This window comes from Neopelma chrysocephalum, unplaced genomic scaffold, assembly GCF_003984885.1.
Source record: "Neopelma chrysocephalum unplaced genomic scaffold, ASM398488v2 Primary Assembly neopelma1_108, whole genome shotgun sequence".
Classification (NCBI taxonomy): Eukaryota; Metazoa; Chordata; class Aves; order Passeriformes; family Pipridae; genus Neopelma; species Neopelma chrysocephalum.
Genome location: NW_020897773.1, coordinates 2172932 through 2315573, shown reverse-complemented (window position 1 = coordinate 2315573; position 142642 = coordinate 2172932). Strand labels below are relative to the sequence as shown.

General features: G+C 41.0%; 6 protein-coding genes and 3 non-coding genes across 13 annotated transcripts in view; 6 read left to right on the top strand and 3 right to left on the bottom strand.

The window, feature by feature from the left end:
* Window positions 1-11134, top strand: part of KCNK12 (potassium two pore domain channel subfamily K member 12) — a gene marked incomplete at its 5' end in the record, with an annotated part of 29325 nt that extends 18191 nt beyond the window's left edge. Inside the window, 2 exons of the mRNA XM_027696540.1 lie at window positions 510-1401; window positions 4915-11134. Coding sequence (XP_027552341.1) covers window positions 510-1401; window positions 4915-4951 — 929 coding nt within the window. The remainder of the gene's footprint in view (window positions 1-509; window positions 1402-4914) is intronic.
* Window positions 11135-29411: 18277 nt separating this feature from the next.
* MSH2 (mutS homolog 2) lies at window positions 29412-76248 on the bottom strand. The gene is made up of 16 exons (XM_027696647.1): window positions 76021-76248; window positions 73781-73935; window positions 73071-73349; window positions 72604-72750; window positions 71449-71598; window positions 69353-69486; window positions 51799-51998; window positions 46647-46756; window positions 44331-44454; window positions 43131-43281; window positions 40125-40222; window positions 38775-39020; window positions 37089-37293; window positions 36464-36711; window positions 32245-32417; window positions 29412-29824 (listed from the first exon to the last, which is right to left on the bottom strand). The coding sequence occupies exons 1-16, from the start codon at window positions 76238-76240 to the stop codon at window positions 29654-29656; spliced, it is 2811 nt and encodes a 936-aa protein (XP_027552448.1). The 5' UTR covers window positions 76241-76248; the 3' UTR covers window positions 29412-29653.
* A 5560-nt stretch (window positions 76249-81808) lies between these two features.
* On the bottom strand, window positions 81809-88444 carry EPCAM (epithelial cell adhesion molecule). Its single transcript, XM_027696659.1, has 9 exons — window positions 88296-88444; window positions 87772-87876; window positions 86919-87159; window positions 86577-86642; window positions 85315-85378; window positions 84852-84953; window positions 84491-84685; window positions 84076-84117; window positions 81809-83418 (listed from the first exon to the last, which is right to left on the bottom strand). The coding sequence occupies exons 1-9, from the start codon at window positions 88366-88368 to the stop codon at window positions 83377-83379; spliced, it is 930 nt and encodes a 309-aa protein (XP_027552460.1). The 5' UTR covers window positions 88369-88444; the 3' UTR covers window positions 81809-83376.
* An 11322-nt stretch (window positions 88445-99766) lies between these two features.
* On the top strand, window positions 99767-107247 carry SPDYA (speedy/RINGO cell cycle regulator family member A). 3 transcript variants are annotated; one of them, XM_027696501.1, is made up of 8 exons: window positions 99789-99884; window positions 100011-100025; window positions 100569-100815; window positions 101670-101728; window positions 101985-102070; window positions 103699-103870; window positions 104997-105285; window positions 106708-107247. In XM_027696501.1, the coding sequence occupies exons 3-8, from the start codon at window positions 100587-100589 to the stop codon at window positions 106794-106796; spliced, it is 924 nt and encodes a 307-aa protein (XP_027552302.1). In that variant the 5' UTR covers window positions 99789-99884; window positions 100011-100025; window positions 100569-100586; the 3' UTR covers window positions 106797-107247. The 3 variants fall into 3 exon arrangements, with proteins under 3 accessions (XP_027552303.1, XP_027552301.1, XP_027552302.1); XM_027696502.1 differs by lacking the exon at window positions 100011-100025 and having other exon boundaries at window positions 99767-99884; XM_027696500.1 differs by having other exon boundaries at window positions 99773-100025.
* On the bottom strand, window positions 106982-113633 carry TRMT61B (tRNA methyltransferase 61B). Of its 3 annotated transcripts, XM_027696497.1 has the most exons (7): window positions 113027-113632; window positions 112827-112929; window positions 109876-110066; window positions 108615-108706; window positions 107976-108211; window positions 107288-107368; window positions 106982-107097 (listed from the first exon to the last, which is right to left on the bottom strand). In XM_027696497.1, the coding sequence occupies exons 1-7, from the start codon at window positions 113585-113587 to the stop codon at window positions 107054-107056; spliced, it is 1308 nt and encodes a 435-aa protein (XP_027552298.1). In that variant the 5' UTR covers window positions 113588-113632; the 3' UTR covers window positions 106982-107053. The 3 variants fall into 3 exon arrangements, with proteins under 3 accessions (XP_027552298.1, XP_027552299.1, XP_027552297.1); XM_027696498.1 differs by lacking the exons at window positions 106982-107097; window positions 107288-107368 and adding an exon at window positions 107473-107687 and having other exon boundaries at window positions 113027-113631; XM_027696496.1 differs by lacking the exons at window positions 106982-107097; window positions 107288-107368 and having other exon boundaries at window positions 107740-108211; window positions 113027-113633.
* Window positions 113610-139751, top strand: WDR43 (WD repeat domain 43). The gene is made up of 18 exons (XM_027696495.1): window positions 113610-113860; window positions 118440-118574; window positions 121082-121203; window positions 126286-126406; window positions 127580-127719; window positions 128226-128328; window positions 129376-129440; window positions 129821-129992; window positions 130495-130581; window positions 132403-132534; window positions 132976-133113; window positions 133915-134001; window positions 135390-135421; window positions 136227-136290; window positions 137189-137302; window positions 137731-137800; window positions 138420-138475; window positions 138573-139751. The coding sequence occupies exons 1-18, from the start codon at window positions 113666-113668 to the stop codon at window positions 138690-138692; spliced, it is 1953 nt and encodes a 650-aa protein (XP_027552296.1). The 5' UTR covers window positions 113610-113665; the 3' UTR covers window positions 138693-139751.
* LOC113973958 lies at window positions 121600-121677 on the top strand. The gene has a single exon (XR_003536390.1). It is a non-coding gene; the product is annotated as a small nucleolar RNA SNORD53/SNORD92 (small nucleolar RNA).
* On the top strand, window positions 127840-127923 carry LOC113973959. Its single transcript, XR_003536391.1, has one exon. It is a non-coding gene; the product is annotated as a small nucleolar RNA SNORD53/SNORD92 (small nucleolar RNA).
* LOC113973957 lies at window positions 131357-131435 on the top strand. The gene has a single exon (XR_003536389.1). It is a non-coding gene; the product is annotated as a small nucleolar RNA SNORD53/SNORD92 (small nucleolar RNA).
* Window positions 139752-142642: the final 2891 nt, after the last annotated feature.

Here is a 142642-nt window from a genome sequence, read left to right as displayed (position 1 = left end):
TGTTTAAAACAGTATTCGATATATGGGAGGTGAGTTATACAGCCTGAAAACTTGCCTCTTCTCAGCGGGAATTATATAATTGGACCTCTATAACAGAAGTGTTACACTGGGTTACATCTTGTGAACAGAGAGCTTAAACTTTCCATCAGGTCATGCTGGGCTGGCTCATATGAGAACAGTGAAGTGGTCTCTTCACCTCATCCCACCTTGAAGAGGTTTGGGCTCAGTGATCCTTCCACCTGTATTTACAGAGTGGTGTTGCTCTGTTAATACACTGCTGTTCATATGTGCAAGGATTTTTTTCTTGCTTTCAGGTTTTAGTCATCTTGTTGAGCTTTTTGGTGCCTTCTTCGCTTTTTACAGAGCTCGGTTTTATGTTGGCCTGAGCTGATTTAGAGATAGCGCTCCTTTTGTCCAGTGAGATGAGACCCATGTTAAATTATGCATATCCTGAGCTTACACATGAAAACCTATGTCATTAACATTACCCATTTATCTCTACATCACAGGTTTTGGAATGACCACACCAGCAACTGTGGCTGGAAAGGTATTCCTCATCGTTTATGGCCTTTTTGGGTGTGCTGGGACTATCCTTTTCTTCAACCTCTTCTTGGAGCGCATTATCTCCCTCCTGGCGTTTATCATGAAGGCGTGCCATGAGAGACAGTTGCGAAGAAGTGGTCTCCTACCTCCCAACTTCCGAAGGGGGCCAGCTATGTCTGGGGTGGGCAGCCTTGTGGGCTGGAAGCCATCTGTTTACCACGTGTTGCTGATTCTGGGAATATTTGCTATTACCCTTTCCTGCTGCGCCTCCGCAATGTACACGGCGGTGGAAGGATGGAACTACGTTGATTCCTTGTACTATTGCTTTGTCACATTCAGCACCATCGGCTTTGGAGATTTGGTAAGCAGCCAGAACGCTGCATACCAAAATCAGGGATTATACAGATTCGGAAACTTTGTATTTATATTTATGGGGGTATGTTGCATATACTCTCTTTTTAATGTCATTTCGATTGTAATCAAGCAAGTTTTGAACTGGGTGTTGAAAAAATTCGAATGCAGATGTTGCCCAAAGTGCCATAAATCAAGTACCCGCCTCAGCCGTCGCAACGCCATCACCCCCGGAGCCCGCCTGCGTCGACATAACATCTCAGTGGACACTGATGGACAGTACGACAGTGACACCGAGGGGAGGAGGCTCTCTGGAGAGATGATCTCCATGAGGGAGCTCACAGCATCCAATAAAGTCTCCCTGGCCATTTTGCAAAAGCAGTTGTCCGAGACGGCCAACGGGTACCCGAGGAATGTTTGTATCAATACGAGACAAAACGGTTTCTCTGGAGGGGTGGGTGCTCTAGCCATCATGAACAACCGCTTGGCAGAAACGAGTGACTCTAGGTAGAGTTTTTGAAATTCCTTTTGTTTCTCTAATAAAAATAAAATGGTGATTAGGCTGGAATTATTATTGTAAGCTACTGGAAAGTTTTAAATTCAGACACAGCCTTGGTATTCATCGGGCGTTCAGCATTTTAGTCTCTGGGGGTTTTATAAGTTTTCTCTAATATGCGTTGGGATATTTATCATTATGTTACAATTTTCCCCTGGGGGTCTTTTGGAAGAGACTTGGATGTCTTTGATGCAGAATCTGATGCAGTTACAGAAGGATGGTGTGCATGGTTAGGATGGTGTCAAAACCAGCCTGTTCTTCAGAACAGAGCCTAAACCCAAACTCTGTGTTAAAATGCATTGTGGGCAAGTTTGGCTCTGTATTCAAACATGAGGTTGGTAAACTCATGGATACTAAACCAGTATCTCCCAGTTTGTTGAAGTCCGGATCTGGCCCTGAACTTTGTACTCGATGCTCTTCAGCAATTCCTCACAGCAGGCCTGTATGTAACACACATGTAGGTGACAGCTGCCATACCACCTTTAGTGTGATTGTGCTTCCCTTCAGTAACCCTACTGACTTCAACAGCAAAGGATTGAATGGGCTGGATTCCCCTCATACAAATGATGGGTTTTAGCCAGTCATGTCTGAAAGACTGCCTGCCCCCTAAGTCATAAATTCAGGGGGTTATCAAGGACCATATCAAAGTGTGCAAAACTATTCCTGCCTACTGAATAACTGGAAACAGGCAATTGTCATCTTCAGTACTGACTTCATGTAATGCAAGAGAAGCCAGTATGCACCTCTGGTGTCAAATGTTTGCGTCACCACTGAAATGCTTATTTCATTACTTTCACATTAAAATAAGTCACTAAAATGAACGCAGGCTCTCTGTTGTCCTAAATTTGCATCTTTTGCTTCTGCAGTATTGTTGCAGAGGTTCATGCAAATTATTTCCTTGCAGTTTTTTGAGGGCTCCAGCCCTTACTTGTTTCCCACAAATCTGACTGTGTAGGTTATACAGAAGAGCACTACTTTGGAGTTCCCCCCGAAATCTGGCTTTCCCCAGAATGTTGATGCGAAGTCATAAATTGACCTTTGGCTGTTGCTGCCATCTTAAGCCATATTTAACCTGCACTAGCCCAAACCACTGAAGAACCAGAAGCAAACCTGGTCTAGAGTGTCTAGTTTAGCATAACAAATGGGTGCAGAGTAATTACTGCGAATCTCTTTTGAAATACATGCACAGCTCTGGAACATTTCTCTAAATTCTCTCTACTATGCTGTGAAGTTAATAAAAAGGCTTCTGCTGATTCCAGGCAAGAAACAAAACTTAAGCTTATATTCTGAGCCACAATGATCTGCTCTTGGAAACTTCTTTTGAAGTTGTAGGCAAGACCATGAGTAACTAGGTTGGTCACTGAATAAATTGAAGAAGTTGATGAAAACAAACTGGGAATATTAGAAATGATTGAAAATATTTCCATGAAGTTTCATATAGATATTTTACTCTGTTGTTTACTTACTTTACTTTGCTTTGCCTGGGTTTGGGGTAGCCATCATTTTTGCTTTCCTTTAAATTTGTAGTGGTGCAAAATGTTTTGGAATTTAACCTTGGAAAACTAACTTTTAATATGAGGTTTTGCACACGTGAGCCTGCCCAGCTGAAGTATGGCAATGATTGTATCTTTTTCCTGACGAAAAGGAATCAGAGCAGCAGATAAACCATCACACATGGATCTGTATCACACTATAAACGTAGTCACAGCTTTTGTCAAGATGCATTTGGCCAGAAACAGGCAGTGATGATTGTGTTCTGTTTCTACCTGGCACAATCTCACACTTAAGATTATGTGGTATAGTAGAGTCCGCATTCAAGAGGCAGGAGCTTTCTTGATGGTAGGGAGACTCCCCAAGGTCCACGTGTCAGAGTGCCTTCCTGTCTGTGCACTCGTGCTCTTTGAAGAAGCAGGAAGAGTTCAAAGCATTTGGTGATTCTAATTTGAAGCCCACTGAAGGATAAATTTTAGCAGGCTGTGTAGGGGCAGGTCATGGTCTGGAGAAGACTCAAAGACTGCCTGCAGAAGTTGAAAGACCCATTTCAGGGAGGTGCCTTCTAGAGATACAGGGGACATCTTTGGAAACAGCAAAGGCAGGGAAACAAAAGAATGAAAATGTGTTATTTTCCCTTGGGATTACCCCTACAGGTAAATAATCTTAACTACGATGATTTACATGTTTGTTAATTAAAAGTGTGAATGGGATCCTGCTCTGCTTCTGCAGCTAGACTCTCAGGGTTCTATCTGGTACATTTGCCATCATGAGGACTATTACTCCTTAGAAGAGGCCCCACTCTGTGAAGTGTTGTGTAAATCAAGGCAGATGGGCTCTGTCCCAAAGGACTTAGGAGTTTGAATAGATAGGACCCCAAGCCGCAGCAGAATTTGTTATTTTGCACATAAAAACATGTTCAAAGCATTAACATTCTGTGAGCTCAAGAACTCTGCAGGAAAAAAATTGCAAATTAAGGTGGGGGGGTTTCAGTAAGTTGTTTTTAAAGGATAAATGCAACTATGATTAGGGTCCTGTTTAAATATTTGTAAACTGTTGTCAAACTACCTATTCCTGCCTGGGAAATACAGTGATGTAATATGAAATTGTACATACCTCCTCTGTACTTTTTCTGCATCTAGGCAAAGGCAGTCTGTTGTAACATGATTTAAATGTTTCCGAGTCTGTCTGGTACCATCATTTACAGTGGTGCCTTTGCAGGACCCTTTGCAGTTCCTGTTGACCCCAGGGGAATTTGGACCAGGTCCTACAGCTGGGCTTCTCAAGGGATTTGAGCATCTGATTGCTGCTGTATGCACTTAGGTCTAATGTTTATTTATTCCTAAGATCCTTGATACACTCCATTCTGCTTCTCCTAAGCCTCAGAGGCATATAAAGTGCATGCCCGGTTGTTTACCAGTGCCCCTATTTCTTGCAGCACACATATCCCTAGCAGCTGATACAGCTCAACCACAGGGACCCCCAGTTCGTATCCAAGCCCTGTAAAAATCCCCAGCCCCATCTGGCTCAGCAAAGCCAGTTTATGAGAGGGTCAGAGCAAAGTTACTGAGCTGGTTCTCACTGGGAAGCATCTGACAAAGGGTGGCCTTACAGTTCCCTCATATTCAGTGGCCGAAGTATTTTTCAAGGATGCATGAAAACCAAGCTCCAAGTCTCTACTCTTTAGCCTGCTAACACTACCTGGGCACCCATAACCTGTGTGCATGAGTACCTGAGCCAAGAGGACATAGGAGATTTGAGATCAGTCATTCGTAGTCCCTTGTGCTCTTCCTTTAGCATTTTCTTAATGACAATTCCTCTTTAAACTTGCCAGACATGGGCAGCTAATTCCTCTTTGATTGTGCATGGTCCAGCTCGGGATTCCCTGGGGCAGCCTGCTCTTTTGTGAATTAACCCCTAAACATGCACCAATTGCACCAAGTGCAATTCCTCCTGGTATTTCGTTTTCGCAGACAAAGCAGATCCCAGCAATACCTGGACACAGGCTGAAGCACAAGAAATCAGAAGGAAACTGAAGGAACAGAGTGGGACAGTGAAAGCACACTGCACTAGATTGCACTTTCTTTTCAGGTAATTTGGGAGTTGTATTACATTCTTGAAATGTTTTTTTTCTAGGTTTTATTTTTGGATAGCCTTGAAAGAATGCAATTAACTTAGGATTTAAAAGGTCATCTTCCCTAATACAACCCCCTTGCCCCCCCCTGCAGAACAGCAGCAGTGACTCCTAAGCTGGCACAGACCAAGACATCCCAGTTACCTGCTGAGAAGTTGTACAGGCAGTGCAGACCTGAGCTCAGACCCCATGCCCCAGGTTAGTCTTTTGCTGCCTGAGCCCAGGGAAGAGCATTCAGGAGCAGCAGAAAGCTACAGGACTTGGGACTTCTCTGTGAGCCAGCCCTTAGTGAGAACAATGATGGCACAGGTGTGAGCTGGTCAGACAAAGGAGATACCAAGTTCACCTGGCACATGTGCTAATACCTTGCAGATGAAAATTAAAATTTAGGTGAATATTAATGAGGGACAATGACCAAGCAGCATCTTCTCTTTCCCCTTGAGCTCAGGGCAGAACAATTACAAGGAATAGTTTCTTGTGAAACCTGTAGCATTTGGCAAGTTGCTACGTTTACTTCTTGGGGTTTGTCTTACCTGTTTGTGTCTTGGACAAAGTGTGGAGTCAGACTGAGATGTCATCTGTTTCTCTTTGGTTTCTTCCCATCTGCAAAGCACAGTTTTCATTTTGTGCAAAAAATTTAGATCGCTTTTTATTTGCTTGCAATAAGGAAGGACGTCCTTCAGACCATACAGATGTTCAGAGAAGTAATCTCAGTGACCTCAGCTGCAGATGGAAGTTTCTGAAGGAGGAGGCTGCAGTTTGCCTGCCTCCCTGCAGAAGAAGCATTGCACAAGTAACTCCCATTACTGCTAGCAAGGCATACAAATGTTCTTTAGGCAGTGGTTGGGGCCATGCAGCAGGAGGCACAACTGAAAATGCACAATGGATATTTGTGCCTCTTTGATATGTACATGCTAGTTGGCAGCCCAGTTAGCAGCTCTGATTGCAACCAGAATTACTGGTGGAAGACAGGAGAGGTGTAAGAATCACACCAAAGCTCTCTGTGACCATGGTGTCCCAGCACTGCTTCAGCCCTGGCCCTGCGTCTTTTCCCCAGCTTTCTGTGGGTGAAAATTTGGGTGTATTATGACCATTTACCCATATTTCAGTCATGTCTTAGCTTGCTACTGAAAGAAAGACTTATAGCAGTAGAGGAGGTCATATAGCCAGGTATGTAGGCACGGTATAAACCTGATTGCCTATGTGGGATGAATGTATAATTATATGAAAGTTAGCTGTAGCAATGAGACCGTTCACAGTTTTTAGTATTTTTCCAGCCTTTAACTTGAAAAATATTCAGTGACAAATCATTGCAATGAATGTTCGGAGCTAATCTAAACAAAACTATATTTTGCTGATTGCTAGCAAATCTATGGGTATGGCTTCTGCTCTAATTGGATTACTAATGTGCCTTTCCAAACCAATATACATTTGCAATGCTATATTTAAATAATACAATAAATGCTATGTTACACAATAACTTCAATTAGGGCAAATTAATACTTGACTCACACAAAATAACTAATGAACTGTGCATTGCTCATTGTACAACCAATATGCAATTTCTTTTTTTGTGTGTGAATATGTCCACATTCAAGCTCAAATTCTGCTTTCATGAATGCTAGGGAAACAAACTACATTGTAGAAAATAATGGACAATTCCACTGAGATTCCACAAAGGATAAGCATATGAGTACATACACAGTAAATGGTTCATTATGCATGATAAATATGCTGTACAGCAACGGCACTGAGGAAGGACTACTTCAGTTTACACAGCCAGTCTGTGGCTACCAATAAAGACACATGCCTTTTTTCTTTCTCTTTTTGTTTAATAAATAGGTAACATCCACCCTTTAATTAGAATAAGTCTTTAAACCATCAAAAAGAAAATGCAATTGCCCTAAAGTTTGCATAGCCAGAAAGAGGTCTAAAGTTAGATCCAGGTGTGTCCCAGACAGCTCCCAAGCCCAGACTTAGCATGGGATGCAGGTAGGTTTAAAATTGTGTAACATCATCATCCCATGTGTTTTCAGGATTGGGCTCTCCAGCAGGTGGTGCTTTATCAAACAGTCTTAAAAAATACGAAGGTGTTCCCGTATTCCTTTTATACTTTGCAAGATGTAACAGTACTTTTTGAAGCCAGTGAGTCAATGCAAGAGTAATGCTTTTATAACATACAATAAACAATGAGAAAAAATTACTGCTATTTCTGACTCTGCAAATCAAACAGCCAAGTTTTCTCAATGGGTATGATTTCCTATTCCATGCAAGTAAAATTATGTCCAGAAAATTTTTGCTTGTGGTAACATCAATGGACTGCACAGGCAGTGCAATAATTCAGTTCCAATTTTATTGTAAAACCTTAGTATCTGAAAGCACATCTGGAAATGGTTTGCAGATTGTTGGAGGTGGGGAGGGATTGTGTGTGTAAACATTGTTTATTTACAAAAATAAAAAGTACTGTTCTACATATACAAACACATTTTTAGCTCACTGGAATACTACCTTGTTGGATACTCTCTACAAAAATATTAGTTCCAAAGTTCCAGCCAATTTCAGTTATTCAAATCTCAAGATACATGCTCAAAAAACATTCCGGTTTATTGTATTTCTTTTTAAAAGAGCACAGCTTGGTAGGTATCTTTAACTGAGCTGGCATTACTATTTCCTATTACAAGCCTCAGTAGTTTTACTTCTGCAGTTTATTTCACTGGTTTTGGTATTTGCTCACTTCTACATTGAATTATAAAACAGTGATCAGTTCTGTGCTGTTTTCTGGTTGGTATCTCTTTCCTTTTTGTATTGATTGCAAATAGATGAAATATTAACAGCAGCAAAATATCCGGCAAATGTTCCCAGACACACCAAAATTAGTCACTCTTATGAATATTTTTCTTTTTCAAGTTGTTTTGTAAAATCTAAATCCTGAGTATAAATTATGTATCATGGTTGAAATTAGTAAACAATATTTTTCCTACCAACAGAAATCCAGTGAAATATGCTAAAGATTAAGTTTTATGTAATAAGACTTTCCTGTTTCATTTGCCCATTTTATCTAAATTTTTCAAATTCTTAGTCAGAAGTATGTAAATCCCATTTGGAAAATGCCCCGTGCTGTACATTAATTCCTATGAATAGAGCTTCTAAAGGGATTAAAACCAAGCCTGCCTGACTGCTGCAAACAGAATTGCATGTATAAACCTTCAAAACCTTAAATATTTGTACCTGTTTGGCAATTGCAAACTAAGGGCATGCTAATGTAATTCCGGTTCAGGCAAAGAAATGTAAATCACAGAGCTCTACTTGCTGCTAACCACTTTTATCAAAAAGACCACGGGTACACAGCTGCAGCATCAAGGGTAATGTACTGACTCTTGATACTCAAAGATGTTCCTTTGTAGGTTGGTTTGGTGGCTGGGAGTTGGCACTGGGGTGATTAAAGCAGCTTGGCTGGGTGGTGCTGGCAGTCCCTTTTGTTGTGCCTCAGGAGGTGTTTGCCATCACCCCTGTCTGCTGCTGCTCCTAAGGACAGTCCCTGTCTTTAGGCATCACACACAACTGCCCCTGCCCTTGAATCAGGGACAGCAGCTGTGTTGTTTGAATTACCAACATACAAAAATACAGGGAAAGGCAAAAAAGAAAAAAGGGAAAAAGAAGACTGACATTGTATTGAGAGTCTCTTGAGAAGCACAGCGAAGTGCTGTGTGTATAGCCTGTGCTAGACTGTTTCTGGCCACCTTTGAACCCTGGGTTGTTCCTGGAACTGGAGTGTTTGGGGCACAGGTGCAGTTATCAACTCATTTTACATTCCCCCTCTGCATCAGCAAAGCAGTAATCCTCCTGTGATCCTACTTTCCTCATAAAATGGATAGATTTGTTTAGACTTTCATGGGATGACAGCATATATAAATATTGCAAGATGAATCAATTACCAAGGGCTGGTTATATCTGCTAAGAGATCTTTATCAGTAAAAAAAAGGGGAAATTGTCTGACCATCCTACAGGTATAGTGAAGCAACAGAAGAAGTGGTGCTCTGAACAGAAAGTAAGGTGCTAAAATATACAATTGGGCCCCAAAGCTCAGGCATGCACCACAAAATTACATTAGCATTCTTTTCCAATGCTCAATGCACCTGTACCTTGGGGAAAAGCCTTGGTTTCTGCAAGCACCAGGGCAGGCAAGGCTTATATTTTCTGCATCTGCATGAAAGCAAAATGTATTTGAGGCCATGCCTTGGTCTGCATAGCACTCAGGGATGGAGTTGCCTCTGTCCACAAATTTAAGCATGTCCATGGTCCAGAGACCATGAATAGTGGTCCAGTCCCCAACAGAAAATGGATCTGCCTCAAGGTCTCTCTCATTTTTGGAGAGGAGTTGAATGTCATGGCAACCCACAGCTGCCTCCTCTGGCCAAGCTTCCCCTGGTGTGGGATCCATCCCACTGCCAGCCCCTGTGATTGTACTGCCAGGAGACTAGTGCAAATCATCAGCAATGTGCTCATATCCCTGCCTTCTTAATGGACTAAAAACATTGGAAAATAGATAATTTTCTACTTTAATGATCAAAAGAGTGTTGCCCATTATTCACAGCCTACACACAATATGTCATGATTTTCAATTTTCCTGCACTGATCGCTCAGTCCGTTTGACAGCTGACCTTCAAGTGGTCATGGCTTTTCAAAAAAAACCAAACAAACAAAAAACCCAAATGAAAAACCCGAACACCCAATATCGACATACCAGAAAAGCAAAATAATCCTATGTGAGGCGGTGAGGATCTCACATGCAAAAGCTGTGAGCAGAGCTGCCACTGTCCACAGCAACCAGATGCTTCTCCAGCAGTGGGAGAAGCTTGGGTTCAGGAGAGCATCAGCTGGGTGGTTGGGGTGCTGGACATTGCCCTGCAAACAGCTGCAGCACTTGCTGAACCAGTTTCTGCTGCTGTTTTTACACTGTTAGGGACATTTCTCATCACTGGTACTGAAATCCGAGGATGGCAGCAAATCTTACACAAGCTTTTTACTGCCACTGTTGCATATGGGTGTTAACCAGGGACATTTGTAACAACCAAAAGGAGTTTCAGCTGAGCATTGGTCAGAAAAAATAACATCTTGCCAGCCAAAAACAGTTGCAGCAGGTCCCAGTGCCCAGCATCACTCAGCATTCTCCCAAAGAGTTGAACTATACAGAGATTACCTAAATAAGCCAAAAGAGGTGATATGCTCTAAGAAACAAGTGCTGCTCTTGCCTGAATCTGGAGTAACTTAGTTGAATTGCAGGTAATAAATAGCCCAATTAAACAGATGTAATGACTTTTAAATGTCTGCTAGAAGTCAAAAGGAGATGGATGCATTTTTCCAGCACAATTTCAGTTGTGTTTATCAAGTCAAGCGGTAAAATGAAGAAGCATAAGTTCCTGTAAATTGGTGATTAGAAAACATAGATTTTTACTCTCTTTCAGACGATGCTTCCTGGCAGAACATTAAACTGGAATAAATGTCAAGATTGAAATCTGTTTAAACAAGTGGCAGTTTTTAAAATGCTTTAATTCTGGGTTGACAGGAACTTTGCCTCCAACACATACCGTAATTGTGAGTGCTCTTGATGAATCAGTCCCATTTTTTATGTCAGCTCAGGATTTTTCCACTATAAGATCTTTGAATGAAGAGGACTAAAAGCCATATACAAAGCCAATTAGATACAGATCACACTTCTACTGGTACATTATATACAATTTGCAAACAAAAATGGGTATTTTGGGCTTGGCACCCCTTCATTCACAGAAGCATGGTTATGGACCTAGGAGGCAGAGACAGCTGATGTGCAGCCACATAGCAAAGCAGTGCAGAGATGCTGGGGAAGGATTCTTAGAGCTGGTGGTTAATGACACTGTGGAAGAACCCACTGATGGTGTTTGGGGAACATTACTGTGTGTTTTTAATGCTGTGATACATGGTCAAGTATGAATTCTGTACATCTGGGAGGATGTCAAATTCCAGGTGACATTTGGAATGTTGCAATTAAGTTATTACAAAGACTTTTGAAATAAACAGGAGAAAAAAAAATGTTGCCTGGGATGTGTATGTGAGTACTGTTTTTTTCCTGAGCATGGAGAGTGGGAGGTGAGGCAGAAGCCCCTCCTGGCTGAGAGATTCCCTTGTAAATGTATGGCCTGGAGACCTCAGAGCCATAAGGGGAGACCCCAGAACTCCACAGATGCTGACTAAACTGTGTGTGGTCAAACAGAGCCAGGCGGGATAATAACTGGTGTGACGTGCTTCTAATGTACAGGATGGTCATCTGTTGAATTTTGCAGCTGAGTTAAATTTTGCCTTTGCTTTACAATAAAAGAGAGAGCAGATGGAAACTGTTTGCTCTGTAAACAGTTATAAGGAACTCATGATATATCCCCTCTCCACAGCTTCCATTCGAATCAATAGGATCCATCTGTACAAGGTATTAAGATAAATCCTGGAAATTTTGGTATTGACTAGAAAGGCCCTTACAAGATCAATCACACAGCAAACAGAGAAATGTCACTGCACCAAACGCTGAGGCTTGCTAATCCTGCTAGATAACATGGACCTAAAGTGCAAACCTTTCTGGTTTATAAACCCAACTAAAGCCCCTACTGCTGTCCCCAGTTCCTCAGCTAATAAAAACAAGCCCTGGAGAGAGCTGGTGCTGGGCCCATGCTCTGGAGGGCACCTGCTGCACCTGCTGCTGCTGGGACACCCCAGCCAGTCACACAACCTGCAAGGGCTGGTTTGACAGCCTTTCTTGCCAAAACACACACAACTTATTTTCCTGGCAGAAAGGATAAGGGCTGAAGAGTTGTAGCCACCAGAAGTTATGCTGGGCCCAGCAGCAAAGAGGAAAGGGAAGACGTTGGCTGTCTAGCACTGATTCCACCGATGGTAGGTGTCCTCAAAAATGGTGTGCTGGGAGTCCAATTCCCCTAGGATTTATTCAGGACCTCCCATGTTCAAAGAAGTTAAGATTTTGGAATATTTTAATTTCTTCAGAATTCCAACCATAAAGTTCTCCATCATAGGGTAAGGGGGAAAATCCTACTAATCTGGTAAATACTCATATTTTCTGCAAATACTTTTTTTTTAAAACTAACAATTACACTTTCTACACCACTCCATTTTGATGTTACTGTTCTGGTACCTTACTGGTTTGCAAATGTGTCCTTTCCTGGGGAACCACCAGGAACTGCCACTACCTCAGCTCATTTCCTGATGGGAAAACAAGAGGCACTGAGCTCTGCTCTCCAAGAAGGCAGCAAAGCAATTGAGGGGAAGAGGAAACTCACCTGGATGAGCAGCACCAGCAGCTCCAACAATTGCTTTCAAGGTCTCTCAAGGGCCTCATCCTGGTGTAAGCAAAAGGCCACTGAGAAAGTGTCCAGCCTTGGTGTGTATTAGGAGGTGGGAGAAGGCAACCAGCTCTCTGGGAGACAACTTCCACTGTGTCTGCTGCTGGTTGTATCTGCTGCCCTCAGGTCTGGGCTGGCTCACTCAGACCCTTGGTGGCCCCTCTAGGAGCAGATACAGGGCTGCCAGTACCCAGCCAGAGCATATATCTGCCTACAGGCCCCCCAAAACTCTCTCCAGAGGCAGGAGGGTAAAAATAGCCCTTACTCCAATTTATTGCAAGGAGAATTCAGCCCTCTCATAATGGCTGCATTTATATTTATGTTTATGTTTACATTTACATTATGCTACACTACTAGGTGTTTACTGAGATGATGGGGCTGCCTCAAATTCCCAAATGTGTCCCTGGGATTTTATCACATGCATGTACTGGTACCGGCTGATTGTTCGGGCTGTCTGCCGGCATGTCACCACTGTGCCACACTGGCTTCCCCCTGTTCCAGCACACCCCACAATGGGCATATGTGCATTTCTGACACCTCCATCCTGCTCCCACCTAACTGAGATGTGACAGAAGGTGTGGTCTTAATTTGGAGAGAAGCAAGTGTGCTGGACAGGGCCCTGCACAAGGGCTGGTGTGTACATGGTGAGGCAGTTACAGACGATTCATTAGACCCTGTGCAGTGGGATTTGGAGTTTAATTATGTGTTAGGTTTTTCAGTGGTTCCAGCCACCGAGCTACAAACTTCACTGAGTTAAGATGACTGTTGCTGGGTTTTTCTGGGACGGAGTTTCATTGTCCTTCCATCTCCAGTGGGCATCTGATCACACACAAAGAAACACACTGTGACACCTTGGAGGTGCTGGAGCAAGTCCAGAAGCTGGTGGCAACAAAGCTGGTGAAGGGTCTAGAGGGTAAGTCCTGTGAGAAGAGGCTGAAGGAGCTGGGGTTGTTTAGCCCGGAGTAAAGAAGACTCAGGGGTGACCTAATCACTCTCTACCACTCCCTGAAAGGAGGTTGCAGCCAGGTGCAGGTTGGCCTCTTCTCCCAGGCAACCAGGCTGAGAGGACATAACCTCATGTTGTGCCAGGGGAGGTTCAGATTGGACATCAGGAGGAATTTCTTCATAGAAGGGGTTGTTAAACATTGGAATGGACTGCCCAGGGAGGTGGTGGAGTCACCATCTCTGGAGGTGTTCAAGAAATTACTGGATGTGGCACTTATTGCCATGGTCTAGTTGACAAGGTGGTGGTTGGTCAAAAGTTGGACTCGATGATCTCAGAGGTCTTTTCCAACCTAACTGATTCTATGATTCTGTGATTCTCTCTATACTGTATCCTAAAAGTACATTTTGTGCAACTATTACATTTATGTAGGAAGATTACATAAAGGTTAAAATCCACCTCACCCTGGTCATGTAACCAGTTATTTTGGTGGAAATGACGCTATTTAAATGAGTGATCCAAAAAAGGTTTCACCTGAAATACCCTTGAAATGTGCTATAGAAGTCATTAAAGCCCTCACCATGCCCTCTGTTTGTCTCTTTGCTTTTATCCAGTTTAATTGGTCTCTTACCCCATTTATTCCTCTGCTTCCAGATCTTCCGTTTCCTTCCCACTGCTTTATTCTCCCAAACTAATTCAAAAGCTGTGTGTGAACTTGTGACCTGCTGAAATCGGTGACAAAACTTCCTTGGCTGAGCTGATCACCACACAGGTTCTAAAAATAAATCACACCCTCGCGTTGGCACTAAATGTCCCTGTTCCCCTTCACTCCCCAGGCGATTCCTTTGGAGGATGAAATACCATCACTGGGGGTAGTTGAAAACAGTTCATATCCTGTTAGGATTACAGGTTTAAAAATCTAAGTGCCAGGAAAACGAGGGTTTTGCAGTTTTTGTAGGAAACAAACTCCCACAAGAAACATATAACTTAATTTTGCTGTCAGATGTTCCCACAGACTCCTCTTGAAAGTCAACCGAAGCTGTATTTCTGTGCCTCAAACCAGTGTTTAAAAAAAAAGTAAGATTTATATTTAGATTGTCACCCTCCAGTCATTCAAAATGGTTCATGTGGGAAGTTTTTAATGCTGTGATCAAACCCTTTATTTTGGAATTTATTGGCATTTGAGTGTCACAGCAATACCACTGCATTGGCTTGGAGCCTACTGGTCTTCCTGCAACCCATGAGATCTTGCACAGACTTAAGGTCCCTCTCCGGGAGAGAGGTCATCTGCTGTGTCCCCAAATGGACAAGTGAGCACGTGAGAGAGACCTTCATAAAAAAGATGTTAGGAGTCACCAAAATGGAGAAGAGTTGGCCTCGAGACTCACCTCCTCAGAGTTACAAACTGCTTTCCCTCACAGTGTTATTTTGTTTTATTGTAACCGCAGCCAGCAGAAGCTGCAGCAACATATTTGCACGCCTTGGGACAGATGGGCTTGCAGGGAAGTCTTTTTTCCTGTGCAGTCCTCTGCATGAAAACTTCTTTTTACCTCTAGCACACACATCATGTTGACATCAAGAGAGATGGCTTCCTGAGTGATTCAGCCCTGGAGCAGTGGCAAACGACTGGGGACACTTTCTCTTTAAGCATATTTGCAGAATATGCTTAACCCGACAGCTGCGGGTTGATGTGTGTTGGGCAAAGTTTTATGCCCATATATCCATTATCACCTAAATGTCAATCAGTTGGCAAAATACTGCAAAATACTCTCCCTTCTTATGCTCCTGGTAAACCAGAGAAATGAATGAATCTAGTGCATCCATAACTAATGTGCTTGGGTTTGCTGTGCTAAGAGTGGCCACCTAGTTGCACCTCTTTGCTTTCAGTATGGTTTATCTCCTACTATGTATTACCCTGAGGGCAGGCATGTGCACTAGAGGCAATTTGATACTGATAGACCAGTTCTGTGCCATTCCTCAGCTCTTCTGTCTCCTAACAAGATAAACCCTCCACCCTTGCTGAGCCACAGACCAGTGGCCATCCCTACCCCTTCCTGGAGAAACTGTATGGGACAAGTGACTCCAGGTTTCTGCTCTTTCGTTAGGAAATATGTGGGAATTTGATAGTGTCTTCCCACGGAGGAATTTCTACTAACCTGTGATGTCCAGGAAAGAAAAACTGTTGAGCCTAACACATTACTGCAGCTTCATGATATAGCAAAATAAGTGATGAAATCAATGGAGGGACCAAACCCAGGAGGATTCCTCTGGGATAACATGAAGGGGTCTCCTTGCTCTATCCACATGCCTTGGGCTCTCCCCAGCTCACTCCTGCCTGGTCAGACAGGGTCTGAATTCTCCTGCACTCCTGGCCAGAGACATGTCTGTGCCAGGAGCTGCAACAACTCCCTGTCTCATTACATCAACTGCATTTGCAATGCAAAATCAGACCAATTCATCTAAATTATACTGGGAGAGAAACACTCATTACTGAAATCTGATGGTAAAAACCATCAGCAATCGAAAAGGAACAAGTCAATACTGGATGAGATTGTTCATACCCATATAATCATGTTGAATCTTTACTCTTGGCTCTTCATGACTGCAAGTAAAATCTTGATTTGTACCAAGATTTATTTTTATCCTTCATCTTCCAAAATGTAGGTACAATTACACAACCTCTCATGAGCATCATCTGTGTTATTACTGAAGAGGTGATATAGCCCTATGTAGATCTAATAGATGATGGTAAATGTTAGCATTATCCTTGAGATCTGCAAGTTCATTTAAGCAGAAATTACCTTATATTAAAAATCGTTATAGGTAGTTAGAAGCTGTATCCACAGCCCTTTAGTGAAAAAAATGAACCATCAAGAATAATTTTTTAGTCACTGTTTCCATCTGAAGTGCAATTACCTTTTTTCTAAACCCTCCATAACAACAAGCCTGTGGATGAATCAGATACTCCATCTTTGCTCCCTTCTGTCACTGGTGCTTCTACTGCTGGTGATTTCCAAGCATCTCATGACCAGCTGTAAGCTTATCCACAAGCCTCTGAATGAGAAGTTTTTGGCATCCTCATCTCATATACATTATTTGATGGTCTCAAGTCTTTCCTACCCTAAGATTCTATACATAAAGCCTCAGACGCCAGAGAGTCAAGGACTTGTCCATCACAACATGGGAAACTTGTACAGGAATTAACAGCAGACCCTTGAGCCCCAGACCAGTGTTGTAGGCAGCACACTTTTCTATGTGGTTTCTCCTGAAGATGCTCAGGGTCCCAACCCCACAAATCTTGAGCACCTTGGCTCCAACAGAAAAGGAGAGTATTCTGCAGTTTCTGAATTTTTCACTAAACCAGCTCCCTTGTGCACTTGAAGGTGGTAAAATCAGACATCAGGCCACAGCACTGAGAGTATTATTATTAAAGGCAAATGAAAGAGCTGAAAGCAGATGTTGCCATGTAAAAAGCTGATAGGCAAAAATCCTCCCATCATGCAGGTATCAGAATTAGGAAGCAGGAGTCAGAAAGCAGCTCATCTGGGTGGTATTGTAACAAAATATCCATTTATGAAAGTAGTCTAAAAAAAGCATAGCTCTAGGTTCTGAAACTGCCAGCGAAAAGACAGCTGCATCTCTCAGCAATTTTAAAAGCTATCCTAAAAATTACTTTATTTTTTGCTTTATATCTAAGTGTTAAAAAGTCAATGAGCTAACTTTTTAGAAGTTTTTTTATCACTTCTCAACCTGAATGCATTTTGATCTACATTGCATTGCTGTAAAAATATCACCTCAAAAGTGCAAGCAAAAACAACTGTGAGGGATTGTTCACTCTTTTTTGACAAAAGAGCAGAGCCAACAGAGAAATATGGAGCCACAGACTCTGCTGGAAGTCCACAGAAATATCATAAGCACTTTCTTGCTAGAGCACATCAGTTTATTTTCCAATGCAAGTGGAAAAATAGCCGGTGCAAAATCCTGCCTCGTATCACAGGTGCTTTTGCTTGCTTTTCTGTAGAGATGCTGATGATGGCTGCAGCCAGCACAAACCATCAGAGAGGGCTCATACACACTCTGTGCATCTCCACAGCAGAAAACAGGACTTAACACAGGCAGAGGCAGCAGCTAATGCAGGTGGGGGATAACTCCCTGTGCACTGCGATGCGTGGGATTCCTGGCATCATACACACACCAGTGCAGGTCCTGATATTTAGACTCCCTTAAGCCAAGCATGGGGAGACCCAGGTGCCTCTGAGAGAATTTGGGCTGCATTTGAGGGCTGTCCAGCAGACCCTTCTCCCAGGGCTGTTTCTGCACAGATCCACAGAGAGGGATGGGAACACCATGGGGGGTCTCAGTGCATCAGCTGGGATGTTTTAGCCATCTCTCACCTTCCTTTCTCTCACTTTGGTCAGACCTGCAGGCCACCTCAGGACTCTGAGCAGGGGAAGAGGTGCCACCACCGTGCCCAGGCCTTCCTGGCAAGGTGACTCCTGAGCCCCTGCCTCACTTGCAGTGTCACAGGCCCCAGGCACGGCTCTGGGGGCTGAGAAGCCCGAGGGTTTTACAGACCAGCCGCAGCAACACTCAGCTCCACTGTCAGCCCTGGTGCAGCATCCAGAGTACTGCCAGCATCCATCCCATTTGCAAGCAGAAGATGGTTTGGCAGTGGTGCCCAAAGAAGTGCTCCTGGATGCCCTTCAAGCAAATAAATACAAAACAACTCCAGCAGAGGAGAATCAAAAGCTGCATTTTTAAAGAATGTAATTTTATTAAAGGATTTTAAAGAAATTGTCTTTGCCCGGCAGGACGAGAGGAGGGATAGTGGGTTGGCAGGAGCCTGGTGTTCAGGGTGACACTGCTGCTTGCAGGAATTCTTTCATAGAATCATAGATTCACAGAATCATTAAGGTTGGAAAAGACCTTTTGAGATCACCAAGCCCAAGCCTTAACTCAGCACTGCCAAGCCCACCACTCAAGCATGTCACTGAGTGCCACATCTACATGGCTTTTAAATGCCTCCAGGGATGGTAACTCAACCACTTCCCTGGTCGGGACGTGGTTCCAATATTGTTCCAATACTTGACAACCCTTTTAATGAAAAAATATTTCCTAATATCCAATCTAAACCTCCTCTGGTGTAACTTGATGCCATTTCCTCTCATCCTATTCCTCTTATACATTTCCTCTTTGCTCATCAGCCCTTTGGCTCAGCAGTGGGAACGATCCCCACATCTCCCACTTCTGATGAAAATGTGGTGCCATGACATAGAGGGTCTGCACAACCTGCCAGAAGAGAAGCAACCTCCAAAAAGGAAATCATTCCAAGACACTGCTGGTACTCACAGATGTCCAGGGTCAAGGAAAATGTTTCTCAGCACCAGAGCTGACTTCGATATGCTCAAGTCAGCACCAGTAACACTCCATATAGTCAGGATAGGATATGTTCATGTTCACTGCATCATTCAGCACTATCAGTCATCTTTGCTCTAAAATCTTTTAAAACTCCAGAAGCTGCAGCTAGGTGTCGTTAACATCAGCCCTATACCCTCCAGTGTGTCTCTAGTGTTCCCCTTTAGTGTTTAATACAACCATGAGGCAGCTCTGGGAGTCTGGGACATATCAGTCAGCATTTGTCATGCAGGCAGGAAACTGGTTGTGGGTGCTATTAAAGCACCTGCAGGTGGATGTTGAGACCATGAGGGAAGACTCTGAGTACAAACGTTTGCCTTTTGAGTAGTGTGGTGTTCAATTCAAACCACAAACATTTTCCCTGCTGCAGTTAAATACCACAGTCCGTGTAGCAACCCCAGGGAGAGGGAAGTGACAGGTCCCCAGTGGATTTTCTTCCCCCACTCCTGAGCAAATTTAGTCATTCAAATCCCAATATATTATTGATGGGAATTTCCATCTAGACAATGCACAGAGTTGCAAACCACTAAAAATACAGGTTAGAACATCTGCTGCTCTCTCTAGAGAGGGGCTGAGTGAGGAGGTGAGGGTGACACCCAAATGATTTTATTTAAGGTGTTGCCACCCACAGCAGCGACTGGTTCTGCTTCAGGAGGGAAGCAAAGAGCCTGTTTCTTTTCAGGACATCAGCAAGGATGCCTGTCCACATTCATGTACTTTTCCACTGTGAACTGGATAAAACCCAACATCTTTCTGAACAGTTTTTCCAGCAACCATTTTTGGCCGCTCAGTCCATTTTAAAATAGGATCTGGTGACTTTTGGGGTACATTGAAGCTGAGAACTTTTATTTCTGTTAGGCTGGTTTCTAGCTGGTCTCTCTGAAACTGCCACAAGCAGAGCCCAGCCAGGGCTTTACCACAGCTGAGCTCATGCTCTGCCATAGGGTCTCACATCCTCCTCATCACAACTTGTCCGCTCTCGTGGATGTTTTTAACATCGCCTAACAAAGGGTGCAGAACAAGGAGAGAAAAAATTATTTGTTTCAGAAAGCTGTCCCTAGAAACGTTAATTTAACACATTCTTATCTCTATATTAATTTTTATATATTTTAAACATATATTAACTTTTCCAAGTGTTTCCTAACTTTTGGTCAAGAGTGTCAACATGAACTAAACATGAGGAGGCATTTATATGAACTTACATAAGCACACAATATACTGCCATGCTGATATTACTGTTACATCTTAACAGGTGATAAGCGATTTTAACAGGCCATGCAAGTTTCCTAAAATACCAAAGGTTTCCTGCCAGCTTTCCTCTCTAACCCACTCACTGGGAGAACACAAAGGCATCTGAGGAACAGGCTAACCCCTGTTTATTAGCACAGCCTTCAGGTTGCCTATTTCAAACATTATCTCAAGCTTAAATTTTCCTTGATTGCATTTCTAGAAAGCTGAATTTTCAGCAGGCACAACACAACCTGATTGTATCAAACTTTCTTTCATTCGAGTCCTGAAGGTGTTCTGCCTTCACAAGTTCAAGGGCATCGATCTTTGCAGCCACTTTCCTCCATAGCTGGAATTGAAAGACTTTGCTAGTGTATATATTTTTGTAAAAGGAGAAACGGGACTATTTCTGAGTGCAAACAGCTTCTGTTTGTTTGTTTGTGTGGCTTTTTTAGAGCAGCATGTTAGGGGCATCCAAAAATCCCAGTCTGTCCCTCTCCCAGCACGTGCTTCCCTCATCACCGTCCTCTGTTCCCAACCAACATCTGTGCTGCCACTACAGAGGGGAAGGAAGATAAAGAGAGACAGGTTACAATGAGATGGAGAAGACAGGTGATAGTCACAAAGCCTGGGAGAAACAGAGATGAGAGAACAGTGAATACAAACGGGTCTGGTATACAGCTGGTCTCCCGGTGACTAATTAAAGACTGATGTCTAATTGAGATCCTTTCAGTGGTGGTCTCTATGCTGACCACACACTGCTCCTCTGCAGCCAGAGCTGGACAGGGGTGCTGCAGCCCCACACCACAGCCCTCAGGTTTAGGACCCCACTCAGCTTAAAAGGGCTCAGGGCTTTTTTTTTCACTACCCGAGGAAGTGAGAATTGAAATATCACCCAGACTCACAATGACCTCGTCCTGCTCTATTCAAATCCATGCAAGTTTTGTCACTAACTCACATAACAGCAAAATCAAGCAGACTGTGGTATCTGAAGTGAAAACCCTATTGTTCTCCATTTGTACCACTGCAGTTTACATAAATGCTCCTCTGGGACAGGCTCCTTCTTCCTCCCTGTTTCCCTATCCAATTCCACAGTACTAAAACCAGAGGAATTTACATTGTCCATTTGCACATGTGCATGATACAGTGCAAAGCAGCACACTATGTTTTGGGGTACACTTAAGTGCAGGAGAGGCAGAGAAGAGCATCCCTTGCTTCAGCAACCAAAGGTATCCAACACCATCACAAAGGCAGACAAGGCACTTGAATCCTGTGACCATGGGAAGGTTTTTCAAAACCACCCTGACTGATGGGTATGGAGATTTCTTTGAGCACCCTGTGAAATGCTTTAATGGTTGCCTGTTCCCTATAGACCAGATGTGTTGCAATCCATTTTCCAGACTAAATTTCCCCATTTGGATAAAGACCTCATAATGGGACCAGCCCAGAGCAGGCACAGCAGCTCTTGGAGTTCATATCAGGCACCCTTCATGTGCCACTTTGTCCTCTTGGAAGAGCCAAAAACCAAGTTTTCAGGCATTATCTGCAAATGTCAGATTACTGCACTGGTTACCATACTCCCTAAAAAACTTCTTGTTCACATAAAATATCTTAAAGCAGCCTTGATGCCTTACCTGATGTCCTTTGATAAGGGAAATAGAAGAAGAAAGATCCTAAGAAGTGCATTACTCAGGATGCGTGGGAGGTGCAGCGAAGTCTTTGGATGGTTTTATTTCCTCTCATGTGCACAGGATGAATGAGCATATAGTCACTGATGGAGACCAGCTCTCATTCTTAAAAAAACCCAGTAAAACTGAACTTTGCAATACTAATGGGTAAGATACTCATCAGCTTCTAAAGTTTTCCAGTAAGAAAATTACACTTTTATCTACAAACTACACTCATGAGAGACATTAAACCATTGAGAACTACTAAGAGCACAAAAGCATTAGTGTGGATTCATGGGCCAAATCAACAGCCAGTCTAATCTCAGGGCAAAAAAAAAGCATTTACTTCATGCAGCTCCTCTAATTCACACTGAATGAGCACATCTCTTACAAGAGAGATTACAGAGAATTAATCCTGTGTCTCTCTACAGCAGAAAGATAAACAGCACTGCAGTTTTCTCATAACCAGTGTCGTATCATAACATATCATGCTTGAAATCCAGCCCCAGCAGCACAGAAAGAGGGGCTTCTTCAAGACTTCCCTTCTGGAAATTGATTTCCTTTCTGGAGTCAAAAAAAAAAAAAAAGCCATTAAAACGCTACTGTAGGTGAAACTGTTTGTCAGATGACCAGGAATAAGACTCAGGTTTGCTAGAGCCAGTTTAGCTCTGCTCCATCTGCTCTGTTACTGAACTGTGAGTGGGCTCTGCTGCAGCGGGATGGGCAGGTCCCAGATGGGGTCCCACGGGAGCTACAGAGCACAGGCCACCCAGTGCCTTCAGCATCAGCAGTGTTTGGGGAGGGCACACTTACCCCTCAGAAGACCAAATATTTTAAGCAAGCTACCCAGCCATGCAAGTGTTTCACAGTGATGGTGGTCCACTGCCTGCGTAGCAAGCGCTACTCATTTTCTGGGGAAACCTCAAACAGGCATTTTTGGTCTCAGATGACTTTATTTACATTGAAGGGAATAACCAGAACAAAATGGCAGTGGCCAAAGGACTGCTGAAATAGCATCTTCCAGAAAACTTTCAGAGAAAGGACAACCTGTGCTGGGGACCAGGGCTTCTGCCAGGTCCAGCAACCAGGGTGCCCCCAAATTGGGCCAAAGGAGGCAACACTATGGACTCAGCACTATCAGAGCTACCCCAGGTAGCTGCTCCCAGCTGTTGCAGTCACTCTTGCCACCTCAGTCTTTCATGCCAGCATGGAGAAGTTGCCTCACAGCCAGGCTATGCTATGCCATCTGTTACAGTTGTTTGGTTTTGTGGCGCTCAGGCTACTGTCACAGCAGACAACACAAAATGAAGTAACTGCACTGGCATTTCCAGTGCTCACTGCACGGAAGGAGGTAGAAGTAGGTGCTTTGACTCCTGGCTGGGGTATCAAGATACCTACTGAACCCCCCTCCCAAGCCCTCTCACCCTTGCTGATGGTGTGCCAACATCTGGCACCCTGGGAGACTGGCATCCCTTGCAGCCAAGCTGCCAAGTCAAGGTTGGGACTTGTGTGAAAATGGCACTTTCGACAGGTACAGTTGGCAGGTTTAGGAAGCTGGTTTAGTCTTGGTTTTAAACCCTGGGGGCTACTTGAGTTTCAGTGCGGATGTACATTCACACAGAGAGGGAGCATCTCAACTCACATGCACCTCCTTGTTTTCCTACACCTACATCACTAGCCTTTGGCACTTGAATACACATCCTTTCATACAGCACAGGCACTAAGTAAGCAGGCTTTTTTTTTTACCTTTTTATGTCATTGATTGCTATTAATGTGCGAGTGAATTGCTGCGCTGCATCCCAGCATCCCTGAATTGAATGATAAATGTCACAGCAGAACGAAGATATGAAAGATGACCGGCTGCAAGCGGAAAGAGAGCAAAAGCTCGAAAAATCTATTACCGCCCAAGGTGAAAAGAGGAGCAATCGGTAGGTACAGAAATCAAAACTCCTACGCTGCCTTTCCAGGTCATGGTGAACAAAAGACTACAGCCAAATTATCTGCACTAAAATGAGCGTCAGAATCATCTTGCTGGTAATTTTGGTGTTGAACATTGATATGAAGCTTACTGTTTATTTTTACCTTCTTCATTAGCACATCAAAGCATAAGGAAAACTACTTGCCATTACATTGAGACCCTGAGAAACAAGGAAGGGACCTGCAGGTCAGCAACAACCTACAGCAGAAACACTAGAAAAAATTACTGAAAATATCCAGGCAGAAGAGAATTGCTTCTGGACGGCATTTCCCACAATAACCTAAACCCCACAAGGCTTGCACCATGGTAACCCATGTTGTCATTCCTTGCAAGGCTTGGGACCATATTCTGACAGCTACATTTTTAATCCTTTGTGGAGCATTTTTTGTTGAAGTCAAAGACCCTGGAGAGTAGGTACAGAACGTGGCCCAGTACGCTGGGCTCAGTCTGGCTCCCTACAGCACCAGCCTGGATGCACCTGTGTAGGGAGAGCAGGTCCCCAGGGAGCTCTGGATGGGGTCAGGAGGATGCAGAGAGGTTTAAAAGCTTGGACTGCCTTCTGTCAGAAGCATCACAGTGGTGTGGGAATGGCCACGCAAGGGGAACCAGCGGGCACGCTAAAAAGACTGACAACCTCTAGTCTAAAGTTCATGGCAGTGGACGCCTTCCTGAAGTTTGGTGCCACTTCTATGCACAAAGACACAAGTAGGAAACAAGATGAGTAGAAAAGTAGAAAACAAGATTATATTTCAAAATCTCAACACGAAGAATTGTCATGTTCCTCAGGGCATAAACCAGCAACTTCAGGCCAGCACAGACACTTTAGGAGTGCTGACCACATTCCTGCCTGCATGGTCCAGCAGCAGGTTGGAGATGGGACCAGGCTGCCAGTATGACCTGCCACAGCCCTCCCTGAACAATCTAAAGGTCTGCTGTTTGCCAGGGCAGTCAGGCCTGCTGCCAGAGCCCACAGCAATCCATGTAGGAACAGCTGCCTAATTTTTGGAAAAAGAGCATACTGAAGCCACCCCCCATGAGAGTGTGCACTGCCCTGACAAACAATGACTGTGGTGCATGCAGCAGGACCAGGTGGATCAGCAGGGGGAATGTTCTCATAAGCACAGGCTATTTACTCTCAGCTTTTCCCTCAGTTCATGTTATTTAGCACAGCTGTTTTCAGCCTTCCAACCGTTCCTATGAAGACAGAACGATTACATCCTTATGGAAACTGCCACAAGCATCCAGCAGCTCAAACCAGGTGCCAAGGCACCTTTTTCCCCAGTGGTGAAAAGGCAAATACATTTCTCACCTCTAGGAAAGTGCTACTCCCTGCAGCTGCTGGAGCAAACACAACCTGCCATCTGCTTTACAGTATTGTTTCCCTTAGCTACAGGCACTGCTGCTGGACACCATGTCAGGAGGGTAAGTCCCAGCTGCCACTGAGAATGATTAGAAATTGTCGCTTCCCTCTTCAGCAGCAGAGTTTGCTCCCTCTCAATTTGACTGGCAAAGCAGGACTTGCAGGGATATATCTACCCCTGTCCCACCCCATGCAAAGGGTAAAAAGCATTGCTGACAGCTGAGAGAGACACACACACATAAAAGTAGCACTGCAAGGTGCTCCTCTGTGTATGGGCACAGTGCAGGAGCCTGGCAGGAGCAGGGAGAGTAAAAGCAACAGGCTGGGAAAGGCAGCTGCAAGGCTGGGAGAGGAACAGGAATATCTGAGACACAACTGCAAAAAAGGCTTTTTCAGCAAACAGGTAGCATCAAGAGGCAAGTTTCATCTGCAGCCATCTCACAGAAATGACAGCAACCTCTTCCACTCTCTTTTAAGGCTTCAGGCTCCTGAGGCCACTTGTTTGCCTTGTTCCCAGGTCAGCAAGATGCAAAACATTCAATGCACAACCTCACACTACTTCAGATGCAAAGCAGCAACTGCTCTTTCTTGATTTTTCAAATAAATCTGCCACACTGCAGAATAGTAAGGCCATTTGTCACACTTTTGTATCCATAGAAATTGCTCAGCCTATGTACTGGTTGTGTGTTTGAAAACTCATTAAATGCCATTAAAACCAGTTTAAACTGTCACCCTAATCTCACACCAAACAAGATGAAACTTCTCACACAATCTCAGACCTCAGCTGAGCTGCAAAGGCAGCATCTCCTCCAGCACAGCAATGAGTTCTTGCACAGGCTTCCCTAAATCCAGAAAAGTTGGACCATGAGCACTCCCAGTCACTTACAGAGTGGTTATCAACCCAGACCAGCTACATCTACTAAGAGCTACTGCAAAGTCATTACACTTAACAAAGCCAGGCCACTAACGGGCCCACTTCTCACCAGCAGGTATCCTAAGCTTTCTCTGAGCATTAAAGTCTCCTTAAGCCAGCGCCAGTGCACCTGCCAGTGGGCAAGGACTCAGGTTCCTGCCATTTCGGATTCCAAAACCACCTCAGCTCCAGAGGAGGAAAGAGACAAAGAGCCATTTAGTGACTGCATTATTACTTGAGATGAACATACACAGCTGCAAGTTAGAACAGGCACAGCCAAGTCCAGAGCCAGCAGGCTGCTTTCCCTGGATTTGTGAGCTTGATCCCCAAGTCCCCCAGTCCTTACTGGAGCCTGCTGACTGCCATCTCACCTGCACAACCCAAGAGGTAAACCCAGCACTTTCTCATCAGGCTGGCTATCAGGTGTTCCTGCACACAATCTGGTTGAACTTTGAACTCCTGATCACTAAAAGGGCGGTAAAATAATCAAAGGAAAATAATTCCTTCAGTGTTTGTTCATGCCCCCTCTTTTGTTTTACCCCATCTAATGCAGTTTTCTTTATAAAGGCTTTTCTAGATGAACAGGAATGGCACAGTCTAAAAACACCACTTGCCTGCAGCAAGCATTCAGGGACAAGCTTTTTCAAGTGAATGAACAAAGTGAAACTTGCATCTTTATTCAAGGCTGAGAGTACGTGGCCTCACTGCTCCTCAATAGCCACATAACTTTGTTTTGAAGCTTTGATAGTCTGAATCCTTGGCACAGCTCTGTAATAAGCAGACAAGTTCTGGAATTGCTCCTGTCTCATAGGTATTTTTCTGAACAAAAAGCTAAATTGGAACTAGCAAAAATAGCCATCCGCCTGCTCACATGAAATCACACTACCTGTAACCCAGTTTGCAAGCAGCACTGACATATGGAGACTTAACCCTGCCTGATCTCCTCTTGCCTATATCCGGCAGCAGCAGTACACTCAGAGGGAGGGGGAAGTGTAGTGTAGAAGAGAAAACAGTTCAAAAGATTAGTTTTAACATCCCATTAACTTTTACCCTTCTTCCGAGTGCTGAAGAGCACAAGAAAAACTGAATCATTTTTGCTGCAGATACACAACTCCCTTTCTGAAGCACAGAGGGGAAGGTGCTGCACGGAGCTGGTCCAGTCAGAGTACCCCATCACTCACAAGTAACACACAGGTACTGCTCTCACCCGCAGATGGGCAAATCTGGTTACTTGGAAACAGTTCTATCAGCCTCCAATTGCAATACAAAAATAAAAGCAGCCTTTCCTCAGCATACTGCACCTGCTGAACTGATGCACGGTGTCCAGAGCAGAAAGAGGGGACACAAAGAATACAAAAAAGAGGGACTGAATAAAACTGGGAGTCAGGTTCAAAGCACAGAAGTGGTCCCTATTTCAAGTGGGAGCTCAGTGAGGGCCAACATTTGGACTCGATGATCTTAGAGGTCTTTTCCAACCAACTCCTTGGCTAAGAGTGCTGTAGACACTGAAGGCTCACACAGGGTCAAGGGGAAAACAGAGAAATTCCTAGAAGAGGTAACCAGTAACGCTTTTATGCCTGTCCCACACAGTTAGGGACAGGGCACTGAGCAAGGGGCATCTCTGATCAGACCACAGGGATCTCAGCACATGCAGGATGAGGCTGTAAGTACCAGCCATTCCAGTCACTCACAAGAACTGCTCGTTTCTAGCAACAGTTAAAGCAATTTGATCCAACACAAATTGTGGTGTGTCACTGCAGTATTTGATCCTCTAAATTGATTCTCATTGTCTATTTTATGTATAATGCTGTATTTTTGGATAGCTTGTGCCTGAACCAATCAAATTGCAAACCCAGCTATATTTTTCATTACTTTATGTAACAGATTTTTCCATTCACACACTTTTCCAGACCATGCATCAACTGTGCTGTTTGTAAGTGCAAGTCTATTTTTGTCTTTTTAAGTAGAATGAATTTTAATTTTAAGACCAAAAAGGTGTTATGCAGCATTCAAACCTCTCACACATGCCTTTAGTTCTTCTGTTAAGAAGTAGATCTAATATGTCCCAGTTCTAGCCTAACTTCAAAAAAGTATTATCCAACAGTAAGTTGAACACCACACCTCTTCTACGACTATTGTTGGAATGTTTAAATGCAGATCACTGCAACATATTAATCCAACCCAGCTTTAACAGCAGCACTGCTGTCCTCAGCACACACCCACTGATGCAATCTCTGAACACAGCAAGTGTGCCCAGCATCTTCAGCATGATTTTATTCCTATCATCTCATGCGATAAACACCTTTTCCCATTAGTCTTTCAACACTGACAGTTTTAAATATAGGTAGTGCTCTTGAGCTACAATTTAAAATGCTAAATTTCAAGGAGAAAATAAACTTGTACCAGCATGCTTTCAAACTGTCTCAATGAGAGAAGTACATTAGATAAAAATCAATGCATTCTTACCTTGTAGACAGGCCTCACAAATCACGACCAACTCAGAAGTTCCAGTTAAACTGTAACTTCACTCCAGCCTCTGCTTTCATTACAAACCCACCAAAATATGCAAGACTTATCACCACTCAGGCATAAAGAGCAGGCCCACAGCATATGTGACTCAAACATTACCATCCACAGAGAAAACAAAAAAAAACATCCTATCCATCCCACCCCTCCTCAGCTCTGTGCAAGGACACATGCAAAAAATTTCTGGAAAACCATAGAAATATGTGGTTGGAAAAGACTTGTAAGGTCATCAAGTCCAACCACTAACCCAGCACTGCCAAGCCCCGTACTAAACCATGTCCCTAAGTCTACACATCTTTTAAGTACCTTGAGGCTGCCTCTTTTAGTCTCTCAGGCTTGTTACCTGAGAGAAGAGACCAGTCCCCACCTTTACTACACCATTCTTTCAGGGAGCTGTAGAGAGCAATTAGGTTCCCCCATGAGCTTCCTTCTCTCCAGGTTAAATACCTCCAGCTCCCTCAGTTGTTCCTCATAAGACTTGTGCTCCAGACCCTTCACCAGCTCTGTTGCCCTTCTCTGGACATGCTCCAGCACCTCAATGTCCTTCTGGTAGTGAGGGGCCCAGAACTGGATGCAGGATTTGAGATGCAGCCTCACCAGTGCTGAGTACAATCGCTGCCCTGGTCCCATTGGTCAAACTATTTCTGACACAAGCCAGGATGCCATTGGCCTTCTTGGCCACCTGGGCACACTTAGATTAGATGGGTTTTTTTCTAACGGAGCACTAACATAGCTTTACTAAATCTTCAATGAATTAATTAATATAATTGCATCCTACAAAAAAGAATCATGGCATGGGACAAAAATTCTGTGTATGCACTGCTGTTTTTTAAGGCTGTGGGAGCTGTATGCCACCTCAACTGTTACACTTTCTAGCACACTTCTGGTAAAATACTACGCATTCTGTTTGTGCTGCCAATAATTCTCTCAATATGAAAGAGCACTTTATTGAAAACTTCTAGAAGAGTACAGTGGTCACAACTAAAGCAGGAATCTGGCACATAATGTGCTCAGAAATTTTTACAAAATAATTACAATCCAAGAAAAAAAATGCCTACATAAATCAGTACAAGTATCATAAAGTATAAAAGCTACAAGACAGGAAAATTATAGTTCTTTCAATGCAAAATATGCTTCAAGAGCTGTATGCTGTTCTCACACCTATCATGATGTAACTTTCATTCGAGAAATTATTTCATTCACAAAACTGTTGTTCTTTGCCAGCACATCATCTCTCAGCTGTTTCAGCTTCATTTTGATGTCTTCTTCTGACATATCTGTCAGGGCCAATGCTTTCACTTGACAAAGAAAATCCTGAATTATCTTTTCACCTTCCTGAAATGGAGGGAAGAAAAGTAAAAGAAAACAGAAAGAATGTTTAGATTGCAAGCAGGATTTTTGCAAATTCCCTAAAGACATAAAGCACTGTTCATCAGGAGAAACTCGGTGCAGCCAAAAAACATGGTTATTTTTGTACTTGCTATCAAGTTTTCAACACCAGAACAATCCAGTTATACTGGTATCAGGAGTTCTTTCCCCTTTCAATCCCTGTGCAAAAAGCATCAGTTGACCAGCAGAAGCACAATACTTAACATTGAGATGTCCTATATGTGTTCCACATTTAATCCCAGTGTGCAGCCACATGAGGTGAGGATTGCCAGCAACAACAGCATAAGAATGGCCATATTACCCAAACTAGTTACTTTTAGGGGGGACTGTAAATCAAAAGCAATGTTTCAATATGCAAAAGGAAAGAACAAATTGTAACCAAGCAACTGGAGAGTGGCCGTCACCAAGGAGAACAGATGATAATTAAGCTTTATGCATATGCTTTTATACAAACAGGCGAAGTGGAACTTCTAAACAATCTGACTTGAATAGCAAGAACAAACATTTCAATGAACAGTATTCAGAATCCCTGTATTGGAAACAATTTGCCCATAATACAGAATTTTGTCTAGTCCTCTGTATTTTAGAATTCTACTAAAAGGTTTTCTTAATTTTCCCCTATCATTTAAGGCTAATGCAGTTTTCAGTGCACAAGTCTCCAAAGCACTCAGAAATGTAATAGCTCACTTTTCCCTCTAAACCTGATGTCAACCAAGGCAGATAAATTGCCTGGGTGAGACATCTAAGGCTCTGCCATTCTATTGCCTAGAGTTTATGAAATATTATGTATTACTGAAATATCCAAGAATAAAACATGATGCTGTATTTGTCACAAGTGTTTGCTCTGTCAATTTAATTTACATCGACGTATGACCATGCAGCCAGGTCCAACTAATCTGAAAATTTCTTCACCATGACATCTAGCACACTGACAAAGGAAAGGTAATAGTGGAGCAACTGAGGTAGTTGGAGAGAAAATCTCCTGGCAGTAAAAGTACAACAAAACAGAGCTCATTCATCTACAACATCAGATCCACTTACTGAGTCAGGAACAAATGCAGTTGACCTCTGAAATTGAAAATAAAGTAACAGATAACAGCCTCTGTCTAAAGCAAAGGCTTTTTAAATGTAGAAAGTGCTTTGGATATGGACTAACACTTCAAGGCTTCCATACACTGGAGTATTACCAAGATTGCCAGGAAGAGATAAATGAGGTGCAAGGCTGCGAAATTTCAGATCAACTGCTGGGACACAGAACTAACATCTATAAGCATATTTCTATGTACACAGCAAGGAGGACCTGACTACTGGTGAAAACCAATGCAACCCATAAGGCAGCACATGGATTTCCTAGAAGGCTGCCACAGATGTCACTGGAAGGATTCTTAATCCAGCAACAAGATGACACAGGATATCCTGAGAAAGCTTCCTGCAAGCCCTTGTTTTCTTTTACACTGCCTGCTAGTGAAGCTTCTTTAAAAAGAAGGCAAAGGGAGAAAAAACAGTTCACTCAACATTACACAATTGTATTATACAATGTAGACATGATCAGATCTACAATGAGATGTGGGTTTCCTCAACCTGTGCTCAAAGACCGTGTAAAGCCAAGAAGATTTTACTTCCCAGTTGAGTAGAGAAAGCTAAGCTAAAATTCTCTCATGTGAAATGGGAAGAACTTCATAACATCTGTAAATCAGACATTCCAGGCCCTTTGATATGATCAGCTTGTGAGATGTCTTAGTACTGATGGGGCATGGAAAGGCACAAAGGAGAAAGCTGTGTACTCAGCTTTTCTGTGATGTGAACAGATCTGAACACATTGAGCTTTAAGAAATTGGCACTAATGATCTCTCAAATAAGGGGGAGCAAAACCAGGTGCAATCCAACTGCGGAGCTAAGAATAACCTACACAATTATAATAAAAGCTTTGTCTTAAGTCCCAAGAAACTTTGCACACAAACTAAATAGTCAACAAAAGTGATGAACACAAAATTCTGGCTTGGTTCACAGCATAAATAAAACTCCACAGGTCAGGCAGAGACATGGTCCCTTGTATGACCCCAGTTGTTCACCAATCATACTAACTGGTGATCACTATTCTTTAAGGAAAAAAATTAGTTTCAACCTCACAACTACGTCTTTAGATAAAATTCTTGCCTATGTTAAGTTGAAATTAATCTAAATCAAAACCCACTATCCCTGAACATCTCTTCAATTCTTATAAACTTCATAGCTAAAACATTTTGTTATGGAAAAATGTATTAAAGGTAATTATCCTCAAGCACTGGGGGAATCTGAATCCTTAGACTATTTTGCTTGAGCTATTCCAGCAAAAAAACTTTTAAAAAACATTTCTGATAGCAAACCTCTCTCTCTCTGTAGGGTTTCTTGGCTGGTGGTTCTCCTTTGGAGTCCTTGGACTTGCCAATGTTCTGAAACTCCTCCAGCTCCAAGGCTTTCGCTCTTGCACTTTCTATCACATGTTTTGGGAAAGCTGCCAACTCTGCTACATGTATTCCAAAACTCTGGTCACAAAAACCTGGATGCAGAGAAATAACCCCAGAGTTAACAGTGCTCAAAAGATAATATGGCTACATAGAAATTATATGAACAAGCTTGTAATAGTTCTCTGTTCTGAAGAATTAAGTGTGTATCATCGTTTGGTTCTCCCCAACACTTTCTGATTTACTTTTTGAACTAAACCTGATAACACAGACTACAGAATATGCTCTTATTTAATTAAGCTCTCTTAGAGCAGTAATTGCAGAGCTCCAAAGTGCTTCAGGAAGAAATAGAAAATTCTTCAGGCAGAAAGAATTTCCCTCTAGTACTTGAATGAAATTGAATAATGATTTTTATTAAAGCACTTCAGCACAGTCTGTAGTATATAGTAATTTGCCTCTTTTTTAATATATCTCTCTCACACTTATATAATATAAATTAGTTATTTATATAAATATATATGTGTGTGTATGCATAAATATAAAAAATGTTGCATTCTCAAACATCCCTTTTCTCCTTTGCATCTGTACCACATAACTCCTCAGTCTCCAGGAGTCCCCGTTAATTATATCAAAACCTTTCAACTTTAGGTTTACACTTATTTTAATTAATACATGGTTTATAACACTTGGTTGAGAAAGAAAAGTTCTCATCATTGCTCAAAATATCTAAATTATACATGGTTACATAAAACAATTTTCACTTCAATATCAAAAGCCTCTGATAAAATCTGTCAACTTCATTAGTTTACATTATCATAATTCCATTTGGCATCCCACAAATATTACTACATCCTTTTAATTCTGGTCTCCAGCCAAGAGTTATGAATAAATGAATTACACATGCAAAACAACAGTTAACTAATCATCTATTAAATACTGGGTATCAAAAGAAGAGGTAAAGGAAAACTTCGCATTTAGATTTTTTTCTGTCTTATTAACCTTGTCATCTCTTAAACTTCTCAAAAGCAAACTAACATTTTTAAGCAGAAACTAGTCTCCTTGACTTTATATTAAAAACACACACCTTCCCAGACACAAAGCTAACTCGGTTCTCACTCAGAGAATCCTGAGCAAAGGCCTGGAGAACAGTACTTTCTGCATCTCCTCTTTCAGAGATCTTTTCACACTCTTGAAGCACGGAGACAGGGTTGAATATACTGTATAAAAAGTTCCTTGTCACGCACTTCAGATTTAGTTATGCATTTCAAATGACATGAAACCTGTTATTTGTTTCAAAACACAGCTGTATCCAAGCTGCCTCTACTCACATCCTTGTCAGAGCAACTTAACACTTCCAAAAGGGAAAGAGCACTACACTAAATGCAAAAACTTATGTGAGAGAGATCCAATTTTAGACCAGGTATTTTAAGATGAAGACTTCATAACGTTGTATCTCCTCTGTAGATAGGTAGATAGATAGATAGTAGATAGATACAAACTATTGTGCCTCTACACTCAAAAGCACTTCCAAGAAAATGGGTGGAATGAAAAGACATTGCACATACAGAGAAAAGGTGGGTATGACTAGAAACGGCAAAGATGATTCAAGAAAAATATGAAACTGGGCTTCTAGAATTTTTATCAGGACCAGAATAGTTGCATTAATACAGGTATAAAAAACAAAAGGAGTGTGTTGAAGAAAGAAAATTCGCCCAACTATCTGGGGAGTATTAGGGAATTTTATTGTAAGAGTTGCTGTTCCAAAGGATGTAGAAGGTAGAAGGTTTTGATACAGTGTATATTAATTCCCTCCCCAACCAACGTGCTCAAAATAAGGCATCTAAATAAAGAAGGCTTGTTTGAAGATAATGTACATCACCAGCTCCGGCTGCACCAAAACCACTCATAGTTTCAATGTGTGCTTGCAGCAGCTTATTACTATATTTTTCTTCAGTTCCCATGCCACACTAAATCATCTTCTAAGCACTGATCTGAGCAACGAATTCAGAGGGCTCTGAACTATCACTTGGTGGAAGCAGCTCAACATATGCTGGAGAAGATGGGAAACAGCACACTCGGGAAGAACCTCAGACACTGCCTCTCCATGGGCAAGGCTGGGTACCAGGACCGCAGCACTCCGGATTAATACTCAGAAGCCTGGAAAAGTGCATGAACTAAGAGCATTTCTAAGGAATAAAGATCCCAAAAGGCAAGGACTCAGGGTTAAAAGAAACAAGACTGTGGCAGCCAGAGCTAATCCACCCAGCTGTAAGCAGACTCTCAGTAGAACTCGAGAAGAGCAGTACTTCTGGTCCTGCTGTGATTCCCCTTGTTCAGAGCAGTCTCCTAATCTTAGAGAAAAGTATCCAAAATCTAATTGGAAGATTATAGCTAGAGGGGAATACCAAATTAGAAATGGTCATACATGTAATCAAAGGGCAAGAAATGAAGTAATTTCATGGATTTAAAACCAGAAGAAATGAGTAAGAAATAGTGAATTAGTAATGTCATAGGAGCAAAACTTGCATGGTACCACTCCAGGGAGGCTCAGATGAGGATATAAAATCACATTTAGCAATTATCTAAGGACATTTAATAGTTTGGTGATAGCTTGTGAAGATTATAAAAAATATCTTTAAAAGCATCTCAGTAAAATTTGATAGCTGGGCAGCATACTAATTACATTTCAGAACAATATATGCCAGAAGGAATGAACTGAAAAGTCCTAAATTGGCTAAAGAAATGAGGAAATAGTGGAGAGAGTTCCAAGATAACCCATACTGAACATGCACTGTTCATGAATAGCAGAGTTATTATGATGAACTAGGCAAGCAAAAGCAAGTGTTTGATATGTCAGCATAACAAAACAGCTTTTAAAATGAGGAATGTAGTACAGCAATTGTACCAGTAAGATTAAATCCTTAACGAAAAAGATATAAGTAAACATCAGTCTCCAGGATTTGAGATGAAACATGGACTAGCTCCTTAGCCTTAACAAGGATGGATGATACCGAGTAATTCTTTTAGTAAAGTTAACAGCCTAACTCCTCAAATAATTATTCCTTTTTTAAGACAAAACCAGTCCACAAGGTAAGCTGTTGTTGAGATCCAGTCTAGCCAGAGCGCTCTACAGGAGCCATGTTCTACCTATTTGAGAGTCATCTAACTCATTCCTTCATTGTGGAACTCAGAAAAGGAAAATTAAGAGGTATTTTTAAGTGAGAATATAGAGTAACAGTACTCTGCCCACATTTTAAATCAAAATATCAGTCCAGAGGTCGCCAACCTGACTGAAATGCTCTAAGGAGAACAATAAAAAAATCACTCTAGGGTTGACAACTAAATTAGAAGGCCATAAATGAGCACACCTTGCAAGCCACAGTTACACAGCCCTCCTTTATGTAGCATAAATACAGGCTCCTGCTGAAGGGAACAAGAAATAATGATTGGGGATACAGAGAAGCAGGAGGAACTGCTTACTGCAGTGAACAGATTAAATTTATGCCTAATAAAAAATTGTTTAATTTAACACTGAAGGAATAACTGGATCCACTAAAGGATTTTAATTAAATATATCTAACTGATTTTACACTAACAAAACAGGCTACTTGTTGTTTCACTATGATGCCATTTGCTAAAAATAAACCACATGATTTTTCCTACATCAAACTACTGCATAAATTGGGCAACATAAGACTAAATCTTATCCCAATGAAACAGACATTATTAAAAATTGCCAGAACATAAAACTTGCACTCATTTCTTTTAAAAGAACAGTTTAAGGAACATAAGTATTTTCCACCAGCATGTTAAAATGGCTGATTTAACAAAACAGAAAATAACCCTTTGGAACCATTCCCTCTGGTCCTTAAAAAAGGAAAAGGGAGTGACTCAAAAGCACCAACCTGAGTGGCAGAAATAACCTAGAAGTCTTAACAAATAATCATCAACATCATCACCAACTGTGTTCACACATGGTCAGAGCTCCTGCCATACACACTCTCTACGGACAGAGAAGAACGTGTCTATTATAAACCCAAAGCCTGAAGTATGACATTAATTTATCCCCCCCCCATTAAGACTTTTTCCTGTCTCAGGGCAAAATGAAGTTTACCCTGATTCACCATATACACAGTCTTACCTTCCTTGACACGATAAAGCATCGTCAGTGTGTCATCAGTGGTCAGAGCAGTAACATGTAGGTTATTTACTGTTGGCACTTCGTCAGCAAGAGCTGTCAGTTCATGGAAATGTGTAGCAAACATAGCGAAAGCACAGATTTTGGTAGCAATGTATTCTGAGATAGCCCATGCTAAGCCAAAGCCATCGTAGGTAGAAGTTCCTCTTCCCAGCTCATCAATAATTATCAGGGAGTTTTCAGATGCTGTCCTAAAAACACAAGAGCATTTTATAATGTTTGAGAACAGCATGAGTTCAGGATATTGGAGTATCACAAGTTATGAAGAAGCAAAAGACCTTTCCTATTTACATAACAACATACAAATAAAGTGCAAACACACTGTCACACAGATCATTCCAAATTAGTTCCTTTGTCCTGTTCACATTTTGGCGTCCTGGTAGCAGCTCTGTATTGACCACTGAAATAAACAGAAGGCAACTTCAAGAACTTATGAACCAGCTAAAAAGGCCTTGAGATCCTCCACTGAGGTTCTTCTACACAAAAGAAAACCGTCAATGCATCTTTCTTAGAGCACCTCCTTCCCCATCAATCCCAACCAACACAACCAAATAAGTGCAGGACTTGCCTAAGGATTGAAGCAGTTTCCAGCATTTCAGCCATGAAAGTAGACACGCCTTTCAGCTGATTGTCTCCTGCTCCCACCCGAGCCAGGATACAATCCACAATGGTTATTTCTGCAGAGTCACACGGAACAAAACACCCAATTTGGGCCATAAGAACAATCACTCCTGTCTGCCGGATGTAGGTTGATTTTCCCCCCATGTTAGGGCCTAGAGAAGAAATTTTGCAAAAAATAATTAAAAAAAATCACCTTTTTACAATTCAACAGTTCTTTTAGAGGAGAACAAGGTCTAAATTAAAACAAAGAATGTTTAATAACTCTCTTGCCAGGAAAAAGTAGCAAACTTGTCTAACAGGTGCAACAAGTGGCTCCAGTATTAACAAGGCTGGCTTGTTCATCTTACTCACTGTGCTTTTTCAAAAAGAAAAGTGATCAGAGAGCATAAGTTTTAGGACTTTTCAGAAGTATAAGCAGTCATCTAAAATATGTGTTCATACCTAAACCTTTAAAGTCATCAGTATTGCTGCTCAAGAATAATATTAATTTGTTTTCATCTCAAAAAACAATTAAAATTTCCCTGTAAAAGTGAAACAGCTTAGATACAGAGTGGGTACAAGCTAATGGGTGATTTAAAATCAGCAAACCCAGATATTAATAAGTTAATTGTAATGAAGTATAAATGAAATAAAAATTATTTTCCAGAAAACTGATCATTAAAACCAATTTTATTTTTTTGCTAACCAGAAAAACAAGTGTCTTACCATGAATTTATTCAGATTTTCAGTTTTGCTTTTTGATTATCTTAGAAGTGTTTGTTAATCATTCTCTAATTTCAGATATTTGCTACTCAGAATGTATGTCAAGGACATATGGATGGAAATTAAGATTCAATTAAATCTATAAACACTAAAAATGTTTTCCCGCGTAGTAAAATTATCTTAATTACACCAGAGAAAAGGGTAAAAAATGGTACAGTCATTGAAACATGTTTTGCATATAAAATCAACCTTAATACTTAACAAAGAAAACGCTAATAAAGAGGCTGCTTAAAATCTTGCCTACAAAAGATGCCTATGTGGCTACAGTACAATTGATACCCAGTGGAATTTTCCAAATCACTTAAGCAGGTTCAGGTTCTCCAGCTCCTGAGGTTGCCTGGTTTGTGGAGTTACATTCACTAAGGCAAAGAAAACATTAAAGAAGGACTAAATTCTTCTTTTCTACTGTCCTAGCAGCCTCTCTCTTCATGAATGACTCTTTCTAAATTAGTGATCACCTTCTACAAAGAGTGATCACCATAACTACAATCACAATAACCAAATCCATTAATATTAGTTTGGATGATGAGAAATATGCCTGTATGTGCAGAAACATGTAGAATATACATAATCAAAGGTAACATTTCACAAAAATATTGTGGACACTTTCTTTTTTTTAATATAATAAACAACAGTAGCTTACAAACACCCTCTCTTCTTTTACAGAGCTGAATCTTATTCCTCATACAGAAAGAAAAGTACTTTGCTAGCTGTTTGTTGATTAGAGAAATTGTTTTGACAGAGTTCTATTACATTGCTGGTTTGTTTTGCTTATTGTTGGTTAGGTTTTTTTAAAAAAACATCATTATTGGAAATACTCAAGACATGTATAAAGTAAATAACAACAGAAAAAGAGAACAGAAATATTTACCAGTAATAATGTGGAACATCTGCTTGCCCTTCTCGAATGTAACGTCATTGGGGATGAAAGCCACCTCATCCTGCATTTCCATGCAAGGATGCCTTGCACCTTTCAGCACAATCCTCCCCTGGCCCTTTTCCAGAATGACGGGACGGACATACGGCACCGGCGCTCCGTTGGACACGTGAGCAAAACTGACAGTCACATCTAACTGAGCTATCACGTCGTTCATCGTCTGCATCGGCTCTGCATAACCTGTTTTGATTAGGGAGATACACAAATTCAATACTGTTAGCAATTTTTTTGCCCTTGCTGAAGAGGTGTCTTAAAGCCTGTAGTGAGCCCATAAAATTAGTTAATCTGCATTAAGAATTTTGTTCATGGTGACAGTCACCTTCTGGGAGAGTCCAAGACGTAATCCTAAAGTTCCCATGCCTTGAATACCAAGGGGACTTCTTCAGACTAAGACAGGGGAGAGGTGAGGCTATGTTGACTATTTTCCCTCAACACCCAGACAGTGAGAAACAGCTTATCCCAGTACAGGAAGGCAAAGGCTCACAGTGGCAGATGGCTGGAAATCCAGTACCTTTCTTTCCTCCACAATACACTGCATTCTGATGCTCAGGCGAGCAAAGAGACACAGCACAGACAGTTCAGGCACAGCAACCATCTATGTTTATGTGAATGATGGGAGGGAGAGGTCTATGAGATACAGTGCCTGTGATACCAGAGAACCAGACTAGATGGTCCAGCATCCCCAGTAACAGTTCTTAAGTTTTAGTGTTTGGTTTTCTTCAGTGAAAGGGATGAGGTACAGGAGTCTACAGCCCAAACTCCCCAATGCCTCTTCTGCTTTTGGAGCAGTAGGCAATCTTGGAGCAAATATATAGTAATTATTTATGAAAACAAGGATTTTTAAATTGCACCAATTAAGCAATTACTAACTTGATCTTATATTGCATACCAACGTTCTTCACAGACCTTGGGTCCCACTCCCTCAGTTCTCTGTTGTCCTTTACCACTTCTGCCATTTGGGTGAAGGTGCCCAGATTCAGGGAGGTAGGTGAAGCATAGATGTGGTCTTTATGGGTTTATTTTTGTCCCTTCCATGGGATTAGCATTTGCACACACCTCATCACTGCCCATTTGTAGCAATGCCAGGAAAGGGTCTGGTTGCAGAAGACAACTGTATCTCAAACTGTATTTCAAACTTCCAACAACTGTCTGAAAGCCCCACCTCACTTTAAATGTTAATTCTGTGGGGAATGTTACAGTTCTTCTCTACAGAAGGCTCTTAAAGTAACTGCAAGTCCTCCCAGCATTCCAGACTGTGATACCCATCAAAACTGGCATTTTCACCTGAAGCAATGCTAATGATTTCCTTAACAATTGCATCCTGAGCCTCTTCATACTCTTCTCTGTTCCTTTTATATTCTTCTTTGACAGAGCTCAGTTTGCTGTGAAAAAAACAATAATATTTAGAAGCTGTGGTGTTCTGTCTTCACCTGCAATGCCAAACTTCCAGCCTCCTCATCTAAGAGCCAATACCAGCTGTCCCTCACCTGTCTTAAGAGCAAGGTTCAGCACAAGGACCACAAAGCAACTAATCTACAATTCGTTCACACCAGGATATCTGCAATATTAATTCCAAGTTGAAGAACACCCACAAGGGCCAAACCACCAATTCTAGCATCAACACATGATTCTTCAAAATCTTACAGTAGCTGTTTGTTATAGACACTCCATGTGATAAGGACTATCGCTTAAAGCTGAATTTCTGGCCATTTTGCTATGGGATGTGGCACATTATAGAACTGGCAGAGAAGAATTGCTGCTAAGCAACTGTGTAATTAGCCCAGAGTCCTACAGCAGGCTTATCAGAGCTGAAGGCATTGACTTATTTCATTTAGTAAAAACCTCAGTGAACTACTGTCACTAAGAACAGGTTCTAAGTCTTCAAAATAAGGCAAGCTGAAATCAAGAGTTTAAACAAGTCTTTAGTTTTCTCAAGCTCATCTCTCAAACAAGGAACAGAGTCTGCAAGACTGAATAAGAAACACACTCAAGTAGTGTACCCACACTATAAGCAGAAGTCAGCCTTGTGCTTCTAGCACCACCAACAGAAGCAACTATAACTCAAGTAAGCACAGAGAAGTCTGTTTTATTAGTGATGCATGGGCTGCTTCCCTAAGGGAAAGTAACAGATGACACAGAACAGGTTCTAAGTACCATCTTCTCAGTTACAGAAAAGCCTAACTTCATCATACATTTAGATTCATAACATATTTAGAAGCAGAAAAGGCTGTTTTAAATTTCAGGGATGTTTTTAAAAAATATCCTCTGAGTAAACGTTAAAACAAAACGCAATTAAAGTTTACACTTTGTTCATTTAAGTAAATTGGTGTGAAATACACCAACACATTGCTTCGTGTGAACCAATATGTTTGCCCTCCTTTTCAAAGCAAAGGATTTATTACTATGAAAGTGAGTGATTAACAGAAAACAGTCACTACTGGTAATAGCCCTGTCTTGAAACCAACCTTGCCCTGTAGGCAGTGCTCCTCATACTTGTTTGTCATTCAAGATCTCTCTCCCAGTAAACTCCCTTCTCTGCTGCTAATTCCAGCAGGACCAGTTATACATAGAGCAGTACAAGCAGGGTTTGTCTGAAACAGACTGCATGATATATTAAATTCTGCTGCTTTTACCCTTCCAGGTAGCACATGCAGGAGACTTAAAAATTAGTTTTCTCTGGGACCTGCCATTGACAGGTTTGTCAGAAGGCTGAAGTCCAATTAGTGGCTGATTATCAGAGGCATTTCTTAGGGTTGATACTGGGGCTGATACTATTTATGCCTTGATTAACAACCTGAATGATGGGGCTGAATAAATTCTCAAAGATTGTGAACAATACCACAGGAAGGAGAGCTGTCAGTACGCGGGAGGACGCGGCTGCCATTCATTGGGATATCTACAGACTTGAAAAATAGGTGGACAACAATTTCAGCAAAGGCAACAATTTCATCCCTCCACCTGGGATGAAATAACTTCATGTAACAGTAGAGACTGTAGTCCAAACAATAAAAAAAATCATAAAATACTTGGGGGACCCAGTGGACAAGAAGCTGAACACAAGGCAGTGGTGTGCCCTGAGGCAGAGAAGGCCAAGCCCATGCTGGCTGCACTAGCAAGAGTGGACCCAGCATGTTGAAGGAAGTAATTCTTCCCCTCTATTCAGCACTTGCGAGACCATATCTGCAGAGCTGTCCCTGTTTTCTTCCTCCCTGTGAGAGAGATCAAACCTGGAGCACATGGTCACCACAAAGATACAGAGCTGGAGCACATGGCACACAAGGACAGGCTGACAAAGATGCCTGCCCAGGCTGAGAATCTGAAGTCAGCCCAGAGGGAAGAGGCACCAGTCTCTTCTTGGAGGTGCACAACAAAAGGATGAGATACTAAGACCTCAAGTTTCTGAAAGGAAAATTCTCATTAGATCAGATCAGAAAAGTTTTCACAAAGAGTGATTCAGCACTGGAACTTGTGCCCTACTAGGCTGTGAAGGATGCCTGAAGGATGGGCCCTTGGGCAAGGCCTTAGGCTACGTCATCTAACTTGCAGATAGGATCTAATTTCCAAGGTGGATCTGCTTTGAGGGAGAGATAAGAGATTATCACCCAATTCTGCATATCTAACTTTCTACTTCAGTTTGCTCTGAGTAAAAACACTGAAGAACAGAGACATCTTATGACCAAGTCCTTGTTCCTTCTAGAATGCTCTAAAAGAGCTAAAATTCAACAAAAAAAAATAGATTTTTTGCTCAGCTGACCTGTGACAGAACTGCTGTCCAGACAAGGAGACATTGAAACAGCATCAGCCTGAAGACTGACATTTTTAAATAGCTTAATCAAAAGAGGCCCTGAATTGATGTTCAATACACAGGACTAACAGAAATTAGAGCATGACTTGGAACAAAAAAAAGGTAATCACCAACAAAATTGCTGCATGTCATATCTGGTGATAAACATAAATAGCTCTTTCCCTACTGCAGCTTGTAAAAGTGTCTGTATAAACACTTAGAGTGAATGCAATTATGCTACTTGCTGCAGCTAAAACGGAGGAATTAGCCCAAGTCAAAGGACCAAAAATAGCTAACAGTTGGCAGTGGGGAATGCAGCTTTTAACATAAACTGTATGACTATTCTTCCTTCATGCCAGTCTCCCTCAATATTTCAATTGAGCCAATTAAAAACACGAAAATTCAGCCATTCAAGATGCAGGGAAACCAGTTCATCGGTGTAATTAAAAAAGAACAATTCTATTACTTTCACAATAGGCTTGAAAAAGCACCACATGACCTTATACCTGTTGGTGAATTTCACACCATTCTTCTGTGTATCAATTATTGCGTATTTTGAATTGTTACGGAGAACTTTTTCCTCCTTGCAAGTTATTCGAAAGTGATGTCCAAACTGTGAATTTGTCTCCAGTTTGATATTTTTGCCAGCTTCCAAACCTTTTGGATGAAAAGAAAGAAAAAGAAAGCAACTGTATTATCACAAATCCAGCAGCCTGTCCTATTTCTGCTCACTATTCCCCAGTTTCCATAAGCCAATTCAGCAGACTTGCTTTGGTTCTGTACAGGTATGAGAAATATCCAGACCTAACAGGAACACACTGATACATTCTCTGCTCTTACATTGATATGCTCTCAAACTGCATATTCAAATCAGGCTCACAATTACTGTATTGCTATGAATTCTCCAGAAAAGTGAAAAATGTTCATAGCAAATTGCAAGGACATTCTGCATTGCTGCTGCAAGCACAGCACCTGTACTCTTGTGATCCTTCTACTAACACATACTTCTGCTGGTAAGATTTCTCATCTCATCCCTACACGATCTTGTCTTTCCTTCTTTTCATCCAGGTATCTTGTTTACACTAAAAAAAATACCAAGACTAAAAAAAATATGCAAGCCCTTAAGGGTGTAACCTAAAATGGTGTTGCCAGTTTTCCTTGCCACATTTGCATTAAAAGTTGGTGGCTTTTGTTTTTTTAAGTTGCTCTTTGAATGCCTGATTCATCAGCTGCACATGGAATTTTTTTGCATAGGACAATCAATTCTTTAAATGTCTCATTTCCTTACACATTACATTTCGTAAAGAAACATAAAAAGAAAAGTAGCATGTCCTGAATGGACACTCAGGAGAATGCAGGGGGGGGGGGAAGTTTCAATGCATGTCCTCAAAGGATGTAAAACAGAACTAGACTTAGCCAAGAGTTTGATGAGTTACAGTTCTACAAAATGAATTCTGCAGTATATTGCAACACGCTTGGTAATTTCTGAAATGCTTTGGAATGCTGTCTTCGAAAAAAAATAAAGGCCAAGTTCTAAACCAAAAATCACTCTGTTTTCAACAGATTGTACTGAGACAACTAAAGTCACACCAATCCAACAACAAAATAATACAAACATACCTTAACTCCTATGTACCAGTTTTCATCACTTGATCGCAAAACATTTTACAAAGCAGGTAAGAATCAAAGGCAGTTCCAAACCCTACCTAGATCTTTGGCTGCAGTCTTTAACAAGGACTGCATTTGCTCTTCCAGTTCATTCATCTTCTCTCTTAATTCTGTTAAATTAGGATCAAAAGAAGACTTGACAAGAAATTCATGATTCTCCACCTAGGGAAAAATAACAAGAAAAAATTCACATGAACAGATGCAATAAAAAAAAATTACCTCCCTGATCATACACAGTGAAATGAATTCAGTTAATCATTTATTCAACTTTTAAAATACGTATAATTTTGTAATGCAGTGTTGTTTATGATAATTGGTGTCTGATTCAACTGCAAAACAAATACACCTCAAACACTCATTTTCTCAAATAATATACTTTATACAATCAAAATATACCAATTTAACAGACTCCTTTCTGCTGAAATGAAGTTGCCTGCCTATTTATTTACAAACAAGTAACTGAGCAGTAGGCAAAGAAAAAAGAGAAGTCAGGGGAAATGAAATGTTATGTACATAATCTGTATGCTAGCCTGGACTTCTGCAGCTAATTCAGACAGAGTGTAAAAGGATGGGGCATTTCAAAACAAGAAGTCTTTGGAAATGGAAGTTTCTGAAACAGTAATTCCTGCCCAAAGGAGATTCAAAAGGTTATGGAAGGAACCTACTTAATATCACCAAAAGTCCTCCCCAGTTTCAACCCAGCTCTTGAGCTGAAAAGCATACACAGTTCCTTCTAAGCTTAACATTTTCAGAGGCACAGATGAAATAAGTTGTATTTCATCTTTTTTCTCTCTCTTCCTCATGCTTCCACTGCCAGGTGGCTGTATATTGAAAGCACCAACAAACACTGAAGCTGCCCCAAGTTGAGGAGGAGGTTGGAATAGAGGGTTTTTCAAAGGCCTCTTATGATTCTGTGAAAGACAGGAATGGAAGTGACAGTTTCTCAACTTTTATTACAGCTAGGTAAATGAATAACCACATCCCACGCTTTTTGAACTCAAATGTTTCTTTTTATATTAGAATGGATTATTGACATAATTTAGTTGCTATGACAACCTATCCTTCAATTGCACTCAGAATAGAGCCGTTTTGGTTTAACTCTCTAAAAATCTAGGGGGAATTTCAAGTCAAAGTTCAAGTTTTAACATTCATATAGACAAGGGTTATTCTCCTGGTAAAACTAGTGTTGGCTTATCTATAGCTATTTTCCAGTATCTTGATGGGGAGGAAAAACCAAATCCAACATACCAGATTCTATGGTACTTGATTAAAAATAACTGACTTGTTATTCTGTTTAGGACAACAAAACATTTTTAAAGTAGAACCTGAAAAGAAGTTTAAAGAGCTGGACTATGAAGGGTGAAGGCTTAGAACAGCTGTTAGTTTTAAAGAAAACAGAGTCCCAGGGCACACAAACTGCATCAACAGATGGTCTGTAACTAGTATAAAGCTATAAATTTCTTCATTACCATATATCACAAATTACAGCAACATGTCAATCAAACAGTCTTTCCATAAACAGTAAAAGGCAGTTGATGGATGCAATAACACAATACAAAGAGATAAAATGCAGTGCTTCTGCCTTTGGAGAAAAGTACGCGTGTTCAAAATTTTAAAGCCACTGCAGTTTCCACAAGTTCGACACCTTGTCCTTGTACCACATCTGGCATGAGGTTAGGCAGATTTTATACTTTCAGAATCAACTAAGACTGACACAGCAATCTTAAAAGACTTGCCAAGTTTACTAAAATTACTGAAAGACCCTGCTGAGAGAGGAACATGAAATACGTTTCTAACCAAGTATGTCCATTTCAAAATCCATCTTATCAGCTCTCTAACAAATATAATGGGAGAAAAGTAAAGTCAGCCTTTAAGCCTAAGTCAATAATTTTTCAGAGAGGTAAACTGTTAGTTATGAAGACTTAATCCCACTAAATAGCACCAAGTCTAATGAACTTCTTAGAAGTAAAAAAATATGTAATAAACATATTCTGGCTACATTCTAGACATGAGACATATCACAGTAACTTTAAAAATACAAAGAAGCAGAGAAATTTACAAAATTACTTGTCCACTTTCAATACTGACGAGGTTTTGAAAAAATAGTTTCAGGTCCACAGCATCCATGTATACAGAGCCTTTTCTCATTGGATAGATAATTTCAGATAGCAGGTGAATATCCTGTTGATATTCAACTGCTATACTAATAACAGTCTTCATATATTCCACAGATAAATTATCACTAACTGCTTAATATAGAAGATCAATTAAATTTAGTGAGTGTAGAGCAGATTGCGAAGTTCAATAAGAAACTTTAATTGCCAAGTAAACCCCTCCCACACACCAGCCCATACCTTATCCATGTCCAATGTTGTATCTATCATCTCCAGAAATTTTGAGAAGTCAGAGTAGATATCATTAAGGGGTGTTATGAACACTGCCAACAACAACATCTGGTGAGCTCCTGTTAAGAACAAACAAGAAAAATTATTATTCACAAAACCTCACATATTTACCAGAATTCACTTATCCAAGATAAACAACGCAACTACATAGCTGGTTAATTTTTACTAAGATGGGTTGTGATTATTTCACTGAAACATGTGTACCTTTTCCTAAATTGGCATTATCCCACCTACATTCTGATCGAGTTTGTACCTATCCTGTCATCTTTGTTCATAACTGGTTGTATTCATTCCCTTCTACTATGAGTAAGACTGCAGACAAATAACACTTTGAAAGTAAACCTGCTGTCTCAATGTTACCAATTCTTGCACATAAAAAGTTGAAATAGCTTTAGGAAAAGTGTAGGTCTCATCATCCACACTCAGTTTTTAACTTTCCTTAAAACAAAATTACCAAAACTTGGGAATATTTGGTAGATTACAATACAGACAAATAGAAATCGAGGTGTTTGATGTCATTTGATTTTGTTTTCCACAAAAAATCCAGATTTTTATAGTCACTGATGTTTCCACTAAACAGGAAGTCATCAAAATTAAATTAGACTCTTCCAAGGTATTTTGTTAGCACAGATACTCTGTGCTACTAAGTGACATATTGGCTGGAAGTCACCAAGAGCAGTTTACAGTTAACAGGCACAAATATTGTCAATTTTGTGAAAGAAGTATTTTCTTCAGGCCTACAAATAAGCACCTATGTCCAGCAGCCAGCTCTGAAAACATTCTGTCAGGAAATAAATGTTTACACCTTTGCAGCATTCAAGTTATGATTTAATCACAGAAAGATTAGCATTATTGACTATGTGATTTACAGAAAATGTCTCAAACTGAATCCAATACTAGGAGCTTAGAGTCACAGGATTATGTACAGAATTATGCTATTTGCCTCTAATGTTTGCAGGCAAGGCCTTGCACATTAACAGAGAAATACAGAATTGAGCTCTGGCTATTCCGCAGCCTCTCAATTTCTCACCAGACTAGGGAAAAAAGTTCTAATCTTTCACAAGAAAAATTTCCATACAAATTTATAGAAGTCACACAGTGAGGACATGATTACCCAAGGGAATCTCTCTTCTCTCTCAGCTCTGTAATTCAAGTAGAAAGAAAAAGTTTGGTTTGATTCCTTTTCCTCCCATGCCTTTTTGCTTCCCCACTCCCTTGAGCTTTTAAAGTTAAAGCTCTAAACTGATTAGTCTCTATTATTAGAGAAAAAAAATCATATATTATTGAGAGATTATTTAACTTGTAAAAATGCAGTTTTCTGCTGATTAAAATCTTTAAAATTAAGAGAGAGATGAAATAAAGTACAGCTCGTTTTTTATTCCAAATCTCATTCAGTATTTTCTTCTCCTCCAGTAAGAAGACACCTAGAAAATAAAAGGACTCAGCAAAGAAGGAAGAGATTGAAGAGCAGAAAACCTTCACATCCACTCTTCAGAGTGGATTTAGCAGTTTCCAGTGCTCCAGCTGACAGAGTACATGGCACACACCATGAAATGATCTTCAGTATTCCCGAATTAATGAAAAATGACTGTGCTTGAACCTAAAGTAGCTATTAGAATTTCTTTTACTGAAAGGAGTAAGTTAAGTAGGGAAGTTTCATTATACCATTTCATTATTTAAGTTTGAAGAGTACATCTTCAGACATCACAGAAAGATGTCACATTAATTTATTAAGTAAATTAAATACCAATGTATTTACATATATTTATTATATGGTTAGAACCCATACATTGCAAAATTTATTTACACTTTCAGTCCAACTTGAAACTCAGTATCCAACATTTGAAGGAAGTAAAATAGTGGAGTTAGTAAATACTGAGTCTTTTTAAAAGCTGTATGTGTATGCCTTTCTTAAAAGCATAGCACTCATCATTAAGAGAATATGAGCAAGAAACACCATTGAAAAATTCTAAATGAAACCCCAACATGTCTTGCACCTGCATTCATAAACTCATAGAAAAGATGCATAGTAAAAAAACCCACTTTTGCACCTACTCAACATTATCAGCATGTAAGCTAACCACTGAGAGAAAGACTAATGAACCTATGTACAGCCAAAAGCATAGATGCATACTGATCACAGAGCCTATCTGTTCCCAGGTACAGTTTTTAATTTAAACCATAATTTACTTACTGAAGCACAGAGAAATGTTTATTACACACATTAAAAACTTGACTATTAATATGGTTTAAAAGTGTTGTATAGAAATTAAAATCAAGCACTAACCTTCAGACTTGAAACACAATTAGTCTGGCAACAAACTGACACTATCCAGGGAATACAGACAAATCTCATCAGTAAGTGCACCAGCCATTTTGATTGCATAATCGAAATTGGGATAAAAGGAAAAGAACAATGGAAATTGGGATAAAATATAGTACAGTTAACTAGAGGCAGATCATACCCATATAGTGCAACATCTCTCTGAGATACTGAATGCCTAAAACAAAGGGAAATCTGCAGACCTAATTTGGGCTGTTCTAAAGCATTCAGCAGGGTGTCACAGGAGATGTTAAGGTGCAAGGTCTATGATTTATGAAATGATCAGGAGGCAGATAAAGGGGACATCACCCACTTGCAAAGGATGAAAGAGCTGAAAGGACATCAGCAATACAGTCCCTCCAGGGCTTAGACAAGCATTTATCTTTAAAAGATGTGTGAATTTATATTATTGCACAAAAGAAAGCTGCTTATAAAAGCCACTAAAATATACAATATGGAAGATACCAGTAGATTATATTGGAATAAGATGAATCAGAAATAGATCAGCACTAACTGACCTTAGAAACTGGGCTAATAGAAATGAAGTAGAATTTAACACGGAGTAAGATGACACATTGATATATAAATGTGTTTCCACTATGAGTAAGGGAATAATCAGCTGGATATGAGAAAGGAGGGGAAACAGCCAAGTTTTGATCACAACATGGTTATAATACACCAGTGCAACAGTCTTGGAAAGAATAGTACTGAAACAGGCAACAAAAGGTATTTCCAAAAGCAGAGGAGGGGGATTCAAGTCACTGTATACAGAATGGTAAAAATACATCTGAAACCCAGCATCCAATTTCTGTGTCCTGCATATTTACAGCCTTAAGATAAAGAGTGCCCATTTGAGATAGGAAGGAAGATGTTTCAGTAGCTTCTTGAAGACAAAAATCTTTTAAGTACCTACATTTTATGCCCCAGTAATTTGAGTAATGAACTGCTGCTCCCTTTTGCCAGCCATAGCAAAATGATTTGATGACTCAGAGTCCTTTCCCATCTTATGCTGATTTCTTACGTCTAAAACAGAAGAAGTCATCTTCACTCATTAGCTCCCTCCACAGGTTTCACCATCCATAAAAACAAGGATCTCAATTAAGCAATGCTTCGCACTGAGGGAAAGGCAATCACTGCTGATCACTTCATGGTATAGTTGCTCTCCCCACAGCCATTCATGAGGTAAGAAGTTCAGAAACTGGCAGATACTCAGAATGGTGAAAAATCTTTCTGACTTCCCATCCCTTGATGAGTTAAAACATTTTGTACAGTCACAAACAGAAAAATTACCAGATCCAGTCTGAATCAGTCACACACATTCAAAATTACCAGACCATTCATGTAGTTTAAACAGGTGGTACAAGCACAAAGAAAAATAAAAATAACACGTCGCCTATTTTAAATTATCTTTGATATACTGCTGGTGATTGCCCTACTAAGGCCAACTGATTCACATGCAGAACAGCAAGAACCTTTTGCAGTCTATTAATTTTTCCATATGGTGAGCTTAGCAGTTTGCCTTACACAGCTTGCTCCTCAAAACTTCTAAAAATGGAATTGTTTTCCTACCCCAATGTTATGACAGAGAAACTCTGTTGATCCAAATGACAACTAATAGAAAAAGAAATACAGACAGGAAGCCAACATTCTGAACTAATACCTCAGTTTAAGATGGGAATCCAAGAGCTCCACGTCAAGGCTAAAAGAAGCAGAGTCTGTTTGGAAAAGCCAAAGGGACACGACTGAGGCAGCTAAAGAGTGGCACAGCTCTTTAAGAACAAAAGTAAACAAAAAAGTTGTATCTGCCAGTTCCTTCCCAGCTTGAGATTTTAACTGCTTTTGGAAATAACAAAGCCAGCAACTAAAAATTAATTTATTTTAAGATTAATATTTTAGAAGATAAATTTCATTACCTGAAGTCATAAAACTATAGTACAGAAAAGTATAAAACACTGGGTAGCTTTATTGCCTACTCAAATACAGGAGAGATTTTTTGCAACCATACCATTTCAAATAACAGTTCTCTTTAAGGCTTTGCTGCTTGCTTTATGCACAGAGATTTTCAAACAAATTAATGGGCTTCTACAAAAATATGCTTTCTGGCAGGTTGGGACTGTTACTGCTAAATTTAATCACCCCTTCATTATGCTGATCTTATCCTGCATTTTCTTGGCTACACACAGAAAAGAAAAAGAAATAGCAGCATTTATGTTTTCTAGAATTGCCTGTCATAGTACTGCTCTTCCTACTAATGAAGATCAGACAAAACTCTGCCACATTACTCGTATCAAATACAGGAGCACGACGATTTAAAAAAAAAAAGCCACTCCAATTATACTAATAACGCTTAAATTGATTTTTTTTGTGTTTAATTACAACCCAAAGTGCAAAATGTCTTCAAAAGGAAGACAACAATATTGTATGAATGTTATCTTTTTTGTAAGATCATAATAACACACACAATTGGTCAGAAATTCTTAGAGACGCGTCCAGATCAAAGATTACCACACCATCACCCAAGTATTCAAGTATTCAAGTTCTAGTATTTCAGGTATTACACACTAATTGGAACACTTATTCATGCAAGGATTTGGCTATGTATATTATTAAGTATCTGACTGGCATTTCAGAATTTAACCTCATTTCAAATTCAAATGTGTTTAAGCTTTATCCCTGCAACAAAAGAACACGGGGAACACATTTTTGGAAATCTACACACTCTTTCTTTGCATCATCAATATACTATGAAACACTGAAAATAGATGGGGGTAGTATTACCTTCATGTTTTTGTAGTGCTGCTATAACATTAGGCACTTGATTAATAGCCTGGTACATTCGGTAACAGTCCTGTAAGTTTGCTGCTTGTCTCTGAAATTTCTTTGCCATCCGGTTGAGGTCTGGAAAGCGACGTAAGAGATCTTCTTGAAGGCACTGACGTAGTTCTGGATCCATCACAAATGCTTCAACCAAATTCAACCTAAGTAAGAAGTTCACAGCAATGATTAGCATGGCATAATATGTAATTCTTTTATGACACCAGTGAGAATGAAAACACTTATCCGACAGTTCCTATCTGTACTTTCCCTATGGTTGTATCCATTGGCCAACTCGCCTGATTTAAAAAAAACAAATGAAACTAAGACAACCCATGAGCTGAGAAAGCAAGGATATTTAGCCTATGTCAGGCTTCGGTAGTTTTGAAAAGTTGGGGTTTCTAATGAACAGCATTGAAGGGAAACTGTTTTGAGCACTAATGCCAACATCTATTCAATTAGGTATGTTAACCCTCAAAATCAACTCTGAGATTAATCCTTTCCCTGAACCATAAAAGAAGTCTTCCAGTAGTCTATGAAAAAAAGAGGCATTAACTAGGAAAAAACCCCCACTCTTGGCAGATTTTAGCTTCCTGTGGTCGAGGCCAACATTTACACTGCGCAGCTGTGCAACCCTGGACCACAGAATCAGAGTCCTCAAGGTTGGAAGGCACCTCTGGACACTGACTACTCCAACCTCTGCTCAAAGTAGGGTCACAGCTAAAGTCAACTGCCCGGGACAGTGCCCAGTCACATTCTGGGTATCCCCAAGGATAGCGCCAGTATTGACCCCTGGAACACACAACTAGCGACTGACCTCCAGGTGGACTTCATGCCCCTGATCACCCTCCTTTGAGTCTGGTAGCTCAGCTGGTTTTCAGCCCACCACACAGTCTACTTGCCTAGTCCATACTTCATCAGATGTAAGGGGAGACAGTGACAGCTGAAATCATGATAAGCAACATTCACTGTTCTTCCCTTATCCAACCACCTCAATTTGTTGTAGAAGGCTATTGGGTTAGCCAGGCATGATCTTCCTTTTGTAAATCCATGCCAACTACTTCCAAACTACTGTTTGTCTCATGGCAGGTATTGGGGGACTGCATTCTTATCAACGTCTGTACTGTCTGCCAGCCTTGTTGTCACCACTGACTCCCAGCTTGCCTTCCCTTACTGCAGGTCCCTGACATTTTGGGTTGGCTGTTTTTGTTGGTGTTTTTTTGTTTGGTTGGGTTTTTTTATGTGGGGTTCTTTTTTTAATAGTGAAATAAATATTCTTTCACTGCTGAAAGCAAGTGTAAATCTCAACAAGAAGTGACAGAGCATTAAATTGTATTTCTTCACTAGAATGTAACTGACTTTCATACATTTCTTGTTTTGTTTTTTTTGCATCATCTCTACATATTTTGCATTTGCAGTTAAACAAAGAAGTCAGATATTGTTTGTTTTGGAGAGGCCACTTTTTTTCGGTCATACTTTCAGAATAGGAAGGGAGAGCTCTGCCTCCTTCAGAGACCTCCATGCATTATATACTGTACTCATTACTGGTTAATCACATTAACATATCATCTATCAATATCTTGGCTTCAGCAGGGAAGTTAATTTCATGTAGAGACATGTAAGCAAAGAAAGGACAGCTTTCACCATATTATTCCTCCTGGTTTGCTTACTGGCAGAAAAATCCATTTGTCTCAATTACAGTAACATTTGCACTTGCAAACTGCATTGGAAATTACTTTTTTTTTTTTGTCATTTTGAAAGCAGTAATCTCTACATTACACCATGCAGTGTTTTGCAGAGAGTGCCAGTTGCTGGCAACAGTACACAGGGGTTAACATGGTACACTGCCTCAGATAATTAGCAAAGGCTCACTCAAGAAACCAAGGCTTTGGCCAAGGCAATACAAGAGACAAAGACCCCCTGGACAGGCAGTGGTACACATCTGTATATAAAAAAATTCAAAAAGGATGTCCTTCTGTTGCAGAAAGTATTCTACCCCCAGCATTCCATGAACCTTCTGTATTATACCAAACAAAACCAATTAAAAAGATGAGAGAAGAATCCTACCTCTACATTTACCCATTCAACTACTGCCTTAATAAATACAGAGATCAACATTACTAATTCATAATAGTGCTTTCCTTCCAAAAGATAAATTCAAGTTTCAGCATGTACACAGAGCTTGCGATAAGTAGACAGGAATATACTTAGGATACCTACCGCAAGAATGCAGAAGATTTGTTAAAGAAACATGATAAAAGCCAAGTAATTTTCAATTCTAATCCTTGTTGGTGTTTCTGAGCACAATTTCTAGCTTTCAGGCTTCTGTCAAGAAGGTTTGGAGGAATAATAGGAATTATGTGATCTTGTCACAGCAGATACATTGCCGTGTTTATGACAAATCCCTACATTTTACCAAGCAGACCTGATTTACGACTCACATTACAAACTGACTTCTCTAAGGCACCAGCAGCAACCAGTGATCAAACACGTTTTCTAAAGACCAGATTTTTTTAAAATATTAAAAAACAAAAACAAAACCAAAAACAAAACCCCCACCAAACTAAAGACACCCGATACAACTGCTTAACAGCCTAAATATAAGCCCACTAATTGGATGTTTTCCTAACATCCCCAAGGGATTAGAGAAGGAACCATCTTGCCAACTTGTACCTCCTCACAGAAGCTAAGGAACTTGGTCATTTTTAGTCATTTTTAGTCATTTTTAGTCATGTAACCTGGAAACAATTCCTTTGGGAAAAACAAAACGGGATTCAATGAAAACTTCTCCACAAAGCAGACCCATGTGTTACCTTCCTTGGTCTTTAGCAGTGACAGTCATGGCAAACACACAAGAGGTTGTACTATCCTGGTGTTACATGCTCTCACTTCCCAGGTAATATTTAAGATTTGTAAGCATATTTATCACTTCTCAATTATCACAATACCACCACATATCAATCCATAAAGAGGAACTAGTTGCAAACACCTTCAAGTTTTATTACCTGCAAAACTCCACGAATTTCTGGTTTAAAACAACCTTTCATCACTTAAAAAAAGTACTAGGAAGAAAGCAAGACACATCAGGAGTGTTTTTCCACTAAAAAAGTAAATTTTAATCTAGAAAAATACTATTCTTGCCTGCAGTAGGAAACCAGAGTTTGGTGTTTTATCCAACCTGCTTAGGCTACAGACTACTCCACAGTTTCAACATTAAATTTTCCAGCATAAAAACTTTTTTTTTTCTGATTTTGAAGGCCAGTCTCGCACACGCAAGAATGTGCAAAATTCAAGTTCACCATCAACATTAGATCCTATCTTGCCCTCTGATAGCTTATGCTTAAAGCCAGAGTGCTTAGCCTCTCTTCCAAGATGTCTTTACACAATCAGTAATACTGGAGTATGGATATATACACAGAATCACTTCTTGGAACTTGGTAAATGTTGCACTGGGAAAAGTGCTGCACTGCACCAGTAGCAACAGTTTTTATAATGCTACTGTACCTTATCTTTAAAATACACAGAGACTTGCCTTCAACCTGACACAGAGATGCCCAACACCCTTCATGAATCCATGTAAACCTCTGTAAGACACAACCAGAATATGTCCATTCTTTCTATACACATTGGTTTATACTTTTTCTCATTAAAATCCAAACCATTCCTGTTCCCTCCAATCAGTTGGCCTGGTTTGGTCTTCATTAAAAGTTTGGTCCTTACTTGTGTCACCTATAAAAGTGTCAGTACAGTTGCTATAATGATCATTAAAGAGTATCTTCTGGACTCTTGAGCTTATCTCCATCAGGATTTAGACTTCTTCTTTTTCTTGCTTGTGCCTTTTGCACAAACAAACCCTTCACTTTCATCACATGATTCCCTCAGCTTGTTCAACAGCCTCTTGGAAAAGGACTTGTCAAAGGCATTTTGAAAGCTCTAATTTATTTTTTTCCCCCTCTTTTGTCCACAACAATGACAAGTTCAAAGAAGTCTCAGATCAGCATGAAAATTTTCCTCTGCCAAAACCATGATAATTAGACTAACATTTCATGACCTTACTAGTACTGTTCTATCTTCCCTCTTACAGTTGCCAACCACTAAGATATGTCTGACAGGTTTGTGTTCATGCCACATTTTGCATAACAATTTCCTGTTGGTAAGAACACATAAAAGGTTGCTGAACAGAAAGAATAACATTAAGGTAATGCAACCATAAGCCATGAATAATGCTCACAAGTAATAATGAAATCAAATGACAGTTTGTTTTTAATATAAAGCTCAACTAAGGAAAAAAAAAAGGAAAACACAAAATGAAACAAACAAAAGAATCCAAGAAAGTGTAATCAAACAACAGCTGACAACACTGGATAACTTGTTTCTGCCACACAGGCAAAAGGGAAAGGAAAATAGGGCAAAACTTTCCACCGCAGATCTAAGGCTGCACAGTCAAGATAACAGAAAAAATGATAAGTAGTGAAACCACACTAGAACATAAATGAAATCTTTGTTTCAAGACTGTTATTTAAGTTTGCAAACTAAACTACAAAAACAGCAAACAAAAGTTCCGCTAATATAACTGAAAATCAACACAAGTGCTTTTCTTGAACTTGGAAATTGTAACTACCTTTTATTCCTGCTATGCAAACCCACAGCTGTTTATCAGCTTTGAACTCTGTGCAATAATAAGTAACGTTAGGCTTAGTGTGCTCTGAGAGACAGAGAGAGAAAAAAACCCACCCATCTCCAAGGGTCTGCTGGATATACTGGAATCCAGCTTAAAACATTTCATCTTTCCCCAGTTTTACTGTTACTAAGAGTCATCTCTTGAACCTACTGTTGACAAAAGACTAACACTACACCAAAAAAAAGACAACAAAAATCTGTTTTCAATCTCATAAATGTCACACACTTTCCCAAGTCTCAACACAACACTTCGTTCCACCGAGGTTGACATCACATTTGACATCAGAAGAGATTGCTTCTTCTTTTGCTACAGCTATGCAGCATTTTTCATCACCATTTTAAGGTTATTGCACTCAATACTGCCTCAACACAGAGGCTGTCAGGAGGGCTTAATTATATTTCTAGATTTTTACAGAGCTAGATATAGAAGTTTAAGTTAATAGGGAAACATTAATCAAGACTGATTTGTATACAGATTTCATAGAAGGATGAAAAGAATTTAGTTTGCAGAAATAATAACTAAACTAAGATATGAAAATAAAAGATCAGTTTGAATGAACAGAATATTTTTAATGCCCGAGCAGGATCAGCCAGCATAAAAAAGAAAATCTAACAAATCAATAAGCTGTACAATACACTCATTTATAAAGCATCTAAGATGTAAACTTCTCCACCACCATCCTGCAAAACCCTGGGTAGTTCCATGCCTCTCTGTGCATGCAGGAGGAACAACACTTCCCTCAAGCACCTCTGCTCAGAAAAAGGTTTTTTATCATTTCATGAAACTTGGATCCATAAAAAATCAGTAATACATACTTAATAATAAGTAATATATATTTAATTACTACTACAGGGGTAGTGACTTAAAATCCCAAATACTTGTAGATGTTTTCATGGGGAAAAAAATGTACTAACTAAAAACTCCACGTGACACGAGGAAAAAAAATTGTTAACACTGAAATCAAATTAAGAATGTACTCTTTTACAGGAGAAGCTGACTTTTAGGAAGATTTTAAAGTTTGTAACTCCCCTATGTAACAGCTGCATCTTCTGAAGAGCGCATATTTGTATTCTCTGCCTGCTAAAGGGTTTCTTGACAGCAGATTAAGATCAACTTTCCTGTTCAACTTGATTATAGCAAATTTTAATCGAGAAACACCACTTACAAAAGCAACATATTAAGAACTGCTTTAAGATATACTGAGCCTTTCATCTCACCACAAGTTTCAGAGTATGCACAGTTGTATCAGTTTAATTTCATATTTTCTTTATACAAAGGAAAGTGGAAAAACACTTCATGTACCACTATTTTGTTTTCCCTTGGGTTTCTTTCAAACCCAGATCTCTTCTTAATCCAATTCTTCTTAATTTGCCTTTAGCCAAGGCAAATCCTCCCTTCACATACTTAACCTAGACATATAAAACACCATCTTACCTGTTCTAATTCAGTTTTCCTTTCCACACAAAGCATATGGGATTTTAACACCCTGGAGGAAGCCCACACCAGAGCAAGTTGCTGTAGTTGATTAATAATGGCATTTGTGTTTTCCAGCCAGAAAAAAGCAAGGCACTATCCTAAGCTCCCTTTATAGACTTCTCCTGGTGACCCAGTCGTTCCCTAGGCAATCATCTCTCTCACAAAAATCAGCCAAAGTCCAGTTCACTGCCTCAGGTAAGCAGTAGATAACACCTTAAATTTGCAAAGCTCTCTTTTCATGCCAGAGAACCTCAGTGTGCTTTACAGCCTTTGAAGTATTGACAGACACCTAAGATGGGCACATGGGAACCTAAATCAGATCTCTGAAGCCTAATACAGAGAAGTACTTTAGTCCAGCTCACATCTTAGCAGCATAAAGATCACACTGACCATCCCAAGACATTTTGCCCAATACAATCAGAGCTGTTGCATGCATTTATAAAAATAACATTTCAAGTTTCTCAGACAAGCACAAAGAAGTAACAATGCAAAATACTTAGGCAACACACACCTGCTTTTGGAAGTGGTAAGTTAGACACAAAAGACTTTTTTTATGAAACTGGAGCAATCTCTGTAAACAATTTGAAATAAAAATAACACAAAACCTGAGGAACGAGGAACGAGCAGCTTTAGAGAGACTAATACCATCAAAAGCCATTTTATTTTACTCATATACCATAGGCTTAGGACCAGTGATCTTCTCAATCCCCACTCAGCTCACACTGGAAACTGTGCATAGAGAGAAGCTGCCCTGATTTCTGGCAGTGAGCATCCAGCTGGTAGCAACTTTTACCCAAGCAACAGGAACAGCCTTGCAGGGGGCTCACCACAGGCACCAGTTCTTCCAATACTTCGACGATGCAAGACTTGAATCCAGGCTTTTGAGAACGTTGCTCTCTGGCTGAGTTGTATACACACCTCTCCAGCACTTCTTACATACGAGACAGAACATCCCAAACAAGGGGTCAAAATCTTCCTGTTTTTCTAATAAGACTGTACCAATTTGGCCCTAAAATATCATTAGGGTCCAAAATCTGACGTCTGAGCGAGTGTCCCAAGCTGGTCATCTGAGCGAGATCTCTTTCAGCTCTCCCAAATTTGTATGCACAAGTGCCTGTAGTTCAGAAGCAGACAACACAGGCAATTCCAACAGGCTTGGGTGAGAGGCCTGTGCCTAGGTAAGGAAGGTTTCTCCCTACTCTGTCTGCCAAAAGAGCAGCCTGCACATTCACGTTATTCCCCTCCATGCTAAATGGTTCAAGTTGTTCTGTTTCCCACCTGCTCTTGCCCAAATCATGTGACCTGTTATTGTTTCTTCCTGGCATGCTAGCAAAAAGTTGGTTTTGTTTCCTCAGTTAATATGCTGTAAATGTCTCTTTGTTATCCAATCACTTCACAGCTTCCCTCCCTGAAAACTATTGTTACAACCTAAAAACAACAAAAAAACCCCTAAACTAAAAGATATACCTTGCCTACATAACAAAACTTTGAAGATGACAGTGAAGTACAACAGTGCACATACATCCTCGATGCAGAATTTGAAGTGCATTACTGTTTTATGCGAGGGATGTGAAATTACAGGCTTCTAACAATGAAAAGAAATTGTATAATAGATTAACAGCAACAGCAAACCAGGAACAAAGAGCCCCACAGTGATGCATGTCACAGTTTACCTGTAATGTCTGTGTTCTTCCAAAGACAATGCTGTCATCCCAGTAAGATTATAGCAATCCCTGTACTCTGATGACCTCCCTAGCTTCTAAAAAGATTTTGCAATGATTCACAGTTCTAAACCCAAACAGTTTCAAAACTTCTTCCCTGCAGGAACAAAACAGTCATAGAGACCAAGCATGACTTGGCTCAGTGGTAGAGCTTGAAAGCTGTCCTGCTCTTTACACAGGCAAGCCACGGAGCACAGAGGAAGAAAAGATGGTAGTCTGGAAAAGGGAGCTGTGGACACCGCAGGTTAACACTGAGGGTGATGCTCCCAGTTGCAGCCCCCTCCTTAAACACACATCTTCATTTGCTGTGGCTGTGTTTGCTTTCCACCTCTGGCTTCCCTGAACCACCTTGTCCTGGGGTGGCCCTGCCAGCTGTGGAAAAGCCCAGTTGTATCCTGATGTTGTCTTAAGATGTATAAGAAAATATGCCCTCAAGCCACAGTTCTACCAACACTTCTAAGCTGGCAGAAACTGGTACTGCCACCATGAAAAGTGTGAGATAATACTGTGGCCCATTGTTCTTCTACCTGCCATACTTTCTCCCTCAAGTTTTAAATTAAGTAAATCAAGGGATCTCAAGGCACATCTGATGCCCCCAGGACGTATTTAGCACTAAAAATTGGTCTTCACTCCATTATAACAGGGCAGCTCTTCAAATTGAAGCCACTACTATCATCTTTTAATCTCAAATATAAGTTGAAGCAACCACAGATATGATGACTGCTTTTGCAGCTCTATTGAAGTAATCCCTTGCAATACAGAGCCCAAGGTTTGAAGAGCAGCTTTAGACCCTAGGAGAGCCACAGAAATAAAATTGCACACACTTTCCAGAGCTCTGGGTACACAGAGCATGCTACTAAGCAGCTGGACAGATCAGGCTCCCTGCTGTTTAACCTGAAAGATTAAGCAATATAAGAGAAAGCCACATCCAAATATCAGTCTCCTGCCTTTTCTAGTTTTCCTAATTAGTCTCCAAACCAACAATACCGGATATTTCTAACCTCAGGATGGTTCATTTAAAGATAAACTTTTAACTCAAATAAATGCATTCTTCCAAATAATCAAGAGTTCACACTCCTCTACAACAGTTATATAACATAAAATTAATATTTATTAGAGAGGCAACAGAGTCTTTCCCATCCTACATGAACTCTTGAATGTACCATTTGAGTATTATGTTAAAGTTTAGAGATAGTAAATTAAAGCCCTGAGATTATCACGGGGGTACCAGGCACAAAGTAACTATTTTCTGTAACAACCAAGCAAAGCTTTGGAAGCTGTATGAATTGACTGTGAGGCAAGCTAATAAGCTCAGAATAAAAATACAAAACAGGATTATCAGGAAAACCAGTGAACTCCAATTTAACATTGGGGTTTTTTTCCTCCCAAGATACTTATGTGTTCTGAAATAAGTTAACAATAATTCATTATTCTTGCATGAGTGTTTAAACACTTTCCAAACCCAGGAGATGAGGCAAGGTAAAGAAGAAAACAATTCTTCAGCAAAAAAACAAAATCTTTGGTCTAATTCTTGCCAGCAAGGTACCACTTGATGCAATTAAGACCTTGCTACTGAAGCAGACTGCTGCAGCAGCAGTATTTTTAGACCTTGAAGAAAAGGAGTGCCTGGCATCATGCTGAAGAACATGCAAATAAAGCAGCACCACACAACAAGCAGAGCTTCACTTTGGCCCCTATATCCAGGACACACATCAAAGTGAGGAACTGCAGGACTCTTCAGGCATGCACACAAATTCCCTACAACAAAAAGTAAGAGAAGCAGAAAGGAATCATTTTCCCTTCATTTATGGGGCAAGGCTGGCAGTGCTCCTGGTGGCACCAGCACAGATCTGTCCCTTCACACAGCCAAGAGCTGCGGGCTGTGAACTGTGTTTCACAGCAATACAGAGGGGGAATACTGCACAGAACGACAAAGTGTTACCAACCTTTAGACATGCATGTTTATACAAGAAGAAAACAGAAGATCCATCAGCAAAGCTGAATTTTGAATGCAAGATGTTTTACACAGCAAATCCTTTCCAATTTCTAAAACCCATCATGATCCTGCTGGACTAAACAGTCTCTTGCTCTCAAGGAACTGCACAGACAAAAGTGATAAAAGGATAACTCATAAACCAAGATTCCCCAAGTATCACCCAAAAACTTCATCAGAGACATGTTTTTTGTCTTTCCAATGTTAGCAAAGATATTATTTATTTATTTCCATGCATATATTATTTTCCATAAAATTTTCATAGTCTGCTTTCTGTAGGAGCTAAAAATAGTCAAATAGCATCTTCAGAGTGAATTTGTCAGGAAAGCAGCGGGTTTATTAAGCAATGCCAGTGCACAGCTCTATTTCACAGATTCAGACACTTTTCCAGTCCAAGGATTGGCAGATAGCCATTCTATCCTCCTGTAGCAAGTTTGGTAATCCAACTCACAACATAAATTAATTAGCATAGGCTCTAAAAAGTCAAAATACCAAGAGAAAGCAAACACTTACAAGTCAGATTATTAAAATTGAACAACAGGCTTTTGGTATTAGTTGACCTGCACTTAAGAAGATGTTAATCTTCTCATGTTTATGATGATAGCAGGTCATGGACCAGCTGCAGAGGAGCAAAAGGATTAATTTTAGATGACAACTTCCCTCACTTTGTCATGGATTAGTTTTCATCATGTGAACAAGCCAAATCAAATTAATCTGGAGATATGAGACCAAAAACAAAAAGCAAGTAGGAGGTACAGATTGCCCCTTTTGGCAACTGCCTGGTTTTATTGGATTAGATGCTATACAGCATGATATCCCTGATTATTTAAGCATGACAAACTCCCCATCAAAAGATAAATGAGGCAGCTACAGGAACACTAGTGCGAGTGCCAATAACAAGGGAACTGGTGACAATCCACACTCAGGGGAGCATGACTGCACCTTTTGACTTCAAGTGCTTACAGACAGAGTTAGCCATCTACAAAACAACTCCGTACCACAGGCTGCTGCATGGTGCACAGGAGTCAAAAACAAATAAAAAAACCTTCACACCAAATCTTGACCACTGAAGACCAAAGAAACCTACATACAGAACAGGTGGTGTGAGCAATGTCAAGGACATGAGGGCAAAAAGATTCTAATTTGAATAAAGACAAGAACAACCAGTTTTACTTTTTTTGAACATTGCCATTCAATCAACACAGTATTTAGGCTTCTAGAAAACAAATGCCCATCTTTTAAGAATTATTAATAAAACTCTGTTTCTTATATGACAACAAAGAGCAATGAAGACGATGGAGCAAGAACCCATCAAGTACTACACAGTCATGGGCACGTTTGTAAGCCCCATATAGAGAAACTGCTCCACCCAAAACCTTCCAGAGAAACACAAGATGGAAAGCAGCAGGGGCTGCTTCTCAGCCTAATGCCTAAAGGCGCAGAGGTTTTCTGCCAGTCTTCCCTTTTAATTAAATATGGCATTTTTGAATCCTGTGATAAAACTATATTACTGCATGCTCTTTAAAGACTAGAGACAGCTAAGGAAAGGTGTTTCCATTATTATTTTTTTGTGCTTTATTCCTTACAAGTTGCCATACACTATTAAAATTAAGAGGTTAAGTTTATTACACTACTCCATCAACACTAATACTCTTTTGAATTGCTAACCTGTACATTTCTTTAATCTTGTGCAGACTAAGAGCATACTGAACAAGTTCTATTTCTTAGTCGTAAAAATCCAAATATTTCTTCATTTGCATTCATTCTGTACAGAAGAAACTCAAAACTGTATGTCAACAAAACATTAAAGACTTATACAAGATTCATACATGAGAAATGAAATTAAATTGCAAGTCAAGACAAAATTATCTTGCCAAGAGCTTCCACTGCAGTGTCCTAAGATCCACCTTCCTACTGTTTTTGCATATAAATTAAATAAAGCAGAAACAATAATGTGTCCACTGTTCTTTCACAGAGAATATACCATATTCCTATATACAATGTTCAAAATAGTGACTACCAAGGACACTGTTACCAACCTGAGAGCTTTGCACCTGTACACAGTAAAAGTTTTCATACAGTCCTGAACACTTAAACACAGATTCTAAGTAAAAGTTAACAATGGCAGTAAATGCCATCCACCCCTAATGGCAGGCTGAGAGACAAAGAACAGTATGGCAGCAACAGATTCACATTTCCCTAAATAAACAGCAATTTGATTATGTCTTACAAGTCTGAAAACCAATTTGACATTTCAGTCAAATTTTAATTTTCATTTCTGTTGAGCCTCAAAATTCAGATGCAAAAGACACTGACTAAAAGCTTAATCCTTCTATTCATTTTGCACCAAGTGAGGACTTGTCAGGAAGAAGTGGGCGAGACTAGAAGATACTATGACTACCTGCTCCAGTGCTGCACCACTGAATGCCACCTGTAATTTACCGATTTGCAACACTGATTGCTGATCCCTGACCTAGAAGACAAATTATTTAAACAACGTACAGAATACAATCACCAACACTGTCTTTCCCACACCTGAAGGTGTCATGAAAGGAGTCTTTTTTTAAGCTTGTCAGACAAGAAAACTAAAAATAAGTCTTTTGCAACACAAGAATCCAAGCTTTTTGAAAGGTTTCGAGCACCTGGCATTTTGATGGAAGTTCCTTCCTAGAGACACGGCCTGACACGTGCCTGACTAGTAGAGCTTTTGTTTAATGTCTCTAGACAGCACTCAACGTCAACCTCAGTTTCACAAGCAGACCCAAATGAAAATACAAGTAAACTGGTAGTTTTGAAAAGAGTAAACATAGGTGAAAGGAGGGGAGAGGGTTAAAGAAGAAGCATTGAGAGCTTCAAGCTCCAAACATTTCTGTAGGGAACTTAGAGATGATAACTTTTGGAATGACAAAGGTGACATTTTTCTAACATTTCTAGAGGCTTATTGGAAGCCAACACCATTTTCATGTCACTGGAATGACAACTTCTTTTATGCGAAGTATTTATTGCATCACGATCTCCATGACAATAAGAAATCATATTTCTGTCTTCCAATTGGTTCAGATTCAACCTGTATTTCAGAAGCTTCTTTAAAGGCATTAGGAGCACTCTGAGCATTTAAAATGCATTTGAATTAGGTCATTTAGACAAACCTCCAAGCTGGTCACATTTTCCCTTCCCTTACTGAGGACACAGGCCACCACATACTAATTAAACTGCCTGAAATCTGTCTGTGGCTGGGGAGAAGTACTGACCTGTACTCAGAAAAGTACTGAAGGTCTTTCCAGAGCTGCTAACCACAATGAAAAAAGCAACAAAGCCTATCTGCAATGCTTTGCAGGGACAACTGCAGGTTAGAAAGGAACACAAAAGCAGTGAAGACCTATTGCAGAACAATTTACCCTGGAACTCAAGACCTTTAGGTCCAGCCCCTGCTCAAAACAAGGCTAATTTCAATTGAACACTGAACAAGAACAGAGATACCTCCATCTCTCTGAGCACACATTCCAGAGTCTGACCATCCTCATGGGGGAAACTTTTTTCTTTATATTCAGCTTGGAGAGTCCTTTGGTGAAGTTGGTGTCTGTTTTGTCTCATGGTTTTGCTGTGCCTTTGCCTGACTTCTCCTTCTCCCTGACTCCCATGCTCTCAGCAGCTGAAACAAGCAGTTAGAGCTGCCCCTTAGTCTTCTCCTATACAGACTACAAACCCAGCTCCCTCAGCCTCTCCCCACTCACCACACGTGCAGCAGCTCACGGACCTGCTCAGTGGCTCTCTGCTGGACCTGTTCTTTTTGTCTATCCTGTCCTGCAAAGCCCTACACTGGATACACTACTCCAGATGCAGCCTCACAGCTTCCAAGCAGATGTGAACAATCAAGTTCCTTGAGCTGCTCTTACCAGTGGAGCCCAGTGGAGGGTCACCCTTGGCTCCTGCCAGGGCACTGCTGACCCCTCCCAGAGCTCAGCCGACTCTGCCAGCCTGTGCAAAGATCCAAGTATCACATTCCACCCCAGCAGGTGCTGGGCTGATTTGAGTCCTCCAAGAGAGCCAGGGCCTTTGGTTATGCTTCTTCTTCTCATCTCAAGGGAACAAGTTAGGGGAATTTTTTTCATTTTTAAACAAGCTGTTACTTTAATTATCAATACAGACTGATTCGTGGGAATGTCCTGTAAACTTGAGTTTTTACCCTGCTAGCTATTTATTCACCTCAAGCTTCCCAAATATGTTACTTTCTGACTCTGCTAGAGACAGGGCTCATTTCCACAATGTGGCCCCCATGCAGCCTGATATTTAGGAACACCGGAGAAAAGCTCAAAATAGGCTTGAATCAGAACACGTGATATTTGAGTACAGCCTTTAACTCCTCTGAGACCCCTGCATCTCTTCTACAATAGGACACAGGCATATAAGAGGTTCAACCACAGTATATGTAAAGGACTAAAAAGGTGAGCTGCAATCTTTTATTTATGCTGTGTATAAATGTCAGAGTTTGTCCCAAAAATAGGAAAAAAAAAAATATATTCACCATGAACTCTCTCCTCAAGACATAACAGAACAAGCACTGTTTCACACTGTGCCACATTTCTCAGACTTTCCAGTATCTGAAGAATAAACACTACATACTGAAGCTGCTTGCTGTATTACAGTCAACTGTGTTATGCAATTAATATATCTATTTGTACTTCCTGTCTCTACGACTACATTTTAATTTCAGAAATATGCTGACTACAAGACAAGGAATAAGAACTTCATGTACTTGCCTTCTGAACACACCACATGGAAGATATAGGGCTGTATCTTGTATACTTATGACTAATAATTATTTCCTTAATCAAGGAAAACCAGGTGGACAAGGGCAGAACCCCAAGTCTTACAAGACAGGCAAGTATCAGGAGCCCCAATTTTCTCAGTTCTCATTAGGAGTTGTTCCAGTAAATATCATTTTATCTGAAGCATGTGCACTATGTACTTTAATTTGTGTTGTTACTGTATCAATGGTTAATACAGACTACTGATGCAACACTGTGTTCCACTTATCCATGGAGGTTAACAATACACTGCAGATTACAAACTACAGAAAGAAGTTGATTCCTTTAGCTCCAAAAGATGACTTGCACCACCTGGAGGTCTTAGTGGAGGAATACAACAGCCTAACTTTTTTTAAAAAGTTAAACTTTCAGATAACTATTAACCCAGTAGTGTAGAATTGGTAAGTTAAAATACCTCCTATACAACCAAAACAAGAAGCTTCCTTCAAAACACTGTCACCAAACATCAGTCCAGCTTGGGCAGTTCTGCTTATTTTGAGAACAGTCCAGCTTGGGCAGTTCTGCTTATTTTGAGAAGTTTTGCGCTGGTTAGAGTTAAATTGGGTCCTTCAACATGGCACACTTCAAGCCAAGCAATCATCAGTAGCTCTCCTTGACTACAAAGGAATCATAAAGGAAGAGCAGTCCAGGTATTTCCTTCTCAAAGCACCATTACGGTGTGCAATCCTTAAAACAGCCACAATATACTGTAAAGCCTTTAGAAAACAACTTGGCAACTGCGAATCTATCAAAAGATATTTCAATCTGTCAATACATCTCATCAGCCCCACTAACAACTTCTCTTATGCTTGTTTCCTTTGGATTTAAAAAGGAACAGTCCTACACATTTTGAAAAACATGAAGTTTGGGAAGATGGCAAACAAACAGCTTATGACTAAATGACATTGCTTTTATCCTAAAGAATTAAATTTCTCAGAGTAGGACCTCAAAGCAAGATGCATTCAGACAAGCTTAGCTATGCAGCAGAATAAAGTGAAAAAGTATGACCATGGTATCTCAGTGCCCATAACTAAAGGTTAAAGTAAACTAACAAATTACAGCTCAAATGACTCTATGGCTGGACAACATACAGGGGGTTATCAATGGACTTCTTTCAGCTTTGTAACACTTGGATACACTGACCTTTACAAGCTTCACTAAGAACTGAACTCCATTTAATTACTCCCCTCCTCCTTTAAATATAGCTTTTCCTAAACACAGCCAGCATTAGCCATACAGAATCGCAGCACAAAACGTGGAGATGATCTTAACTCTACAGAACAGGTCAAGTTACATTTTCTGCTACAACTCAACCCCAGCTTTATAAAGAAAACACTGTATCTCTTCCAAAATTGTAAGACTTTTCATGCACAGTAATGAGCAAACATGTCTGACACAAAAGTTAAAATTTCCATCGTTTACTTTGACATAAGAAAATTACAAAATGGGAGCTATAACTTTCAAAATCTTAAAACCAACATAAAATTGGTTAAAATTAAACTTGGATCAGATCTTAGGATCCAAAACTGACAGATGCAGCAGATCCTGGGTACTTAGTCAAGAACAATGAAAGCTTTTGTAACACATGCAGGAGGTAAGATGTAGCATTCAATAAACCCGGGAACAAATATTTCAGTGTCACATTAACAACATTTCTAAGTGGGCTCTGATCAAGTTACTTCGCTTCATTCTGCAAACAATTAGGAAAAGTAGAAAAACTTGTTGAAGACAAGCAGAATAATTCAGTCTCCAGAAATCTAGAGAGAAAACTATCATTGTGGTGGTGGTGAGCAAGCGGCTGTGCTTAGTTGCCAGCTGGACTTAAACCACAACTACTGCTACACAGTTTATTTAAATATCAGCATGTCCAAGCCAAAATTTCTTTTTTGGTAGTAGGGATCTGTGCCAAAGCCCAACAGTATATAGAGACATACCTGCAATGCCTCCTCTGAAATATGAGTGCTAGAGAAGCTATTAAAGTTAAATCCAGTCTTCCAGTCTCTTCTGCTTTGTCAAGATACATTTTAATACACATTTTGCAATGCATTAACCTGCTGATCAATAGAGTTGCATGAAGTTTGGTTTTAGATCATAGGAATGCAGCTATATTTAGCAGGAGTTCAAAAAACTTGTATTTGCATGGTGAACATAACCAATACAAACGCACACAGTAGGAATAGCACCTTTGCAGTTTTCCTTTCTGAAGGACTGAGATTTGCCAGATTCTCTAAGGCTTCTTATCAACTGATACTGCTATCTACTGGCAGGGCAGCCACACAGTGACAGCAGGATCAAAGAGCAAGAAAGAAAAAGACCCCTCGTACCTGGGCTCACAATATCTAGGCAAGATATGATAAGAGTGACCTACTGCCAAACCAAAAGTAGGTTTTTTTCTGGAAATAGGAAGATATTACTACTTCTTAATTGTTCGGGTGTTTTGCCGTTTTGGGGGTTTTTTTTAAGTGGTAAACTTGAAGTGACATCAAAATATTATTACACAGACTGAGCACTTGTAGTATTAACAACAGTTAGGAAGGGGCTGCTACACTGCCTTAGCCTGTAGCACAGAATCATTTGAATCATTTAAATCATCTAAACACATTGTACCTCCTCTTTAAAATACATAATTGTAAAAAGCATTTAATCTAACAGTAACCTGTCACTTTGCATCTCAAGGAAAAATAGATTCTGCTCTGACTACGATGCATTACAGGATAGCACACCAAAGCCTCCAACTACTATTATTCCTTGGTTGTAGTATTTTGTGCTTAAAAAGAAAGAGCCTTAAATGAAATAGTTACTAACTTGTGTAAATCTATCAAACACATAATATTGTTACCTTTCTTCAATTCTGTTCTTGTCCATAAGCGGTTGTTTGATCCACTGATTAACTAGTCTCTGTCCTTGAGGGGTTCTGCATTTATTGAGTAAACCAACTAGAGATTGTGTAGTATTCGCATTTTCCACAGAACTCTGAAAAGAAAAAAAGAAAAAAAGAAAGTTAGGGAAGCTTATTGACACCCAATGAATGGCACACAACTTTGTTACTTAGGAACTGGTCAGTGGATTTTTTTCTATTCAACTATCATGCTTCCCCAGATCATCTTCGGAGTATTACAAAACATTTCTAAACTTACTCTGTTCAGGTTATAGTTTACTATCCATAGTTTAGGTTTAATATTAGCTGGACCTAAGACAGAGTTTTGGGCATTTTTCTTGAGGTTTTGTTTGGTTTCTGCACAAACAGCTGGGAAGGAAAAATTTTGTTTATTATTGAAAAAGAACAATCAAGGTTGTTTCAACTCTTGACTTGAAACTAAAATCTCAACCCTCTCCTCACAAGAACAGCTGCAATTAAAACAGAAGGCAAGTATTCAACCAGGAGCAGGTCTGGATGCCTGTGAACAATTTGGATGTAGAACTAGAAGCCTGACAACAGGAAATGAACACAGTGAGCAGGAATACTGACACATTTAGCCCCTGGAATATCTAATATCTAAAGTGGATGTGCCCATTTTCAGTGTTCTGAACAGTACTGTACATGAAAAATTTCTGAATGTAAGACGGTGTCACAGAGTACACACATTATACACAAATTACCTATTTCAGCACATTCCATTTGCAAGGTACAGTTCCATACAACCAACTGCATCTGCTGCACCATATTTACCTACATACCTCACAGGGCAACTCAAACTGTCCAAAAACCTCCCCATAGGCAGCTTCCTGCTAAATGGTAAACCATTGGCTCCAAAGCTCACAACAGCCCCTAGAGATAGATATGACACTGGATTTCCTATCACAAAATGTGTAACACCTGCAAGGACTTGTAAAGGAATGCAGCTAAAACAGAACTTCCTGGAACACCTCCACAAAGATGGAGAAGAGATATGATTTTCGCTTCATGCCTGAGACAGTGCCACAGCACCAGGAAATAAAGAACAAAACCCAAATAAAACTCAGAACATCTCTCCAGGGTTAACCAGCTCAGATGCTGAATATATGCTCTGTTTTCCTCTAAAAATTACTCTAAAGTAAACAGGGGACCATTATCTGTGATTTCTTCCTATAAATCTGAAACGCAAGTGGATTAGGTCCAAGCAAAGATCACTAACCAAGCCTTACTAATGTGGAAACAAAAGAGAAAAGCTGATACAACACACCACATTTTCCTACAACCATAAGAATGGGTAAAGCCAAAAAACAGACATGGTGGGAGGTATGAAGGAGCCTGGTAACCTGTTTGGATTTGTAGAAAATGTGTGTAAAAAAGTAAAATTGACATCATCCAGTTGGCATTACATGGTGCTTTCAGAATGTTCTCAAGTACTGTCCTGTTCATCGCCCTGTAGCCAGCCCTCCCTTCCCATCACCACCAGCAGTGCTCCTGCCATATGCTACATGTTCCCCTATAACCCTCTCATTCAGGCTTGTGTTCTCTTCCCCAAACAGCACTACTGTATAAAGCAACTGTGCTTTGGCACTCCCTATCATACCACAAAAGTACACAACTCTTTTCCCCTCCCACACCCCAAATCTGCTCCTGCCACTAGAGGTGTGAACTTCTCTGACTAAACCCCAGAAAAGACACAGCATTTCCCCCACTGCTTAACCAGACTCCTCAGCAGCTACAACCATGAGGTACTGCTATGGCTTTTCCCACTGCACTGTACACTGTGGCCACTTGGTACCTCCTGGATGTTCTTCACTTCTACATTTAACACAAACTAACAGGAAACAAAAACAAAAAAGGTGGTAACAGTAGCTAAATGTTTAAATCACACGCTGACCAGGAGTAAATGAAAACGAAGTTAAGATGCACAAGTTGCCATTAATCGGGATCTGGGGAGTTGCGATTGGGCATTTAGGCTAGTTAGCAAGCAGCTAAGTAAGTGTACTGTAAAACAGTTATTAACTCATGTATATATTTCTTACCTGAAAAAGGTTGAGGGCGCGAACAGCTGCATTATCTAGAACCATATATTGACCGAGATCAAAAGTAGTCAGTTCAAATTGTCCAAAATTAGACTCGTCTGACAGCAACTCTAAAAACTTGATAACGGCTGACAAGGACGAAACAGCAACCTGGAGTTTTTTTAAAAAAACACACCACATTCTAGTTAGAAACACTCCTGAATCTGAGAGTATTTGATCAACGATCCTAGAAAATTACAGTTGGGGAAGACTTTGAGCCATGTGAATTCTGGCAGGGCTATGAAAGACTCATCCTGTTTGACAAGACTTCATTTCCATAGGGACGTTCCATGGCACTGCAGCGTCTTTCTAGGTAGGTGCAAGAACAACGACCACATTTGCATAATCTGATAAACAAAATATGAAGTGCACACCTTGCCAGCTTTCCAAAGCTGTTATCAGGATGTTTCCAGCTCAGGAACACAAACCAGTTGCTGGAGATAAATGAGATATCATGGATCATCTCAGGACATGGTTTCAGAGTTACTTTTCAGCCAGAACAAGGATCTGATCTGACTTGCTGCATGGCATTACAAACTCTAGTGCCAGCACAAAAGAGAGGCAGCAGCATGACTGACTTGTTCAGCTGCAACACACTTCAAAAAATTTTAATCTGTTATGAAATGACACATTAAGGGAGTATAACTGTGAACCTTACACCTGCAGTGAGCATCTGCAGTAAAGGGCATTTTATAGCATGTTTATCTCAACAAATTGCCTCTTGTTTGCAGCTAAGAACAAACATGAAGGCACTAAATCACATACTTAAGCCACAAGACAACACAAAAATATTATCATAAACATCACTTTGTTTTCAAATACCGATTTTCCTGTCATGCAAATTGTATTTCAGTCCTTAGGCTAGATGGATTATGAACAGGAGGCACCTCTTGTGCAGTCTATTTGCTTACCAGAGCTTACTACTTTAAAGAGATAAGTGAAGGGTTTTCTCAATTTTTTCCAGGACCACCTGGTATCCAGCTTTGACACAGACTCAGGCTGAGCAGAACTGCTAAACACTTCAGCAAGAGTGTAGAGGAGATCAGGTCACATCAGGTGCACACACCACTCCACTTCTAAAAAACAAAGGCACATTAAACATTGCTCTGTGCTCACCTGCTTTTCCATCTCTGGCAGTGCTGCACTATTCTTTTGCTCTTCTTTTTTTGATTTTAACAAGCGATTGAGGTCCTGAACAATATCCTTTGTTGTGAAATCCGCCTTCTTCCTGTCTGTAATCAGGATTCTTCCCCTCTGAATAACCTGTTTTTCACAAACACACAGAGTTATCAATTACCTTCAATATTCAGGGGACAGATGGAAGCAAACCCTGAAGACATATTTATTTCCTGCTACGCTGCAGGGAGAGGAACGACAGACAAGATTTTAGAACAACTTTTCCTGATCAAAATGTAAATGAGTCAACAGACACATGATACGTTTTGTTTGCGTAAATCAAAACTTCCTCAAGTTAACATGTTGGTCCTTAATCTTTCCACAAATCATAGAGCCTAGCTAACAAACCAGAATATGGCTTTCTAGACAAAGTTTTGTATGACTGTAAGCCACCACGGTTTGCTTACTTGTCGCAGCTTTCCCATCTCTCCTGCAGTGTCTCCTCCTGGTAGGACACACTCCTTAGGTCCCAGTTGAACCAGTAGAGCTTCAAGGTTTGAGAACTGATCGTTATCTGGAAACTCACAAACACTCAATTTTCTCAGAGTGGTGTCAACAAAGCCCGCTCCTACTACTCTTTGTCCATCAGCAGTAGACAGCTTAACCCCCACAACCCCAACGGCCGTGGACATATCATTGTTGGCAAAGAGAACTTCCTCAAACTGGGCAAGATTTCCTGGAGAACCCTATTTAGAAAAAGAAAAATACTTTTTAAAGAGCGTGTATATACACATACTTTCTTTTTTGTCTTTAAAAAAACCAGCAAATAATAAAACTAAGTACTGAACAGTCCACTAATATAATATATATAGCTGTTCTATTTTTTAACCATTCAAATTTTACATATCATCTACACAGAGCAAAGTACTTTGTGCTTCCTTTATTTCCCAACGTATGGCAAAGCCACAGAACAAGCTCTTTCAGCCTTATATCAGTAGAAAATACAGTGATATATACAGATATATAACCAACATATTAAAAACACATATGATTTACCATCATACCACCCATGTCAGTCCCTTAAAATCCCAAAACTCCAAGCAGAGAAGCTTAGGAAAGATTGATGAGGTGTTTTTTCTTTCATCTCATAGTTATAAAGAAAGATTGAAAAGTATACCTTGTAAGCTAAATACCAGTCATTTTCTTTGACAGATTTGCTCCCCGCTTTGTTCTTGTAAACTTCAACTCTGTAATGACGGACCAGAAGCAGATCTCTCACAAAAGCTTCAAAGTTCATTTTACTAAGTACAACACTCTCAAGTTTCCCAGTTCCTAAAAGAAAAAAAAAAAGACAATTATTAATTGTTCATAAAAATTATTTTCTGTAATCAAAATCCCCAAGAACGGCCTTCAGGAAAGCCACTATTCTAATATCAAACAAGCAAACACGTAAAATCCATGAAACAACAAAACTCCACAACAATCAGCTGGTTAATACTCATGAAGAAAGCATACTCCCACTCCAAATAAAAACAGTGTTCATTTCCAAATTTCACTAAATCTGTATGGTAATATATACAAAGAGATCTGTTCCACTCACCCTTCCCCTCTCATTATGATATTCTTGACTTGGTTTACTAATTAACATTTCACACATTTTGATCTAATGAGTGATGGAAGCCTGCTACAGGTTTTCCTTCTGGATATCATCTTTTCTTTCCTGGATAAGCAGCTTCTGTTGACAGAACAGACTGTCACCCTAATCACATTCAGAAGACAGCAAGACTGTCTTTTATCATAATATATCCTGTAAAAACAATATATTCTCAAAAAAACCCAAACCATTCATAGTTTACGTTAACACCTAACTTAGGAAGTGCTTAATTTAAAAACTTCTTGCTTCCGTTCCTTGAGGTGTTCAGACAGATGATGCAGCTGAACAAATTTATTTCCACACAGCTGCCCAGAGGAGCAACACAACTTCTACCTCCCCACCTCTAGCAGCAGCCTACTCACAGAATTAGGCAGTTCCACTATTGAACAAATTGGGATTTCAGTTTTCTGCCAAACTGGGAAGTGGAATTAACTCAGACTGGTGTCAGATATATGAGAGCTAGATGACATATCAAGTACAAGCAATACATATGGAATATCACATCTCTCTTTTCAGTAGCATGCCTTCCTCACATTTGAGGCCCTTCCTCCCTTTAAATGAAAGATGTTAAATGGTGACTTTCCATACGCATAGGATCTTATGGTTTTATTTTAGACAGGATTTTTTCATTTTCTTTCCTCTTCTTTCCTCAAACATTTAGTAAGACTTTTTTTTTGAAACAGGTAAAAACCTCAATTCTACATAATTAGGTTTTCTTTCACAGTGCAGAACTATCCAAAAACCCACAATTTTTCTTATTTTTTCAGTTGAGACAGCATAATACACTAGCAGGGGGGCAGCTGATGTTTACGTGTACTTTGAAATCATTCTGAAAGTAAAAAGTCTAGTTTTATTCTGACTTTAAACTGGATATGGTGGATAAGACTTTAAAGGGTTTAAAACCGGAGCTCATCGTCACATGATTATACCTACAAAATTATCACTTTTGAATGGAATACAAAAATAATGCATCTGATGCATGTGTTTCTAGTCTGAAAGACACATCAAGCTTTGTGGCTTTGGGGAGGGGCTGGAGTTTCTTTGGTTTATTTTTTTTTACATGTGAGGTCATCACAATAGAAAGGGAAAAGCGTGAGAATGTCATTGTTTTTAGTGCCATTGCTCACACACAAGAAAACTTCATTCATTACAAAGAGGTTTATTTTGCAAAGTACGAGCCAATAATTTAGCAACACTGTGTTCCTCAAGATTAAGGCTAATACTAAGGTTTGTCTCTTCTGACAAGATAATTTATCTTGATGCTCTTACATCTGACATCTGCAAGTTCTGTCATACACCAGGAGATAAATGAAAAGCATCAGTGGGTGGATGGCAGAGAAAGCCTTCTGAAATTCATAATAAAATGTTACTTACTTCTGCAGGCCATCGTTATTCAATGGTAAATAATAAACCATTATTTACTCATCACCTGCACCACAGAACGCTATGAGGCCCATCCTCAGTTAGTACAGAAAATATCGTGCAATCATATTGCCCAAGACACCAGCAGATACCACCTTGAGCCCGATCCCTGTGACACCCCGCAGGCCTTGCCCTTGGGAGCGGGGCACCGCTGCACCGGCTACCGGGGCTTCCAGGGGCTACCTGGGGCTACCAGGGGCAGCTGCCACCACCACGCCCGCCGCTTCCTCTTTACCCCCGCTCCCCTCCGGCCACCCGTGTCCCGCCCCGCCCGCCCCGCCGCAGGCAGCCCCGGGGGGAGGCGAGTCGCGACTCCGGGGCTCCCCCGTGCCCCCACCCACCCGGTGCTCCCGCCAGCTGCCGGATGACGGCAAGGGTGCGGAAGAGCTCGCGGGCCGCCAGCCGCGCGTCCGCGCCGTGCACCGTGTAGTAGTCGCCGCGCTCGAAGAAGCGCACGGTGGTTTCGGGCTTCTCGGGCAGCGAGAGCACGGCGCGCACGAAGCCCGCGTCGGGCCCCGCGCCCTCGGGCCACACGGCCTCGCGCTGCGGCTCCACCGCCATCTTGTGCCGCCGCCGCTGCCGGCGCTCCCGCAGCCACCGCCTCCCGCCAACAGCGCCGCGCGCGCGCCAGCGGCGGCGCCCAATCGCTGCGGGGTCCGCGCCTCGCGTCACGCCCGCCCCGCCCCGCCCCGCCCAATCGCTGGGGAGTCCGCGCCGCGCGTCACGCTCGCCCCGCCCCTAAATGGCGGGTGCGCTCGCGCGTTGCCGGAGCGCGAAGGATCCGCCCCCACCGCCGCCATGGCAACGCCGAGCCCGCGGGGCTCGGGCTGGGCCAGGGGGGCAGCGCCGGAGGCGGCGCTGCCTTAATCTCAGAATCACAGACTCAGTAAGGTTGGAAAGGATCTCGGAGATAATCAAGTGCAACCTATGACCGAACACCACCACGTCAACTAGACCATGGCACTGAGTGCCACGTCCGGTCTCTCCTTTAACACCTCCAGGGACGGTGGCTCCACCACCTCCCTGGGCAGCCCGCTCCAATGTCTGCTCATCCTTTCCGTGAAGAAATCCCTCCTGATGTCCCACCTAATGCTGGACAACCAATGTGTCCCTGGCAGCCCTGCCGAGGTGCCACTGAGGAGGAGAGTGTCCCATGGACTTGGAGCATGGAAGTCCTCAGGGCTCAGTGCACTGAGATGCTTCATAGGCTGCCAGAAGGCAAATGCTGTAACACAGCCCCAGAGCAGGGCTGTCACCCTGCTCAGTCAGACCGCCAGCAGGCAGGGACCGTGGCTGACAGGCCCTGCTTTGCTTACTGTGGGAATGGTCCCCAGAGACTCCACGTGCCCCCTCCAGCAAGCACAAAGCTTCTCTTGCCCGTCCTACAGGGAGGGGTCACTCCTCCCAGGCAGCACCAGGAATATTACAAATGGCAAAAAGAAACCCAAGACTTGACCCCCATTTACACACGGGGTTACCCAGGGACAGAAAGGGCACTGACTGCCTGGCAGCACTCAGCGATACCCCCAGCCCTGACTACAGTGTGGTCCTTGTGTTCAGAATGCTTCAGGTTTTTGATTTTTCCTTGCACTGACCTAAGCATTTTTCTTTTTTGTTTGTTTGCCTCTTTTTCCTTGTGCTGTAAAGACACAAAAGAATAGAAACAGTATAGGTAAGAAACTTTCATATAGTGATTATTGTGAAAGAATAATGAGAAATCCCACGTTTCATCAGCTAAATCAAGTCTTTTTGAAAACTCCTCTTGCCTTGCAGTGCTTTTAACCTTTCCAGTCAGTTCTAAACCATTATCCTTGTATCCCGATCCAGCTGCCTGCACCCTATCACCTACAGACAAAACACATCTTATATTTTACATGCCTCAGCATTTCTTACATAAATCCTTTCTTCTGATTTGTGTACCTTGCTGCTACAGAATGTCCCTTTGTTTGCATACCACTGCTTTCTCTCTCATTTCCACCCTGTGTTCATCAGCTTCTTGAAAATCATCTGCCATCCTTTCTTTCTTCCTCCCAGCCCAGCCCTGTTTCCAGCTTTGGAATGTTTTTGGGACCTCTTTTTCTAGATTTCTCTCCTGACTTCTCTCTTCTTTCCACTCAGGGAATTAACGTGCTCCTCTTTAATATTGGTGTCCATAGATGCTTTGCAAAAGGCCTCAGATGCCCACATAAGAATTACTTCAGGTTTTCACACTATCCTTTTTCCACTGGGCCACCCTAATAACTTAGTCTGAAGGTATTGCCATGTGCTGCCTCTTCCACTCCAGGGAACATTTTGGTGTTCCCACCTCTGCCCCATTCCTGACCAGGGCTTGCCTTGGCTTCCTATCCCCACTTCAGCCTTCCCCACTCAAACTCCAGTCCTGTGCCTTTGAGGTAACACAGTTTTTCCAGAAAAAGCCTTCAAGGCCCTTCTGTAAATGCCTTTGCTGAAGGACCACAGCCAGTTCTTGTGGCAAAGAGAAAGTCCATCTGCCTTCATTTGACTTAGTAAGGAAGGAGGAAAGCAGTTTACTAAGCTTTGACAGATTTGTAGTTGCCCAAAATCTTCCTCTTCTCTCCATAGCTCTTGTAAAAATGACAGCTCATTTAGAAGTGGCTAATCTGGTATGATACTTCCCTTCACCAAAAGAGTTTGCTTGCAGCAGTACTCACATAGGAAGAAAATAGCCTAAAAAATCATCATTTAGCAAAGACATAACCCTCTTAAGGCACCTACAGTGTCAGGTAACCTTGTCAAGAGGCAATAATACCAGGTCAGCTCAAAATACACATTTTTAATAACTGGGAGACTGCTTGTCTTTGTACACTTGCACAGGGATGGCTACATACAGATAAGGCGGGAGATAGGACAAGAAGGAGAAGAGTGTCCTGTGCAAACAGCTGGAGAGGAGGTGGACTCCAGGGAGCTCATTATCACCTTCAAAAGAGGTAAAGTAATGTCTGCTAAGCTGTAATTGCTGCATGTTGTAGCGTTTCTCTCTCTCTCCCCTGGGCTGGTTACACCTCCTCATTCAGCAGTTTGCTTAAGGCAGGCTCTCATCTGCCTAAAGCCTCCACCCCAACTGGCCACTAATGTTCTTAGCCTGGTGACCACAAGCCGTGAAAAACATTTATATTGTGACATCCCTTGCATAAAACATCACAGGACTGATCACCTTTCCTTTGAGCTTCTGCCATTTTCTTTGTCCCAGTTATTCTTCCAGGGCAGCTCCAGCAGTGCACCAGCTGATCCCCACAGGTCTAGCTCCGAGTGGGGATCAGTTCCCTGTTGCCAGGCTTGGTTGCTTCACTCTGCCGCTGTAGGTAACAGAACCCTTCCTGCTTTCTCTCTTGCCTACCAGGAGCGACAAGAATGAGAAGATGGCTTTAATTGTTACACACATGGCAGATGGAAAATGGATGCTAATCTAGACCTTAATTAATTTTGTTGCCTTTTTATGCATAAGTGGCACATAGAGAAAAGTTGCAATGGCTTTTCAGTTAGGAAAATGGATGTGCTTTAACAACTCTACAGGGAAAAAAATAAGAAATAACTAATTCTTTTTCACTGGGGGTTAACCAGTATACAAGTGTGATCATTGGCATCTCTAATGCTTTCAAGTTGATGGGGATGTCACCAGAAAATTTGGTTATTAAACTGATGTGTAGCTATATGTGCACACATACAGAGCAGCAGAGACTTAAGATAACATTAAAAAGATAAGAATATTTAGATAATGTAAGTTTGAAAACAGAAAATGTGCCTGTTGCCCTGTAAAGAACCTTTTAACTTTCTTCTGTGTACTTTTTTTACTCACATTTGGCACAGCCGTGCTCTACTTGGCAGGCACCTGAACACATAAGAATTCTGCAGTGTGCTTAGGGGATAGCAGAAAAATAAACACTTCTTGCATGTGTGAAGTTTACACACTATTATAAGCTGGTCAGTGTTTCCTCTAACATGACACATCACCTCCTTGTCATCCACTACCCTTTCCCTTGCATGTGCCAGCCGTTGCATGTCAGTGCTAAGCCAAGGAGGACAAAGGTTTTAGCAAAGTTCATAAAACTCTTCAATTTTGGGCCAAACTGTCCCCAGCACACAAGGCACCCCTGCAGTGCACCTGACTGCCTGTGTGCCCAGCGATGGACCTATTACTATACCAGCCCGCAGCCTCTTCTGGGAGCTGCTAGAATTCACTAACTACCAGGTGTAAAATGGGAGCAGCATGGCTGGTAGCATTTTTAGTTGCCTAGAATGTCTTTCAGGCTATTTCAAACAGTCTGTAATCCAAAATCACTGTATATTATACTGATCAAAGTCCAGTAGGTGAGGATATAAATAAACATGGTTCACAAACAATGTTATTTCTCATACCAAACTTACTCTGACTGGTCAGGAAGATAAGGAGGACAGAACTGTCAACAGACCCTACACATGCAGCGCTGACCTTTCATTTTGTAGTTGTGGAAACTGCACTTCGGGATTATTTAGGTCTTGGAAGAAAGTTGTAATAAATAGACTTTATTGGTCATTCTCTCTCAAACACATCATTTGCATACCCTCTTCTAAAAAGTCTTTCATTGTCTTTGCATAAACATGTATTTAATTTTACTCAGCAGTAATATTAATATATATTTGCTAATGTAATATTTCACAAGGAAGTAATAGATTTGCACTTGCCTATACAAACACTATTTTCCCATGCTGTACATAGGCACTAAGATAAATATTATTACTAGTGTTTCTGGCACAGTTTGTGTCCATCCTTTCTCTGTAACAAAAAATCTCATCCAGTCTCAAATTACTTAATAAATCTTCAATCTGCCCTTCATATGCTTTTTCACAATTGACATTACATCAAAAGAGGGGAAACACGGTATCTCAGTTTTGTGCAGAACTTCACATTTAAAAAAATATGCTCCTTCACGTAAGGTAGTTAATGAATAAGACAAATGGAAGCATCAAAATATTTACCTAGTTAAAAATTGATGCAGTGACTACTAGTCCTTTAAGTTCTATTGCTTTATTTCTTTTACAGGAAACTCACTTTTTAACTTTACTGAAGGTTTTCCAGGTATCAAAATAGAGAACACTTAGTATTTTGCTATTTAATATTGTATTATTTTTCAATACCAATTATTTTTTTGCCAGCAGTTAAAAAGTTCTCTATATATGAGAAGTATTACATGCATATGTAGAGAGTTGACACTATCCGATAGCAGCCTTTTTTTTTTATTCCAGCACATTAGTCTCCTCTAGCTATAAAGACTATAAAACACAATAACCTGGAAGATACCAGTAATATAATTGGTAAATAATACTAATTTCTCAGGTCTTTCCCCCCATCGTAATTTTCCATTTCCCTGTGAATACACACTTTTATACATCCAGACTATTGGACAAGTGCAGTGTTTTGTAAACAAAACAGAACGACATAAAAGCCAATATAAAGGTCAATAAAACTATTCATAACAGGAAACTAAGGAAAAAACCCTATTACTAATCATCATTTTGAGAGGTGAGCAGCATCATGTTTGTACCATAGTAACTGAGTTTAGAAACAGATAGAGTACATTCCTTTCAGTTGTGGATGTAGTTACCTCCACTTATACTTCATTTCTGTAAACTTTGTGGTTTTCTAACCCCTTGGCTAATTTCAGACAAATTTGACCAGAAGACAATATTGAAACATTTAAGCTTCAAATCTAACACAAAAACTCCATTAGGTAAAAGAAATTGAAAAGTGTCTATATGCCTTTGTCTAGTGTGGGAAAAGTAGGGAGAAAATGATGTTCAAACAAACGGCCTGGGACAAGGTCCAGGCCACACAGCAGGTACATACCAGCCAGTCCAGTCAAGTCAGCACATGTGCAGCTCCAGCCCAACCACAGCACACAACTCTTTCCACCCCACAGGCCAAAACCATGGTTGAAATCGGGATAGGGAGGGTAGGGAGAGGAGGAGAGAAAACAATGGCATTAGGATCTTAAGGAGAAGAAAGAAATGGCAAAGATACCATATTGCAGGCATTTAAGAGAGTTAGAGAATATTGACACAGAAGCATTGGGGAAGACAATAAAACACATGGACTCAGCACAAGACCAACTTACTGAAAACTTGGCTTTATTTATTTAACAGCTTACAGAATTGTACAAAACTCATGCCTCAGCAGACTGCCCAAATACCCGGGCAGAAAGGGAGTGGCATATATCAGCAAGGGGAGAGCCTGCCCTACAGAAGTTACCACTGACAAAGCTGCTGGAACAGGCTGCAAAACACTCCAGTAAATCCCCTACTGCAGGACTTTTGTACAATATCCAACACAGCAACGCAAGCGTGTCTGGTACCACCTTGTTGAAAGGCAGAAGGCATCCTGGTGAGCTATGACAGAGGTACATCAACACAGTTCAGCGACTTCCCTGTGGTATCTGCCAGGCACACGGATAGGGTATGCTTCACATTTAATTTTATGAACAGTACATAAAATATCCTCTCAGTAGTTTATCCTACTTTTCCTGTTTTAGGCAGTGGGGGGTCAAAACAAACACCACATTAGTAACAAGGTTTGTCATTCAGTTCCTTATCTTGCATCTCATTATTTCTTTGGCAACAGGAGTTACAGCATTTCCTTTATAAATCAGATATGCTGGATGGATTTCTAGCCAACATATGTGACACAGATTACTGACAGCCAAAGCAAGCTCTCTTGTCCAAGGGTCTGGGAGGCAGACAGCCTGTGTAAGTCTGGTCTGCCTCCAGGACAGTGAACAGTAACAAAAGCAGAAACAGCTTCTTGTTGTGCAACAGCTTTGCAATGGACAGTTTAGCAAAGCACAGTAATAGTGTAAATTGCTCTTCCCCAGCTCCACCATCAGATGCCAAACCTGCCCACCCCCAACCGTACACCAGAGATGTTCTAGATTAGAGGCTTATTTTAAATACTAACATAGCATTTGGAAGAGTAGTCTATGCATTCCTGAAATTACTACATTCTCAGCATCTTGATTTTTTATACAACAATCCGTATTTCATTTCACTCCTGTTGAAAGCTTTTCACAGTTTCCAGAAAAACTATCATGCTATTTAGATATTAGATGGCTAATACAAACTGCTAACTGGAGTTCTAGCATATTTTCACCTATGCTGAGGTTGCTTCCTTTAAGGAAATATTAAACTACAAATTCGTAAGCATGATAACTTAGCAGATCATCATTTCAACATGGAAAAAATAGAAGCCTGTTTCCAAGTTTTATTAATTCAAGTCATAAAAAAGTTACAGCAACTTCAAATATGTACAAACTGCCATAAAAACATCATGTTTAGTTATACAGGAGACAGTCTCATTACAACATGGCTACACAATCATTTTTAACAAAACTCCCACAAGGGTAAAATAACCATTTAAGCATGTATGCTCCAAAACCCTAGTAACAGCAGTTGACAACTCATTTTATCATCATAAGAAAAAGTAAAATCAGGGAGCAATAGTTAAGTTTGACTTGAGTAAGACGGGGCATTTAAGATTTAACCCTCAACAAATAGTAAAAGCTTGGTTACCAATCTTGGCTGTTTTACCAATCACTAAGTGAGCACAACTGCCTCCCTTTCATGAGGAAACTTTTAAGAGTTAAGATCCATGCCTTCAATGATGTTTGTTGTCTTGTTTGAATCTTACTTGTCTTCAGTTGTTTTCATTACGCATTCAGTCCTCTGTGCATTTCATTCATTTCCTTCACCTGAGGGGAGGAGGTAGAGGGAAATCAAGTTGTGCTACTTCTCAACGTTAAGACTCAAGAAGTCAGTGGGATTTAGCAGCTTGGATTTTTATTAGCAAATGCATGTGATGCAACACTATCAACCATACTAAAACCACCAGCTTTTTTTTTTTTTTTTGGGGATAAGAACAAAGCACTATTTAGGGTGTGTGAATGAAGCAGATGTTTCTATTTAGCTACAACATTGTTTGAATTACTTAACAAAAGGCTCCACACACTTGGCGTGAAGCACCGTTTTCTATTCCATTGGAAAGTAGCTCTTCAATAGACACCGCGAGCTGCATGCAAATACCTCAGTAAAGGTCTTCATTACAGAACAAGACTATCAGTATTTCCTGTGGATTGTACGGCCCCTTGCTATAGATATGTAAAGTAGTACTTGCCGTCAGAAGCGCACCCCACCCCCCAGACCTGGGAAACAGCAGATCACCAGTTCCCACTGGAAGTAGTGCAGAACTACACAGATGTGAAAACTAGCTACAGAATGTGAATACTTTCAGTCTCCTTGAACACAGACGAAGCACCCAAAGCAAGCTTTCAACCTACACCAAAGTTAGGAGTTTCTGGATTCTGGTCAACCTCCTCCCCATATGTAGACCAGAAACAGAAATTATTTACCTCAGCCTTCACGTACTTCCCTTTCCTTCTCCTTGTGAGGACCTGTAAGAGAACACAATTTTTTTTCATCTTGACTTACTTGTAACTTGGTTTTGACTTTAAAACACAAAACTTGAAGCTGTCCTTCCCCCACCCTTCCAAAGTGAGGTACAAAAGAAGTTGTGTTTCAGTCTCAGCTACTTTAAAGCAGGAAGTACTTTCTTAATCTCAATGAATTGTTCCCCCCACTTGTTTTTCAGGTGACAACCTTCAGTTTTAACTTTAAAGTGACAGTATGTCCATCATCGATTTCCCACCTCCCAAGTCTGGAAAAGCGAGCCAGTTTAGAGAGGGAGACTGTTTCTATCAGCATCCAATTACGCTGGTACATTATTCCTTCCCAAATTGCACCGTTGGCAGGATTGTTAGAACTTACCAGAACAACAATTGCAGCAACTATTGCTATCACTATTACAACAATGACAGCAATCACGCCAGGAGTCAGAGACTTCATGGAAAACTCTGGTGCTATTTCATCAACGTATAAGACCACTGTCTTCTCAAGCTTCAGGGCTTCGTTATCAAAGCTGACATTTAGTCTGTTATTATGAAAGATGGAGTCACCTTTCACCTAAAAACCGATAGGAAAGGAGAGACTTGCTAGTTCACATCGTAGTAGGCACTTATCCAGGGCCTGCAATAATTCATCTTGCTTTAGCCTGTGCACAACAAGACTCCCGAATGCAGTGCAATACACACAGCCAGCTTCTGGCAGACTTTACCCAGGACACACTTACATCTTTTTCAAAGTAGTAGGCCACATCAGCTATATCCACACCTCCAGAATATTTGTCTGAGGAATTTTGCTTCAGATCAATAGTAATGTACGGGTTTTCATACTGCAAAAAATACAGTGTGGTATTAAGAAGGAGTTTAAAGCCTAGCAAAATATGATTCACCTCACGAACCCACATCCTGAATCAAGTTTATGATACTTCATCTTAAGCCAACTGTTTACAGTATGATTCAAATTCCATTTTTTTATGGAAGCAAAGAATTCATCTACAGACTAAGGAGAACAGTGTAATTTCTCAGCATTCAGTTCAGATACAGCTATTTCCTAACTGCTTAGTAAGTGTCACTACTTTGAGAGCTTCTAATAAGACTCATGCTCTACCGCATTAGTTAAACAAGAGTTTTAAAAGTTACTCACAGCAAAATAAAATAATGATACTTTACTAAAAATTATGTGCCTCTTACCACAACATTAGTTATATAGCGTCCATCCAGCAAATAACGACTGGTAATTGTATCCATGAAGAACCTGTAAGGATATTAAAGCCATGTGTTAGAAACAGTACTATTTTACACATATAATTTCAGAAGCAGAAAAGAGCAGTGTAATAGTTTTTTCCTGCAGTCTCTCTCTGGGGGTGAACCTCAGCCAGCAGCTAAATGTTTACCTAGTCTCTCACTCACTTCCCCCTGGCGTGATTGGGAAAAGAATCAGAAGAGCAAAAATAAGGAAAAAAACCCCTCATGGGTCAAAATAAAGACAGTTTGATAAATGAAAGTGTTGGGTGGGGGGAAAAGAAATCCCAAGTGATGCAAAAGCAATCACTCAGCACTAGCAGATCAATGTCCAGCCAATCTCTGAGCAATGGCTACTTGGGAAAAAAATTCCCCCAGATTGATTGCTGAGCATGACAGTATACAATATGGGTTATTTCCTCAGTCAATTCAGGTCAGCCCTGTCCCTTTCCGAGCCTCTTGCCCACCTCCAACCTACTCCCTGGGGCAGCAGAGTGAGAGTTTGAGAAGGTCTTGACATTATGTAAGTCCTGTTCAGGAGCATCTAAAGCACTGGTGACTTATTAGCACTGTTTTGGTTACTGGTCTAAAACACACCACCATACAAACTACTACCTAGAAAGTTAACCCCATCCCAGCCAAATCGAGTACACTCTCTTTATAAAGTATACTACAGTTATGTGGTAACAATAAAGGTGCACTTATTGAAAAATAAACACCTACACTACTGCAGTGTTATACAGAAGAGGAGCTGGAGGGCAGCAGCTTTTGTTCCATAAAGTGGAATATCTAATAGCTACAAGCATATCTTTCTTTCTATATGACCTCTTACAGAGAGAAGTAGGATTTCGTTACAGGCAATATAACTAAACTGTTGTTTTTCTCCTGCTGCTTCTATGTAGTCCCTCTGCCATCTTTGTCAGTTTACTTTCTAGCCAGTTTCACCTATCAACTCCCATTTCCTTCAGTATATTGACGTAAGGAAAAAAAAGGTAGAAATCAATTTTAAATGCCAACGAATCTCATTAGCAGTTAATTTATTTCCAATAAAAAAATTAGAGCATTTCTATAAAGGATTCGTAGCTCACTTCTCAGGTGTCTTACAAATGAGTTCATAAGTTTTACAATGCTTTTAAACAATTGTACAGAATTACACTAGATATCTAGTAGAGCACGCAGACATGTCATGACATCTTACAATCATCACTTACTTCTTTAAAGATTCGGCGTTCAGAGGAGCGTTTCTCTCTGCATGTTTCATTTCAATGATGATCCATCTGAAGTACAATGAATATTCTTAAAGCACGTGCCTATAAAACGCATACTGAAAAAATCTAACCCCAGGTTAAAAAACAGAACAGTGAGATAAAAACAAAGGAAGAAAGTCCCTTCCAAACTCCTTCAATGTCTCCTTGTTTCTGAAGAAAAAAACCCCAACAGTAATCAAGTGCTTATTGCCCCATCTTCATTCATTCTCAGCACATCATTCACACAAGGCAGAGCCTCATACAGGAATGTTTTCATGTCACAGCACACCCTGTTGAAAGACTTACATCGTTCTGACTAATTGATTGCATTTCAAGTCTGCATCATGTTTGTCAGTTCTTCTAACACCAGCTGTATTCACACACCAACAGGTGGTTCCATTGCACTGCTTCGCCTTGAAAGCACCACTGTTTTCACACTCAGGATCATAAAGGCCATCAGTATCTTCAAACGCATCTTTTGGTTTCTCACGACGCCCTGATTTTGAGCCCATCGCTTCTGCTTTCATCAACAGGCATTTTGGAGTCACTAAAAATAACCAGAAAGTCACGTTATGCAGCATCAGACCACGCATGTCCAAAACAGAGCTCTTAGCCCGTAGAAACACAAGATTACATCAGCAGCAACCAGATTTGAAGCCATTACATGGAAGAGCAGGTGTCTAAGGTGTAGGTGGTGCACAGAGTCAATACAACTGGGTATGTCAGCCTCTCAAGACAAAGGCCTAAGAAGTCCAGCCTTAGGACTTCCAGCTTTCATTTTTTACAGCTAGAGGCTCACTTACAGCTTAGCTGAGCTCAAACCTAGAGTAAGGTCTTGAGACAAGGCTCTTTCCTCTCTAGATTCGTAGGAAAAGTGATAATATGTGCTTGCAAGGAAGCTAAATATTCATCTTTGAGAAATTCTTGCCACTGGAGAACGAATATAGAGGAGGAGGAGGGAGCCTGCATCTATAAAAGCATACACACTTCCACAGAAGTCGCACGGGAGGCACCCTAAACCCTTATCTTCCATCGTCAATTGACCTGGAAGGCCAGGGAGAAGCATTCCTTCTTTACTACCATTATTTGCTGAGGATTCAAGGGTCATTTTCACCTATGTCCCGGCGCTCTGCCTCCCCACCGTGCCCTTTTCACTCACGGGTGTCGCAGTACACGGTGATGCCGGAGCCGACGGCGTCGCACAAACACTTCCCATTGTCTATCCTGCAGTTGCTGACACGCTTGTTCTTCTCGCAGATGCACGCTGGAAGAGAAGCGCGGCCGTGAGCGGGTACGGCGGGCAGGGAGCCGGACAGGGAGCCGGGCACTGCCGCCCGCGCCCTGCCGCCGGGAGTCGGGAAGGACGGACAAAGCCGCCCCCGGCAGCCCGGGCGTGGCGTGCCCGCACCCCACCGCTTCCCACCTGACCACCCACCCTCCCTCCCCGAGAGCGAGGCGAGAGCTTCCCTCGGAACGCCGGGGTTCCCCTCGGGTTGGGGACAAAGGGGCGCGGGTCGGGCGCTCCTGCTCCCTCCTCGCACCTCTGGCAGAGGGAGGGGGGCGCAATTTTTGTGGCGCCGCCGGGGCGGCCCCGCGGACAGCGGGGGGCAGGAGGGGGTCCCGGGGTGGGGGAGCCCCGTCAGGAGCGGGGAGCAGGGCGGACGGAGGGATGCGGGTACTCACAGCTCTGCTGGGCACAGGCGGCGGTGCAGAACAGAAGCAGCAGGAAAAGCGCAGCCCCGCAGAGCGGCTTCATGGCTGGGGCGGGCGGCGGGGCGCGGGGAGGCCGGGGAAAAGTCCTCGGGGACGCGGGCGGACAGGGAGCGGTCCGTGCAGGGCAGCGGCGGCGGAGCGGAGTGAGCCGCCCGACAGGTTCCGCAGGTGGAGGTGGCTGCGTCGCGCCCTCCCGGCTCCGGTTACACCTGGGACGCGGGGGGGGCGGCGGCAGCTCCTCCCCCGGGACAGCCGAGCGCGCATTAAACCACCGCCGCCCCCTCCTCCCCCCGCACCTGGGCGAAACTGGATGGGGCAGGGCGGGAACCGCTCCCGGCCCGGCCCAAGCAGAGCCTCTTCGGCGGGATGGGGAGGGGGAGCAGCGGAGCGAGGGGCGTCCCGAGGTGCGGCCGTGCCCGGTAAAAGGGCTGCGAAACCGCCCCGCCCGCTCTGTGAGGGGCGGCGGGACGGGGCTGCGGCGGAGATCCGGGGGACAGCTGCCCCCGCCGTCGAGGGGAAACTGTTAGTCATCGAGGGAGCTCCCGGGCGTGTTTTCGCCGTGACACACGGGCAGGGGGAGCAGAGCCGGCGCCCCTCCCGGCGCGGGGCTTCCCGCGGTCGCCGCTGAATTTCAGCGCGCTGGGGCAGCCGCCCCGAGGTCCCTGCCTTGCCCTGGCCGCGTGGCCGCCGGGATCTTCCCTCGGGAGGGCGGCGGGGGGTGTCTCCGCTCCCCCCTCGTCGTGCCGAGAGCCAGCAGCAAATGCTCATACTCCATAGTGAGCTTTGTTCGCGTACTGGGGTGCCCTGTGAGCCGCTCTGTGTTGGACATAGCTCCTGATAATTCCTCAGTTATCTTAAAAACCAGAACTCTTGTCTGTATAGAATGAACCATTTCGTAAGGATCTTTGTGCTAGTTATGTGTTTCGTTTTTATTTTCTTTTGTTTGTTTGTTTCTTTTACCCAGTAGAGCTCTCTACCTTAGGGCTGTTCTGAAGAGTCGCTCCTGGTGCTGCAGTATCCGCATTTCCTTGTTCGGGAAAACGTAGTCCTGGGTGCTTTGTCTCTGAGCAGCACAGCTTTGTGGGAACCTACAAAATGGGAGGTAGTGCCAGAGCCCTGCGAAGTTGCTGAGAAGGAAGCACGCGAAAGCCTGCTGCAGGCTTTAAAATGGCTTTCCTAAGAGTAAAAGCAATGCCAAAATGGAAGACAAAGGATATGCCACACTGGAAATATATTCTGAAGCTTGAGTTTATTAATTCAGTTAAAAAATATGCATAGATCTTTCTGAAAGTTATATTAGTACCTGAGAAAAACAAGTTATTTTAGTACAGGAAAAAAACAGAATGACATCCCTCTAAGTCTGTTCCTGCACGTATGAGAAATCAACAGCGTTTTCAAAGACTTCAAATTTCCTCTTACCTGTTCACTGTACAATAAAAACATGTTGCTGCGTTTGTACAGGCAGACCGCAGTTAATGAAACTTTGGAAACTTTACAAGTTCTGAAATGAAAGTGCAGGTGAGCTATCTTTGTGGGTTTGTCTCTGTGCGCAGCTTGTTTGTGTTGTATCTGGTTTTGTATTTTGTATCCAGTGCCCCGCTGCAATCTGGTAGGTGCTGTCTCAGATGGGTCCAAGTTAAAGGGCTGTTCTTTGGGTTTGCTCCTGGTACCGCCTAGATTGGTGTTTTACAGCATTTATCTTGGTTCTCTTTGAGGTTTTTTGTGGCTTCTTATATTCTTCTGATACACTTGTCAAAGACTCAAAATAAAAGCTTGATACTAGCAATATGAAAACTTGGGAAGATTGAAGACTCAGATACATCTTGCATTGCTGCTGTCAAATGATGGTGTTTTTCAGAAAGATGAGCAGCATCAATAGGCTCAGAAATGCCTGCCTTACTCTAAGCTCATTTTCTATGTAAATGTACCAGTTTGTTCAAGATGAGAAGAGTTATCTTGTTATCAAATTGCCAAGCTGAACGACATAAGCCCTAATTATAAGGAACAATAAATTTTATTTAAGCCTTTTGCCCTTTTTTCTTATTTTTTTATTTCAAATACTTAAATGTAGAAGAACAGAACAGGCTGGGTGCATGTTAATCCTCCTTCTCCTCCTGGCCTTTGTTCTCTATAGACAAATCTCTGTACCTAGTTTTAAAAATCCAAGCCTTACTCTGCAGTCTTGAAACCATGCAGTGGCTACTGCTGAAAGCAGCCCTGCTTCTACAACCACCTCCAGATACTATACAGGTATCTTTTTTTGTCAGTATACAAAAAAATAGCCATAACCTTTAGTATCTAAAGGGTTGAATGGTCTTAAGGCTGTAAAGCCCCTTACAGTGGTTTTGGTTCTTTAGTGTGATACATTACAAACTGTGAGTTTTTACTTATAGAAAGTTGTACCATAACTGTGATGCAAAGATAGATGTATCATGTTGCTTTTTGTAGTATGGTGCTTAATTTGGCTCCAGTTTGCAGGATCTAATAAAGAGCTCACAATGTATGATTTCACTAGGTTTCCAAATCTGAAAAAAATGATTGTTTAAATGTTGCTCAGTATTTTTGAAGGGGAGTTGCTCTACATGATGTTGTTCCCCAGCAAGACAATGGAAATGAGGGAGGATTCACAATAGTGTTGATCTTACCTTCTTTCCCGGTTGAGGGAAGTTTCTTTGTAGAATCAAAGCCAGTAGAGCAGGCATGTGGCTAAAGAGATAAAAGGGCCTGAGTATTGCAGTAGCTTTATTACAAAAGTACTTTGGTTTCCAGGGGGTTGGGAGGCAGCGTATTCTTTGTAACTTTTGTGGCAATTTTAACTCTTTGTGCTGGAATACGTGACCTTATTCAATGGCTATTCTATATTAACTTTCCTCAGCCCAAAGCTTTAAAGGTAAGGCCTCACATATTGGTTATAAACAGGATAATTTTATCAACTGTTTGAGATACCTCCTCTTATCAAATAGCTGAATGCTGATTAGGCAGTGCAGTGTAGGCTAGTTGTGGTTTACTCTTAATAAATCATAATTACAGCTCAGACAAATTATAATTTAAATGCTTTGAGCACATTACTGACTCTGCTATATAGCAAAAAGAAAAAAAATTTTGGTCACCAAGACCTACATACACCAACTATGTGAAATTATATTAGAAAACTGATGTGATCTTCATTTTTCAACTTTTGCTCTCTAATTTACATCTGCTTCAGATCTGTTTGGAGAATAAAGTTCTGTTCACTAATGTACTCAGGAGAGGTTGACACCAGTGAGAGGAGATTTTCTGTTGACTTCTGTGAACTGTGAATCAGATCTGAGGAGAAAAATCCAGCTCTTTCTGAAGCCAATAAGAATTAGTGTGATACTGGGATCTGAGCTAGGTTTTTACCAGGTCATTTCCAGGTCTTCACTACAAATTTGGTAAGTGGGCTTTGTGAAACTCCCCAGGCACAGGAAAGTGGGGAAATCTGCTTTCAGGGAAAGTCGCAAGGATGTGTGAGTCACTCCCGAAGTATCAGGAAACGATGCAAGGTGGGGCTGTGACATGCACTGTGGTCAGCAGATCAGAGAGATGAGTGGAGAGAACATGATCAGTGCCACTGGGGTATTTGGCAATCGAGCTCTGAGATTCTTCAGAGGCTGCAAACCTGATTGGTTTTGGGTGTACCCTTGTGAAGATAACCAAAGTCTGGTCCCTAGAAAATAGGTCATGTATTATAGCAGAGAGCAAAACATAATGTTGCTAAGGTTTTTCCAACAAAATTAATGGATTTTCAAAATTCATTATGGCTTTTAACTGGTTAAGGCTGACAATGATAGAAACAATCAGAAACACTTATGCTCAAAAGTGCCAACAGCTATTTTGAACAGTAGATGTTGCTATATACGTCACCTATGTTATAGACTTGCTCAGGAACTTTATTAGGGTAGCTTTAGGATGTTGGCATTCAAATTTTTTGGCAGACTGGACCATCTACACAGAATGAAGCTGTGAAAGGACTGTAGGAAGAGAACAGTGTTGAGAAATTATATACAGTATCTTGTCCAGGACATGTTTCTGATTATTCCATGTTGTCACAAATTGACATATGCTGCTGCTCAAGGAACTGTAATAAAATTGGTGTTTCTGCGCTTTTTATTTTTCCTGCAGGTTTGAAAACCACCATATAACAGGTAAGTCTTGTTATGGTGATTTGAATAATGAGAACATTGAGAGTCTTGGAGAACTTCGACGTTTTAGCCATATGGAGCTGGTCAGGTATAGAGCCAGTAAGAAAACAAATGAGCAGTCATGTCTTTCTGCTAGACTGAGTGTCTAACAACTTTCAAACACTAAAAAAAAGCTAGTTTACACGTTTGGGGTTTTTTTGGCCTCCTTCTATATTGTGACTTTTTTTTAATAATAACACAGTTTATAAATATATCTGTGTATTTTGACAAAATTTTAATGCACACTGGAGATGGAAATCAGTTCAGAGGCAGTGGCAACCCTCATAAAGCTGTCCTTGGCTTCAGAAGCCCACAAGCTGGGTCTCTGTTGGGCTGGAGACCTTTGACTAAAAGTAAGAGTAGGTACTAAGAGGTAAAGGGCTGTTGGTTCAGAGGTTCATAAAACTAGACAGGGTGTAGTCACAGGAGAGAAATGCTCATGCCATTAACATATGTTCTATTTGCGTCTTTGAGGATTATAGAAACCAACCTGTCTGATACGTTGTGGCATCCTCACCTCTCTGCCAGGGCTTAGTCTTAACTCCAGAGGGTGGGGTCAGTAACAGGTTTGTCATCCTCGTCTTTACTTACCTGAAAATACATCTTCATGGCTCTATTACTGACAGCATTTTTTAGAACATCTGTTGTCAGCATTCAAAGCTGCTTAAAATGAGCAGCATTAGATGTAAAAAACTTAGTAACTCTTCATATGGACTACTGTGTAGCAGCAAGATAAGCCTTTTGATTTCATACTGTGCCCAATCCCTTAGAACACTCACTGGTTTAGTAAGGTTTGGAAGGGGCTCACAGGAAAACAGAAGATCACAAGTTGTAGTTAAAAGAAGCTCCATTTACACTAAAATAGTTTCAATTCTGGCATCTAATACTTTTTCTTTTTCCATTTTAGCCATGTTCTGTGAAAGAAGATACAGATGGAACTTTGTCAAAACACTTGTTAAAAATTGTTTGAAGAGTCCTAAGTGGTTTTAACATGTTTTATCGTGTGATAATATCTCTGTGCTGTGGGCAGAACTGAAGCAGATGGTTATATAGACAGATAGTTGTCCTGTCTCTCAGCGTGGTGTTATCAGAAGGCACACTGAGTACTTCTCTCACAACCTGAAGGTGTCTGCCATTGAATTTGCTTGTGCTGGACTTGCCTTATATAGGTACAGGTTGCTACAAGTCTAGTGAGGGTGTGGATTTATAGTTTGTCAGGTAACCCACATTAACAACCTATGGACACAGCTGTGCCTGGCTGTGAGCAGAAGCCATGTATTCCTCAACAAAAACAGGGTCACAGCATGCACAGAGGCAGTTTCCAGGGAGCAGCTAACACGCTGTAAATCCCCACCCACTCTTGCCTCACTCTAATTTGTGTGCGTAGTCATAGCCCAAGCAAAGGTGAATAAATACACCCATGAGCTGGGCAGAAAAATCTCATCCCACAAACACCATTTAGCATAACACAACGGACAGCAGAGAGTGGGGTTAAGAAAGCTGGGTTTACCACTGGTGTTGGGGTTTTTCTCCTCACCGAAATAAATTGCTTTTGTATTGTGACTACTTTCACAGTTCAAGAGTTTCCCTTTTAATTTTTTCAGTTAGCAATAGCTGTTAGCAAAGTTCATCTGTTTCTCTTTGCACTTTAATCTACAACCCTTGTACTAGTAATTTTATTGCTTCAACCTCTGAGTAAGAGAATTTTTACAGCTTGTTAATACCGAACTCGGAGAAACAAGAAGGCTTTTTGACCTGTTGTGGAGTAATTATAGACCCCATTGCTCCTTGGGAGGGGCATTCAATGTTTAACAAACTGTGGCAACTCTAATTTAACTGTGTGGAGCCCAGACAATGGGATGTGAGTTAAAAAAAAATAAAAATCCTGGACTTTTTCCAGCTCACATTTTAATTTGTCTGTTTTTAGTCTCCAAAAGGGCTGCCCTTGAAGTTCTGCCTTCCCACTATGAACCTTCATGCAGCTCCTTTCTTAGCAGTATGAGGGCATTAGAGCCAAATAGGAAAACAATTTTCTCTTCCTGCAGAAATTGTAGCTACACTACTCTTGATTAATCCTTTCATGGCGTTAGTCTTCTGAATGCCATGCCATGAAAGTACTGCTCTTGACAATAAAAAAATTGTCCTGTCTTAATGACTACTATTGTTACTATTATTGTTTCTTAATTACTACTGTTGTTTCCCCTATTATAGGGGATGTTGTCATGGACAAAGATTCAATTGTTTTCAACAGTATAAAACCAGAGAATAAATAGATACCATGTTTGAAAGACTTTGTGATCTGAATTATGTGATCAGTAAACTTTGGAACTGGAAAACGAAATGAGAAAAATTTGATTAAATTAACACATTTTGTCCAGTTATAGAATCATAAGCCAGCTAGGTAAGAGTTTGAAGGCTCCCACCTATTCTTCAGCCACTCAAACAGCTTTTATTTAAGAAATGCTGAACTTGCCTTCAGGAAAAGAATTAGGATGTTATTTTGAAAGCACCAATGTTTTTCTACTTTTGATGTCCCTAGATAATTACATAAGGTATATTTCCTGGATAATAGGTTGCTTAGATATTTTGTAGATTAGTGTATTAATGTATGCATATACATTACATCAGTGAGACAAAGCATTTGTGTTATTTGCCAGATGGAACAGAACACTTTAGCTAATGCCATTTTATAAGAATGATTTCTTAAGTAAAGTTCTTGAAGTTTTCTTTGTTCAGCCACATTTGCTTCAGAAATGTTTTCAAAATCCAGGGTTTGCTAGTTGTTTCTGAGAGGACAGTGGACAAAAAGGGAAGCTGAAGAGTTCCCATTTTTCAGTGTTAATGTAGGCAACCCAGTCACTCTGTGCATGCGCAATACGCCGGCAGCGCCCCGGGTGTGGCTGACACACACCTGCTCCTTGCTCCCGAGCCTCAGGAAGCCTGGTGCTCTTGGCAGCTGGAACAAATGGCTCCGGGGTCATGGAGGTATAGAGGAGTCCTGTTTATAGGGGTCTTTGCACAATTCAGCATGATGAAACGGCATAGCCACAACCGGGAAACAAGTAACCAAATACTCGCAAATCCAAAATACAACCTCCAGTGGCTTAAAAAAGCTACAATTTGGTGGATAACATAAGAGGATTCAAAAAACACTTAGAGAAGAACTGTGCAGATCTCCTTTCCCTTTGACATAAAATACGCACTGAGAGTTTTGAGTTACCCATGTTGAGAGATCCATCATTCATCACTTGCCCTTTTGTGATATGATAGTGAAGACGTAATGTAGTCTATCCCATCTATTTATTTTGACAAAGCAATTTGAACTCTTCAGATAAGACTGCTTCATTTCATTTACAACCAGCACACAAGTGCCAATTCTTAAAAATAAATCTTAAGGGCTTCCCTTGTCTGCTTTGAATTAGTTAAGTTCATAGAAGATATATCAGTCGATTTACAGTAGGAATGAACAGCAAGTTCAAACTTATGTCCCTGGCACTTCATGTGGATTTGCTGCTGCAGAGTACTTGATTGTTTTGAAGTATGCAGGAGCAGCATGTTTAAACATGCACTGTTTGCTGGCAGCCTTCACCTTCTTTTACCACTTGCTGTATTAGTCTAGTCAGTGCAGTTCTTATTCACTCTTTAATTTGAAAATTATTTTTTGTCTTCTAGTTCCTGAATTTCTCAGTACCTGAGGACACCTACAGCTGTCCTGGGACTTAAGTACTAGAAAATGCTGCTGCTATATGCTTAGAAGTTCTTTTCAAGTAAACAAAGCTGGAAACAATTTTCCTGCCCATTCATCCATCAGTGACGTACACTTAAGTGACACTGAACCATTTCTAGTTCTAATCATACTGTAACATTTGTCAAAAGCAAGGATTTAGCTGTAAGGCACCTTTCCAGTGTCCTTGCTCACTATCTCCACTAGCAAACTGATAAAGCATATTCAGTCTGTTATGCTTAGCCCTAGCCCAGCCACCATGATGCCATAATAATTTGTTTCACACAACTCATCTAAATCCTTACTCTCTCTTCCCACGTAAGAAAAAAAAATAGGTTTCTGGTGTTAGATGTGGGTTCAGGTGGTTTACCTGTTCCTCTTTCATTTACTGAAACTTGTGTGACTTGCTCCACCCTTTATTCTGAAAGAGTTAACCACATGTCCAAAGTTTGCTTTTTAGATGCATGTTTCAGTTTCGTTATGGTCTTTAGGAATGGAGTTTTTGCCCGTGTGCATTTAATTTAGAACATATTTGACTGAGAGGCCAGGCTCCCCCAGCAATGTCAGCAGTCCCCTCTACAGGGAAGAGAGATTTTTCTTTTCTATTTTTTATTTCCAATTTTTTTCTATTTCTCTGCAAGAAGTGGGAAAAGTCTATAATTGAAAGACACATATGTTATTGTGAACAATGATCTGCATTTAAAAGAACTAATGGTGGTTCTTCATGACTTTGCGTGAAAAGGAACATCACGTGTTTTTCCTGTGGTACTTAATCTTTCTTAAACAAATTCACTGAAAGGATATCAGAGCCCAAAGGCATCTCAAAAATATTAAAATATGGAAAAAAAGTAGGTATATCCTAAATATAATTTATCAAAATACCAATCCTCTTTTTCTTCAGTGATGCTTCCTAATATATCTGTAAACATCTCAATCACTGAAAAATTTTAAGTTCTTTTTTCATGTAAAGGAACCTAACTGCTCTGCAGCTGCCTCTTTGGACCAGCTATTGGATATCTATATAACTATATATCTCGTAGAATCAAGTTCCAGTATATATATGGACATTTTTTAATTCAGAAATAAGATTTTGTAAGACTCCCAGGTATTTTAAACACAGGTTTTATTATATATATAAAAACATAATTTAAACTATATAAATATATTAATATAAAATTAAAATTATTTTTATATTAAAATATAATTTCAAACTGTGATTACCTATAAAGAGTGGCTAAACTGATGTAATGTCCACCTACAGGAAGTATTAGGAATGATGTACAACATGAATCCCAGCATATTGTGCTGGATAAACACTGCATTGTCTCAGTTTAAACTGCTGGTGGTGAAACAGCGCTCCCTGATGTCCAGCGAGCGACTTGGAAGTCTAAAAGTTTCATTTTTCCCGATATTCTTGGATGAATTGTTCAACAACCCTCTAAAAACTGTAGTTAATAATAAGCAAAGTTGAGAATCAGCTAAGTCTGTTATATCATGCAGAGGACTTAAGTAAAGTTCTGTTTCCTTATTGTCACGGTGTTCAGGCATCAACCTTTCCACACTGATGTTTTTCCGTAGTGTTTCCAAGTTGAATCCTTGAATCATCCCCATCTCAACAATCCTACATCAGGCTTCAGAGTCCTGCAAGGAAAGAAAGGTGGAGTTCCAGACGTTCTCACAGGTCTTTCTCATAACTTCAGTTTCCTCAGAGTCTGAGCCAAGGTGATGCAGCTCATCTGAGTCAGAGCAGAGCCCTAGGTCCTGGCAGGAAGGGGACAGCACACGGGGGGAAGAGAGTGACAATACCTGTTCAATAACTTGATCGTGACAAATTTTTGAATGAAAAGAAAAAAAACCTTCTAATATTTTGTTGCAGAACCACCAGCTCAAAAATTATTTTAGGAAGGGGAGACCTGCAGGAAAAACCATACAAACCCTGTAAAGCTCTGTGTGGATAAAGACGTACATTGTAAACCACTTTTTACTGATATAAAGGTATAAAGAATAAGGAAGCATGCACATCACAATTATCATTGCAGTTATGTTTTCCAGTAGGGGGAAAAAAAAAGAAGTTTGTTTCCTGGTCTGAATGGTTTAGATGGTTATATGGAAGTTTCTGTACCCTGCCTTTCCTCTGTTTTTCATGGTTATCAAATTAACAGCAATTAATTGATGAGTACTTTGAATTCCTTAGATGAAAAATATTATGCAAAAATAAAGAACAATTTAATGATGGGTAAGTCAATGTGAACATGTGTATATGAAGAGACAACCTCAAAGAAACAGACTTTTGCCCAACTGATGTATTTGGTATTATCTCCACCCCGCTGCCAAGTTTCCTGATTTCAGCCTGTTTCATACAGAGATGTTGTTAGTTACTACATTTACCACTTGATATGTCTTTTATCTCCCTACCTGATCAGAAACTTGGTATGTCCTTTCCCTGAATATGCTCACTAACTCAGAGCACCTAAATAATCTAGCAATTTATTAATTAAAGATGAGGAAGGAGTAGAGAGGCCTCTTCTCATTATCATAACAGATGAGGCTAGTTACACTTTAATTGGCTTGTACAGGAGGAAACAATGAAAATGGATGTATTTCTTCCTGGATAAACCTTTAGCTCTTATAACAAAAGGCAACATTAAGATTTCACACTTTACCTTGCTAGTAAAGGGAAATTTTCATTCTTATTATGACATTTTAATAGAATGCCTTTGACAAATTGCATACTACTACTCGGATTGCTTTGGTGGAAGCAGGGTGTCCTGCACCTGTATGTTTGATATTTAGTTACATATGTCTTCTCCCTCGTGTCATGCATCTCCTGGGGAGATGTTTATCATCCCGGGGAGATGTTTTAATCATAGAATCAAAGAATGGTTTGGGTTGGAAGGGACCTTAAAGACCACCTAGTACCAACCCCCTGCCACGGGCAGAGACACCTCCCACTAGACCAGGTTGCTCAAAGCCCCATCCAACTGGCCTTGGACACTTCCAGGGATGGATGTGTCATCATCAGCTTCTCCGGGCAACCTGTTCCAGTGCCTCACTACCCTCACAGCAGAGAATTTCCTCCCAATATCTAATCTAATCTAATATCTTTCAGTTTGAATCCCTTCCCCCTTGTCCTGTCACTACACGCCCCTGTAAAAAGTCCCTCTCCGTCTTTCTCGCAGGCTCCCCCAAGGCACTGGAAGGAAGGAAGGAAGGAAGATTTTACAAAGCTGTTGGGCAGCTGAGAGACTAAAGCCAGGCTTTACCACAGCCCGCGGTGGCGAGGACTCCCTCACGCAGCAGCGCCGCCGTCCCGCCGCCCCCGCTCCCATTGGCTGCCGCGGCGCGGGCGGCAAGCGAGGGGGCGGGAGCTGAGAGCGCCCCGCCGTCCGATTGGCTGGGATGGCCGCCTGGCGCGCGCCGATTGGCTGCGAGAGGCGCCACTCCGGGCGCGCGGCGGCGGCTGCGGCGTGAGGGGGAGGAGGCTGAGGGAGGCGGGAACGGAGCGGGAGAGCAGAGGAGAGGAGAGGAAAGGGAAGGGGCCGCCTCGGGCTTTCCCGCGGGGAAATAAAATTACAGCCACAGCTGAGAGCTTTTTCTGTTTATGTGGCAGCCAGCTAAGCCCTGGGGAGTCAGGTAGCTGCTGTGAGCCGGCCTCAAACAGCCCCATGCGGAGAGACCTTCTGAAGGAGTAAATACATTTAATACCACCTAAAAATACCTTTCCTCACTCTGCATTTGGTATCCTCTTGAATTTTGCAGTTACAAGCACCTCAGGTATGTTTCCTTGGTTGTGCCTTCAGGGTATGTCCGACTTGAGGGAAAAGTTTAATTCCCAATGGCTGTAACCAAATGTTAACAAAGTTAGGAGCTCAAGACTTGATTTTAATGTTACATGGCTTCATTATGGTTCTGCTGCGTTAATTCTATCAATATTCTTTTAAAAAGATGCAATCACAAATTGAAGCAGAGGAACACAGATCTTTTTGGTAGATCTAAGTAAGTGTGTGGAGCTATGAGGATCTGACAAATAGCAACTTTTTATGGAAAGGCTCTTTTCCTATTTTTCAAAATTTTGATTGGAAAAAGATTGAAGGCACCTACTGAAAAAAAAAAGCTTTATCAAATTAGAACTAAATCGAAGGACTCAACATAGTTGGCTTAGGGCACAAGGCTTAGATAATTAGTACTGATAAAATTGATTTTCCATCACCTGATGTATAAGCTCTACTGAAACGCTTCATGTGAACTGAAGAAATGTAGAGTACCAATGCTCAAACTGACTGGTTTTGTAGTTAATGTCTTCTTCTTTTTTAACAGGAACCTTTACTTACCGAAATGAAACACAATCTGGTGTGTCAGACACCTCCCACTGTCACTGTTCATGTAAAATCGAGTGCATCCAGATCACATCAGCAAAAAAAACTTTATAGACTAAAGAGACCTGCTTTTAAAGACCATCAAGAAAGTTGTGAAAAAGGGGTCCCTAGTCAGAAATACAAATGTCCAAAGGGACCGTGTCTAGTTATTCAGCGTCAGGAAATGACAGCTTTCTTTAAATTATTTGGTAGGTTAATAATGACAGATACAAATGTATTGACTGAACAGAATGTTTTCTAAGCTCAGTAATTTTGAGAGTGCTTTTTATATGAAAACTAATGGCAATTCTTTATCTAAACATATTTTGTTGTTATATTTTGGTGCATAAATATTTAATGCTTAAGTTAAAAATACAAGAAGGGCTACCAAACTGATGAAAAGTATCTTTGTTAAATTACAAATGAAACCAAGCTAGGTTTGAATACCACCACAGACAATCCAAGCATCTCTTCTTTATTTGTGTCTCTTTCATATAAAGTTTTGTATTTATTTAATTTAGTCAAGATATTAAATAACAGTGGAAGGTTACACCTGGTTTTTATTCAACCCTTAAATGCAGAAGTGACTCAGAGAGGTCGCGGTACTTACGGTCCATGTTCACCGACAGTGGTGCTCTGACCACAAATAAACAAGTATCGCCCTGTAAAGGCTGCCAGGTAATCAAGGTGCAGAGATCTCAACAGTCTGTACTTCATCCAAAATAGCAGTGCGGTACTACCTGGAACCACTGAATGCTGGAAGAAGTGACCCAAACAGAAGAAATACTTGTAATTTGTCACCTTCATTTGCTGTTACTGAGAATGGATGAAATTTGGTCATTAGATTTTCCACCTTGCCTTTATGGTGGTTTGTCTTCTTTTGTCCCTTAAGTTTTTTCACACCTGATCTCCTAGTCCCTTCACTTTCTCTGTTTCCACTGGTGGGTCTAGTTTCTTTCCTTTTATTTGGTTTAATGAAATGACCATCTGTTATTTATTTACAAATACTCTCTAACATAAACAATTTTGGTGTTTGAAATGCTACAACTTTCGCTTGTTGCAGATGATGATCTAATCCAAGACTTCCTTTGGATGGACTGTTGCTGTAAAATTGCAGACAAGGTAAGTGTGTTCCCTTCTTACTAATAGAAAATACATTGAGAAAGAAACGTGCCCTTAATCACTCGATACTTTAATGCAAATACAGAACATAATTTTTTTCTAATGGATTCATATGGAAGTTTCAAGAAACTCAATTCATGCTTGTGCCCTTGATAAAAATGATGAAATATCTTGGTGCAAGATAAATGTGATAGTCAATTTAGGAAATGAGGTACTGAAATAACACATTGATACTTCATTTTACATTTTAAAACAGTATCTCTTGGCAATGACTTTCGTTTATTTCAAGAGGGCTAACTTCACAACAAGTGAGCATACCAGAATCAACTTCTTTGTTGCTCTGTAAGTACTTTTAAATTATCTGGTTTTATTAGGATAAACTTTGCATTATTTTATTTCTTTATGACACTGATCATTATGATATGTGATGAGAGTCCTTTGATGTGCAGTTGTTTGGGTCCTATATGAAGTATAGAAACATAAGCAACCTGATCTAGGGGGTGGAAGGGGGAACTAGATGGTCTTTAAGGTCCCTTCCAACCCAAACCATTCTATGGTTCTGTGATAATCTACATACTGTACATAAATAGTGCAAATTCTACATTCTTCCTCTGATGGAACAAGCTTGAGCAGCAGAGAGGGGATTTTGCATTGCTGTAGTGATACATAGTTAAAAAAATTAAAAACACCAAACCTGAATCTGTGAACTTTTTAAAGCTTTACAAGAAATATATGCAAGACAATACATGGCAACATATACATGGCTCACGGTTCCTGTTATAAGACATATTCCATATCTTTGCCAGCCTTTAAGTCATTTGTGCCAGAACACTTCACTGTGATATGCATCTCAGGAGTAACTTTTTATTAAAGTTTCTGTCACCATGATTTAAGTCAACTGTAAAAATGTTGCTAGAGAATTTCTGAGAATTCTTTTGAACAGTTGTAAAATGTCTGTACTTTGAAACAGAGGAGCAATCTGTACTCTGTCTTCCCAAGCCTACGTAATCCCTCCATATTTGGCTATACCTACAGGCATATCTAGCTATCTGTCTATGTACAGGATTCTGCATTTATGGTGTTCAGGTCATCTTTTTCCATAACAGCGCTTCTCAGATGCTCTATTTGCACTCTAGTGAGGGGACAAAGATGGCTGTTCCTTCTGGGTAACATCCACAGAGCATGGAGGAGGGAGCCCTCTGACTCCACTGAAGGGAGAAAAGCCAGGCCAGAACAGTGAAAGGCTTAGAAAGGGACAAAGGGTCTGGTGAGACTGGGACTAGAGGGAATATTGGGGTCAGAAGCAAGTGAGAAAACTGGGGAGGAGACTAAAAGTCGTAATTTTTTCAGGTGTGATTTACAGTTTAGTATCAGGTGGATCCAGAGGAAGTAAATATTTTCCTGTTGTCTGAGAAGATGATCCAGAACCAAAAGTAGCAGATAGTCAAGGAAGGGAGAAATACGGACATTAAAAAAATCATTTAAGGTTTTCATTTATATCTGAAGGTAGACCTGTATTTATTTGTTTGCTGCTAATTTAATATGAGCAATGTAATTGTCCAAGAATAGCTAAAATCCATAGAGTAGAAAATGTAAAGTTTAAGATTTCATATAATAGTTTAAAGCTTTATTTAGAGAAATAAATTTCAGTCAGAAACTCTTCATTTTAGTACAAGGGTTTCTTGTCAGTTTGGAGAAAGATGTCAGTTCTTGCATATCTACTAATTTAGGAAAATCTAGGGTAAAGCAATTTTTATAAGAGCTTGTTTTTATTTACCCAAAGGATGCACAAGGAACTGATTAAGAAAATATTGTATTCCAGAGAGAAGGCTGTATTTTGTTAGTATTTTTTTCTCACAATACTAGAAAAAAGAAACACTTCAATATGTCTTTTAATGTTAGAAATCATTCTGATATACTGATTTAAGATTGAATAATATTTACAAACACAAACATATATATGTTTGAAGGTATCTGGCAAACACAGTTGAAGAAGACCATGAAGAAGCAAAGTATGACATTTTCCCATGGGCTTTGGGAAAAGCCTGGAGAAAGCTCTTCCCTGATTTCTTAAGGTTGAGAGACCAACTATGGAGTAGAATTGACTACAGGGCTATTGTAAGCAGACGCTGCTGTGAAGAGGTAGGGAAGGGGATTTAATATTGTAGATGCTGAAATTACACCAGTTAACGCCAGTCACTGATCTAGCTCTGCACAATTGCCTCCCTAAAGTGCATTGACAATCCATGGGAAAGAATAGATGCAGCTAAAATGTAATGGTCCATTTATCCTCCATGATTTTTTTTTCCTTTTGCATTTAAAATATAGTTTGAAATTATGTTTTTAAAGTAAACTAGAATATTTTATATTGCACTACTGTTAAAAGTTTCTATTGGCTAGAATCTGCTTTATGCCAATATTTTTTATTTAAAATCTACCTTCATTTGTTTTGCTTCAGCCACTTTAGAAGTAACTTTGTGTGTGTGTTTGCTTTCAATCTGTAAGTTTGTACACAAGTAAAACCTTCAGATAAAAATCCCAGCAGCTCAGGTGAAATTTTAATGCCTTCAAAACTAATTATGCCATTTCAACTGACTTTTCAAGGTAAGAGTTTTTCACTACATTTATGAAAAACTTGGAAGGACACACTTTTAACATTCTCTACTATTAATGCAGTGTTACAACCTACAGTTTTCAAATATATTAGGAAGGAAAAAATATATTCCTCACTTTTGAGGCAGAATGTGTATCTGGAAAAGTCCTTGTCATGTTCTAAGTATATAATGCTTACTTAGAGCTGGTGGAAAAGAAAAGGGTTCCCTCTCTGGGGATGGGATTATATGCTTATAGGAAAAGTACAAGGAATAAGGCGAGTGCAGAATGTTTTTCCCAGCATCTTCTCCCAGCTTCTCATATCATTAGTTCAGTGATGTTGTGAACAGGAATATCCATCTAGTTGATGTTTAGTAGTTAGTCAAAGACACCATCTTCTGTCCAACATGCAAAGAATGAGTTGGTGTTTGTGATGTTTCACCTGAATATACAAGGCTGTAAGTTGTTATGTTTCCACATCTGATTGGCATCTGGATTACTTACTCCTGCCTAAGGTAGCAAACTTTCCAGTGGGATAGAAGCAGAGAGATAATACATGATACCGACTTCAACTACGTTGTATTAATTCCCTGCCATACACTAATTGGATCCCTTGTTTTCAGCGTATGTTTTCCCATTACTTTTACGTTTTCTGACCCAATGGCTGTCCTAATAGGTGATGGCTATTGCTCCAACACATTACATATGGCAGCGAGAACGTTCTGTGCACCACAGTGGAGCCATGAGGAATCACTATGATGAAGTACAGCTGCCCCGAGGACCCAGCGCTACCCCTACAGACTGCCTGCTGTGTGGCAAGAAAGGAAGATTTGTGAGACTGGGATTATCATCTTCCTCCTCATCTACTGACACTTTGGAGATGATGGAATTACATTCATCCCAGAATTCAAAGCACACCCTTCCGACTGAAAAAATGCTTGTTGACTCTCCTGCTTATGCCCAAGGTATGGTTTAATATTGCAAATAATTTCCATTTAGTTTAGGCAACTGAGGCTGTATTTGCCTTTCAGAGTAGTGCAGGGACTTCTGTGTCCTTCCCTATTACCTTGGCAGAACTTTGCTTTTACTGCCACAGATCCATTTTCATTTTCGCATCTTGTATCTTGACTTCCTGGAACTGCTTTACATTGAGTCTCTCCAAATTATCTTCATCTGCTACAGTAGATTTTGGGTTGCACTCCAGTCTATTTAGGCACTTATTACTATTCTAGCATTATAAATGAAATTGAAAATTCTAAACACTTAGGAGTTGGTGGAAGAAACAATAAAAATACTGAGGTGTGTCATGTGAGTTAAAAGAGAGGGTGTATTGTGAGTTAAAAGTGCTCTTGCTGAGACCGCTGTTCTTAGAAAGGGCTGGCTGCTCAGTTGTGGTCATCAATTTGGACATAGGCTAAATCACAACTCACATTTTCCTTGCATCTCAATTGTTGACAGTTTAGACTTCATTTTCAGACTGGGGTACGAGTAAAAAACAGTACAAAAGTTTGTGAAAATTGGTCATGTGTTTGAATCTCTGCACATTAATCTACTCAAAATAGCATCCTCGGCCTTTGCACGAGAAGCCTCCATTACATACAGAAGTTATGGGGCACACTCATTATTAAATAATTACTGAAAGTGGAACACACTTGAGATGTAAATTTCCTGGGGCAGCTGTATAAGGCTTCAGCTCTGCAAAGATACTTCCATGTACTTAACCACTGGCGAGTTTCTAGTGTCATTACTTAATGCAGGGTTAGTTATTTATGGCTCTGTATTTTTTATTTGGATATGTTCTCATTAATATCCACTTTTCACTATTGTAGTAAGATTGCGTTACTGCTTTTGACAACTTTAGTAAAACTTAGTGATTCTCAAGGGACCCCTCAGCTTTGAAAAATTTGGCATTTGAATCTTTCCTGAGATACAGAACAAGTTAGGTGTCTACAACACATCACTTAATGATTTAATGTGTTACACAGCACCAGATGCTCATGTGAGACCCTTAAAGACTTAAAATTAAGTCTATTTTTACTTGAGAAATCTTGCTTTTCATATCTGGTCAGAAAAAATTGTGTTTACTTTGACTGTTTGAGAATGTTTTATATAAAGCAAAGTTCACAATTAACCAGGCAACTTTCAGCACAAGTGGTAGAAGTGAACCAAAGCTGTGTGTCAACAACTGTCTTTCTCTTGAGATGAGCACAGCTTTACCAAGCAAGCAAATTCAGTGAATTTCAGTAGCTCTTTAAGTTGTGCTTTAAGAACATTGTTCTTAAAGAAACCAACAGTCACCAGTTGGTAGCCAACCAAGTATTCATTTAAAAGAACAGACTTTGATCCTTTATTTTCTTACTAAATTTTTTTCTCCTTATTTCTGGTAGACTGTCAGAGACTGTCCAGCAAAAGGCAACCATGTAGCACCTTGAACCAAGATAAATCCATGGATTGGTTTATAAGCAATGAAGAATGAAATACACCCGATGAGACAGAAACAGATACTGTGATTTGCAGAACAATCTGTGCTGCATCACAGATGCGCCAGACCTGATGATTCCCTTAAAACTTTTTCCTTTAAATAGTAGGTGGGGTTTCAAACTTCGCATGCAGTAGAAGTCAAAGCAGTCATTACTTAAAAGTTACACAACTTGCAAAATGTAGCAGCTACTTTGCAATGTTTTATTTTATTCTGATACAATATTCAAATTAGCAGCTAACGCAGCAGCAGCATCAAGAAAGCAGTGGCCGAAACTTTCTCAGCTTGGTAAGGAATGCTAATCAAAAAACAAAAGAAGTTACTACTTCAGTATTTCAGTATGCGAGGATTATTTTATTATTATAAGTTTTATGATCTCATGACATAGTAACATGCCAAATGCTAGTACAAAAAAAAAAAGGTAGTACTTTCTGGAAATAAAATACCATTAAACATTTAAGATAAAAACCACTTTCCAAGTGTCTCACCTGAATGACCTTCCTGCCAGTAAGACGGTCTAGCAATGTAAGGCACTGAGTGATATGTTTCAGCATCATCAGAAAGTGATCCTGTGAGAAGTACATTTAGTTTGTTACTTCTTTCCCACAAGCTTAAGACAGACATGCAGACTAGAGTTGCCAATGTGCACAGATTATTTTTCCTGACAAATTTTTTTTTTTTTGCTTCTGTTATGGTGCTTTGTTGTCACCTATGACTCTGCTCTAGTATGGATTTTGCAAATCTATACTGTATATCTGTTGTATATGTGTACGTATATATATGTGTGTGTGAGGCATCCTTTTTGGACAGTGTGATTTTTAAAGCAGAGCACACTGGCACTGTTTCTTCTATGGAATTCTTAAGTCCATCAGGGTCCTCTAAAGCAGCCTTAGGACAAATAAAAAAGAACTGAATTTTACTGAAAAACAAAAATTGGAGAACAGTAGTAGAAGGGCAGTCATTCTTTATTGCAATTTATTTTCTATTTAGTCTAGATTATTAATAAGATATTTAAAATTAAACAATTATTATTATAGTCTTTTGCAAACTTTACAAGGTCCAGGCTGTCCAAAACCTTGTCTATTCTCAGCTGATCTAAGAAAAAATATTGCCTCTTCCTACACTGGATTATCAAAGTGCAGTAAGAGAGTGTCTCATCAGCAGTAATGTTCTTACCATTGTATTCGCTTTCTTTAAGAACTGCTTGATCCTCAATGTGGATTTCTTCATATTCCTTTTGAGGTGGTTCTTCAATATTTTCTTGAGTTTCCACCATTTGGCCTGATTTGCAATTCTTGATTTTAGCAGGGAGTACTACCCAGTTTCTGTGAGTTACCTCAACAATCCTTTCACACAAAAAAGGAAGCTTGCAGGTCCGTATTCTGTCTAAAAGGTCAATAACCTGTGTGATGCTTTTGAAGAAATGCAAAGGATAAAGTAGTATTTAAAAAACTCAAATCACACAATCTCAATTCTAATGTGACTTTGTCACATTCTTTACCTTTGAGGTTATAAGAGTCCTTCAATTTTAGGGTAAAGGAGTAGCAACCTGTCTACTGAATTTGAGAGCAGTACAGTTACTTTGAGGATGTCATAAAGTGCAGACTTCCACTGATCAGAATGAGAACATTTCCAAAGTAGAGGCCAAAGGATTTGGGCAAGTGTAATTTATACCGAGTGCAACTCCCTAAAGAAGTTACACGTGAGAAAAAAACCCAAACTTTGCTAAACATTTCATTAATGCTGGATGTGAATTTTAAAAGAAGTTTGGTTTTGTAACAATGCCAGCTGTAAGTGCCAGAAGTAAATACTTACTTTGCTAAATACACAGCGCACACACCACCCTGTTTCAGGCTTGGGTGTACAACAGGCAGAGCAGACTGAGGTTTAAGCATATCCAGAACTATCTGCAAGAGAAAGATACATTAATGTTTACTGGGAAAACACGTATATCTACCAATGTAATACAGCAACACTTGGAAAAAAATGTTTATGGAAAACAGATGCATACAACAGCAGTATGTAATCATGCCTCTCAAAAGCTGAGGTCCACAGTTCTACAAAACCAAATCCTTGCTACTTCCAAGTGAATTTCCACTAAAACAAGTAGTGTTTCACCAACAAAGCAGGCCTGTAGGAAGTTAAACCCCCTGCTAATTAAATTCCATAATGCTGACATTAAGAAAAACTTTTAGAAGAGTATATTTACTAATACATACGAATACCTATTTCTCAAATGTAAAAAAAAAAAAAGACCGTTCAGGTGCATCTTTATAATGAAAAGGGCACACTATGGTATCAACATCTAACTTGCTTGTTGTTTCAAGATTTAAAACTTGTCTTTGGCAATTTATCCATCTTCTACTAGAAAGTTGTGCAAACTATAAGACAATGGGATATGCAGTATTTGATATTTCCTGTTGATCGTTGAAGTTTTTTAAAATGGTATTTTTATGCTATGTATATATATTGCTCAAACCATTTAAAAAAATTGTCAGTTGTTTAAAGCATCTAGTAAGTAAGCAGTTGTAAGCAGTTTGCCTGCTTTAAAGGGAAGAGTAGTTAACATAAAGCTGTGTTCCCCAGCATGTCTCCCTTTAGAAAATCTGGATACAAGAAGCAGGACAGGAGAGCAACCAACAGCATTCTTTAACTTATGCTTGAGTTACATTGTCCATTCTATAAAGCTGATAGCAAAGTGGTTATATATTCATATAACCACTTTTTTAATAAGGTTATGTATTCTTCTGAAATTTAATGCTTGAAATATGTATCTCAGTTATAAAAATATCAGTTTCTGACAAATACAAGGAAGTAAGTTGGTCTTTGCTTACAAGACAGCAGTAATTAATTGTTGTATTTCTATAGTACAGTTTTATCACTCTTTCATTTGGGAAACCGTAACTGAAACCTTGAAAATACTTGTAAATCTTACAAAAGTGTTTCTTTCACTGATGAAGACGCGATTGTTTTTTCTCATGTTAAACTAGATATGGGAATCCTGCTCTAAGTGTGAGCATTAGAGGTTTTAATTTATGTAGAAAAGATACACGTCAAAGGGACTTTTTGGACTCACTGCGTCAAGTGTTACAGATTTCATATCTGCAGCAGCTGTTGAAATGTCTTTAAGAACAAAATCCACGTTATCTGGCCACTCGTCCATGTGTCCTATTTCCCATGAAGTTCGCCAGTGCCTGTAATTCTTCTTAGCTAAATTATGATGATCACCTCTGATTTCATAACTTATAACACGTCCTTTGGGCCCAACTGAAAACAAACAAAAGACAGTACACTTTAAAAAAAGTGCAGCCTACAACATAAGGACACATTATAATCCCATATGAGGCAATCAATTACCATCTATTTTTTTCTTTACATTTAAAACAGACATATGCAGAAAAAGTGCCATGTTAGTTCTTTTACAGACACAAATCCATCAATCCACAGATGAAATAAAGCAGTTATAGTAGCACGGACTGTTCCCAAGATGTCCTCCTGAAGTCACTCCTGCAGCAAAAGACGACTTGAGCATCTGTGGCCCTGTCAGCCTGTGATTCTCCTGCCAGAGCTACCAGAGGCACCAGCTGAGAATGCTGCAACAATGGTCACACCTCACAGATGCTATAAAGCTGACAGACAGTGACTGCTTCTGTTGTTATTAACATTTGAAACTGATAGTTTTAAAGTTTTTTGACAATCCTCGTTTTGTGCATAGTTTGTTCTTCATCTGTTTTTCCTCAGGGTTGGGGAAAGGCTAAGAAAACTGCAAGACCTGCTCACTGATCTCAGCCCCACAGACAAGTTTTCAAGTGTACTCTTTGATTTACGTAGGCTCGTGTAATTTTCCTGTTATTGTTTGCAACAGCAATAAATTATTTTATTATTTAAGTCTAAATTTACTATCCTGAAATTTACCATGTTAAGTCCAATACACAATGCTCCTCATAAAGGACACATTACCAGGCTGTCCAGGCAGACAGCAGTCTGTGCACTGCTATTCTATCCTTGTATTACTCCCATTCCTCAAAGCTATCACTGTTGGCTTTTCTCTCTTTGCTACTTTGGAATGGGCACACGCAGCTTTCAGCAACCACCAACTCAGAGGGTCACGTTCTGTGTCCTTCTAAGCCATTTCAGTTTGAAGTTGCCAGGCTCCTTCCCTCACCTGTGTGATCCCACTGTGAATCCATTCAGATAACAGAATAAAAGAAGCAATGTATTTCCCAACAGTCTCTCCTTGATCCAGCTCGCCAGACAAAGGCTGGAGCCAACATGTAAGAAGGAAGGGTTTCAGCAGGTTGCTTTGGATCACCTTAAGCAGTTGCAGAATTGAAGCACCAAGTCTTTATTACTTGAGATTATCAGTTTAGAAATATCAAGAATAAAATTGTTCACATTGGGGGACAGTCTTACTCATTCAAAATAATTCCTACATTTTGTAACTGACTTTTTAATGGGAAAAATAAGAACTATTTAAATAGGCAAAACATTATTGTGAAGCTACAGTATGTCAAGCTTAAATACGTTGTATTTTCCAGTTTTCAAGGCTCTTAAAGTCATGGCAAATACCACAATCTTAATTTTGTCTACTACTGCATGTCAGTAGTTTCTGGGAATGATTAAAGAAAGAATGGAAAAGAAAACAATGAGTAACACGAAGGGAGGAAATTAACAAAATCTGTTAAATCAATGAGAATTTTGGAAATTAAATACTTCCATGGACCACTAGATTTAAATTCCAGCATTTACCTGTGTGGCAGCTGTTTTTCTTGTTGGGTATCACTGTATTTTGAAGTGCTGAAGGATACAGAGTAAGCCCACAAAGGTAGAACAACCCGTAAACATTTCACAGACATAGCATAGTCTATAATGCAGCTTTTTAATGAACACTGGGATATAGTAAAAAAAGGAATGCTAGTTTCACAGCTCCGGTATTCAGTTACTCTGAGTGCCCTCAAACACTGAACGTAAGCCTTCAGAATATGCAACTTGTGCTTTTCTGCTCTGTCAGTTCAAGATGATCCATGATGAGGTTCTTGTCTTTACCCTCCCATGTCCTTTAATATTGAAAACAGTGGGGGTTTAGTTTCCTTTCTTTAAAGAATTTGTTCCATCAGGAGCCCATAAACCAGATTATCCTGAAATGTGATCCACTAAGAGGGTGCCTACAGATGAGCTGAAGCTTAAGGCTGAGGTTTCACCCTCATTCACATGGCTGAGTGCAAGGGCTCTCTACCTTTCAGAGCATTGTGAGCTAGATCGAACCAGGCTGGCTGTAACGTGAAAAAACAAGTGTGCACCCACAGAGGCATTCTCATTGGTAACCAGCAACTGGATTACTCACGTGGTCCATTAAGATGAGGAAAAAAGAAACTGAGAAAAGCAAGATATTGGAAAAACTAGTATGATTAACCCAAAGGCAAAAATAATTATGGCTGAAACTCAGCTTTCTGCAGGGCCTTCTGTAACCGTTTGCACTAAAGCCCTCTAAGTAGTCAAAATGTTTGTAGTCCCTGCCCCGGCTCTGGTGTGACTTTCCTTCAACAAACTATGTGTGAACATGTGAACTGCAGCAAAGCTTTTAAGAACGAAATCACAGAATCAATCAGGTTGGAAAAGACCTCTGAGATCATTGAGTCCAACCTTTGACCTAACACCAAGTTGTCCAATAGACCATGGCACTGAGTGCCACATCCAGTCTCTTCTTAAACACCTCCAGGGACGGTGACTCTACCACCTCCCCAGGCTACCCACTCCAATGCCCGATCATTCTCTCTTGAAGGATCATTCTGTCTTGAAGAAAAAACTTCTTTGTACTGTCTAATCTAAACCTCCCCTGGCACAGCTTAAGCCTGTGCCCTCTTGTCCTACTGCTGGTTGCCTGGGAGAAGAGACTGATACCCACCTCACTACAACATCCTTTCAGGTAGAATAGTACTATGAGAACCATGAGTATCTGGTCAAAAGGAAGGCAAGGTGTGATAAGGAAATAAATAAATTCTGTGTTTTCTAAAACCAGGTCTTCACCTGCCCGTGACAGAAACAAGCTCATAGCGCCAGACCCGCTGCCGGTTTCCAGCACGGTGTCTCCAGGGTGGACATCCATCATCGTCAACATCGCGCTCACATCCTGTGGGGCGAGAAAAACGGCACGGTCACCAGCCTCGAGAAACTCAAAGGCGAGATTCTGCCAGCGACCTCCCGGTCAGGACTTGGTCCCCACCCACCTTGGGGTAGGCGATGGTGGGTCCCCGCGGCATGAGCAGCACGTACTCCTCCAGCGACGGCCGCCTCAGCAGCAGCCGCTTCCCGGCCGAAGTTCGCAGCACCTGCCCGGGCACCTGCCCGATGATGTCGCCGTGGGGCAGGATCCCGCCGGGGCCGGCCAGCACCGCCCCGCTCGCCAGCCGGCACATCACCTTCAGCGTCCTGTGGTCCTTCCGCAGCTCCGCCAGCGCCAGCTCCCCGACGCGGAACGGCGCGGGGAGCGCTCCCGCCGCCTCAACAACCCCACCCCGAGGGGCTGCGGTGGTGGCCGCCATCTCGTCCATCTCCCCCTCTTCCTCCTCTTCGGGACCCTGAGGCGGCGGCGCCGCCGCGCACCGCGACACCGCCGCCGCCTCCTCGGGCGGCAGCAGCCGCCTCACCCGCTCCAGCGGCGACAGCGAGGCTTCCCATGCCCTCCTCCGAGGCCTCCCTACGGCGGGAGAAGAGGAGGAGGAGGAGGGGGAGGACGAGGAGCGGCAGGCGGTAGGGACCGCCCGGCGCAGCGCGCGCAGGGCCCTCATGGAGCGGGGAAGGGCGGGAGGGGAGAAGCGGAAAAGGAGCGTCTCGCGCCGCGGGCGCGGGAAGATCGCGCGCCCGCCATGGCGTCCCCTCCGTGCGCCTTCTCGCCCCGCGGCCGCCGCCTCTTCGCCGCCTGCGGGCCCGACGGGCGCCTCCGCGTGTGGGACGCGGCCGGCAGCCGCCTGCAGCACGAGTACGTGCCCTCCGCGCACCTCAGCGCCGCCTGCACATGCCTGGCCTGGGCCCCGCCGGAGGGGAGGCAGCTCCCCAGCAAGGTGAGGAGAGAGGGGACGGGGAGCGCTGAGGGTGTGTGTGTGTGTGGGGGGGGATGCGTGGGATGGGGCGTGTGTTGGGGGGGAGGAATGGGGATGGTGGAGACCCCGAGCGGAGCCCCTGACGCGTGGCCGCGGCCCGCTCGGCTTCACCCCGCCCTCCTGGCGCCATGTGGCCGGGCGGGCCGGGGAGCGGCGGGCCGGGGTGAGGGTCCCGCGGGCTCCGCGGGGCTCGGGCACGGACACTGCCCGTCCTCCCCCTCGCCCCCACGGCGCTATGGCCACGTGTGGCGCGCCCCGCGTTTGGGGGGCAAATCCGCTCTCCCCCCCCCGCCATCCTCCGGCCCGGATGGCGCTGCACAAGGTAAATTTCACGTGTTGGTGGGGAAGGCGGCTCTGGGGGTTTTGTTGTTTTTTCTTTTTTTTTTTTTTTTTTTAAAACAAACAAAACAGAAAAAAAAATTAGCGGAAGCACTGACTGTGTAAAACCATCTGTCTCTCGTATAACCTGCACGGAAGAAGCCTTCCTTGAAAGGAGAAAGGTATGTTAACTTCACGGCCTTAGCCTTAGTCGAAAAGGTGGTGCCGCAGAGCAGGTCGGCTCTGTGCGCTCACTTAGTTCACATTCCAGTAAAGGCACTATCTCCCCACACTTCCTTATCCTTGGAAGTACTCCCGTGCAAGCTGCTACGCTCTCTGTGATGCATCTTTCTGAGCCCAGGAATCCTGCAAGAAGGTATTCAGTAGTTTCGTTCACAGCACATCAGAGAGCTCGGATGTTCTCCGCCTTGATCAAGGTTTAGTTCACTTCAGGTGAACACTGAACCTGAAAATATTTGGAGTATATACTGAGGTACTTTTTTATCCTCTTTATGTTGAAGTAATCCTATTTTCTTTAGCTAGAATGTACCATTTCCTGAGGAAAACAGATGTATCACTTGAAAAAAGTATGTGAAGTCCACTAAGAAGTAGGGAGGGCTTTTCGAAGTGTGTTTTGGTGCATCAGCAATTCAGTGTATTCGAAATACTGTTAAGGATATTTCAAAACGTGTAACACATAGATTACCAACTCAAGGGAAAGCAACGTTGTCTCACTTTCCTCAGCTGAGCAACTTAGTCCCTGAACTTCTAGAGCTCCCAGGACATGGGAAGAATGTGGCAAAAAGGATTAGATTTAAATTGGCCTGAGCCTATTCGTCTGTCACGTAACTTTGAAGCAAAAAAGAATACATGCATTAGTTGCAGAACTGTATAGGTGGTTCTTTGCTCTTAAATTAACTGAAACTGGCTTGTAAAAATGGGGTTAATCTGTCCTGTGTGGAGTAAAACTCAAGCTGACACTGCACTGCTGTGGTGCCGCAAATCAAGCACAGGAGGTTTCTGAGTGGCTTTTAAAACCTTTCGTTCGAAACAACCCCCTTTTCTAGAGATCTACCCCTGAAACCCACAGGTCCTTGGTTTTAACCTGGCTTAGGGTTGTATGAAAATGGACCTAATCAGACAGCATTTGGCCACCTCTAAGTGCTTTCTAATCCAGTATTTTGAGTGCTGTCCCCTGCTTGAAAGTTGGTATGTTTTCAAGTGGAAAACATACTGTTTGTTGGAATAATAGTGCCATAAACCTTTGTAAATCATTGGTTTATCCCTAGACTGAGCTGAAGAACTAAAGCTATGATGGTTCTGCCAAATACATTTTATTAAATGTGTGTTTTCTGACATTACTTAGTCTTATTTTTTGCTGGAGAATTGACATCTGTCTAAGTAGTACTAGTATTTGGTGTTCAGGGGTATAACTGTGCCAGTAGATATCTACAAATGGTGTTTAGCCTAATGACACCTAAAGTAAGTATGTTTTGGACTGCTGCCATGTTAATGAAGGCCATGTGTTACAGGAGAAATCAAGTTTTGAACTGCAGGCCCTGGAATTGCTGATGCAGGAGTGGCTTATTGGGATGCTCCCTGCCCATGTGCTTTCACAGTGTCAGTGCTTCCCACGTGCAGTGTTCGTCTGCTGCTGCTCCATGTGGTGCCTTGTGCAAGAGTGCACCTCCAGCATTCAAAATACCTTCTTCCACTTTTTCCTAACAAGCTGCAACTGCTCTGTCATCATCAACTGTCAAGACCTTTAGATTTATCCCCATTTTGGTGATTTAAGTGCTTTATTTCACATGACAGCAGCAGAGATTGGATTTCTGTTTAAAAAAAAAAAAGTCTATGGCTTACCTAGTGAAGTAAGAGCATTAGGGGAAAATGCGTGCACAGTTCCTTTTCAAATAACTTCCTTTAACCATCTCTGCTAATTAAAACACTGCTTTTTCAGGCAAAGTTGAAGGATTTCTAAATAAGCTTGAGTTTCCATAAATAATGGAAAAGAAAGAGAAATGGAAATGGAAAGAGAAATCAAATGACAAGGATACTTATACTTAGTATAGTTCAGCTCCCCTATCCTGTCCATGAGAACAGAGTGCTCTTCTAATTAAGACCCTGATCCATAAGTGAATCCCACATGGATGTATGTTTACTGCAATTGGCAGACTGTCTATGTACTAATGTAATGCTGGGTAGAGAAGTTTGATTGATTTTTTTTTTTTAATAGTTCTTAGAGTGTTTTCTCAAATCATCTCAGACATTAACAGGTGTCTGAATTTTCCACTGGCATTTCTTCATGCAAAAATTTCTGACAAAATACTCCACTCGTACTGCTGATAAAGAATGGTCAGTAAAGAAATGCATGTGAAAAAAACCCTTGACTTCAGGAGGAACCTTCAGTGCTTCTTGCTTTCTTCTTGGCAATGGAAATAACTGTGCACTTCAGTGGGAATTCTGGTGTACTTTTGGGTTGTTCCAAGGGAAATTGGCCATAGCAAACTGGAGGGTGAACAAGTTTTAGTTAAAAGATTTATGCAAGGGAAGAGAATAAATCTCTTCTTAGTTGTGATTTTGCTTTGCCCTGGGAGTGTGTGGTGTAATTAGTGAAACTACATAAAGAGATTAAAACGTACCAGAAAACACATAAATTGCACTTTCATCTCCACTCTCTTTGGCCCTTGCCTTTGCATGTCAGACAGCAATTTCAAAATCGCTTCATTGTCATTGCTGCCCCAAAATCCAGTAGTTTAGTCTTTTCTCATATATTCTCTTAAAATCTGTTTGATTTACTTGGTTGTGCTTTGTGACTGTGATGGTACAAATACAGATCAGCATCTGTATTTGTAATATTTTATAAACACCTTTCTTTCCAAGGAAATATGAAGCCTAAACTAATACTTACAAAAACTGCAGTGTAATTTTTCTCAAGAGCCTGCTTTTGATGTAAAAGTTACCTGTATTTTGGTATTTCTTGGCCTAAACCAAAACGCTTTTCCTAGCAGAAGGTGTCTGTATTAAATACAGAGGAAAAGCAAGTCATGCTTCAAAGAACCAAAGTTTTTATCCTGCGCTGTTAAACTTGTACATCTTAGTTGTGGTGAAAACTCCCAAATCCCGATGGTCATTGTATGTCTGGACCTGAGTAGAAATTATGTACGTGTGATGTCTGTTGTAAGGCAGATGAGCTACACCACATGGAACTTTCATAGAGCTGATTGTTCGCATTATATCAGTCTCCTTTGGCTTCTTCTGGCTGCTTGTCAGTGCAAGTAGACCTGTTGTGTAGAGGAAGCGTTAGTTTGCATATGATTTTTAAATTGGAGAGAATGCTTTGCTGCAATGTAACAAGTGCAGGAAGACTTACTAAGGTCCAATTAAAAAACTTATCAATAGCATTAGGGATGTTTTTTTCTTCTGAAGTCCTTGAACAGTGTTTTTATTTTCTTTTTTTTATTTATGTGTGTGTGATTAGTTATGCAGGATTAACCCAGTGAGCATAAATGCAGTGGCTTCTTCTGCCCTCTTTATTTCAGTTTCACAGGAGCCAGTTTTATTCCTCTTCCCCTTCCCAGTGATGTGCTGCATTCACGTGTTTTTGGTTAAGAGAGATGAAGTAAAATCCCTCCTTAAAGTGGCTGATAGCGCTTGCAGAGCAAGAGAGTGAAGATTCAAGAATTGCCTGATCGTAGGAGGACCTCTGGTACTGACAGCAGGACTTAGGCAGAGCTCTTGTTTTCAAGTCCTGTCATTTCCCTCTGTGGAGTAGGATAGTGCTTTTTTTGTAGGAAGCATTGTGAACAGTTAATGTTTGCAAGACTCTTCTGAATAGCTTTTGAGAAACAAACAAACAAAAAAGATCATAATCATTTCCGTTTTGTGGGTGAAGTGTTCTGATTGTGTTAATCTTCACTTCTGCCTCTGGGACAGGAACCTTGTGAAAAACTTGAATGTATTTCCTCCCCTCATGGATAAGGTTGATAGGGTAGCAAAATGGCCTCCACCAGATGTTTCCAAGTGACTCAAAGCAACTTTGTTACCTTGTACATGGAGGTACAACATGAATCTCTAGGCTTCTGTGCACTTCAGTGTCTTCATTTTGTGTCTGAATGGGTCTCAAACTTAGGAAAGTTTTTTTCCCCCTCTGCTTTACCACTGTGATTAGGCAGTCAGACTAATTAATTTTACGGTTTCTCTTTTTTTGTTGTTTTTCCAGGATGGCCCTCAGAGGAAAAAACGGAAGTCTGAAGTTGGAGAAGTGGACAAGCAGTTAGATATCCTGGCTATCGGTACAGCAGTTGGTAGCATTTTGTTGTACAGCACAGTAAAAGGAGAATTACAGAGCAAGCTAGTAAGTAATACAGTCTTCATCACATGCTACCAAACACTGATGGTTTCGGCCAGTTTGGACTGAAAAATCCTGGTTTTGAAGTTAATGGAATGTCTTAACATTGTCCATGGATTTGTTATTCTGCATTAAAAATAACGGTAATAATGAAATGCTTAACCTGGAGAGTTAAATGCTCTGTGGAAGTGTCATACCCTCAGTTGCTGCATGGTATTGTTGGAGAGAAGGGCAGTACTTATCCAATGCTTGGGAAGTTGTCACGTTGATGAACTTTTCTATAAACTTACCTCCTTTGTGGAAGCTCTGGAGTTCCCTCAGCACATTATCTTTTACGAATGATACAGACTGACTTGCATTTTGCGTTTCCAATTGATAATGTCCCTCTTACTTCCAAGTACCTTGGGTTTAGTCTTGAGTTACATAACAAGCAAAATAAATCCATATGAACCGTTGTGCAGTATTTTGAGATACTTGGGCATACTTTTCCTTCTAAACTGTTAGTTATATGTACAGTGATAAATGTACATGAATTTAGAGAAAGCACAGTAGCTAATGAGTATCAACTCTGTTTTATGGAAAAACTATTTATGCTTGAAAACTATGAGCAAAATAAGGATGTTTTCAGGTTAAAATTTAGTTTCAGTTGGTTTGAAAACACTGGCTGCTCTTCTGTAGGAGCAGATGTTATTTCATGAGCACTTTGTTTTTTATAGGTAGGACAAATTAAAAGATTACTCCTGTTATTAGAATAAGAGACATTACTTTTAGCTGTCCTTATTGAACAGAATATCTTTCTGCAATGTAGTTTGTTTTGCTCAAAGCTGATTTGCAGTGACACTTCTGGGAGTAGTCTGAGCAGGTTGTTAGTGGTCCAAATAGTGAAATTTTATAAACTCCATGGAATATCTTCATAAACGATTGAAGGGTATATATGTGGAGCTGCAAAGATTTTGGTTATTAAGAGGATACCCCCTATAGGGTCTTGTGATCTGATGATAGCTTGCTCTTGCATGCTGATCTAAAAGGGGAGGCTCCTCATTTCTGAGTGCCCTTAAGGAAGCAGGCACTTAGATGACTGTCAGCAAGACACCTGTGCTAGCCTTTCCTTTGAGTAAATTTGATGCTGTTAGCCTTGTTTGGCTGTGTATATAAAAAATGGTAGGCAGGGCAATTTTTTTGTGAATTCTGAAGTCCTAGAAAAATCATAGAATATCCCGAGTTGGAAGGGACCCACAGGGATCATCAAGGCCCAACTCCTCTCCTGTGGCATCTCACCCTGAAAGGGAAGGGAACATGCAGATGCAGAGATGCTTGTGGTTGAAAAGGAATGACAAAAGTCAGAGGGTCCACAAAACCTTAGTAGTAAATTACACACTTGGCGTGGAAATCAGTATAAAAGCATGGCAGTGGATTTTGAATAAGGGATAGGGTGAAAGAGAAGAGAGAGATTAAAGAGTGGGAGAAAGATCGAAAGATGGATCACCAGTCCTGGCTCCAGCATCAATCCAGTTGATGGGGTGTCCAGTGTCCTGGGGGTGCCACTCGGGCTTTGTGGGGGTCCTTTTTTATAGACAAGTTCTCCCCACTTTGGAGCCAAGTTTCTCACTTTTTATCCAGTTCTCGCTTTCTGTACAGTTCGTTCTTCTAGACCTCTCTGGAAATGGGTTGGAGGGTTTTGAGGGTCTTTGGTGGTCTTGATCCCCCCTACTAGGTGGGCCTTTGGTCATCAGTCAATGCCTGCTTCTTGACCTCATTCCCACACTTGGGCTGTGCTGTGTTGTGCTTACCACCAGGAGCCAGAACAAGGATGTTTGTCCCAGAAAAGTGCTGCCCTACCTTCACATGGCCCCCTTCTCCATCCACATCCTGTTCTTTCTCACAGTGTACTCTTACCAACAATCCTTGGTGGGCTCCATGGCTCTCCGATGGCTCTTGGTGTCTGAGACACACATTAGCCCCGATCTTCTAGGCTTCTACATGGCCCTGCACAGGGCCACCCCAAGAATCACACCACGTGTCTGAAAGCATTGTCCAAATGCTTCTTGGACTCTGGCAGGGTTGGTGCTGTGATCACTTCCCTGGAGAGCCTGTTCCAGTGCCCAACCACCCTCTGGAGATTATTTTCCCAATATCCAAGTGAACTGCCCCCCAGCCCTGCTTCCTGCCTTTCCTTTGGATCCTGTCACTGGTCACTACAGAGAAGAGATCAGTACCTGCCCCTCCACTTCCCATTGTGAGGAAGATGTAGACCACAATGAGGTCTACCCTCAGTTTCCTCCTCTCTAGGATGAATAAACCAAGCCAAAATACTTATGTGTATGTATCAAAATATGAAATATCTTTAATTTGTATAACTTTATATGTATGTTGGTCTTTTAAACCACACACACTCTTCAAGTTGCTAATGATTTGAATTTAATTCTTGAAAGAGCACTTTATTCACATTGTTGGAGTGGGGAAGACTCAGTAGTCAAGATACTTCAGTGAGTTGACACTCTTACCTTTTGTAGGATGGTGGTCATGACAGTAGAGTAAACTGTGTAAGATGGCATCAAGACAACTGCTGCTTGTATAGCTGTTCAGAGGACAAACACATTGTGGAATGGAACACACAGACCTGCAAAGTAAAGTGGTGAGTGATGCTGGTTTTCAGTCAAATTTGTTTGCACTTGCTTTTGTGTATTTCCTCCCTTGCAGGTTTTAATGAGACCCCTTTGGAAGTGGTGCACTCTGCCCACTGTGCAGAGTTGACTGTTGGCCATTATTTTTCTGAGGTTGGAAGTGGTTTTATTGAGGGATGAAAGAGTAATTGTCATCCTCTGTGTATTGGAAGGACTAGATGAAATTGAGAGCGATTTGGTTCCCTCCACACTAACTTTTAGTGGGACTGAAAGACTAGAAGTCGTTCTAAATGGTGAAAAATCTAAGTTCTAGATAAAATCCTCAAAAATAGAGTGCAGCAGATACTGTAAGACCTCATTTATCCCATTTAAACCTGTTACATGTACCTGGCTTTGCTCAAAGGGCCTTGCTATGATGATAACCCACTTGGTTTCGCTCACTACTGATGTGCAGTGGGGACAGTTCCACTTGGCTGTCTGAGCAGGCTGCTACTGTTGAAAGTACTGTTGAGCAAAATAGAGGTTAGTACAGAGTAACAAGATGTCTGTTGTGGGCAATTACTTTCTTTTGTAACAAAGTCAACCTGTTATTAAACTTTAAAGAAGAACCCAAAATTTCTGTTAATGATCTTGGTTATCTTTCTTCAATAAAAGCCTAGTATGTGACGGCCCATTGATCCTTCCCTTGATTTTGTTTCTCTTTCTTAACATTTCCCGCTGTTGTTTTATTACTGCAGCTCTCTTGGTTCTGTTTAGGTTGGCGTGGGCACTGCAGGCAGCCCATCATCAGTAGCCTCTTAGATTTCCCTAAAAAAGGCATGCATCCTTAGATTGCATTGCATTGACACACTGACATAAAGTACCAGAAGGCAGCTGCAAAATCTCCTTCTAGCCTTTTCTTTTTAGGGTTAAACACACCCAGTTCCCTCATCTTTCCCTCTTCCATTATGTACTCTAGTCCCTAAGCTGCTTTTGTGGCTGTACATTGAATTTACTCCATTATGTCAGTGACTTTTTTGTACTGCCCCAGACTGGATGCAGTGCTTAGATGAGGTTTTAGAAGAGTTACACAGAGCAGAGGAATCACTTTCCTTGACCTGCTGATGACACCATGGCTAATGCAAATCAGTATGTAGTTGGTCTCATTGCCACAAGGACTCCCTGCTTGCTCATGTTCAGCTTGACTATGAGGACCACAGGCCTCTTTCTTGCAGAGCTGCTTTCTAGCCATTTGTCCCCAGCCATTTGTACTTGGGTTTTTCCATCCCACCTGCAGGACTTTACATTTTCCTTTGAGCTTTGATATTCTGACAGCCTGTTTCTTCCCAGGCCTGCTGAGATGCCCCTGAGTAGCAGCCCTGCCCTCCAGGATATCAACTGCTCTCCCTGATTTGGTATTGAATGTGAGCTTGTTATGTGTGCATTCTGTCCTGTTTTGAGATCATTAACGAAGACCTGGGCAATTACAGAGGATATTAAGCAGAATTGGGATGTCCTTAGTGGCACGAGTAATTGGCCACCAGCTGGTCTTCGTACCAATGATCACAACTGTTTGAACTCAGTGATGCAGCCAGATCTTACGTTTTCTTAGAGCCCATCCATTCAGGCTTTGTATCTCCAATTTGGCTGCAAGGATATTATGTGAGACATTGTCAAAAGCATTGCTGAAGTCAAGTTAAATGGCATACGTGGCTCTCTTCCCATCAGCCAAGACAGTTGTCTCATTAAGAAGACAATCAGGTTGGTTAGACACAATTTGCCTCTTAGAAATCAATGCTGGATGTGCCCCGTGACTTTTCTGACCTTTCAGTGCCTGGAAATGGCTTCCAGGCGTATTTGTTGTATAACCTTCCCTGTTGTTTCCTGGGTTCTCCTTCTGTGGATATATTTTGTCTCCTCTCTTTTTTTTTCAAGTCATCAGAAATTTTTCCTGAGCCTGTGTGACTACTCAAAATGGTAGCAGGGTCTTGTAGTAACACTGGTCTTAGGAGTTCTGGATGCATCCCACTCAATCTTAAGGAGTCACATGTGTAGAATTTGCTGCTGTGACCCCTAATTTGATGTCCCTTCACTGTAGTGGGTGCTAGTTCTGACTCTGGCACAAGCTCAAGAACATGGGAGCCCTGCAAGACATTGCCCTTAAGTGCTTTGGCCTTTTCTGTGTACTGAATGTGTCCCTACACCATTCAGCATCAGCTCTGCACTTTCCTCAGTCATCATCTTACTGCTGATGATGTGCTGTGTGTAGGTGTCCTTTTGTTGGCCTTCATATTCCCTGCAGGCTTGAACACTGGCTAAGCTTTGGCATTTTCTGTTGCTGCATGCCTGGACAATATTTCTGTATTCTTCTGTGTAATCTATCTCGACTTTCACCTTTTGCATACTTATTTTTTTGTTCTTTTGAGTTGAGTCAGGAGTTGCCAACTTGGCCAAGCCAGCCTTCTGCAGTAACTGGTGATTTCCTGCTCATTGGAGGGTACCCTTCTTTTGCTTTGAGGAGGTTATCCTGGAAGAACAACCAGCTTTCTTGGGCCCCTTTTTGCTTGAGGGCAGCCAACTGTGATCCTGCCAATCAGTTCTCTGCATAAGTTGCAGTCTGCTCTTCTGAAGTCCAGCATTGTAATTCTGCTGTTTATATTGCTCTTGTTTTTTAGGGTCCTGAATTCCATTATCTTGCGGTTGCTATAGCTGGAGGTTGTAGTGCTTTTTTTTTTCCCCTTTGAGTGGCTGATCCAGTAAAAGTCACCTTTCATAGTACGATTGCGAAGCACTTGCATCAAGAAAAGGTCTTTAGCACTTGGCAGCAGTTTTGGACTGCATGTGCACTCCTGTGCTGCTCTTCCAGCAGTTACTGGGGTGGTTAAAGCCCATTAAAAGAGCCAGGGCCTGGGATTATGAAGATTTATCAACTTCTTGTTTACTGGACAGTCTGTAACAGATGTGCACTGCTGCTCCCTTCTTGGTCTCTTCTCATAACCTGCAAGTTCTGCAGTGGCCCTTTGCCTGTTTCAGAGGAAAGCTCTATGCATTCATGCTACCTTTTTATGTGGAGAAACCCCCCTCTTCTCTTTTTCTTCCTGGCACGTCGTTCCTGAAGTGCCTTCGTAAAGATCCTTGTCTTGCAAGGCATCCAGCTGTTGTTCTGTGAGCCCAGTGAGATCAAAGCTCTGAAGTTGCCCATGGACATCTAATTCACTGTTTGTATTCCACAGTGTGTGTGTTCATGTACAAGTACCTGAGATGGGTCCCAGACATGCTGCTTTCTCAGGAAACGTGAGAATTTCTGCTGTCATGCTTCTTCTTGGGTGTTTCACTCTGCTCCTGTCCCATACCAGGGACCACGGAGGGTGGTTATGAAATGTAATTAGAGGCATTGTGTTCTTTCATTTTAAAGATGGCAACAGAAAATAAGTCCTGGAGTGTATAGATTAGAAGTACACAAGCCATATAACATCACGGTTTTTGTATGAAGATTTTCTCTGGTAATATTATGAGTCATAGCTAAGGTGGCTGAAATTGGGAAGAGTAGAAGAAAGCAATTCTCTTAAAATTTTACCTATTAGAAGGAACAAATATCTATAATAGTTGCTCATGCTCAATGTCCACATGAGTGCTTGCATTCTTTAACACTTGTCAGGACCTGGAAATTAGTTTTTGCATAACCCACAGAGAAATCAGGATGGTTGCTCCTGGCATAGAGAAGCGGTATTCAACCTTTTTTTTTTTTTTCATTTGCAGGCTTCTAGACATGTTTCTATAGAGGTATGGACTGCTAGACAGAGAATAGAAACCGTATGGCTTTAGTCTTGACTTTTCTAACTACTGTAGGAGTGCTCTGTAGGGCCACTTCAGGAGGTCTGTGCAGCACACATGAAACCTTTGGCAGAGGGACAAGCTGTTGGGGAAGACAGAGAGGCAAGATAAGGTGTTGTAGAGAGGTAGTCTGAAACATTCTGGATGACTTCTTGTTTCTCTGTAGCTTTTTCATGTCTTAAGTACTCTGACTACTGCCAGAGGCATTCTGGACATCTTATGCAGATTCTTGTTTTATGAGATCCTGTTAAAAACTCTTTCCTGTTAAAATTATATGAAGAGTATCCAAACTGAAAACCAACAGATTTTTGCTCTGTCTTATATTCTGCAATCTACTTCAGTCTTGTCTTTTTAGTATATTTAAAAATACCTCCTTGGTTTAGATTATTAAATAGTTTGAAATTCTTAGTCTTGACCTCTTCTTTGGAAAAGAATACAAAAATCACGTCATACTCTCTGTAAGGTGTAATGCTGTTTGTCAGGTTTGTGGGCTGTAGAAGTTTCAGCTTCTATCAAAAGTGATACAGCAAATGATCCCTGTTTTGGAAGACAGGAGAGGCATTGCTTGGGCATGTGAAAGTTATTTGGAGGTATTCCCAGAACAGCTGTTTACAATCAGAATGTGGTGTGTTGCAGGCTACGTCCAAACTGTAAAGGGTTTGTGTTCATGCTTTCCTTCCAATTTTGTCCTGTGAGCAATATGTGGTAATTCGTATTCCTTCAAAGCAGATTCAGGCTTTTCATGACACCATCTTTATTTTTTCCCTTTTTAACTTTATTTTTAATTATTTTTAAATAGTGCTTTGAACAACAGACCATTAAGGTGAAGTTTGTTTTTGTCAGTGACGTTGACAGACTTGGGAGGAGAGCCAGGCAGGAACTGAATGGGCTTTGAAACTCTGAATTTTAGTGTTCAGAAGGCCTTTCTGAATGGATTGGTGTAAGCTTTTTGGATTATGGTGCACAAAAGAGTCTTGAAAATGGTATGGCTCTTTTTGCCCTATTTTCAGTAGTAGAGAACTTTGAGAGAGGAACAGTTCAGTATTAAATAGCTTTGTATTATTGAGTTGTTGTAGTTTTTTTGTAAACCAGTTCTGCAAAATGCAGAAGCAGAATGGCCTTGACCTCATCTTTGACTACTTAAATTACTATTTTTTAAATTTTGCCTTAAATTTTCCATCATGGTGGTTGTGCATTTTGAGATTATCCTAATGAACGTTGTTTTTTCTGTTTCTCCATCTTTCTCCCTTTGTACAAAAACTCCTCCATCCAAATTCTAGTAAGTGGAAAGGCGACAATAGCAGTGTCACCTGTCTATGCATCAGTCCAGATGGAAAAATGCTGCTGTCAGCCGGTAGAACTATAAAACTGTGGGACTTGGAGACCAAAGAAGTCTACAGAGTAAGTACCTCTGTACCTCTGTTAAAACAGATGCAAGAAAATACCCTTCTTGATTGGTGACATTACTTACCAAGTGTTCCCTGATCGGACATCTGAAAATTTCACTGTGTGTGAGGAGACAATTGGCAGTTTCAGGATTCCTGGAAGCTTTTGCTCTGATGATACCCTAAACTGTGGTTTTAACTTCCTGATAGTTCAATGAGGACATTAAATTCCTGTTCCTGGGCATGCTACCAGCACCCTTTCTCAAGCCTGTGGGAGAAAGATGGATGCTCTCCTTTTTCCTTTTTCACTGGGTTCCTGCCTGATACCTTTCTGGCAGGAGAACTTAGTTCACCACCGTATCAGTTACTGCTGGCTTGGGTTTGTCTGTGAGCTCCCTGACTTGTAACGTGAATCCCTCCATGAAACCTTCAAGTTTCCTTGCTAAACTTCATGTAAGTGGTGGCATTATCAGTTTTGCTGTTGAAACAGCTGGAGGCATAGGAGTGAAATCCTTGTTCCCTGGGCAGGGCTCAGACATGAGCAAATAGCCAGGCTTTAGGGGATCCCTGAATGCAGCCATGTTCTCTTGCCTGCCAGCAGATAGGACACAGCTGGCTTCTGAATTTCCTGGTACTTGCTGTCAGGTAAGTGTGTGCACATGCGCTGTTACTGTGCTCTTGCTGGCTCATAGCAACTACCATCTATGTCTGCATCCTATGATGACCAAAACCACTATTTGCAGAAGTAGATTGAAGAACCATTTTTGGGGGGGGGTCTGGGGGTGGTGTGTTGCACAGACTTAGTGTGTCAGCACATCTGTGTGTCTGTTCTTAAAGTTGAGACTAAAACTAAGAATCTGGTTTCGCTGTAAAAGTTGGGAGTGTAAAACTGGGGGGGCAGAGGGGAGTGCTTTGTGACAGAAACAGTAGTACAGGTGGATGTGATTTTGTTTGCATGGATTTAGTACCAGTGGATTTGCCTTTGATTCCCCATTTAAGTTTTAAAATGCTGATGAATATCTGGCTGGACATACAGAAATGCAAGGAAGCTGATCACTGGTTAAAGACACCACTGAGTTGTCCTTGTTGACACTTGAATCTTTCCTAATGTTCTTTGTTAACTAATGTTTCGGTTTTTGCAGTAAGACTGCTTATGACAATCACTGAAAGATCCTGTTTTTTCTCTTAGCATTTCACAGGCCATGCTACATCAGTGTCATCATTAATGTTTACCACAGTGAAACCTATGAATGAAAGTATACCTTTTGATGGGATTACAGGACTTTATTTCTTGTCTGGAGCCATACATGACCGATTATTGAGTGTATGGTATGTAAGCTTTTCATAATTTGTGACTTTTAATTGTGATCGGTATTGAGCGTAGACTTATCAAGTGTGTTCTGAACTCTGATTAAACAGAAGGTGAAGCAGAAAGGGCACTCTGGAAAAATGCAGTGATGATCTCTTAAATGGTGGTTTCGACTCACTGATTGTTGGGTGAAGACGTGATTTTCCTTGGCTGTGTCTGAGCATGCTTCCAGTTGCCATTTGTATCACCATTGTGTGCCAGAACATACTGTGTAATAAAATTCCTTGTTCTTTGCACTTACTGTAAGGTTTATGTGAAGTTTTCTTGCTCAATTTCACCTGGGAGTTACTTTGCACTTGGAAGTTTAAAATATTTTCTAAGCTGAAAATTGAAATGTCAGCAGGATACTTTTGGATGTGGTAGATACTACCACAGTTGCTAGTGATTTATAGGCTTTATAATGCTTGTCAGGTGTGGAGTCCTGTTTGTGCTGTGCTAAATAACGTGTACTGTTCATGTCTTCCAGGCAGATCAGGTCAGATAGAAAAGAAAAGAATGCTGTAATGTCTTTTGCAGTAACAGATGAACCAATTTTTGTTGACCTGACTGTATCAGAAGTCAAAGAAGAGGTAAGGAGCAGTAGTCTGTAACCATGTATGTTCAACAATTTTCAGTTATCATATCAGTTCCCATTTAAGATTCTAAAGAAAGAAGCTTAGTTTGTATTTTAGGTTCTGTTAGGCAGAGATGAGGTCCGAATGCCAATTCATGTGTATAAGAATATTTATTACAGGTTCATTTATAAAGCTGATAGTTTGAAATACTCCTTATCAAAGCTACTAAGTGCAAATTCAGTGGTTTTTCTCAGAAATTTTGTTTATGATGGCGGAAATGTCAGTTGTTTCCTATTTAGAACAATTTAGTAATCAAAGTGGTTGTTAGAACTTGGCACCAAAAAAACACAAAATAGATTATTTCTAAACATCTGTTTTTAGTATGGTCCTGTTTGTTTCTGATTTCAGGTGATTTTGGCAGTGTAACTGCATTTGGAATTAACTAGCCTTTAGCGAGTTAAAGTAGCAATGTGCATTGCCCAAGTCTCAGTTTTAGCAAGGACAAATCTTTCTAAGTAATTGCCTTATGAAAAATATGTGCATGTAAAACATGTTAACAAACTGCTTCATTAATTACTTAAGACATTTTTTCTCCTGCTGTCTTTAGGTTCGGTTTCTCAAAACAGTATTTCATGCTTTATTTTTCTAATGTTTCCAGTTGTTCCCTCTTACTGCATGTACTGGAGAGTATTCCATAATGTACCCCTGTCATTGAATTGCTCAGAGGACTCAAATCAGTTTCTTTCCTCTAGGCATATTTACAGTGTCAGTGCCTTTGTAGGCCTGTGCCTCTAGACACGTCTGCTAGTGTGCAAACTGTTCAAATTGGCATGTATTAGTAGTGATACAGTAAAGTACAGTTATGTGTTGTATTTTTATCTCTTAATAGTTCTACTAACTTTTCATGAGTTATGTCTTTGATCTTCCTTACAGATTTAGTTTTATGTGCTTAGGTACTGAAAAAAGTCAAATTGTAGCCATGCAACTGTCCCTTGATGTCCTGTACTTCCAGGAGGTTTGTCCTTTGATCTAATTAAACTCTGTTACTGTGCTTTCTTTCAGCCTGTGAAGTTGGCAGTTGTGTGCAGGGATGGGCAGTTGCATTTATTTGAACATATCTTAAATGGGTAAGTTAGTATTCCTCTTGAGGGAGTAGTATTCAATTTGGGAAGATCACTGTAAGGCAAAGTTCAGTTTTGTTATTCTGCTGCCTTTAAGTTCTTGTATCTGCTGCAAATCTGCTGCAAACTAGCTGGTTCTTTGTCTTGGGTTGCTGGACACATTTTTCGAGAACTTGTTTGTTGGTGACTGTGCTGCACTTCAGTATTAAGTGTGGATTTAGCCCAGATTTTGGGTGTCTGTGCCTCTTCTTAGCCATCTGTAAAAGCTGTAAAATGGCTGAGTTGCTGAGTACCTGCTAATGAAAGGTGCTTAGATGTGCAGGATACTGAAGTGTTCAAGCTAAACCTCTTGGAATTTTTTAATTTCCTTTTTTTTTCCCCCCCAGTTATTGCAAAAAACCCTTAACGTCAAACTGTACTATCCAGATAGCAACACCTGGAAATGACGGGGACTCCACGCCGAAACCAGTCCCTATTTTAGCAGCTGCATTTTGCACAGACAAACAGTCTCTGCTGCTGGTGTATGGAAACACCTCACAGCCCGTCATAGAGAAAGTGGTATGTAAAACTTACCAGAGAGGGTTGGGATTCTCTGATATCGACTGCATACTGCTCTCATTTGGAGGAATTTGTGGGTTTATTGTTTTTATTTTTGCTTTTTGAAATTATATAACAATACAAAACATATTGCTTGCCCTTTTTTTTGGGAGCTATGATTGTTGCCCCAGAGCTGTTTCAAAAGGTCATTTGTATTCTTCCATTCTTATAATTGGAGTACAGCTTGATGTCATTGCTGGCTGTTTCTTGCCTTTTCAGCTGTTACTGAGTTAGGCCAGGGAAACAGGTTTGAATAGTGTTTCACTTCACCTGTTTGAACTTCTTTGGAGAGCATAGAGATATAGTAACAAAAGGCAGATATGCAAAGGAGCTGCTGTTGTAGAGTGAAAAAAAAGTTCATTCTAATTTATACCTCTGGAATTTGTTCTCATCTTTAAGTAGCATAATAAATCACAGGTGTGAATGTCAAATACATTAACTGGTTTTATTCCTGTCCTTGTAGTCTTTGAACACCAGTGAACCCCACATATGTTTAGTAAGGGACATCCAGAAAGTGCTGTCACTTAAAACAGATGCTGCTCTAACAAAGGTGAGTTTTACATAAAATACGATTTTGTTGCTTCTCTTGTTTTACTTTGGAAATGGTAGAATTCACTGCTCACTTAAAACAAGATTGGATTTCTGGATGGACCTGTTCAGAGCTGCAGTGATAGCTACAGATGTCTGTAGCACTCAGGCAGGAGTGCGTAAAGAGAACTCTGCGGCTCCTGTGAATCCTGGTACGTGGGAGGGCACACGGTGACCCTCCTGTTCTCAGCAGGTCTGCTTGAGAGACAGGACTGATTGGTGGGGTTTTTCTCCTCGAGATCAGTCCTTCCCGTAGAGTCTGTCGGTTTGTACAGCCTCTTTGACCCTGATGGTTTGGGGTGAAGGTGGGATGGCTTTGTTTTAGAGTCTAAATAAAATGTAATGGAACCTTAAAGGGCACATCCTTTTGGCTCTTTCTTGATGTGGCTTTTATGTGTTCCTACTCACAGGGACCTGGGAATGGGAGCTTGGCACTTACATGGATGGCAGCAGTGTCCACTGAGGCCACTTGCCACTGTTTTCTCTCATGCAGGATCCCCTGGGTGTTTAGAGACAGGCTGTGGAATTCTTAATCATTGTGCATATTCAAGGCCTTGAAGATGTGAAATGCTTGGAGTATCAGTGAAGTGAGCAGACAGCGCTGTTTTTCTGACCCTAAAGTTACCTACTGGATCTGGTGCTCCATCAGCCAGGCGGGGTTTTGTGCTGTTTCCTCAGCCCTGGAGCTGGTGGGTAGCAGAGCTGAATGGCAGTGAGAGGTGTAGGAACTCCCTGGCATGCAGTGATGATACCCATCTTGGTTTCGCTTTTTACTGAATTCCAGTGAAGACGCATTTCTCTTGGCTGTCTGAGCATGTCGTGTGGGGAGAAGGTCAGTGATGAGTGTGGTGAGCAAAGGGGGCAGTATTTTAACACCATTGCTGTTCTGTGTTAAAATTCTTGAGCCAGAAAATGAATTTTTTTGACTTCTACACACGACGTATGGAAGGTGCTTTGCTCACTGTAGTAGATTATATTTATATCATTCAGTGGGCACCCAGCAGGGCTTCCACAAGTACAGAAGTTTGGGAAGGTACTTCAAAAAAAGGCCTGGACAGAAGTGCTGTGGTTAAAAAGTGTTCTTGAAGTAGCTGGTAGCATTCTTGATATTCTGGAAGTTGCATACTCCCTTACATCCTCTGTGGGTCAGGGGAGCATTTGATTATTGAATATATTGCCTTTAAAATTCCATCTCCTTTGTATTCATTGAAGATGATACCTTAGCTTGCTTGGTATAACCTGAGGTTGCTCTGTTTGTCACTGTCATCATAGTCTAATTCAGACAACTGAGTTCTGTGTCTGAGCAATCCCTAGAGGAAGATAGGTGGGATTGACATAAGTAATAAATACCTTTTACTATTACATTGTGCTGCTTTTTGTGGTCAGTTACTGCCTTCCAGTGGCTGCTGAATTAATCTGCATGCGGTTTATGGGGCTGACTATTAGTACACATGGTATCTATTGCTAGCAAACGTCCAGATATTTGTTGTTGGATATGAAGGCGTAGTTCTATGAATGTTATGGCAAAAGCTTGTAAGAAAAATGATTCACAGGTGATTCCAAAGAGACTGCTGCTTTAGTTATTTATGAAAATTACCTGACTGTTACTTGAGGTTATTCATTGTTCTTAAAAATGTCACATTTTCCTAGTATGTCAAGAAGATGGGTTGCGTCAGGCTGGTTTTAGCATGTATGTGTGAGTCTCGGAATAAAATTAGTATTTTAAATTGGAAAAAAACCCAAGGTATTAGCAATTCATGCAAATGTGGTATCTCGGTCCTAGGTAAAGACGCCTGTTGTGAACTCGGACACCAAAGTTCTAGTGCCTGGCATTCCAGGACATAGTACAGCTGTCAAAACTCCAGCCTTGGGAAAGGAGAAAAAGAAAAACAAGAGGAAACCAGGGGAGACAGAGGTAAAAGCCTTCCTCTTTTAAACACAGCAATAAGGGAGAAACTAGAATCGTAAATCATCACTATGCTTTCTTTTGGTGAACTCGAATTTGCTTTGCTTGGCATGGAAGAAAGGCTAATGATACCATCTTTTTGTATGGAACAGACATTTCCTTCACTCAAGCCCTATGTGCCTTGCCCGTAGTTTTGCCAGGTTGTTGCAGAACTTTGTCACACACTTGTGTCTGTGTGTCTGTGCCAAGGTATATTAGCGTCTTTCAGTCAAAACTTCTTTTCTTTTCTCATGCTATTCTTTATCAGTACATTTAAAAGACTATGCAAAATTTACATTATTTCCCATCAGAATGAGAGGGAATGCTGTAAGCTAAGTACTTTGTTTTCAGCTGATATTTCTGAGAAGCTGCGCTGAAAAAGCACTGCCCTTATTTTCCTTTCGTGTGCAGGAGAGCATTGAGGAGCGCCTTGGGGCATTGGATATTGATGTGAGCAAAGTAAAAACTCCAGGTGGCCTTCCACAAACAGACAGCTTAGCCGTGCTGCTGGTTCAGGGCTTGGAAAGCAACGATGCAGAAATCTTAAATGTAAGTGTTGCAAGCTCAGTGTTTGCTGCTCAGTGTATTCACTGGGGCTTGGGGGGAGCCGTCCTGAAAGCTGGGGAGGCTGAACAGTCAAGATCCTGTTGTTTCTCCCAGCTGGTTTTTGCCGATTTGCTGCTCAAGGCAGTGGTATTATGAATTATAGTGGCAGTATTATTTTTTTGTTGTTATCTGCCTTGCCTTCTGAGTCAGTCCATGAACTAGGAGGCACTTCTTTTATGGTAAATTTGTTATGTCACAGTTCAGATCTTCCCTTTAGCTTGAGCTGGAGCGTAACCTGTTGTTTAGTCTCCTGAGTTTTCAAGTAGATACTGTTTGAAAAATGCATTGAAGACAACAGTTTCGCTTGAAAAGCTTACTGTTGTGCTTGGACTGGGAGGACATAAAAGTACTGGGGCACCGAAATGTTAAGATTTTGACACCGAATAGAAATTTCTTGTCACTGATGCTGATGAAAGGCATTTATTTACAGAAGTCAAACAGAAAATATCAAGAGAAATTTTAATGTGCCTGTGATGCATCATTTCTAACATGGGACAGGTGGGCTAGAGGCACTGGCAGATTGTTTTAGATGGGTTAATCGACTGTCTTACTTTGTTAATTGTTGTTGACTTGGAAAATGGAACTCCTTTGCACAGCCTATCTTTTGCTCGTTGTCCTATCTTAGCATACAAATATAGTGGAGTAGAAAAATAGATTTAAAGCCAGGAATTTTTGATTTTGCTGATAGCTCATACGCGTGTTGGATCTGAATGATTCTCTGATTGTATTTTTTCACTTTAACAGAAAGTGCTTAATACAAGAAAGGAAAATATAGTAAAGAACACAGTAGCCAGAATGCCTATATATGCTGTCATTCCACTGCTGCATGAGGTAGGAGAGACTGGTCTTCTTGTACTGTCCTGCAAGCCACATGTGGTTTGCATTCTAGCTGAGGAAAATCCAAGATATGTCTTTTTGTTTTTACTAAAGAAATTGGTTCGGTACTTTTAATGAGTCAGAAATGTTTCTTAATTTATCTCTGATACACTCTTTGTCTTTTCTGGATTAAGCTTAACCAAAGGACCAAGTGCCACTGTCAAAGATAGGAAGAGCATTAGATCATGTAATAATATCTTAAATGATTATGTGGGAAAAAGAAATGGAAGAGATTAAGCGAAAGCATGTTTAGTGCATGGCAAACAATTGCCATTACATCTTATTTTCAACTACTAACATGGATGATTATTCGAAGTGTGAAAATAGTAGTGCTAGCCAGAGCAAGCTATATGAGCATAAATATGCTGGATACTCACGAGAGGAAGAAAAATAGAATGCCTACTTAGAACAGTGAGTTTACAAGACACTTGGAAAATGAGGGGTAATTCCTTTCCTGTTTTGAAGATAATCAGAAGCCCCCTTGCTGTACTTAAGCTTCGCAACATCGTTTTGTAGCAATTTTAAAAGGGATTTGGCTTCTGAACTGCTTATTCAGTGATATTAAATAAAATCTGTGTTTGGACAGAAATATTTTAATGATTAGCCTTAACTAGACATTAGTTTTTAAACTGAATGTCGATTAGTTGCTCTTGTTATGTGAATGACATCTATAACATAAGTTAATGGTTATATTTCTTATGTATTTTAATGTGCTGGCCACAAATAAGATTTAATTTTTACTTATGGTACTGATCTTAACTGAATTATGCAGATGTCCTGGTGCTGAATGTATAGTCTTGCAGCACTTCCTTAGGCTTACGTTAATGAGATGCAGCGTTTCTTCCCTGGGACCTTTGTCAGAGAATCTAAGTGCAAGTGTTTGACTGTATAATCTCAGTGGTGGACAGACCTTCATGTAACTGCCTTCCCCAGAGCTTGAGATTTGTTCTGGGAAATAGCCTTTACCTGATACTACATTCATTTGTTTCCCCAAATCGTCCACCTTATAACAACTGCTTTACTAAGCAGATACTCAAAAACATGTAAAAAACGGGGTTTCCCTCTACTTATTCCAGCTTTCGCTTTTGCTGAATGTTTTTCCTCTTAAGAGTTACAGCTTTCTTGTAGTCATGAAACTCAGCTTCTGCGAGTTGTCAGCCTGTCTACAGGACGGTAGAGCCAGCAGTGCAATTTTCTGGAGCCTGGCTGTGGTTATTCCTAGCAAACTTCAGATGTCTGATGAACTTTCTGCCCCAGTATTGGGGCTGTCACATGGATGTAATGTTGGGGTTTTAAACTCATTATGTTTGTTACTTATTGTTGACTATTTTTTGTCCTTTTAGCTTACAAAGAGATTGCAGGGCAACCCATACAGGTGAGACAACTCAACTATGGTTTAATTCACCTGAAACTTTTTGTTTGTGTTAGGGTTCCTCCCACCACCTATGTGATTGATTTCCATAGTAACTGTAATTAAACTGCAGCATGTGGAGGTAAAAACTCTCACCTGATTGTGGGTGTAAAGAGGAACTTCTGTTGAGGCTTTCTCAGGATGGCTGAAGTGAAATTAAAAAGGGAAAAGGATACCTGAAATAAATGTGTAATCCCAGGAATGTAACTGAAATCCTCAAATGCTGGCAGTGTGAACCTGATCAATATGTAAGATAAAATAGCTGTCAGATTTTCAATTTAATTATCAGCTTGTTAAGTTTAATTATCAAATGTATTTAGACTTCTCCTGGTATTGTGTTTTAATAACAAAACCAGTTTCTCCCCCATCTTATGTTGCCATAAGGACAGCTCTGCTGAGACTAGCTGTTCTGAATTGTGGAGGTTAGGTTGGTTTGGTTTTGGTTTTATTTTTCTAAATATAAATTTCCTCATTGGAGGTGGACAGAAAGTAGCATGCTTTGATCTTTTATTCACTGAGACCTCCCATAAGAGATGTCAGAAGCACAGACCCCTGAAAACATCTAGTTTAGTCTCTCAGTGAAGTGTCTGTTCTTTTCCTAGCAACTTATATATCTCATCTTGATAGCCAAACTGTTACATTTCCATCTGCATTTATCTTTTTATCTAATGAAAAAGGAACACTTTATATAGAACTGTTTAGTATCTAGAATGGAAATGAGTGTCTCTCAGCCAGTATCTCTTTGATACAATTAATTTATCTTTTCCAGTGCCTCACTAATGGTTCGATGGCTGAAGTCTGTTTTTACCCTACATGCATCCTACCTTTCCACAGTAAGTATTTTACATTAATGGAAATGCACTTAAATAAAACTAGATTTAAATGCTTAAATAAATGTATACTCTTTCTTCAAGAATCTGTCTCCTGCTCTCCACGTGTGGCAGTGCCCAAATCAATGTACAGAGAGGGACATACTTCTGCCACTTTTGCCGAACTACTACACATTGTGGATAAATTGTTTGTCTCAGTCATTCATGACATAATTATAGCCATCCCAAAGTCAGGCCAAGATAAGTTATGTTACACCTGTGAGAGGGAACAAAATTACTGTCAAAGAGTAATGTAGTCTGTGCCACTAAATCTTACATAACTAAATTTTCTTTGCCTTTGTAATGCTCATCCTGAGACTGTCTTGGGCATGGCTAGATTTATGGGGTAAAGGTGTGCCAAAGGTGGCAGGGCAGTAAGTAATGTCATAGCTTCTGCAGTGAAATCCAGTCTTGCCTTACAGGTGGTTGATACAGCACTGTTGCTGGGTTAAGAAAAAGGCATTTTTGGCACTGTCACTTCTTTCTCCCATTTATTACAGGATTGATGAGCTTCAGAACTTGCACATGTTGCCGAGGCTGTATATGTTCACTGGTGTATGTTCCGTTCCCATTTACACAGCTTTCTGAGTAGTGCTTTGACACCTGCGTATGGCAGTGACTGTGCAAAGGAGTAGTGTAAGAATTGCCACTTTCTGAAAGTAGATGATGTTTCTAAACATGGCCAAGTGTTGATTGATCAGGTTACAGGTGATTTCTGTGAACGCTAACTCTCCCTTCTGTTTAGAATAATGTGAGCAAGGGTTGCTTGCCCCAAACACACAGAGGTATTTTAAAATAAAAAGATGTTTGGGATGTGTTGGTTAACAGCTTCGTATTTTTTTCATCTCTCTCTTCTCTGAAGTTGCCAGACCTTATTCCTCAGCTGGGAATGTTATACCAGTTAATGGAGAGCAGAGTAAAAACTTTGCAAAAGCTTTCCCGTCTGCATGGAAGACTTTTCATTCTTGCCAGCCAGGTGAGCTTCAAGTAAATAACATGGGATGTACAGGAGTATTGTTTGCAGACTTCACCTCCTGTTGTGATTGCATCTGATGGGAGCTGTCATTGGGAACTGTACAGCGACATTGGTGATGCTCAGTCACTACACTTAGTGGACTGTCCTGTCAGTCTGTGCTCTCTGGAAGTGTTACATGTTTTATCCTGCCAAATGTGACTACTGACCCATAGAGTTTTTAAGGGGTTTAAATGGGAGGTACTTCAGAACAGATGCCTCTCAAATTTTACTTTGTCATTTGTACTTGTTTGTCTGTTAAACTACTACTGTAAATGAATTAATGTGTGTCACTCTTGATGTAGACTTCATTTAAATTGTTTTGAGTTTTGTTGCCTTTTAAGGTTGAAGTATATGATTTCCTCTAAGGCTAATCTTCAAATTCCATTCAGGTTGCAGCATCAGAAGCAGTTCAGGATGTACCTGAGGTTAATCAGACTGCAAAGCTGGTCTATGAGGATGGTAAGTGTTGTATGCTAAGTGTGACTCAGCTCCTGAATTCACATGACAGCCAGCACTTGGCGCCTGTTCCTCATGCTCCTCTGCTTATCTACCGGAGCACAGTCTGCAAATAGAGAGGTTTTGTGTGATGTCCATGGCAGTAGAATCTGTGGCTAATGATGGGGACATCTTGCAGCTAGTTGTTCCTTCCTTCCCCTCCTTTTATCTCTTTTAATTCCCTTCCATCCCTGCTTCACAAATGAAGATATCAGTGACTTGGAAGTTCAGTATGCTGCTTTAACTTACCTGGCAACTTCAAATTTCTGCTGTTACTTGCCCTTCTTCTAAGGTAGATACAGTCAAGGCACTTCTACGTTTGAGTCAGTGAGACATCAGTGTAGTGGATGTCCATGTGTGTGCATGTACACTTCCAGTTTGGCTTTTTTCCTACTGTGTCTTCACACTGTATATTCATAATGGACTTGTTCCTAATTGTTGCTGATTACCTCATCTTGAGGTAGAATTAGTTTTGGAATTGAAATAGAACAGTTTAAAGACCTTGGCAGCATTTGGGGTTGGGCTTTATTTGCACAATTTAAAAGCCTGTTCTCCAAACTGAGATATTGTTTTCTCTTTGCAGAATCCTCGGAGGAGGAAGGCTCAGATGATGAGATGATTGCAGATAAAGACTCGGATGTAAGTGGAGCTGGACCACATCTTCTCCCATTTGCTTGTAACAGAAATGGTGTGACTGACAAGGGTTCAAACATTTCTGTTTTATTTTCTTCCCCAGGAAAACTGGGATGAAGATGAAGAAAAAGAGGAGCAATCTGATGAACAAGACATGACTGTTGAAAAGGAAATCAATGGTGATTCTGATTTGGAACCAGAAAATGAAAGCGAAGAAGAATAACAGCACGAAAGAATAATTTTAGCAGTTTGAACACGTGGGCCACCAACCTCTTTAATTCTGGATCATGTTGCTGAAAGATGCTGTATTTGCATATCAGGAGTGCAGAGTCATGCACGGCCTGTGTGCAGAGGCACATGTGGGGCACTGTGCATTTCTGAATCCAGAATGTTTAACCGTGCCAGCCTTCTCTCGCCCTATTTCCCTGCGCTTACTTATAGAAACATTTCTTCCACCTCATGGTCAAAGTATGCCTGTCATGTGGACATGCATTTGTATCTCAAATGAAATAAATCTGCCACCACTGTTTGTGTGGTAAACTTGGTTCAGCTTTACATTGAATTTGTTTCAGATATTCAAGGATCAAAGACAACTGGTCTATACCTTCTTTCCATGCTTCAGTTAGCAATAGCAAGTGGGCATCCTGCTGTTTTGTTTTTTTTTTTTTAAAGGAAACAAAAAAAAGAAAAAAAAAGATATTTTTGTAATATTTAAATTCTATACTGAAATTCTTTTCTTCCCCTCTCCCCCCTTCATTCGCTTAGCCATGCCTTGGCAATATCTAAATGCCAACCTGACTTAAAAATGGATTTTTCTTTTTTTTTTTTTTTTTTAACAAATTTGAACTCAAGATTTTTGTATGTACAAATCAATGACTTTTCTTGTGCTTTAAAAGGGCCTTAGAACTATCACTGGCTCCTAATTTTGTTTTAATGGAGGCTGTATATAAGTTCAGTGCTAACCCAGAGGACAGACCGTGTTGAGGTGGGTGGGGAGAGGAGTGACACAGGGAAATGAGAAGGGGAATTATTGTGAATACATAGCACACGGCTATACCTTTATTATGGATTTTTAATCTCTCAGTGGCAGAACAAGGACAGCTATTTGCTCAGCTAATGGAAGCTGAAGTGGTGCAAACATATTTTTAAGAGCAAAACAAGGTAAAAGTTTGAGCCATTCACCACTATAATGTACAATAATATATTTGTCTATAAATGGAGCTGTTGCAACTAAATACCACCCTCTTTGTAAAGTGAATAAATATACATCTCTTTTACCAAATACCTGTCCTGTGGTGTTTGTTGAGAGAGAGGTTAGGTAGCTATGGGTGGTGGTTCAAGATGAAATGCTGCTTGTAGAAAGCATATTTCTCATGGAGGAGGAAGCCAGTCTGAAAGGTTACAATGTTCTGCAAAGGACCTGTTGTTACTGATTTCTTGTCTCCTTTTCGTCCTGTCTGTTGGATTGCATTGGGGTTGCAGTGTTTTCTGGAAGTGCATGGGGTTATGTCATGGACAAAGCTGGAAGAGATGTTCTTGGCTTTGGAGAGGTGGAGGTAGAAGGGCAGCAGGGGGAGGCTTTTGGTCTTTGGAGGGTTTTAACTGACAGCAAATTAGTGTCTTAATACTTCATAAATCTGGGCTTTATCTTTTTCAGTTCTGAGAGGGTGTGAAAATAAGTGCCAAGATTTGTGCACTGTCTGTACTCAAAGCCACCAGATTAGGCTGAACTTGTGCCAGTTTTTAATCAGTCCTGCTGTTACCATGTGTGGGCAGGCTTTGGATCGGGCAGAAGAGGGGTTTGAATGAAGGTGTGTTCTATCTCAGGTGAGTGCTGGTCTGCTGAGCTTTTGAAGTGTGGAGTAACACGCCTGTGTTTTGGTCATGCAAGTCCTACATGTGTCTACATCCCAGCCTTTCCAGAAGTTGAAGCAGAAGCCCTGGGTTGGGGCTGAAAGAGCAGGTGGAGTATCTCGTTTGCACTGTTTGGATGCGGGGAGTGGTGGCATTGGAAACTTTCCACCACTTCCCATTGTACCTGCAAGGTTGGCATTGCCCGTGTCCATCATTTCTGTGCACAACAAACCTGTTCCAGCAGTAGAGCTGTGGGAGAACCTATCAGCAGGAATAGCAGAGGCGTCTCAAGAAGATTTTGTTAGTTCTTTGTTCTCACAGGCGTGAAAATCCTGTGAATCTGTTTCAGTTACAGACAGAGAGTTGGTGACAGGGGTCACCAGAGGTGAGTTCTGATCTCCTGCTTGCTGTTATGACAGCCAGGTCACACTGTCCTCAGCCCTCTGCCTGCGTCACCTTCAAGCAGCTGTTGTGTGTGAAACTGTGTGGGTTTGGCAGCTGTGAGCAATTGGGCTCCTTGGTCAAAAATTGCCCTCACCTTAAAGCTGATAATTAACGGTTCTGTGCACTTTCTGATCTTTATGACTATTTATCTGCAAAGCCAAGGTCTCAAAACAGTTTGAGCTGTGTCTTCATTTTCCAAAGATGCGGCATTGTCTGTAGAAAAAGGCTGGAAATGGGGTAGATTCTCCCTTCCAGCGCTAATCCTGGTAGTTTTGGAGCAATGAAGAGAGTGAGGAAGACAGACCAGCTGCTCATTTGGAGCAGTGGAGGTTGGATGAGAATTCCTGTGAAGAGTCCAAGGTGTGCCCAGGGCAGACCTCCCCAGTTAAGTAGCCAGCAAATCAATGGGGTAGAAACGCTAAGGTGTGCTCTTGGTTTTATTTGCCCAACTAGTATCGTGTCCCATTTACAAATGTGTATTTAATGTCTGTCCAGGCACCACTGCAGGGCCTATGGGATTTTTGTTTGCTGTTTTTCTTGTGGTGGTCGTTTTCCAGATTATAGAAGTATATAAACTGTCTCTGACAAGGAGCAATACCACAGATGGCCAGCGGGTGCCAGACCAGCACCACAAAATTCCTTACATCACTGGGTGGCAAGAGCAACCTGTGACTTGTGCTGTGCCTTTGAGGATGGTGCAATTGCATTGTTGCTGAACGCATCTTGCTGTCAGGTGATGTGGCTCACGTTCTTGCCTCTGGGTATGGTCCTGCTTCCGAAGCAAGTACTACAGTACTTAGTACTACACCAGGACTTGGGACAATAAATGTCTGTTGCCTCCTTTGCTAAATATTTCAGTGCCACATCTGATTCATGGAAGTTTCGGAGGGAGTGGGACGTGCACTTGTGTCTGTTAAAGGTTGTGCTGTGTAAGGACTTGAGGAGTATCTATGTTTTGCTTTTGGCCTCCCTCCATGCTATGGGAAGTGATTTAATTTGTTTTTAAAAACCCCACAGTTTTGGATTCATCCTTAAAATTACTTGTGCTAATGGTTTCTCTGTCCCAAAATAAGTATCTCAATGACCTTGGTTAAGTAGAAACAAAAGCAAAATGTGCTGTTGGAGAGGAGAAGAATAATGTGGAAAGGGAGAAAAGAAGGCACAACTGGTTCTTGGAGAATTCCTGGTTACTGGCAACATGAGCATGTAGACATTTGAGAAATGCACATAAAAATTATGGAGATGGTATTTAGCTCAATAGCTAAGTTCTAGTTCAGGTTGTCTTGTGATGAAACAGTGGCTTGGTACTGTATTGGCCCTTCTTTGCTTGATCAGAACTGTTGGAGTGACAAGGAATACCAACTCTGTGCAGTCTTGCCCTTTGCCCCTTTAACCACTGCCTAAACCAAGATTAAGTCTCCTAGAAACTGATCTGTAGCCTTTGGGATGTTAATTCCCTGCTCCCTGGAAGGAGGGAACTGAAGGAGAGGCTTATAGCAGACACTCTGTTTCCTTGCAGGTGTGTCCAAGCTCACAGCTGTGGAGACTCTCCACTCTCCTTTGTAGGAAAGACAGATATTTTGTGATTTAATTTTTGGCGGGTGGCTTAAAACTTCAGTTTTGCTTTAAAGAGCGGTATGATTGACCCTGGAAGGAAAATTTACTCCTATATCTCCAGTCTGCTAAAAGTGGGTGAGTGCCACTTCAGCTGGTTGCATGGTGTCCATAGCCCTCCAGTTAGGAATTGGGTTTGAGATCAGACTTCCCATCTCCCTTCTGGCATGTAGATCCCTAAACTCTCTAACTGGGTGTGCAGAGCACCTGGAGTCACCAGGAGGGCTGCTGGAGCTGTGGTTTGGAGGTGATTTTTGTAAA

What these genes read in the sequence shown, in the direction of transcription:
- MSH2 (XM_027696647.1), bottom strand. Translation starts at nt 76,240, where the DNA reads ATGGCGGTGGAGCCGCAGCGCGAGGCCGTGTGGCCCGAGGGCGCGGGG. An exon ending in GCAGCTGGCGGGAGCACCGG is followed by an intron (nt 73,936 to 76,020) that starts GTGGGTGGGGGC and finishes TTTTTCTTTTAG; the next exon opens with GAACTGGGAAACTTGAGAGT. An exon ending in GATGTTCCACATTATTACTG is followed by an intron (nt 37,294 to 38,774) that starts GTAAATATTTCT and finishes TTTCTTCTCTAG; the next exon opens with GCCCTAACATGGGGGGAAAA.
- EPCAM (XM_027696659.1), bottom strand. Translation starts at nt 88,368, where the DNA reads ATGAAGCCGCTCTGCGGGGCTGCGCTTTTCCTGCTGCTTCTGTTCTGC. An exon ending in AATCAATTAGTCAGAACGAT is followed by an intron (nt 86,643 to 86,918) that starts GTAAGTCTTTCA and finishes ATTGTACTTCAG; the next exon opens with ATGGATCATCATTGAAATGA. An exon ending in GCTATATAACTAATGTTGTG is followed by an intron (nt 84,954 to 85,314) that starts GTAAGAGGCACA and finishes TATTTTTTGCAG; the next exon opens with TATGAAAACCCGTACATTAC.
- SPDYA (XM_027696502.1), top strand. Translation starts at nt 100,587, where the DNA reads ATGAAACACAATCTGGTGTGTCAGACACCTCCCACTGTCACTGTTCAT. An exon ending in GCTGTAAAATTGCAGACAAG is followed by an intron (nt 101,729 to 101,984) that starts GTAAGTGTGTTC and finishes ATTTTAAAACAG; the next exon opens with TATCTCTTGGCAATGACTTT. An exon ending in CTCTCCTGCTTATGCCCAAG is followed by an intron (nt 105,286 to 106,707) that starts GTATGGTTTAAT and finishes TATTTCTGGTAG; the next exon opens with ACTGTCAGAGACTGTCCAGC.
- TRMT61B (XM_027696496.1), bottom strand. Translation starts at nt 113,587, where the DNA reads ATGAGGGCCCTGCGCGCGCTGCGCCGGGCGGTCCCTACCGCCTGCCGC. An exon ending in AATCTGTAACACTTGACGCA is followed by an intron (nt 108,707 to 109,875) that starts GTGAGTCCAAAA and finishes TTTCTCTTGCAG; the next exon opens with ATAGTTCTGGATATGCTTAA. An exon ending in TGCGCTGTGTATTTAGCAAA is followed by an intron (nt 108,212 to 108,614) that starts GTAAGTATTTAC and finishes TTTCTTCAAAAG; the next exon opens with CATCACACAGGTTATTGACC.
- WDR43 (XM_027696495.1), top strand. Translation starts at nt 113,666, where the DNA reads ATGGCGTCCCCTCCGTGCGCCTTCTCGCCCCGCGGCCGCCGCCTCTTC. An exon ending in AAAGCTGGTCTATGAGGATG is followed by an intron (nt 137,801 to 138,419) that starts GTAAGTGTTGTA and finishes TTCTCTTTGCAG; the next exon opens with AATCCTCGGAGGAGGAAGGC. An exon ending in TTGCAGATAAAGACTCGGAT is followed by an intron (nt 138,476 to 138,572) that starts GTAAGTGGAGCT and finishes TTTCTTCCCCAG; the next exon opens with GAAAACTGGGATGAAGATGA.